Below are 144,179 nucleotides of genomic sequence, written 5' to 3'. Positions count from 1 at the left end.
GTTAAATCTGTATTTCGTGGATCTCTTTGCTAGACTTATATCTGTGGAATCTGAGAACAGATATTTCGGATCCCTTTGAAGACTATAGGGGCAAAGGAAATATCCTCTATAACAAAGAGAAAGAAGCTTTCTGAGAAACTTCTTTGTGTTCTGTGAAATCATCTCACAGAGTTACAGCTTTCCCCTCAAGAAGCCTTTCGCTAAGACAGTTCTTGTGGAATTGGCAAAGTGATATTTGGAATCCCATAGAGGGCTATGGTGAAAAAGGAAATATCCTCAGATGAAATCTGGAAAGAAGCTTTCTGAGAAACTGCTTAGTGTTCTGTTAATTCATCTCACAGAGTTACATTTGCATTTCTTGGATCTCTTTGCTAGGCTTATTTCTGTGGAATCTGAGAACAGATATTTCGGATCACTTTGAAGACTATAGGGCCAAAGGAAATATCCCCGATAACAAAGATAAAGAAGCTTTCTGAGAAACTTCTTTGTGTTCTGTGAAATCATCTCACAGAGTTACAGCTTTCCCCTCAAGAAGCCTTTCGCTAAGACAGTTCTTGTGGAATTGGCAAAGTGATATTTGGAAGCCCATAGAGGGCTATGGTGAAAAAGGAAATACCCTCAGATGAAATCTGGAAAGAAGCTTTCTGAGAAACTGCTTAGTGTTCTGTTAATTCATCTCACAGAGGTCCATCTGTATTTCGTGGATCTCTTTGCTAGACTTATTTCTGTGGAATCTGAGAACAGATATTTCGGATCCCTTTGAAGACTATAGGGCCAAAGGAAATATCCTAAGATAAAAAAGAGAAAGAAGCTTTCTGAGAAACTTCTTTGTGTTCTATGAAATCATCTCACACAGTTACAGCTTTCCCCTCAAGAAGCCTTTCGCTAAGACAGTTCTTGTGGAATTGGCAAAGTGATATTTGGAAGCCCATAGAGGGCTATGGTGAAAAAGGAAATATCCTCAGATGAAATCTGGAAAGAAGCTTTCTGAGAAACTGCTTAGTGTTCTGTTAATTCATCTCACAGATTTACATCTGTATTTCGTGGATCTCTTTGCTAGCCTTATTTCTGTGGAATCTGAGAACAGATATTTCGGATCCCTTTGAAGACTATAGGGCCAAAGGAAATATCCTCCGATAACAAAGAGAAAAAAGCTTTCTGAGAAACTTCTTTGTGTTCTGTGAAATCATCTCACAGAGTTACAGCTTTCCCCTCAAGAAGCCTTTCGCTAAGAAAGTTCTTCTGGAATTGGCAAAGTGATATTTGGAAGCCCATAGAGGGCTATGGTGAAAAAGGAAATATCCTCAGATGAAATCTGGAAAGAAGCTTTCTGAGAAACTGCTGAGTGTTCTGTTAATTCATCTCACAGTGTTACATCTGTATTTCGTGGATCTGTTTGCTAGCCTTATTTCTGTGGAATCTGAGAACAGATATTTCGGATCCCTTTGAAGACTATAGGGCCAAAGGAAATATCCTCCGATAACAAAGAGAAAAAAGCTTTCTGAGAAACTTCTTTGTGTTCTGTGAAATCATCTCACAGAGTTACAGCTTTCCCCTCAAGAAACCTTTCGCTGAGACAGTTCTTGTGGAATTGGCAAAGTGATATTTGGAAGCCCATAGAGGGCTATGGTGAAAAAGGAAGTATCCTCGGATGAAATCTGACAAGAAGCTTTCTGTGAAACTGCTCTGTGGTGTGTCACTTCCACTCACAGAGTTAAATCTGTATTTCGTGGATCTCTTTGCTAGACTTATATCTGTGGAATCTGAGAACAGATATTTCGGATCCCTTTGAAGACTATAGGGGCAAAGGAAATATCCTCCGATAACAAAGAGAAAGAAGCTTTCTGAGAAACTTCTTTGTGTTCTGTGAAATCATCTCACAGAGTTACAGCTTTCCCCTCAAGAAGACTTTCGCTAAGACAGTTCTTGTGGAATTGGCAAAGTGATATTTGGCAGCCCATAGAGGGCTATGGTGAAAAAGGAAATATCCTCAGATGAAATCTGGAAAGAAGCTTTCTGAGAAACTGCTTAGTGTTCTGTTAATTCATCTCACAGAGTTACATCTGTATTTCGTGGATCTCTTTGCTAGCCTTATTTCTGTGGAATCTGAGAACAGATATTTCGGATCCCTTTGAAGAAAATAGGGCCAAAGGAAATATCCTCCGATAACAAAGAGAAAGAAGCTTTCTGAGAAACTTCTTTGTGTTCTGTGAAATCATCTCACAGAGTTACAGCTTTCCCCTCAAGAAGCCTTATGGTAAGACAGTTCTTGTGGAATTGGCAAAGTGATATTTGGAAGCCCATAGAGGGCTATGGTGAAAAAGGAAATATCCTCAGATGAAATCTGGAAAGAAGCTTTCTGAGAAACTGCTGAGTGTTCTGTTAATTCATCTCACAGTGTTACATCTGTATTTCGTGGATCTGTTTGCTAGCCTTATTTCTGTGGAATCTGAGAACAGATATTTCGGATCCCTTTGAAGACTATAGGGCCAAAGGAAATATCCTCCGATAACAAAGAGAAAAAAGCTTTCTGAGAAACTTCTTTGTGTTCTGTGAAATCATCTCACAGAGTTACAGCTTTCCCCTCAAGAAACCTTTCGCTGAGACAGTTCTTGTGGAATTGGCAAAGTGATATTTGGAAGCCCATAGAGGGCTATGGTGAAAAAGGAAGTATCCTCGGATGAAATCTGACAAGAAGCTTTCTGTGAAACTGCTCTGTGGTGTGTCACTTCCACTCACAGAGTTAAATCTGTATTTCGTGGATCTCTTTGCTAGACTTATATCTGTGGAATCTGAGAACAGATATTTCGGATCCCTTTGAAGACTATAGGGGCAAAGGAAATATCCTCTATAACAAAGAGAAAGAAGCTTTCTGAGAAACTTCTTTGTGTTCTGTGAAATCATCTCACAGAGTTACAGCTTTCCCCTCAAGAAGCCTTTCGCTAAGACAGTTCTTGTGGAATTGGCAAAGTGATATTTGGAATCCCATAGAGGGCTATGGTGAAAAAGGAAATATCCTCAGATGAAATCTGGAAAGAAGCTTTCTGAGAAACTGCTTAGTGTTCTGTTAATTCATCTCACAGAGTTACATTTGCATTTCTTGGATCTCTTTGCTAGCCTTATTTCTGTGGAATCTGAGAACAGATATTTCGGATCACTTTGAAGACTATAGGGCCAAAGGAAATATCCCCGATAACAAAGATAAAGAAGCTTTCTGAGAAACTTCTTTGTGTTCTGTGAAATCATCTCACAGAGTTACAGCTTTCCCCTCAAGAAGCCTTTCGCTAAGACAGTTCTTGTGGAATTGGCAAAGTGATATTTGGAAGCCCATAGAGGGCTATGGTGAAAAAGGAAATACCCTCAGATGAAATCTGGAAAGAAGCTTTCTGAGAAACTGCTTAGTGTTCTGTTAATTCATCTCACAGAGGTCCATCTGTATTTCGTGGATCTCTTTGCTAGACTTATTTCTGTGGAATCTGAGAACAGATATTTCGGATCCCTTTGAAGACTATAGGGCCAAAGGAAATATCCTAAGATAAAAAAGAGAAAGAAGCTTTCTGAGAAACTTCTTTGTGTTCTATGAAATCATCTCACACAGTTACAGCTTTCCCCTCAAGAAGCCTTTCGCTAAGACAGTTCTTGTGGAATTGGCAAAGTGATATTTGGAAGCCCATAGAGGGCTATGGTGAAAAAGGAAATATCCTCAGATGAAATCTGGAAAGAAGCTTTCTGAGAAACTGCTTAGTGTTCTGTTAATTCATCTCACAGATTTACATCTGTATTTCGTGGATCTCTTTGCTAGCCTTATTTCTGTGGAATCTGAGAACAGATATTTCGGATCCCTTTGAAGACTATAGGGCCAAAGGAAATATCCTCCGATAACAAAGAGAAAAAAGCTTTCTGAGAAACTTCTTTGTGTTCTGTGAAATCATCTCACAGAGTTACAGCTTTCCCCTCAAGAAGCCTTTCGCTAAGAAAGTTCTTCTGGAATTGGCAAAGTGATATTTGGAAGCCCATAGAGGGCTATGGTGAAAAAGGAAATATCCTCAGATGAAATCTGGAAAGAAGCTTTCTGAGAAACTGCTGAGTGTTCTGTTAATTCATCTCACAGTGTTACATCTGTATTTCGTGGATCTGTTTGCTAGCCTTATTTCTGTGGAATCTGAGAACAGATATTTCGGATCCCTTTGAAGACTATAGGGCCAAAGGAAATATCCTCCGATAACAAAGAGAAAAAAGCTTTCTGAGAAACTTCTTTGTGTTCTGTGAAATCATCTCACAGAGTTACAGCTTTCCCCTCAAGAAACCTTTCGCTGAGACAGTTCTTGTGGAATTGGCAAAGTGATATTTGGAAGCCCATAGAGGGCTATGGTGAAAAAGGAAGTATCCTCGGATGAAATCTGACAAGAAGCTTTCTGTGAAACTGCTCTGTGGTGTGTCACTTCCACTCACAGAGTTAAATCTGTATTTCGTGGATCTCTTTGCTAGACTTATATCTGTGGAATCTGAGAACAGATATTTCGGATCCCTTTGAAGACTATAGGGGCAAAGGAAATATCCTCTATAACAAAGAGAAAGAAGCTTTCTGAGAAACTTCTTTGTGTTCTGTGAAATCATCTCACAGAGTTACAGCTTTCCCCTCAAGAAGCCTTTCGCTAAGACAGTTCTTGTGGAATTGGCAAAGTGATATTTGGAATCCCATAGAGGGCTATGGTGAAAAAGGAAATATCCTCAGATGAAATCTGGAAAGAAGCTTTCTGAGAAACTGCTTAGTGTTCTGTTAATTCATCTCACAGAGTTACATTTGCATTTCTTGGATCTCTTTGCTAGCCTTATTTCTGTGGAATCTGAGAACAGATATTTCGGATCACTTTGAAGACTATAGGGCCAAAGGAAATATCCCCGATAACAAAGATAAAGAAGCTTTCTGAGAAACTTCTTTGTGTTCTGTGAAATCATCTCACAGAGTTACAGCTTTCCCCTCAAGAAGCCTTTCGCTAAGACAGTTCTTGTGGAATTGGCAAAGTGATATTTGGAAGCCCATAGAGGGCTATGGTGAAAAAGGAAATACCCTCAGATGAAATCTGGAAAGAAGCTTTCTGAGAAACTGCTTAGTGTTCTGTTAATTCATCTCACAGAGGTCCATCTGTATTTCGTGGATCTCTTTGCTAGACTTATTTCTGTGGAATCTGAGAACAGATATTTCGGATCCCTTTGAAGACTATAGGGCCAAAGGAAATATCCTAAGATAAAAAAGAGAAAGAAGCTTTCTGAGAAACTTCTTTGTGTTCTATGAAATCATCTCACACAGTTACAGCTTTCCCCTCAAGAAGCCTTTCGCTAAGACAGTTCTTGTGGAATTGGCAAAGTGATATTTGGAAGCCCATAGAGGGCTATGGTGAAAAAGGAAATATCCTCAGATGAAATCTGGAAAGAAGCTTTCTGAGAAACTGCTTAGTGTTCTGTTAATTCATCTCACAGATTTACATCTGTATTTCGTGGATCTCTTTGCTAGCCTTATTTCTGTGGAATCTGAGAACAGATATTTCGGATCCCTTTGAAGACTATAGGGCCAAAGGAAATATCCTCCGATAACAAAGAGAAAAAAGCTTTCTGAGAAACTTCTTTGTGTTCTGTGAAATCATCTCACAGAGTTACAGCTTTCCCCTCAAGAAGCCTTTCGCTAAGAAAGTTCTTCTGGAATTGGCAAAGTGATATTTGGAAGCCCATAGAGGGCTATGGTGAAAAAGGAAATATCCTCAGATGAAATCTGGAAAGAAGCTTTCTGAGAAACTCCTGAGTGTTCTGTTAGTTCATCTCACACAGTTTCATCTGTATTTCGTGGATCTCTTTGCTAGCCTTATTTCTGTGGAATCTGAGAACAGATATTTCGGATCCCTTTGAAGACTATGGGGCCAAAGGAAATATCCTCCCATAACAAAGATTAAGAAGCTTTCTGAGAAACTTCTTTGTGTTCTGTGAAATCATCTCACAGAGTTACAGCTTTCCCCTCAAGAAGACTTTCGCTAAGACAGTTCTTGTGTAATTGGCAAAGTGATATTTGGAAGCCCATAGAGGGCTATGGTGAAAAAGGAAATATCCTCAGATGAAATCTGGAAAGAAGCTTTCTGAGAAACTGCTTAGTGTTCTGTTAATTCATCTCATAGAGTTACACTGTATTTCGTGGATCTCGTTGGTAGCCTTATTTCTGTGTATTCTGAGAGCAGATATTTCGGATCCCTTTGAAGACTATAGGGCCAAAGGAAATATCCTCCGATAACAAAGAGAAAGAAGCTTTCTGAGAAACTTCTTTGTGTTCTGTGAAATTATCTCACAGAGTTACAGCTTTCCTCTCAAGAAGCCTTTCGCTAAGACAATTCTTGTGGAATTGGCAAAGTGATATTTGGAAGCCCACAGAGGGCTATGGTGAAAAAGGTAATATCCTCAGATGAAATCTGGAAAGAAGCTTTCTGAGAAACTGCTTAGTGTTCTGTTAATTCATCTCACAGAATTACATCTATATTTTGTGGATCTCTTTGCTAGCCTTATTTCTGTGGAATCTGAGAACTGATATTTCGGATCCCTATGAAGACTATAGGGGCAAAGGAAATATCCTCCGATAACAAAGAGAAAGAAGCTTTCTGAGAAACTTCTTTGTGTTCTGTGAAATCATCTCACAGAGTTACAGCTTTCCCCTCAAGTAGCCTTTCGCTGAGACAGTTCTTGTGGAATTGGCAAAGTGATATTTGGAAGCCCATAGAGGGCTATGGTGAAAAAGGAAATATCCTCAGATGAAATCCGGAAAGAAGCTTTCTGAGAAACTGCTTAGTGTTCTGTTAATTCATTTCACAGAGATCCATCTGTATTTCGTGGATCTCTTCGCTAGACTTATTTCTGTGGAATCTGAGAACAGATATTTCGGATCCCTTTGAAGACTATAGGGCCAAAGGAAATATCCTCCGATAACAAAGAGAAAGAAGCTTTCTGAGCAACTTCTTTGTGTTTTATGAAATCATCTCACACAGTTACAGCTTTCCCCTCAAGAAGCCTTTCGCTAAGACAGTTCTTGTGGAATTGGCAAAGTGATATTTGGAAGCCCATAGAGGGCTATGGTGAAAAAGGAAATATCCTCAGATGAAATCTGGAAAGAAGCTTTCTGAGAAACTGCTTAGTGTTCTGTTAATTCATCTCACAGAGTTACATCTATATTTCGTGGATCTCTTTGCTAGCCTTATTTCTGTGGAATCTGAGAACACATATTTCGGATCACTTTGAAGACTATAGGGCCAAAGGAAATATCCTCCGATAACAAAGAGAAAGAAGCTTGCTGAGAAACTTCTTTGTGTTCCGTGAAATCATCTCACAGAGTTACAGCTTTCCCCTTAAGAAGCCTTTCGCTAAGACAGTTCTTGTGGAATTGGCAAAGTCATATTTGGAAGCCCATAGAGGGCTATGGTGAATAAGGAAATACCCTCAGATGAAATCTGGAAAGAACCTTTCTGAGAAACTGCTTAGTGTTCTGTTAATTCATCTCACAGAGATACATCTGTATTTCGTGGATCTCTTTGCTAGACTTATTTCTGTGGAATCTGAGAACAGATATTTCGGATCCCTTTGAAGACCATAGGGACAAAGGAAATTTCCTAAGATAAAAAAGAGAAAGAAGCTTTCTGAGAAACTTCTTTGTGTTCTATGAAATCATCTCACACAGTTACAGCTTTCCCCTCAAGAAGCCTTTCGCTAAGACAGTTCTTGTGGAATTGGCAAAGTGATATTTGGAAGCCCATAGAGGGCTATGTTGAAAAAGGAAATATCCTCAGATGAAATCTGGAAAGAAGCGTTCTGAGAATCTTCGTAGTGTTCTGTTTATTCATCTCACAGAATTACAACTATATTTTGTGGATCTCTTTGCTAGCCTTATTTCTGTGGAATCTGAGAAGAGATATTTCGGATCCCTATGAAGATTATAGGGGCAAAGGAAATATCCTCCGATAACAAAGAGAAAGAAGCTTTCTGAGAAACTTCTTTGTGTTCTGTGAAATCATCTCACAGAGTTACAGCTTTCCCCTCAAGTAGCCTTTCGCTAAGACAGTTCTTGTGCAATTGGCAAAGTGATACTTGGAAGCCCATAGAGGGCTATGGTGAAAAAGGAAATATCCTCAGATGAAATCTGGAAAGAAGCTTTCTGAGAAACTGGTTAGTGTTCTGTTAATTCATCTCACAGAGTTACATCTGTATTTCGTGGATCTCTTTGCTAGCCTTATTTCTGTGGAATCTGAGAACAGATATTTCGGATCCCTTTGAAGACTATAGGGCCAAAGGAAATATCCTCCGATAACAAAGATTAAGAAGCTTTCTGAGAAACTTCTTTGTGTTCTGTGAAATCATCTCACAGAGTTACAGCTTTTCCCTCAAGAAGACTTTCGCTAAGACAGTTTTTGTGGAAATGGCAAAGTGATATTTGGAAACCCTTAGAGGGCTATGTTGAAAAAGGAAATATCCTCAGATGAAATCTGGAATGAAGCTTTCTGAGAAACTGCTTAGTGTCCTGTTAATTCATCTCACAGAGTTACATCTGTATTTCGTGGATCTCTTTGCTAGCCTTATTTCTGTGGAATCTGAGAACAGATATTTCCGATCCCATTGAGGACTAAAGGGCCAAAGGAAATATCCTCCGATAACAAAGAGAAAGAAGCTTTCTGAGAAACTTCTTTGTGTTCTGTGAAATCTTCTCACAGAGTTACAGCTTTCCCCTCAAGAAGACTTTCGCTAAGACAGTTCTTGTGGAATTGGCAAAGTGATATTTGGAAGCCCATAGAGGGCTACGGTGAAAAAGGAAATATCCTCAGATGAAATGTGTAAAGAAGCTTTCTGAGAAACTGCTTAGTGTTCTGTTAATTCATCTCATAGAATTACATCTATATTTTGCGGATCTCTTTGCTAACCTTATTTCTGTGGAATCTGAGAACAGATATTTCGGATCCCTTTGAAGACTATAGGGCCAAAGGAAATATCCCCGATAACAAAGAGAAAGAAGCTTTCTGAGAAACTTCTTTGTATTCTGTGAAATCATCTCACAGAGTTACAGCTTTCCCCTCAAGAAGCCTTTCGCTAAGACAGTTCTTGCGGAATTGGCAAAGTGATATTTGGAAGCCCATAGAGGGCTATGGTGAAAAAGGAAATACCCTCAGATGAAATCTGGAAAGAAGCTTTCTGAGAAACTGCTTAGTGTTCTGTTAATTCATCTCACAGAGGTCCATCTGTATTTCGTGGATCTCTTTGCTAGACTTATTTCTGTGTAATCTGAGAACAGATATTTCGGATCCCTTTGAAGACTATAGGGCCAAAGGAAATATCCTAAGATAAAAAAGAGAAAGAGGCTTTCTGAGAAACTTCTTAGTGTTCTATGAAATCATCTCACACAGTTACAGCTTTCCCCTCAAGAAGCCTTTCGCTAAGACAGTTCTTGTGGAATTGGCAAAGTGATATTTGGAAGCCCATTGAGGGCTATGGTGAAAAAGGAAATATCCTCAGATGAAATCTGGGAAGAAGCTTTCTGAGAAACTGCTTAGTGTTCTGTTAATTCATCTCACAGAGTTACATCTGTATTTCGTGGATCTGTTTGCTAGCCTTATTTCTGTGGAATCTGAGAACAGATATTTCGGATCCCTTTGAAGAAAATAGGGCCAAAGGAAATATCCTCCGATAACAAAGAGAAAGAAGCTTTCTGAGAAACTTCTTTGTGTTCTGTGAAATCATCTCACAGAGTTACAGCTTTCCCCTCAAGAAGCCTTATGCTAAGACAGTTCTTGTGGAATTGGCAAAGTGATATTTGGAAGCCCATAGAGGGCTATGGTGAAAAAGGAAATATCCTCAGATGAAATCTGGAAAGAAGCTTTCTGAGAAACTGCTGAGTGTTCTGTTAATTCATCTCACAGTGTTACATCTGTATTTCGTGGATCTGTTTGCTAGCCTTATTTCTGTGGAATCTGAGAACAGATATTTCGGATCCCTTTGAAGACTATAGGGCCAAAGGAAATATCCTCCGATAACAAAGAGAAAGAAGCTTTCTGAGAAACTTCTTTGTGTTCTGTGAAATCATCTCACAGAGTTACAGCTTTCCCCTCAAGAAACCTTTCGCTGAGACAGTTCTTGTGGAATTGGCAAAGTGATATTTGGAAGCCCATCGAGGGCTATGGTGAAAAAGGAAATATCCTCAGATGAAATCTGAAAAGAAGCTTTCTGTGAAACTGCTCTGTGATGTGTCACTTCCACTCACAGAGTTACATCTGTATTTCGTGGATCTCTTTGCTAGACTTATATCTGTGGAATCTGAGAACAGATATTTCGGATCCCTTTGAAGACTATAGGGGCAAAGGAAATATCCTCCGATAACAAAGAGAAAGAAGCTTTCTGAGAAACTTCTTTGTGTTCTGTGAAATCATCTCACAGAGTTACAGCTTTCCCCTCAAGAAGCCTTTCGCTAAGACAGTTCTTGTGGAATTGGCAAAGTGATATTTGGCAGCCCATAGAGGGCTATGGTGAAAAAGGATATATCCTCAGATGAAATCTGGAAAGAAGCTTTCTGAGAAACTGCTTAGTGTTCTGTTAATTCATCTCACAGAGTTACATCTGCATTTCTTGGATCTCTTTGCTAGCCTTATTTCTGTGGAATCTGAGAACAGATATTTCGGATCCCTTTGAAGACTATAGGGCCAAAGGAAATATCCCCGATAACAAAGATAAAGAAGCTTTCTGAGAAACTTCTTTGTGTTCTGTGAAATCATCTCACAGAGTTACAGCTTTCCCCTCAAGAAGCCTTTCGCTAAGACAGTTCTTGTGGAATTGGCAAAGTGATATTTGGAAGCCCATAGAGGGCTATGGTGAAAAAGGAAATACCCTCAGATGAAATCTGGAAAGAAGCTTTCTGAGAAACTGCTTAGTGTTCTGTTAATTCATCTCACAGAGGTCCATCTGTATTTCGTGGATCTCTTTGCTAGACTTATTTCTGTGGAATCTGAGAACAGATATTTCGGATCCCTTTGAAGACTATAGGGCCAAAGGAAATATCCTAAGATAAAAAAGAGAAAGAAGCTTTCTGAGAAACTTCTTTGTGTTCTATGAAATCATCTCACACAGTTACAGCTTTCCCCTCAAGAAGCCTTTCGCTAAGACAGTTCTTGTGTAATTGGCAAAGTGATATTTGGAAGCCCATAGAGGGCTATGGTGAAAAAGGAAATATCCTCAGATGAAATCTGGAAAGAAGCTTTCTGAGAAACTGCTTAGTGTTCTGTTAATTCATCTCACAGAGTTACATCTGTATTTCGTGGATCTCTTTGCTAGCCTTATTTCTGTGGAATCTGAGAACAGATATTTCGGATCCCTTTGAAGACTATAGGGCCAAAGGAAATATCCTCCGATAACAAAGAGAAAAAAGCTTTCTGAGAAACTTCTTTGTGTTCTGTGAAATCATCTCACAGAGTTACAGCTTTCCCCTCAAGAAGCCTTTCGCTAAGACAGTTCTTCTGGAATTGGCAAAGTGATATTTGGAAGCCCATAGAGGGCTATGGTGAAAAAGGAAATATCCTCAGATGAAATCTGGAAAGAAGCTTTCTGAGAAACTCCTGAGTGTTCTGTTAGTTCATCTCACACAGTTTCATCTGTATTTCGTGGATCTCTTTGCTAGCCTTATTTCTGTGGAATCTGAGACCAGATATTTCGGATCCCTTTGAAGACTATGGGGCCAAAGGAAATATCCTCCGATAACAAAGATTAAGAAGCTTTCTGAGAAACTTCTTTGTGTTCTGTGAAATCATCTCACAGAGTTACAGCTTTCCCCTCAAGAAGACTTTCGCTAAGACAGTTTTTGTGGAATTGGCAAAGTGATATGTGGAAGCCCATAGAGGGCTACGGTGAAAAAGGAAATATCCTCAGATGAAATGTGTAAAGAAGCTTTCTGAGAAACTGCTTAGTGTTCTGTTAATTCATCTCACAGAGGTCCATCTGTATTTCGTGGATCTCTTTGCTAGACTTATTTCTGTGGAATCTGAGAACAGATATTTCGGATCCCTTTGAAGACTATAGGGCGAAAGGAAATATCCCCGATAACAAAGACAAAGAAGCTTTCTGAGAAACTTCTTTGTGTTCTGTGAAATCATCTCACAGAGTTACAGCTTTCCCCTCAAGAAGCCTTTCTCTAAGACAGTTGTTGCGGAATTGCAAAGTGATATTTGGAAGCCCATAGAGGGCTTTGGTGAAAAAGGAAATACCCTCAGATGAAATCTGGAAAGAAGCTTTCTGAGAAACTGCTTAGTGTTCTGTTAATTCATCTCACAGAGGTCCATCTGTATTTCGTGGATCTCTTTGCTAGACTTATTTCTGTGGAATCTGAGAACAGATATTTCGGATCCCTTTGAAGACTATAGGGCCAAAGGAAATATCCTAAGATAAAAAAGAGAAAGAAGCTTTCTGAGAAACTTCTTTGCGTTCTATGAAATCATCTCACACAGTTACAGCTTTCCCCTCAAGAAGCCTTTCGCTAAGACAGTTCTTGTGGAATTGGCAAAGTGATATTTGGAAGCCCATTGAGGGCTCTGGTGAAAAAGGAAATATCCTCAGATGAAATCTGGAAAGAAGCTTTCTGAGAAACTGCTTAGTGTTCTGTTAATTCATCTCACTGAGTTACATCTGTATTTCGTGGATCTCTTTGCTAGCCTTATTTCTGTGGAATCTGAGAACAGATATTTCGGATCCCTTTGAAGACTATAGGGCCAAAGGAAATATCCTCCGATAACAAAGAGAAAGAAGCTTTCTAAGAAACTTCTTTGTGTTCTGTCAAATCATCTCACAGAGTTACAGCTTTCCCCTCAAGAAGCCTTTCGCTAAGACAGTTCTTGTGGAATTGGCAAAGTGATATTTGGAAGCCCATAGAGGGCTATGGTGAAAAAGGAAATACCCTCAGATGAAATCTGGAAAGAAGCTTTCTGAGAAACTGCTTAGTGTTCTGTTAATTCATCTCACAGAGGTCCATCTGTATTTCGTGGATCTCTTTGCTAGACTTATTTCTGTGGAATCTGAGAACAGATATTTCGGATCCCTTTGAAGACTATAGGGCCAAAGGAAATATCCTAAGATAAAAAAGAGAAAGAAGCTTTCTGAGAAACTTCTTTGTGTTCTATGAAATCATCTCACACAGTTACAGCTTTCCCCTCAAGAAGCCTTTCGCTAAGACAGTTCTTGTGTAATTGGCAAAGTGATATTTGGAAGCCCATAGAGGGCTATGGTGAAAAAGGAAATATCCTCAGATGAAATCTGGAAAGAAGCTTTCTGAGAAACTGCTTAGTGTTCTGTTAATTCATCTCACAGAGTTACATCTGTATTTCGTGGATCTCTTTGCTAGCCTTATTTCTGTGGAATCTGAGAACAGATATTTCGGATCCCTTTGAAGACTATAGGGCCAAAGGAAATATCCTCCGATAACAAAGAGAAAAAAGCTTTCTGAGAAACTTCTTTGTGTTCTGTGAAATCATCTCACAGAGTTACAGCTTTCCCCTCAAGAAGCCTTTCGCTAAGACAGTTCTTCTGGAATTGGCAAAGTGATATTTGGAAGCCCATAGAGGGCTATGGTGAAAAAGGAAATATCCTCAGATGAAATCTGGAAAGAAGCTTTCTGAGAAACTCCTGAGTGTTCTGTTAGTTCATCTCACACAGTTTCATCTGTATTTCGTGGATCTCTTTGCTAGCCTTATTTCTGTGGAATCTGAGACCAGATATTTCGGATCCCTTTGAAGACTATGGGGCCAAAGGAAATATCCTCCGATAACAAAGATTAAGAAGCTTTCTGAGAAACTTCTTTGTGTTCTGTGAAATCATCTCACAGAGTTACAGCTTTCCCCTCAAGAAGACTTTCGCTAAGACAGTTTTTGTGGAATTGGCAAAGTGATATGTGGAAGCCCATAGAGGGCTACGGTGAAAAAGGAAATATCCTCAGATGAAATGTGTAAAGAAGCTTTCTGAGAAACTGCTTAGTGTTCTGTTAATTCATCTCACAGAGGTCCATCTGTATTTCGTGGATCTCTTTGCTAGACTTATTTCTGTGGAATCTGAGAACAGATATTTCGGATCCCTTTGAAGACTATAGGGCGAAAGGAAATATCCCCGATAACAAAGACAAAGAAGCTTTCTGAGAAACTTCTTTGTGTTCTGTGAAATCATCTCACAGAGTTACAGCTTTCCCCTCAAGAAGCCTTTCTCTAAGACAGTTGTTGCGGAATTGGCAAAGTGATATTTGGAAGCCCATAGAGGGCTTTGGTGAAAAAGGAAATACCCTCAGATGAAATCTGGAAAGAAGCTTTCTGAGAAACTGCTTAGTGTTCTGTTAATTCATCTCACAGAGGTCCATCTGTATTTCGTGGATCTCTTTGCTAGACTTATTTCTGTGGAATCTGAGAACAGATATTTCGGATCCCTTTGAAGACTATAGGGCCAAAGGAAATATCCTAAGATAAAAAAGAGAAAGAAGCTTTCTGAGAAACTTCTTTGCGTTCTATGAAATCATCTCACACAGTTACAGCTTTCCCCTCAAGAAGCCTTTCGCTAAGACAGTTCTTGTGGAATTGGCAAAGTGATATTTGGAAGCCCATTGAGGGCTATGGTGAAAAAGGAAATATCCTCAGATGAAATCTGGAAAGAAGCTTTCTGAGAAACTGCTTAGTGTTCTGTTAATTCATCTCACTGAGTTACATCTGTATTTCGTGGATCTCTTTGCTAGCCTTATTTCTGTGGAATCTGAGAACAGATATTTCGGATCCCTTTGAAGACTATAGGGCCAAAGGAAATATCCTCCGATAACAAAGAGAAAGAAGCTTTCTAAGAAACTTCTTTGTGTTCTGTCAAATCATCTCACAGAGTTACAGCTTTCCCCTCAAGAAGCCTTTCGCTAAGACAGTTCTTGTGGAATTGGCAAAGTGATATATTGGAAGCCCATAGAGGGCTATGGTGAAATAGGTAATATCCTCAGATGAAATCTGGAAAGAAGCTTTCTGTGAAACTGCTCTGTGATGTGTGACTTCCACTCACAGAGTTACATCTGTATTTCGTGGATCTCTTTGCTAGCCTTATATCTGTGGAATCTGAGAACAGATATTTCGGATCCCTTTGAAGACTATAGGGAAAAAGGAAATATCCTCCGATAACAAAGAGAAAGAAGCTTTCTAAGAAACTTCTTTGTGTTCTGTGAAATCATCTCACAGAGTTACAGCTTTCCCCTCAAGAAGCCTTTCGCTAAGACAATTGTTGTGTAATTGGCAAAGTGATATTTGGAAGCCCATAGAGGGCTACGGTGAAAAAGGAAATATCCTCAGATGAAATCTGGCAAGAAGCTTTCTGAGAAACTGCTTAGTGTTCTGTTAATTCATCTCATAGAGTTACACTGTATTTCGTGGATCTCGTTGGTAGCCTTATTTCTGTGTATTCTGAGAGCAGATATTTCGGATCCCTTTGAAGACTATAGGGCCAAAGGAAATATCCTCCGATAACAAAGAGAAAGAAGCTTTCTGAGAATCTTCTTTGTGTTCTGTGAAATTATCTCACAGAGTTACAGCTTTCCTCTCAAGAAGCCTTTCGCTAAGACAATTCTTGTGGAATTGGCAAAGTGATATTTGGAAACCCACAGAGGGCTGTGGCGAAAAAGGTAATATCCTCAGATGAAATCTGGAAAGAAGCTTTCTGAGAAACTGCTTAGTGTTCTGTTAATTCATCTCACAGAATTACATCTATATTTTGTGGATCTCTTTGCTAGCCTTATTTCTGTGGAATCTGAGAACTGATATTTCGGATCCCTATGAAGACTATAGGGGCAAAGGAAATATCCTCCGATAACAAAGAGAAAGAAGCTTTCTGAGAAACTTCTTTGTGTTCTGTGAAATCATCTCACAGAGTTACAGGTTTCCCCTCAAGAAGCCTTTCGCTAAGACAGTTCTTGTGGAATTGGCAAAGTGATATTTGGAAGCCCATAGAGGGCTATGGTGAAAAAGGAAATATCCTCAGATGAAATCCGGAAAGAAGCTTTCTGAGAAACTGCTTAGTGTTCTGTTAATTCATTTCACAGAGATCCATCTGTATTTCGTGGATCTCTTCGCTAGACTTATTTCTGTGGAATCTGAGAACAGATATTTCGGATCCCTTTGAAGACTATAGGGTCAAAGGAAATATCCTCCGATAACAAAGAGAAAGAAGCTTTCTGAGAAACTTCTTTGTGTTTTATGAAATCATCTCACACAGTTACAGCTTTCCCCTCAAGAAGCCTTTCGCTAAGACAGTTCTTGTGGAATTGGCAAAGTGATATTTGGAAGCCCATAGAGGGCTATGGTGAAAAAGGAAATATCCTCAGATGAAATCTGGAAAGAAGCTTTCTGAGAAACTGCTTAGTGTTCTGTTAATTCATCTCACAGAGTTACATCTCTATTTCGTGGATCTCTTTGCTAGGCTTATTTCTGTGGAATCTGAGAACAGATATTTCGGATCCCTTTGAAGACTATAGGGCCAAAGGAAATATCCCCGATAACAAAGAGAAAGAAGCTTTCTGAGAAACTTCTTTGCGTTCTATGAAATCATCTCACACAGTTACAGCTTTCCCCTCAAGAAGCCTTTCGCTAAGACAGTTCTTGTGGAATTGGCAAAGTGATATTTGGAAGCCCATTGAGGGCTATGGTGAAAAAGGAAATATCCTCAGATGAAATCTGGAAAGAAGCTTTCTGAGAAACTGCTTAGTGTTCTGTTAATTCATCTCACTGAGTTACATCTGTATTTCGTGGATCTCTTTGCTAGCCTTATTTCTGTGGAATCTGAGAACAGATATTTCGGATCCCTTTGAAGACTATAGGGCCAAAAGAAATATCCTCCGATAACAAAGAGAAAGAAGCTTTCTGAGAAACTTCTTTGTGTTCTGTCAAATCATCTCACAGAGTTACAGCTTTCCCCTCAAGAAGCCTTTCGCTAAGACAGTTCTTGTGGAATTGGCAAAGTGATATATTGGAAGCCCATAGAGGGCTATGGTGAAATAGGTAATATCCTCAGATGAAATCTGGAAAGAAGCTTTCTGTGAAACTGCTCTGTGATGTGTGACTTCCACTCACAGAGTTACATCTGTATTTCGTGGATCTCTTTGCTAGCCTTATATCTGTGGAATCTGAGAACAGATATTTCGGATCCCTTTGAAGACTATAGGGAAAAAGGAAATATCCTCCGATAACAAAGAGAAAGAAGCTTTCTGAGAAACTTCTTTGTGTTCTGTGAAATCATCTCACAGAGTTACAGCTTTCCCCTCAAGAAGCCTTTCGCTAAGTCAGTTCTTGTGTAATTGGCAAAGTGATATTTGGAAGCCCATAGAGGGCTATGGTGAAAAAGGAAATATCCTCAGATGAAATCTGGACAGAAGCTTTCTGAGAAACTGCTTAGTGTTCTGTTAATTCATCTCATAGAGTTACACTGTATTTCGTGGGTCTCGTTGGTAGCCTTATTTCTGTTTATTCTGAGAGTAGATATTTCGGATCCCTTTGAAGACTATAGGGCCAAAGGAAATATCCTCCGATAACAAAGAGAAAGAAGCTTTCTGAGAAACTTCTTTGTGTTCTGTGAAATTATCTCACAGAGTTACAGCTTTCCTCTCAAGAAGCCTTTCGCTAAGACAATTCTTGTGGAATTGGCAAAGTGATATTTGGAAACCCACAGAGGGCTATGGTGAAAAAGGTAATATCCTCAGATGAAATCTGGAAAGAAGCTTTCTGAGAAACTGCTTAGTGTTCTGTTAATTCATCTCACAGAATTACATCTATATTTTGTGGATCTCTTTGCTAGCCTTATTTCTGTGGAATCTGAGAACTGATATTTCGGATCCCTATGAAGACTATAGGGGCAAAGGAAATATCCTCCGATAACAAAGAGAAAGAAGCTTTCTGAGAAACTTCTTTGTGTTCTGTGAAATCATCTCACAGAGTTACAGGTTTCCCCTCAAGAAGCCTTTCGCTAAGACAGTTCTTGTGGAATTGGCAAAGTGATATTTGGAAGCCCATAGAGGGCTATGGTGAAAAAGGAAATATCCTCAGATGAAATCCGGAAAGAAGCTTTCTGAGAAACTGCTTAGTGTTCTGTTAATTCATTTCACAGAGATCCATCTGTATTTCGTGGATCTCTTCGCTAGACTTATTTCTGTGGAATCTGAGAACAGATATTTCGGATCCCTTTGAAGACTATAGGGCCAAAGGAAATATCCTCCGATAACAAAGAGAAAGAAGCTTTCTGAGAAACTTCTTTGTGTTTTATGAAATCATCTCACACAGTTACAGCTTTCCCCTCAAGAAGCCTTTCGCTAAGACAGTTCTTGTGGAATTGGCAAAGTCATATTTGGAAGCCCATAGAGGGCTATGGTGAATAAGGAAATACCCTCAGATGAAATCTGGAAAGAAGCTTTCTGAGAAACTGCTTAGTGTTCTGTTAATTCATCTCACAGAGATACATCTGTATTTCGTGGATCTCTTTGCTAGACTTATTTCTGTGGAATCTGAGAACAGATATTTCGGATCCCTTTGAAGACTATAGGGCCAAAGGAAATATCCTAAGATAAAAAAGAGAAAGAAGCTTTCTGAGAAACTTCTTTGTGTTCTATGAAATCATCTCACAGAGTTACAGCTTTCCCCTCAAGAATCCTTTCGCTAAGACAGTTCTTGTGGAATTGGCAAAGTGATATTTGGAAGCCCATTGAGGGCTATGGTGAAAAAGGAAATATCCTCAGATGAAATCTGGAAAGAAGCTTTCTGAGAAACTGCTTAGTGTTCTGTTAATTCATCTCACAGAGTTACATCTGTATTTCGTGGATCTCTTTGCTAGCCTTATTTCTGTGGAATCTGAGAACAGATATTTCGGATCCCTTTGAAGACTATAGGGCCAAAGGAAATATCCTCCGATAACAAAGAGAAAGAAGCTTTCTGAGAAACTTCTTTGTGTTCTCTCAAATCATCTCACAGAGTTACAGCTTTCACTTCAAGAAGCCTTTCGCTAAGACAGTTCTTGTGGAATTGGCAAAGTGATATTTGGAAGCCCATAGAGGGCTATGGTGAAATAGGAAATATCCTCAGATGAAATCTGGAAAGAAGCTTTCTGAGAAACTGCTGAGTGTTCTGTTAATTCATCTCACAGAGTTACATCTGTATTTCGTGGATCTCTTTGCTAGCCTTATTTCTGTGGAATCTGAGAACAGATATTTCGGATCCCTTTGAAGACTATAGGGCCAAAGGAAATATCCTCCGATAACAAAGAGAAAAAAGCTTTCTGAGAAACTTCTTTGTGTTCTGTGAAATCATCTCACAGAGTTACAGCTTTCCCCTCAAGAAGCCTTTCGCTAAGACAGTTCTTGTGGAATTGGCAAAGTGATATTTGGAAACCCACAGAGGGCTATGGTGAAAAAGGTAATATCCTCAGATGAAATCTGGAAAGAAGCTTTCTGAGAAACTGCTTAGTGTTCTGTTAATTCATCTCACAGAATTACATCTATATTTTGTGGATCTCTTTGCTAGCCTTATTTCTGTGGAATCTGAGAACTGATATTTCGGATCCCTATGAAGACTATAGGGGCAAAGGAAATATCCTCCGATAACAAAGAGAAAGAAGCTTTCTGAGAAACTTCTTTGTGTTCTGTGAAATCATCTCACAGAGTTACAGGTTTCCCCTCAAGAAGCCTTTCGCTAAGACAGTTCTTGTGGAATTGGCAAAGTGATATTTGGAAGCCCATAGAGGGCTATGGTGAAAAAGGAAATATCCTCAGATGAAATCCGGAAAGAAGCTTTCTGAGAAACTGCTTAGTGTTCTGTTAATTCATTTCACAGAGATCCATCTGTATTTCGTGGATCTCTTCGCTAGACTTATTTCTGTGGAATCTGAGAACAGATATTTCAGATCCCTTTGAAGACTATAGGGCCAAAGGAAATATCCTCCGATAACAAAGAGAAAGAAGCTTTCTGAGAAACTTCTTTGTGTTTTATGAAATCATCTCACACAGTTACAGCTTTCCCCTCAAGAAGCCTTTCGCTAAGACAGTTCTTGTGGAATTGGCAAAGTCATATTTGGAAGCCCATAGAGGGCTATGGTGAATAAGGAAATACCCTCAGATGAAATCTGGAAAGAAGCTTTCTGAGAAACTGCTTAGTGTTCTGTTAATTCATCTCACAGAGATACATCTGTATTTCGTGGATCTCTTTGCTAGACTTATTTCTGTGGAATCTGAGAACAGATATTTCGGATCCCTTTGAAGACTATAGGGCCAAAGGAAATATCCTAAGATAAAAAAGAGAAAGAAGCTTTCTGAGAAACTTCTTTGTGTTCTATGAAATCATCTCACAGAGTTACAGCTTTCCCCTCAAGAATCCTTTCGCTAAGACAGTTCTTGTGGAATTGGCAAAGTGATATTTGGAAGCCCATTGAGGGCTATGGTGAAAAAGGAAATATCCTCAGATGAAATCTGGAAAGAAGCTTTCTGAGAAACTGCTTAGTGTTCTGTTAATTCATCTCACAGAGTTACATCTGTATTTCGTGGATCTCTTTGCTAGCCTTATTTCTGTGGAATCTGAGAACAGATATTTCGGATCCCTTTGAAGACTCTAGGGCCAAAGGAAATATCCTCCGATAACAAAGAGAAAGAAGCTTTCTGAGAAACTTCTTTGTGTTCTCTCAAATCATCTCACAGAGTTACAGCTTTCACTTCAAGAAGCCTTTCGCTAAGACAGTTCTTGTGGAATTGGCAAAGTGATATTTGGAAGCCCATAGAGGGCTATGGTGAAATAGGAAATATCCTCAGATGAAATCTGGAAAGAAGCTTTCTGAGAAACTGCTGAGTGTTCTGTTAATTCATCTCACAGAGTTACATCTGTATTTCGTGGATCTCTTTGCTAGCCTTATTTCTGTGGAATCTGAGAACAGATATTTCGGATCCCTTTGAAGACTATAGGGCCAAAGGAAATATCCTCCGATAACAAAGAGAAAAAAGCTTTCTGAGAAACTTCTTTGTGTTCTGTGAAATCATCTCACAGAGTTACAGCTTTCCCCTCAAGAAGCCTTTCGCTAAGACAGTTCTTGTGGAATTGGCAAAGTGATATTTGGAAGCCCATCGAGGGCTATGGTGAAAAAGGAAATATCCTCAGATGAAATCTGGAAAGAAGCTTTCTGTGAAACTGCTCTGTGATGTGTCACTTCCACTCACAGAGTTACATCTGTATTTCGTGGATCTCTTTGCTAGCCTTATATCTGTGGAATCTGAGAACAGATATTTCGGATCCCTTTGAAGACTATAGGGGCAAAGGAAATATCCTCCGATAACAAAGAGAAAGAAGCTTTCTGAGAAACTTCTTTGTGTTCTGTGAAATCATCTCACAGAGTTACAGCTTTCCCCTCAAGAAGACTTTCGCTAAGACAGTTCTTGTGGAATTGGCAAAGTGATATTTGGCAGCCCATAGAGGGCTATGGTGAAAAAGGAAATATCCTCAGATGAAATCTGGAAAGAAGCTTTCTGAGAAACTGCTGAGTGTTCTGTTAATTCATCTCACAGAGTTACATCTGTATTTCGTGGATCTCTTTGCTAGCCTTATTTCTGTGGAATCTGAGAACAGATATTTCGGATCCCTTTGAAGACTATAGGGCCAAAGGAAATATCCTCCGATAACAAAGAGAAAAAAGCTTTCTGAGAAACTTCTTTGTGTTCTGTGAAATCATCTCACAGAGTTACAGCTTTCCCCTCAAGAAGCCTTTCGCTAAGACAGTTCTTGTGGAATTGGCAAAGTGATATTTGGAAGCCCATTGAGGGCTATGGTGAAAAAGGAAATATCCTCAGATGAAATCTGGAAAGAAGCTTTCTGAGAAACTGCTTAGTGTTCTGTTAATTCATCTCACTGAGTTACATCTGTATTTCGTGGATCTCTTTGCTAGCCTTATTTCTGTGGAATCTGAGAACAGATATTTCGGATCCCTTTGAAGACTATAGGGCCAAAAGAAATATCCTCCGATAACAAAGAGAAAGAAGCTTTCTGAGAAACTTCTTTGTGTTCTGTCAAATCATCTCACAGAGTTACAGCTTTCCCCTCAAGAAGCCTTTCGCTAAGACAGTTCTTGTGGAATTGGCAAAGTGATATATTGGAAGCCCATAGAGGGCTATGGTGAAATAGGTAATATCCTCAGATGAAATCTGGAAAGAAGCTTTCTGTGAAACTGCTCTGTGATGTGTGACTTCCACTCACAGAGTTACATCTGTATTTCGTGGATCTCTTTGCTAGCCTTATATCTGTGGAATCTGAGAACAGATATTTCGGATCCCTTTGAAGACTATAGGGAAAAAGGAAATATCCTCCGATAACAAAGAGAAAGAAGCTTTCTGAGAAACTTCTTTGTGTTCTGTGAAATCATCTCACAGAGTTACAGCTTTCCCCTCAAGAAGCCTTTCGCTAAGACAGTTCTTGTGTAATTGGCAAAGTGATATTTGGAAGCCCATAGAGGGCTATGGTGAAAAAGGAAATATCCTCAGATGAAATCTGGACAGAAGCTTTCTGAGAAACTGCTTAGTGTTCTGTTAATTCATCTCATAGAGTTACACTGTATTTCGTGGGTCTCGTTGGTAGCCTTATTTCTGTTTATTCTGAGAGTAGATATTTCGGATCCCTTTGAAGACTATAGGGCCAAAGGAAATATCCTCCGATAACAAAGAGAAAGAAGCTTTCTGAGAAACTTCTTTGTGTTCTGTGAAATTATCTCACAGAGTTACAGCTTTCCTCTCAAGAAGCCTTTCGCTAAGACAATTCTTGTGGAATTGGCAAAGTGATATTTGGAAACCCACAGAGGGCTATGGTGAAAAAGGTAATATCCTCAGATGAAATCTGGAAAGAAGCTTTCTGAGAAACTGCTTAGTGTTCTGTTAATTCATCTCACAGAATTACATCTATATTTTGTGGATCTCTTTGCTAGCCTTATTTCTGTGGAATCTGAGAACTGATATTTCGGATCCCTATGAAGACTATAGGGGCAAAGGAAATATCCTCCGATAACAAAGAGAAAGAAGCTTTCTGAGAAACTTCTTTGTGTTCTGTGAAATCATCTCACAGAGTTACAGGTTTCCCCTCAAGAAGCCTTTCGCTAAGACAGTTCTTGTGGAATTGGCAAAGTGATATTTGGAAGCCCATAGAGGGCTATGGTGAAAAAGGAAATATCCTCAGATGAAATCCGGAAAGAAGCTTTCTGAGAAACTGCTTAGTGTTCTGTTAATTCATTTCACAGAGATCCATCTGTATTTCGTGGATCTCTTTGCTAGCCTTATTTCTGTGGAATCTGAGAACAGATATTTCGGATCCCTTTGAAGACTATAGGGCCAAAGGAAATATCCTCCGATAACAAAGAGAAAGAAGCTTTCTGAGAAACTTCTTTGTGTTTTATGAAATCATCTCACACAGTTACAGCTTTCCCCTCAAGAAGCCTTTCGCTAAGACAGTTCTTGTGGAATTGGCAAAGTCATATTTGGAAGCTCATAGAGGGCTATGGTGAATAAGGAAATACCCTCAGATGAAATCTGGAAAGAAGCTTTCTGAGAAACTGCTTAGTGTTCTGTTAATTCATCTCACAGAGATACATCTGTATTTCGTGGATCTCTTTGCTAGACTTATTTCTGTGGAATCTGAGAACAGATATTTCGGATCCCTTTGAAGACTATAGGGCCAAAGGAAATATCCTAAGATAAAAAAGAGAAAGAAGCTTTCTGAGAAACTTCTTTGTGTTCTATGAAATCATCTCACACAGTTACAGCTTTCCCCTCAAGAATCCTTTCGCTAAGACAGTTCTTGTGGAATTGGCAAAGTGATATTTGGAAGCCCATTGAGGGCTATGGTGAAAAAGGAAATATCCTCAGATGAAATCTGGAAAGAAGCTTTCTGAGAAACTGCTTAGTGTTCTGTTAATTCATCTCACAGAGTTACATCTGTATTTCGTGGATCTCTTTGCTAGCCTTATTTCTGTGGAATCTGAGAACAGATATTTCGGATCCCTTTGAAGACTATAGGGCCAAAGGAAATATCCTCCGATAACAAAGAGAAAGAAGCTTTCTGAGAAACTTCTTTGTGTTCTCTCAAATCATCTCACAGAGTTACAGCTTTCACTTCAAGAAGCCTTTCGCTAAGACAGTTCTTGTGGAATTGGCAAAGTGATATTTGGAAGCCCATAGAGGGCTATGGTGAAATAGGAAATATCCTCAGATGAAATCTGGAAAGAAGCTTTCTGAGAAACTGCTGAGTGTTCTGTTAATTCATCTCACAGAGTTACATCTGTATTTCGTGGATCTGTTTGCTAGCCTTATTTCTGTGGAATCTGAGAACAGATATTTCGGATCCCTTTGAAGACTATAGGGCCAAAGGAAATATCCTCCGATAACAAAGAGAAAAAAGCTTTCTGAGAAACTTCTTTGTGTTCTGTGAAATCATCTCACAGAGTTACAGCTTTCCCCTCAAGAAGCCTTTCGCTAAGACAGTTCTTGTGGAATTGGCAAAGTGATATTTGGAAGCCCATCGAGGGCTATGGTGAAAAAGGAAATATCCTCAGATGAAATCTGGAAAGAAGCTTTCTGTGAAACTGCTCTGTGATGTGTCACTTCCACTCACAGAGTTACATCTGTATTTCGTGGATCTCTTTGCTAGCCTTATATCTGTGGAATCTGAGAACAGATATTTCGGATCCCTTTGAAGACTATAGGGGCAAAGGAAATATCCTCCGATAACAAAGAGAAAGAAGCTTTCTGAGAAACTTCTTTGTGTTCTGTGAAATCATCTCACAGAGTTACAGCTTTCCCCTCAAGAAGACTTTCGCTAAGACAGTTCTTGTGGAATTGGCAAAGTGATATTTGGCAGCCCATAGAGGGCTATGGTGAAAAAGGAAATATCCTCAGATGAAATCTGGAAAGAAGCTTTCTGAGAAACTGCTTAGTGTTCTGTTAATTCATCTCACAGAGTTACATCCATATTTTGTGGATCTCTTCGCTAGCCTTATTTCTGTGGAATCTGAGAACAGATATTTCGGATCCCTATGAAGACTATAGGGGCAAAGAAAATATTCTCCGATAACAAGGAGAAAGAAGCTTTCTGAGAAACTTCTTTGTGTTCTGTGAAATCATCTCACAGAGTTACAGGTTTCCCCTCAAGAAGCCTTTCGCTAAGACAGTTCTTGTGGAATTGGCAAAGTGATATTTGGAAGCCCATAGTGGGCTATGGTGAAAAAGGAAATATCCTCAGATGAAATCTGGAAGGAAGCTTTCTGAGAAACTGCTTAGTGTTCTGTTAATTCATCTCACAGAGTTACATCTGTATTTCGTGGATCTGTTTGCTAGCCTTATTTCTGTGGAATCTGAGAACAGATATTTCGGATCCCTTTGAAGAAAATAGGGCCAAAGGAAATATCCTCGGATAACAAAGAGAAAGAAGCTTTCTGAGAAAGTTCTTTGTGTTCTGTGAAATCATCTCACAGAGTTACAGCTTTCCCCTCAAGAAGCCTTATTCTAAGACAGTTCTTGTGGAATTGGCAAAGTGATATTTGGAAGCCCATAGAGGGCTATGGTGAAAAAGGAAATATCCTCAGATGAAATCTGGAAAGAAGCTTTCTGAGAAATTGCTGAGTGTCCTGTTAGTTCATCTCACAGAGTTACATCTGTATTTCGTGGATCTCTTTGCTAGACTTATTTCTGTGGAATCTGAGAACAGATATATCGGATCCCTTTGAAGACTATAGGGGCAAAGGAAATATCCTCCGATAACAAAGAGAAAGAAGCTTTCTGAGAAACTTCTTTGTGTTCTGTGAAATCATCTCACAGAGTTACAGCTTTCCCCTCAAGAAGACATTCGCTAAGACAGTTCTTGTGGAATTGGCAAAGTGATATTTGGAAGCCCATAGAGGGCTATGGTGAAAAAGGAAATATCCTCAGATGAAATCTGGAAAGAAGCTTTCTGAGAAACTGCTTAGTGTTCTGTTAATTCATCTCACAGAGTTACATCTGTATTTCGTGGATCTCTTTGCTAGACTTATTTCTGTGGAATCTGAGAACAGATATTTCGGATCCCTTTGAAGACTATAGGGCCAAAGGAAATATCCTCCGATAACAAAGAGAAAAAAGCTTTCTGAGAAACTTCTTTGTGTTCTGTGAAATCATCTCACAGAGTTACAGCTTTCCCCTCAAGAAGAGTTTCGCTAAGACAGTTCTTGTGGAATTGGGAAAGTGATATTTGGAAGCCCAAAGAGGTCTATGGTGAAAAAGGAAATATCCTCAGATGAAATATGGAAAGAAGCTTTCTGAGAAACTGCTGAGTGTTCTGTTAATTCATCTCACAGTGTTACATCTGTATTTCGTGGATCTGTTTGCTAGCCTTATTTCTGTGGAATCTGAGAACAGATATTTCGGATCCCTTTGAAGACTATAGGGCCAAAGGAAATATCCTCCGATAACAAAGAGAAAAAAGCTTTCTGAGAAACTTCTTTGTGTTCTGTGAAATCATCTCACAGAGTTAAAGCTTTCCCCTCAAGAAACCTTTCGCTGAGACAGTTCTTGTGGAATTGGCAAAGTGATATTTGGAAGCCCATCGAGGGCTAAGGTGAAAAAGGAAATATCCTCAGATGAAATCTGAAAAGAAGCTTTCTGGGAAACTGCTCTGTGATGTGTCACTTCCACTCACAGAGTTACATCTGTATTTCGTGGATCTCTTTGCTAGCCTTATTTCTGTGGAATCTGAGAACAGATATTTCGGATCCCTTTGAAGACTATAGGGCCAAAGGAAATATCCTCCGATAACAAAGAGAAAGAAGCTTTCTGAGAAACTTCTTTGTGTTCTGTGAAATCATCTCACAGAGTTACAGCTTTCCCCTCAAGAAGCCTTATGCTAAGACAGTTCTTGTGGAATTGGCAAAGTGATATTTGGAAGCCCATAGAGGGCTATGGTGAAAAAGGAAATATCCTCAGATGAAATCTGGAAAGAAGCTTTCTGAGAAATTGCTGAGTGTCCTGTTAGTTCATCTCACAGAGTTACATCTGTATTTCGTGGATCTCTTTGCTAGACTTATTTCTGTGGAATCTGAGAACAGATATATCGGATCCCTTTGAAGACTATAGGGGCAAAGGAAATATCCTCCGATAACAAAGAGAAAGAAGCTTTCTGAGAAACTTCTTTGTGTTCTGTGAAATCATCTCACAGAGTTACAGCTTTCCCCTCAAGAAGACTTTCGCTAAGACAGTTCTTGTGGAATTGGCAAAGTGATATTTGGAAGCCCATAGAGGGCTATGGTGAAAAAGGAAATATCCTCAGATGAAATCTGGAAAGAAGCTTTCTGAGAAACTGCTTAGTGTTCTGTTAATTCATCTCACAGAGTTACATCCATATTTTGTGGATCTCTTCGCTAGCCTTATTTCTGTGGAATCTGAGAACAGATATTTCGGATTCCTATGAAGACTATAGGGGCAAAGAAAATATTCTCCGATAACAAGGAGAAAGAAGCTTTCTGAGAAACTTCTTTGTGTTCTGTGAAATCATCTCACAGAGTTACAGGTTTCCCCTCAAGAAGCCTTTCGCTAAGACAGTTCTTGTGGAATTGGCAAAGTGATATTTGGAAGCCCATAGAGGGCTATGGTGAAAAAGGAAATATCCTCAGATGAAATCTGGAAAGAAGCTTTCTGAGAAATTGCTGAGTGTCCTGTTAGTTCATCTCACAGAGTTACATCTGTATTTCGTGGATCTCTTTGCTAGACTTATTTCTGTGGAATCTGAGAACAGATATATCGGATCCCTTTGAAGACTATAGGGGCAAAGGAAATATCCTCCGATAACAAAGAGAAAGAAGCTTTCTGAGAAACTTCTTTGTGTTCTGTGAAATCATCTCACAGAGTTACAGCTTTCCCCTCAAGAAGACTTTCGCTAAGACAGTTCTTGTGGAATTGGCAAAGTGATATTTGGCAGCCCATAGAGGGCTATGGTGAAAAAGGAAATATCCTCAGATGAAATCTGGAAAGAAGCTTTCTGAGAAACTGCTTAGTGTTCTGTTAATTCATCTCACAGAGTTACATCCATATTTTGTGGATCTCTTCGCTAGCCTTATTTCTGTGGAATCTGAGAACAGATATTTCGGATCCCTATGAAGACCATAGGGGCAAAGAAAATATTCTCCGATAACAAGGAGAAAGAAGCTTTCTGAGAAACTTCTTTGTGTTCTGTGAAATCATCTCACAGAGTTACAGGTTTCCCCTCAAGAAGCCTTTCGCTAAGACAGTTCTTGTGGAATTGGCAAAGTGATATTTGGAAGCCCATAGTGGGCTATGGTGAAAAAGGAAATATCCTCAGATGAAATCTGGAAAGAAGCTTTCTGAGAAACTGCTTAGTGTTCTGTTAATTCATCTCACAGAGTTACATCTGTATTTCGTGGATCTGTTTGCTAGCCTTATTTCTGTGGAATCTGAGAACAGATATTTCGGATCCTTTTGAAGAAAATAGGGCCAAAGGAAATATCCTCGGATAACAAAGAGAAAGAAGCTTTCTGAGAAAGTTCTTTGTGTTCTGTGAATCATCTCACAGAGTTACAGCTTTCCCCTCAAGAAGCCTTATGCTAAGACAGTTCTTGTGGAATTGGCAAAGTGATATTTGGAAGCCCATAGAGGGCTATGGTGAAAAAGGAAATATCCTCAGATGAAATCTGGAAAGAAGCTTTCTGAGAAATTGCTGAGTGTCCTGTTAGTTCATCTCACAGAGTTACATCTGTATTTCGTGGATCTCTTTGCTAGACTTATTTCTGTGGAATCTGAGAACAGATATATCGGATCCCTTTGAAGACTATAGGGGCAAAGGAAATATCCTCCGATAACAAAGAGAAAGAAGCTTTCTGAGAAACTTCTTTGTGTTCTGTGAAATCATCTCACAGAGTTACAGCTTTCCCCTCAAGAAGACTTTCGCTAAGACAGTTCTTGTGGAATTGTCAAAGTGATATTTGGAAGCCCATAGAGGGCTATGGTGAAAAAGGAAATATCCTCAGATGAAATCTGGAAAGAAGCTTTCTGAGAAACTGCTTAGTGTTCTGTTAATTCATCTCACAGAGTTACATCTGTATTTCGTGGATCTCTTTGCTAGAATTATTTCTGTGGAATCTGAGAACAGATATTTCCGATCCCTTTGAAGACTATAGGGCCAAAGGAAATATCCTCCGATAACAAAGAGAAAAAAGCTTTCTGAGAAACTTCTTTGTGTTCTGTGAAATCATCTCACAGAGTTACAGCTTTCCCCTCAAGAAGAGTTTCGCTAAGACAGTTCTTGTGGAATTGGGAAAGTGATATTTGGAAGCCCAAAGAGGTCTATGGTGAAAAAGGAAATATCCTCATATGAAATATGGAAAGAAGCTTTCTGAGAAACTGCTGAGTGTTCTGTTAATTCATCTCACAGTGTTACATCTGTATTTCGTGGATCTCTTTGCTAGCCTTATTTCTGTGGAATCTGAGAACAGATATTTCGGATCCCTTTGAAGACTATAGGGCCAAAGGAAATATCCTCCGATAACAAAGAGAAAAAAGCTTTCTGAGAAACTTCTTTGTGTTCTGTGAAATCATCTCACAGAGTTAAAGCTTTCCCCTCAAGAAACCTTTCGCTGAGACAGTTCTTGTGGAATTGGCAAAGTGATATTTGGAAGCCCATCGAGGGCTAAGGTGAAAAAGGAAATATCCTCAGATGAAATCTGAAAAGAAGCTTTCTGTGAAACTGCTCTGTGATGTGTCACTTCCACTCACAGAGTTACATCTGTATTTCGTGGATCTCTTTGCTAGCCTTATTTCTCTGGAATATGAGAACAGATATTTCGGATCCCTTTGAAGACTATAGGGCCAAAGGAAATATCCTCCGATAACAAAGAGAAAGAAGCTTTCTGAGAAACTTCTTTGTGTTCTGTGAAATCATCTCACAGAGTTACAGCTTTCCCCTCAAGTAGCCTTTCGCTAAGACAGTTCTTGTGGAATTGGAAAAGTGATACTTGGAAGCCCATAGAGGGCTATGGTGAAAAAGGAAATATCCTCAAATGAAATCTGGAAAGAAGCTTTCTGAGAAACTGCTTAGTGTTCTGTTAATTCATCTCACAGAGTTACATCTGTATTTCTTGGATCTCTTTGCTAGCCTTATTTCTGTGGAATCTGAGAACAGATATTTCGGATCCCTTTGAAGACTATAGGGCCAAAGGAAATATCCCCGATAACAAAGATAAAGAAGCTTTCTGAGAAACTTCTTTGTGTTCTGTGAAATCATCTCACAGAGTTACAGCTTTCCCCTCAAGAAGCCTTTCGCTAAGACAGTTCTTGTGGAATTGGCAAAGTGATATTTGGAAGCCCTTAGAGGGCTATGGTGAAAAAGGAAATACCCTCAGATGAAATCTGGAAAGAAGCTTTCTAAGAAACTGCTTAGTGTTCTGTTAATTCATCTCACAGAGGTCCATCTGTATTTCGTGGATCTCTTTGCTAGACTTATTTCTGTGGAATCTGAGAACAGATATTTCGGATCCCTTTGAAGACTATAGGGCCAAAGGAAATATCCTAAGATAAAAAAGAGAAAGAAGCTTTCTGAGAAACTTCTTTGTGTTCTATGAAATCATCTCACACAGTTACAGCTTTCCCCTCCAGAAGCCTTTCGCTAAGACACTTCTTGTGGAATTGGCAAAGTGATATTTGGAAGCCCATAGAGGGCTATGGTGAAAAAGGAAATATCCTCAGATGAAATCTGGAAAGAAGATTTCTGAGAAGCTGCTTAGTGTTCTGTTAATTCATCTCACAGAGTTACATCTGTATTTCGTGGATCTCTTTGCTAGCCTTATTTCTGTGGAATCTGAGACCAGATATTTCAGATCCCTTTGAAGACTATAGGGCCAAAGGAAATATCCTCCGATAACAAAGAGAAAAAAGCTTTCTGAGAAACTTCTTTGTGTTCTGTGAAATCATCTCACAGAGTTACAGCTTTCCCCTCAAGAAGCCTTTCGCTAAGACAGTTCTTCTGGAATTGGCAAAGTGATATTTGGAAGCCCTTAGAGGGCTATGTTGAAAAAGGAAATATCCTCAGATGAAATCTGGAATGAAGCTTTCTGAGAAACTGCTTAGTGTCCTGTTAATTCATCTCACAGAGTTACATCTGTATTTCGTGGATCTCTTTGCTAGCCTTATTTCTGTGGAATCTGAGAAGAGATATTTCCGATCCCATTGAAGACTAAAGGGCCAAAGGAAATATCCTCCGATAACAAAGAGAAAGAAGCTTTCTGAGAAACTTCTTTGTGTTCTGTGAAATCTTCTCACAGAGTTACAGCTTTCCCCTCAAGAAGACTTTCGCTAAGACAGTTCTTGTGGAATTGGCAAAGTGATATTTGGAAGCCCATAGAGGGCTATGGTGTAAAAGGAAATATCCTCAGATGAAATCTAGAAAGAAGCATTCTGAGAAACTGCTGAGTGTTCTGTTAATTCATCTCACAGAGTTACATCTGTATTTCGTGGATCTCTTTGCTAGCCTTATTTCTGTGGAATCTGAGAACAGATATTTCGGATCCCTTTGAAGACTATAGGGCCAAAGGAAATATCTTCCGATAACAAAGAGAAAGAAGCTTTCTGAGAAACTACTTTGTTTTCTGTGAAATCATCTCACAGAGTTACAGCTTTCCCCTCAAGAAGCCTTTCGCTAAGACAGTTCTTGTGGAATTTGCAAAGTGATATTTGGAAGCCCATAGAGGGCTACGGTGAAAAAGGAAATATCCTCAGATGAAATGTGTAAAGAAGCTTTCTGAGAAACTGCTTAGTGTTCTGTTAATTCATCTCATAGAATTACATCTATATTTTGCGGATCTCTTTGCTAACCTTATTTCTGTGGAATCTGAGAACAGATATTTCGGATCCCTTTGAAGACTATAGGGCCAAAGGAAATATCTCCGATAACAAAGAGAAAGAAGCTTTCTGAAAAACTTCTTTGTGTTCTGTGAAATCATCTCACAGAGTTACAGCTTTCCCCTCAAGAAGCCTTTCGCTAAAACAGTTCTTGCGGAATTGGCAAAGTGATATTTGGAAGCCCATAGAGGGCTATGGTGAAAAAGGAAATACCCTCAGATGAAATCTGGAAAGAAGCTTTCTGAGAAACTGCTTAGTGTTCTGTTAATTCATCTCACAGAGGTCCATCTGTATTTCGTGGATCTCTTTGCTAGACTTATTTCTGTGTAATCTGAGAACAGATATTTCGGATCCCTTTGAAGACTATAGGGCCAAAGGAAATATCCTAAGATAAAAAAGAGAAAGAGGCTTTCTGAGAAACTTCTTAGTGTTCTATGAAATCATCTCACACAGTTACAGCTTTCCCCTCAAGAAGCCTTTCGCTAAGACAGTTCTTGTGGAATTGGCAAAGTGATATTTGGAAGCCCATAGAGGGCTATGGTGAAAAAGGAAATATCCTCAGATGAAATCTGGAAAGAAGCTTTCTGAGAAACTGCTTAGTGTTCTGTTAATTCATTTCACAGAGTTACATCTGTATTTCTTGGATCTGTTTGCTATCCTTATTTCTGTGGAATCTGAGAACAGATATTTCGGATCCCTTTGAAGACTATAGGGCCAAAGGAAATATCCTCCGATAACAAAGAGAAAGAAGCTTTCTGAGAAACTTCTTTGTGTTCTGTGAAATCATCTCACAGAGTTACAGCTTTCCCCTCAAGAAGCCTTTCGCTAAGACAGTTCTTGTGGAATTGGCAAAGTGATATTTGGAAGCCCATAGAGGGCTATGATGAAAAAGAAAATATCCTCAGATGAAATCTGGAAAGAAGCTTTCTGAGAAACTGCTTAGTGTTCTGTTAATTCATCTCACAGAGTTACATCTGTATTTCGTGGATCTGTTTGCTAGCCTTATTTCTGTGGAATCTGAGAACAGATATTTCGGATCCCTTTGAAGAAAATAGGGCCAAAGGAAATAAACTCCGATAACAAAGAGAAAGAAGCTTTCTGAGAAACTTCTTTGCGTTCTGTGAAATCATCTCACAGAGTTACAGCTTTCCCCTGAAGAAGCCTTATGCTAAGACAGTTCTTGTGGAATTGGCAAGTGATATTTGGAAGCCCATAGAGGGCTATGGTGAAAAAGGAAATATCCTCAGATGAAATCTGGAAAGAAGCTTTCTTTGAAACTGCTCTGTGATGTGTCAGTTCCACTCACACAGTTACATCTGTATTTCGTGGATCTCTTTGCTAGCCTTATATCTGCGGAATCTGAGAACAGATATTTCGGATCCCTTTGAAGACTATAGGGCCAAAGGAAATATCCTCCGATAACAAAGAGAAAGAAGCTTTCTGAGAAACTTCTTTGTGTTCTGAGAAATCATCTCAAAGAGTTACAGCTTTCCCCTCAAGAAGCCTTTCGCTAAGACAGTTCTTGTGGAATTGGCAAAGTGATATTTGGAGGCCCATAGAGGGCTCAGGTGAAAAAGGAAATATCCTCAGATGAAATCTGGAAAGAAGCTTTCTGAGAAACTGCTTAGTGTTCTGTTCATTCATCTCATAGAGTTACATCTGTATTTCGTGGATCTCTTTGCTAGCCTTATTTCTGTGGAATCTGAGAACATATATTTCGGATCCCTTTGAAGACTATAGGGCCAAAGGAAATATCCTCCGACAACAAAGAGAAAGAAGCTTTCTGAGAAAATTCTTTGTGTTCTGTGAAATTATCTCACAGAGTTACAGCTTTCCTCTCAAGAAGCCTTTCGCTAAGACAATTCTTGTGGAATTGGCAAAGTGATATTTGGAAACCCACAGAGGGCTATGGTGAAAAAGGTAATATCCTCAGATGAAATCTGGAAAGAAGCTTTCTGAGAAACTGCTTAGTGTTCTGTTAATTCATCTCACAGAATTACAACTATATTTTGTGGATCTATTTGCCAGCCTTATTTCTGTGGAATCTGAGAACTGATATTTCGGATCCCTATGAAGACTATAGGGGCAAAGGAAATATCCTCCGATAACAAAGAGAAAGAAGCTTTCTGAGAAACTTCTTTGTGTTCTGTGAAATCATCTCACAGAGTTACAGGTTTCCCCTCAAGAAGCCTTTCGCTAAGACAGTTCTTGTGGAATTGGCAAAGTGATATTTGGAAGCCCATAGAGGGCTATGGTGAAAAAGGAAATATCCTCAGATGAAATCCGGAAAGAAGCTTTCTGAGAAACTGCTTAGTGTTCTGTTAATTCATTTCACAGAGATCCATCTGTATTTCGTGGATCTCTTCGCTAGACTTATTTCTGTGGAATCTGAGAACAGATATTTCGGATCCCTTTGAAGACTATAGGGCCAAAGGAAATATCCTCCGATAACAAAGAGAAAGAAGCTTTCTGAGAAACTTCTTTGTGTTTTATGAAATCATCTCACACAGTTACAGCTTTCCCCTCAAGAAGCCTTTCGCTAAGACAGTTCTTGTGGAATTGGCAAAGTCATATTTGGAAGCCCATAGAGGGCTATGGTGAATAAGGAAATACCCTCAGATGAAATCTGGAAAGAACCTTTCTGAGAAACTGCTTAGTGTTCTGTTAATTCATCTCACAGAGTTACATCTGTATTTCGTGGATCTCTTTGCTAGCCTTATTTCTGTGGAATCTGAGAACAGATATTTCGGATCCCTTTGAAGACTATAGGGCCAAAGGAAATATCCTCCGATATCAAAGAGAAAGAAGCTTTCTGAGAAACTTCTTTGTGTTCTGTCAAATCATCTCACAGAGTTACAGCTTTCACTTCAAGAAGCCTTTCGCTAAGACAGTTCTTGTGGAATTGGCAAAGTGATATTTGGAAGCCCATAGAGGGCTATGGTGAAATAGGAAATATCCTCAGATGAAATCTGGAAAGAAGCTTTCTGAGAAACTGCTGAGTGTTCTGTTAATTCATCTCACAGAGTTACATCTGTATTTCGTGGATCTCTTTGCTAGCCTTATTTCTGTGGAATCTGAGAACAGATATTTCGGATCCCTTTGAAGACTATAGGGCCAAAGGAAATATCCTCCGATAACAAAGAGAAAAAAGCTTTCTGAGAAACTTCTTTGTGTTCTGTGAAATCATCTCACAGAGTTACAGCTTTCCCCTCAAGAAGCCTTTCGCTAAGACAGTTCTTGTGGAATTGGCAAAGTGATATTTGGAAGCCCATCGAGGGCTATGGTGAAAAAGGAAATATCCTCAGATGAAATCTGGAAAGAAGCTTTCTGTGAAACTGCTCTGTGATGTGTCACTTCCACTCACAGAGTTACATCTGTATTTCGTGGATCTCTTTGCTAGCCTTATATCTGTGGAATCTGAGAACAGATATTTCGGATCCCTTTGAAGACTATAGGGGCAAAGGAAATATCCTCCGATAACAAAGAGAAAGAAGCTTTCTGAGAAACTTCTTTGTGTTCTGTGAAATCATCTCACAGAGTTACAGCTTTCCCCTCAAGAAGACTTTCGCTAAGACAGTTCTTGTGGAATTGGCAAAGTGATATTTGGCAGCCCATAGAGGGCTATGGTGAAAAAGGAAATATCCTCAGATGAAATCTGGAAAGAAGCTTTCTGAGAAACTGCTTAGTGTTCTGTTAATTCATCTCACAGAGTTACATCCATATTTTGTGGATCTCTTCGCTAGACTTATTTCTGTGGAATCTGAGAACAGATATTTCCGATCCCTTTGAAGACTATAGGGCCAAAGGAAATATCCTCCGATAACAAAGAGAAAAAAGCTTTCTGAGAAACTTCTTTGTGTTCTGTGAAATCATCTCAAGAGTTACAGCTTTCCCCTCAAGAAGAGTTTCGCTAAGACAGTTCTTGTGGAATTGGGAAAGTGATATTTGGAAGCCCAAAGAGGTCTATGGTGAAAAAGGAAATATCCTCATATGAAATATGGAAAGAAGCTTTCTGAGAAACTGCTGAGTGTTCTGTTAATTCATCTCACAGTGTTACATCTGTATTTCGTGGATCTCTTTGCTAGCCTTATTTCTGTGGAATCTGAGAACAGATATATCGGATCCCTTTGAAGACTATAGGGCCAAAGGAAATATCCTCCGATAACAAAGAGAAAAAAGCTTTCTGAGAAACTTCTTTGTGTTCTGTGAAATCATCTCACAGAGTTAAAGCTTTCCCCTCAAGAAACCTTTCGCTGAGACAGTTCTTGTGGAATTGGCAAAGTGATATTTGGAAGCCCATCGAGGGCTAAGGTGAAAAAGGAAATATCCTCAGATGAAATCTGAAAAGAAGCTTTCTGTGAAACTGCTCTGTGATGTGTCACTTCCACTCACAGAGTTACATCTGTATTTCGTGGATCTCTTTGCTAGCCTTATTTCTCTGGAATATGAGAACAGATATTTCGGATCCCTTTGAAGACTATAGGGCCAAAGGAAATATCCTCCGATAACAAAGAGAAAGAAGCTTTCTGAGAAACTTCTTTGTGTTCTGTGAAATCATCTCACAGAGTTACAGCTTTCCCCTCAAGTAGCCTTTCGCTAAGACAGTTCTTGTGGAATTGGAAAAGTGATACTTGGAAGCCCATAGAGGGCTATGGTGAAAAAGGAAATATCCTCAAATGAAATCTGGAAAGGAGCTTTCTGAGAAACTGCTTAGTGTTCTGTTAATTCATCTCACAGAGTTACATCTGTATTTCTTGGATCTCTTTGCTAGCCTTATTTCTGTGGAATCTGAGAACAGATATTTCGGATCCCTTTGAAGACTATAGGGCCAAAGGAAATATCCCCGATAACAAAGATAAAGAAGCTTTCTGAGAAACTTCTTTGTGTTCTGTGAAATCATCTCACAGAGTTACAGCTTTCCCCTCAAGAAGCCTTTCGCTAAGACAGTTCTTGTGGAATTGGCAAAGTGATATTTGGAAGCCCTTAGAGGGCTATGGTGAAAAAGGAAATACCCTCAGATGAAATTTGGAAAGAAGCTTTCTGAGAAACTGCTTAGTGTTCTGTTAATTCATCTCACAGAGGTCCATCTGTATTTCGTGGATCTCTTTGCTAGACTTATTTCTGTGGAATCTGAGAACAGATATTTCGGATCCCTTTGAAGACTATAGGGCCAAAGGAAATATCCTAAGATAAAAAAGAGAAAGAAGCTTTCTGAGAAACTTCTTTGTGTTCTATGAAATCATCTCACACAGTTACAGCTTTCCCCTCCAGAAGCCTTTCGCTAAGATACTTCTTGTGGAATTGGCAAAGTGATATTTGGAAGCCCATAGAGGGCTATGGTGAAAAAGGAAATATCCTCAGATGAAATCTGGAAAGAAGCTTTCTGAGAAGCTGCTTAGTGGTCTGTTAATTCATCTCACAGAGTTACATCTGTATTTCGTGGATCTCTTTGCTAGCCTTATTTCTGTGGAATCTGAGAACAGATATTTCAGATCCCTTTGAAGACTATAGGGCCAAAGGAAATATCCTCCGATAACAAAGAGAAAAAAGCTTTCTGAGAAACTTCTTTGTGTTCTGTGAAATCATCTCACAGAGTTACAGCTTTCCCCTCAAGAAGCCTTTCGCTAAGACAGTTCTTCTGGAATTGGCAAAGTGATATTTGGAAGCCCTTAGAGGGCTATGTTGAAAAAGGAAATATCCTCAGATGAAATCTGGAATGAAGCTTTCTGAGAAACTGCTTAGTGTCCTGTTAATTCATCTCACAGAGTTACATCTGTATTTCGTGGATCTCTTTGCTAGCCTTATTTCTGTGGAATCTGAGAAGAGATATTTCCGATCCCATTGAAGACTAAAGGGCCAAAGGAAATATCCTCCGATAACAAAGAGAAAGAAGCTTTCTGAGAAACTTCTTTGTGTTCTGTGAAATCTTCTCACAGAGTTACAGCTTTCCCCTCAAGAAGACTTTCGCTAAGACAGTTCTTGTGGAATTGGCAAAGTGATATTTGGAAGCCCATAGAGGGCTATGGTGTAAAAGGAAATATCCTCAGATGAAATCTAGAAAGAAGCATTCTGAGAAACTGCTGAGTGTTCTGTTAATTCATCTCACAGAGTTACATCTGTATTTCGTGGATCTCTTTGCTAGCCTTATTTCTGTGGAATCTGAGAACAGATATTTCGGATCCCTTTGAAGACTATAGGGCCAAAGGAAATATCTTCCGATAACAAAGAGAAAGAAGCTTTCTGAGAAACTACTTTGTTTTCTGTGAAATCATCTCACAGAGTTACAGCTTTCCCCTCAAGAAGCCTTTCGCTAAGACAGTTCTTGTGGAATTGGCAAAGTGATATTTGGAAGCCCATAGAGGGCTACGGTGAAAAAGGAAATATCCTCAGATGAAATGTGTAAAGAAGCTTTCTGAGAAACTGCTTAGTGTTCTGTTAATTCATCTCATAGAATTACATCTATATTTTGCGGATCTCTTTGCTAACCTTATTTCTGTGGAATCTGAGAACAGATATTTCGGATCCCTTTGAAGACTATAGGGCCAAAGGAAATATCTCCGATAACAAAGAGAAAGAAGCTTTCTGAAAAACTTCTTTGTGTTCTGTGAAATCATCTCACAGAGTTACAGCTTTCCCCTCAAGAAGTCTTTCGCTAAAACAGTTCTTGCGGAATTGGCAAAGTGATATTTGGAAGCCCATAGAGGGCTATGGTGAAAAAGGAAATACCCTCAGATGAAATCTGGAAAGAAGCTTTCTGAGAAACTGCTTAGTGTTCTGTTAATTCATCTCACAGAGGTCCATCTGTATTTCGTGGATCTCTTTGCTAGACTTATTTCTGTGTAATCTGAGAACAGATATTTCGGATCCCTTTGAAGACTATAGGGCCAAAGGAAATATCCTAAGATAAAAAAGAGAAAGAGGCTTTCTGAGAAACTTCTTAGTGTTCTATGAAATCATCTCACACAGTTACAGCTTTCCCCTCAAGAAGCCTTTCGCTAAGACAGTTCTTGTGGAATTGGCAAAGTGATATTTGGAAGCCCATAGAGGGCTATGGTGAAAAAGGAAATATCCTCAGATGAAATCTGGAAAGAAGCTTTCTGAGAAACTGCTTAGTGTTCTGTTAATGCATCTCACAGAGTTACATCTGTATTTCTTGCATCTGTTTGCTATCCTTATTTCTGTGGAATCTGAGAACAGATATTTCGGATCCCTTTGAAGACTATAGGGCCAAAGAAATATCCTCCGATAACAAAGAGAAAAAAGCTTTCTGAGAAACTTCTTTGTGTTCTGTGAAATCATCTCACAGAGTTACAACTTTCCCCTCAAGAAGCCTGTCGCTAAGACAGTTCTTGTGGAATTGGCAAAGTGATATTTGGAAGCCCATAGAGGGCTATGGTGAAAAAGGAAATATCCTCAGATGAAATCTGGAAAGAAGCTTTCTGAGAAATTGCTGAGTGTCCTGTTAATTCATCTCACAGAGTTACATCTGTATTTCGTGGATCTCTTTGCTAGCCTTATTTCTGTGGAATCTGAGAACAGATATATCGGATCCCTTTGAAGACTATAGGGCCAAAGGAAATATCCTCCGATAACAAAGAGAAAGAAGCTTTCTGAGAAACTTCTTTGTGTTCTGTGAAATCATCTCACAGAGTTACAGCTTTCCCCTCAAGAAGCCTTTCGCTAAGACAGTTCTTGTTGAATTGGCAAAGTGATATTTGGAAGCCCTTAGAGGGCTATGGTGAAAAAGGAAATATCCTCAGATGAAATCTGGAAAGAAGCTTTCTGAGAAACTGCTTAGTGTTCTGTTAATTCATCTCACAGAGTTACAACTGTATTTCGTGGATCTCTTTGCAAGACTTATTTCTGTGGAATCTGAGAAGAGATAATTCCGATCCCTTTGAAGACTATAGGGCCAAAGGAAATATCCTCCGATAACAAAGAGAAAAAAGCTTTCTGAGAAACTTCTTTGTGTTCTGTGAAATCATCTCACAGAGTTACAGCTTTCCCCTCAAGAAGCCTTTCGCTAAGACAGTTCTTGTGGAATTGGCAAAGTGATATTTGGAAGCCCATAGAGGGCTATGATGAAAAAGAAAATATCCTCAGATGAAATCTGGAAAGAAGCTTTCTGAGAAACTGCTTAGTGTTCTGTTAATTCATCTCACAGAGTTACATCTGTATTTCGTGGATCTGTTTGCTAGCCTTATTTCTGTGGAATCTGAGAACAGATATTTCGGATCCCTTTGAAGAAAATAGGGCCAAAGGAAATAAACTCCGATAACAAAGAGAAAGAAGCTTTCTGAGAAACTTCTTTGCGTTCTGTGAAATCATCTCACAGAGTTACAGCTTTCCCCTCAAGAAGCCTTATGCTAAGACAGTTCTTGTGGAATTGGCAAAGTGATATTTGGAAGCCCTTAGAGGGCTATGGTGAAAAAGGAAATATCCTCAGATGAAATCTGGAAAGAAGCTTTCTGAGAAATTGCTGAGTGTCCTGTTAATTCATCTCACAGAGTTACATCTGTATTTCGTGGATCTCTTTGCTAGCCTTATTTCTGTGGAATCTGAGAACAGATATATCGGGTCCCTTTGAAGACAATAGGGCCAAAGGAAATATCCTCCGATAACAAAGAGAAAGAAGCTTTCTGAGAAACTTCTTTGTGTTCTGTGAAAACATCTCACAGAGTTACAGCTTTCCCCTCAAGAAGCCTTTCGCTAAGACAGTTCTTGTGGAATTGGCAAGTGATATTTGGAAGCCCATAGAGGGCTATGGTGAAAAAGGAAATATCCTCAGATGAAATCTGGAAAGAATCTTTCTTTGAAACTGCTCTGTGATGTGTCAGTTCCACTCACAGAGTTACATCTGTATTTCGTGGATCTCTTTGCTAGCCTTATATCTGCGGAATCTGAGAACAGATATTTCGGATCCCTTTGAAGACTATAGGGCCAAAGGAAATATCCTCCGATAACAAAGAGAAAGAAGCTTTCTGAGAAACTTCTTTGTGTTCTGAGAAATCATCTCAAAGAGTTACAGCTTTCCCCTCAAGAAGCCTTTCGCTAAGACAGTTCTTGTGGAATTGGCAAAGTGATATTTGGAGGCCCATAGAGGGCTATGGTGAAAAAGGAAATACCCTCAGATGAAATCTGGAAAGAAGCTTTCTGAGAAACTGCTTAGTGTTCTGTTAATTCATCTCACAGAGGTCCATTTGTATTTCGTGGATCTCTTTGCTAGACTTATTTCTGTGGAATCTGAGAACAGATATTTCGGATCCCTTTGAAGACTATAGGGCCAAAGGAAATATCCTCCGATAACAAAGAGAAAGAAGCTTTCTGAGAAACTTCTTTGTGTTCTATGAAATCATCTCACAGAGTTACAGATTTCCCCTCAAGAAGCCTTTCGCTAAGACAGTTCTTGTGGAATTGGCAAAGTGATATTTGGAAGCCCATAGAGGGCTAGGGTGAAAAAGGAAATATCCTCAGATGAAATCGGGAAAGAAGCTTTCTGAGAAACTGCTTAGTGTTCTGTTAATTCATCTCACAGAATTACATCCATATTTTGTGGATCTCTTTGCTAGCCTTATTTCTGTGGAATCTGAGAACAGATATTTCGGATCCCTATGAAGACTATAGGGGCAAAGGAAATATCCTCCGATAACAAAGAGAAAGAAGCTTTCTGAGAAACTTCTTTGTGTTCTGTGAAATCATCTCACAGAGTTACAGGTTTCCCCTCAAGAAGCCTTTCGCTGAGACAGTTCTTGTGGAATTGGCAAAGTGATATTTGGAAGCCCATAGAGGGCTATGGTGAAAAAGGAAATATCCTCAGATGAAATCTGGAAAGAAGCTTTCTGAGAAACTGCTTAGTGTTCTGTTAATTCATCTCACAGAATTACATCCATATTTTGTGGATCTCTTTGCTAGCCTTATTTCTGTGGAATCTGAGAACAGATATTTCGGATCCCTATGAAGACTATAGGGGCAAAAGAAATATCCTCCGATAACAAAGAGAAAGAAGCTTTCTGAGAAACTTCTTTGTGTTCTGTGAAATCATCTCACAGAGGTACAGGTTTCCCCTCAAGAAGCCTTTCGCTAAGACAGTTCTTGTGGAATTGGCAAAGTGATATTTGGAAGCCCATAGAGGGCTATGGTGAAAAAGAAAATATCCTCAGATGAAATCTGGAAAGAAGCTTTCTGAGAAACTGCTTAGTGTTCTGTTAATTCATCTCACAGAGGTCCATTTGTATTTCGTGGATCTGTTTGCTAGCCTTATTTCTGTGGAATCTGAGAACAGATATTTCGGATCCCTTTGAAGAAAATAGGGCCAAAGGAAATAAACTCCGATAACAAAGAGAAAGAAGCTTTCTGAGAAACTTCTTTGCGTTCTGTGAAATCATCTCACAGAGTTACAGCTTTCCCCTCAAGAAGCCTTATGCTAAGACAGTTCTTGTGGAATTGGCAAAGTGATATTTGGAAGCCCTTAGAGGGCTATGGTGAAAAAGGAAATATCCTCAGATGAAATCTGGAAAGAAGCTTTCTGAGAAATTGCTGAGTGTCCTGTTAATTCATCTCACAGAGTTACATCTGTATTTCGTGGATCTCTTTGCTAGCCTTATTTCTGTGGAATCTGAGAACAGATATATCGGGTCTCTTTGAAGACAATAGGGCCAAAGGAAATATCCTCCGATAACAAAGAGAAAGAAGCTTTCTGAGAAACTTCTTTGTGTTCTGTGAAAACATCTCACAGAGTTACAGCTTTCCCCTCAAGAAGCCTTTCGCTAAGACAGTTCTTGTGGAATTGGCAGGTGATATTTGGAAGCCCATAGAGGGCTATGGTGAAAAAGGAAATATCCTCAGATGAAATCTGGAAAGAAGCTTTCTTTGAAACTGCTCTGTGATGTGTCAGTTCCACTCACAGAGTTACATCTGTATTTCGTGGACCTCTTTGCTAGCCTTATATCTGCGGAATCTGAGAACAGATATTTCGGATCCCTTTGAAGACTATAGGGCCAAAGGAAATATCCTCCGATAACAAAGAGAAAGAAGCTTTCTGAGAAACTTCTTTGTGTTCTGAGAAATCATCTCACAGAGTTAGAGCTTTCCCCTCAAGAAGCCTTTCGCTAAGACAGTTCTTGTGGAATTGGCAAAGTGATATTTGGAGGCCCATAGAGGGCTATGGTGAAAAAGGAAATACCCTCAGATGAAATCTGGAAAGAAGCTTTCTGAGAAACTGCTTAGTGTTCTGTTAATTCATCTCACAGAGGTCCATTTGTATTTCGTGGATCTCTTTGCTAGACTTATTTCTGTGGAATCTGAGAACAGATATTTCGGATCCCTTTGAAGACTATAGGGCCAAAGGAAATATCCTCCGATAACAAAGAGAAAGAAGCTTTCTGAGAAACTTCTTTGTGTTCTATGAAATCATCTCACAGAGTTACAGATTTCCCCTCAAGAAGCCTTTCGCTAAGACAGTTCTTGTGGAATTGGCAAAGTGATATTTGGAAGCCCATAGAGGGCTAGGGTGAAAAAGGAAATATCCTCAGATGAAATCGGGAAAGAAGCTTTCTGAGAAACTGCTTAGTGTTCTGTTAATTCATCTCACAGAATTACATCCATATTTTGTGGATCTCTTTGCTAGCCTTATTTCTGTGGAAACTGAGAACAGATATATCGGGTCCCTTTGAAGACTATAGGGCCAAAGGAAATATCCTCCGATAACAAAGAGAAAGAAGCTTTCTGAGAAACTTCTTTGTGTTCTGTGAAAACATCTCACAGAGTTACAGCTTTCCCCTCAAGAAGCCTTTCGCTAAGACAGTTCTTGTGGAATTGGCAAAGTGATATTTGGAAGCCCATAGAGGGCTATGGTGAAAAAGGAAATATCCTCAGATGAAATCTGGAAAGAAGCTTTCTGAGAAACTGCTTAGTGTTCTATTAATTCATATCACTGAGTTACATCTGTATTTCGTGGATCTCTTTGCTAGCCTTATTTCTGTGGAATCTGAGAACAGATATTTCGGATCCCTTTGAAGACTATAGGGCCAAAGGAAATATCCTCCGATAACAAAGAGAAAAAAGCTTTCTGAGAAACTTCTTTGTGTTCTGTGAAATCATCTCACAGAGTTACAGCTTTCCCCTCAAGAAGCCTTTCGCTAAGACAGTTCTTGTGGAATTGGCAAAGTGATATTTGGAAGCCCATTGAGGGCTATGGTGAAAAAGGAAATATGCTCAGATGAAATCTGGAAAGAAGTTTTCTGAGAAACTCCTGAGTGTTCTGTTAGTTCATCGCACACAGTTTCATCTGTATTTCGTGGATCTCTTTGCTAGCCTTATTTCTGTGGAATCTGAGAACAGATATTTCGGATCCCTTTGAAGACTAAAGGGCCAAAGGAAATATCCTCCGATAACAAAGAGAAAGAAGCTTTCTGAGAAACTTCTTTGTGTTCTTTGAAATCATCTCACAGAGTTACAGCTTTCCCCTCAAGAAGACTTTCGCTAAGACAGTTCTTTTGGAATTGGCAAAGTGATATTTGGAAGCCCATAGAGGGCTATGGTGAAAAAGGAAATACCCTCAGATGAAATCTTGAAAGAAGCTTTCTGAGAAACTGCTTAGTGTTCTGTTAATTCATCTCACAGAGATCCATCTGTATTTCGTGGATCTCTTTGCAAGACTTATTTCTGTGGAATCTGAGAACAGATATTTCGGATCCCTTTGAAGACTATAGGGCCAAAGGAAATATCCTCCGATAACAAAGAGAAAGAAGCTTTCTGAGAAACTTCTTTGTGTTCTCTGAAATCATCTCACAGAGTTACAGCTTTCTCCTCAAGAAGCCTTTCGCTAAGATAGTTCTTGTGGAATTGGAAAAAAGATATTGGGAAGCCCATAGAGGGCTATGATGAAAAAGGAAATATCCTCAGATGAAATCTGGAAAGAAGCTTTCTGAGAAACTGCTTAGTGTTCTGTTAATTCATCTCACAGAATTACATCTATATTTTGTGGATCTCTTTGCTAGCCTTATTTCTGTGGAATCTGAGAACAGATATTTCGGATCCCTATGAAGACTATGGGGCAAAGGCAATATCCTAAGATAAAAAAGAGAAAGAAGCTTTCTGAGAAACTTCTTTGTGTTCTGTGAAATCATCTCACAGAGTTACAGCTTTCCCCTATAGAAGCCTTACGCTAAGACAGTTCTTGTGGAATTGGCAAAGTGATATTTGGAAGCCCATAGAGGGCTATGGTGAAAAAGGAAATATCCTCAGATGAAATCTGGAAAGAAGCTTTCTGAGAAATTGCTGAGTGTTCTGATAATTCATCTCACAGAGTTACATCTGTATTTCGTGGATCTCTTTGCTAGCCTTATTTCTGTGGAATCTGAGAACAGATATATCGGATCCCTTTGAAGACTATAGGGCCAAAGGAAATATCCTCCGATAACAAAGAGAAAGAAGCTTTCTGAGAAACTCCTTTGTGTTTTGTTAAATCATCTCACAGAGTTACAGCTTTCCCCTCAAGAAGCCTTTCGCTGAGATAGTTCTTGTGGAATTGGCAAAGTGATATTTGGAAGCCCATCGAGGGCTATGGTGAAAAAGGAAATATCCTCAGATGAAATCTGGAAAGAAGCTTTCTTTGAAACTGCTCTGTGATGTGTCACTTCCACTCACAGAGTTACATCTGTATTTCGTGGATCTCTTTGCTAGCCTTATATCTGTGGAATCTGAGAACAGATATTTCGGATCCCTTTGAAGAAAATTGGGCCAAAGGAAATAAACTCCGATAACAAAGAGAAAGAAGCTTTCTGAGAAACTTCTTTGTGTTCTCTGAAATCATCTCACAGAGTTACAGCTTTCCCCTCAAGAAGCCTTTCGCTAAGACAGTTCTTGTGGAATTGGCAAAGTGATATTTGGAGGCCCATAGAGGGCTATGGTGAAAAAGGAAATACCCTCAGATGAAATATGGAAAGAAGCTTTCTGAGAAACTGCTTAGTGTTCTGTTAATTCATCTCACACAGGTCCATTGGTATTTCGTGGATCTCTTTGCTAGACTTATTTCTGTGGAATCTGAGAAGAGATGTTTCGGATCCCTTTGAAGACTATAGGGCCAAAGGAAATATCCTCCGATAACAAAGAGAAAGAAGCTTTCTGAGAAACTTCTTTGTGTTCTATGAAATCATCTCACAGAGTTACAGATTTCCCCTCAAGAAGCCTTTCGCTAAGACAGTTCTTGTGGAATTGTCAAAGTGATATTTGGAAGCCCATAGAGGTCTATGGTGAAAAAGGAAATATCCTCAGATGAAATCTGGAAAGAAGCTTTCTGAGAAACTGCTGAGTGTTCTGTTAATTCATCTTACAGAGTTATATCTGTATTTCGTGGATCTCTTTGCTAGCCTTATTTCTGTGGAATCTGAGAACAGATATTTCAGATCCCTTTGAAGACTATAGGGCCAAAGGAAATATCCTCCGATAACAAAGAGAAAGAAGCTTTCTGAGAAACTTCTTTGTGTTCTGTGAAATCATCTCACAGAGTTACAGCTTTCCCCTTAAGAAGCCTTTCGCTGAGACAGTTCTTGTGGAATTGGCAAAGTGATATTTGGAAGCCCATCGAGGGCTATGGTGAAAAAGGAAATATCCTCATATGAAATCTGAAAAGAAGTTTTTTTGAAACTGCTCTGTGATGTGTCCCTTCCACTCACAGAGTTACATCTGTATTTCGTGGATCTCTTTGCTAGCCTTATATCTGTGGAATCTGAGAGCAGATATTTCGGATACCTTTGAAGAAAATTGGGCCAAAGGAAATAAACTCCGATAACAAAGAGAAAGAAGCTTTCTGAGAAACTTCTTTGTGTTCTGTGAAATCATCTCACAGAGTTACAGCTTTCCCCTCAAGAAGCCTTATGCTAAGACAGTTCTTGTGGAATTGGCAAAGTGATATTTGGAAGCCCATAGAGGGCTATGGTGAAAAAGGAAATATCCTCAGATGAAATCTGGAAAGAAGCTTTCTGAGAAATTGCTGAGTGTCCTGTTAATTCATCTCACTGAGTTACATCTGTATTTCGTGGATCTCTTTGCTAGCCTTATTTCTGTGGAATCTGAGAACAGATATATCGGATCCCTTTGAAGACTATAGGGCCAAAGGAAATATCCTCCGATAACAAAGAGAAAGAAGCTTTCTGAGAAACTTCTTTGTGTTCTGTGAAAACATCTCACAGAGTTACAGCTTTCTCCTCAAAAAGCCTTTCGCTAAGACAATTCTTGTTGAATTGGCAAAGTGATATTTTGAAGCCCATAGAGGGCTATAGTGAAAAAGGAAACATCCTCAGATGAAATCTGGAAAGAAGCTTTCTTTGAAACTGCTCTGTGATGTGTCACTTCCACTCACAGAGTTACATCTGTATTTCGTGGATCTCTTTGCTAGCCTTATATCTGCGGAATCTGAGAAAAGATATTTCGGATCCCTTTGAAGACTATAGGGCCAAAGGAAATATCCTCCGATAACAAAGAGAAAGAAGCTTTCTGAGAAACTTCTTTGTGTTCTGTGAAATCATCTCAAAGAGTTACAGCTTTCCCCTCAAGAAGCCTTTCGCTAAGACAGTTCTTGTGGAATTGGCAAAGTGATATTTGGAGGCCCATAGAGGGCTATGGTGAAAAAGAAAATACCCTCAGATGAAATCTGGAAAGAAGCTTTCTGAGAAACTGCTTAGTGTTCTGTTAATTCATCTCACAGAGGTCCATTTGTATTTCGTGGATCTTTTTGCTAGCCTTATTTCTGTGGAATCTGAGAACAGATATTTCGGATCCCTTTTAAGACTATAGGGCCAAAGGAAATATCCTCCGATAACAAAGAGAAAGAAGCTTTTTGAGAAACTTCTTTGTGTTCTCTGAAATCATCTCACAGAGTTACAGCTTTCCCCTCAAGAAGCCTTTCGCTAAGACAGTTCTTGTGGAATTGGCAAAGTGATATTTGGAAGCCCATAGAGGGCTATGGTGAAAAAGAAAATATCCTCAGATGAAATCTGGAAAGAAGCTTTCTGAGAAACTGCTTAGTGTTCTGTTAATTCATCTCACAGAATTACATCCATATTTTGTGGATCTCTTTGCTAGCATTATTTCTGTGGAATCTGAGAACAGATATTTCGGATCCCTATGAAGACTATAGGGGCAAAGGAAATATCCTCCGATAACAAAGAGAAAGAAGCTTTCTGAGAAACTTCTTTGTGTTCTGTGAAATCATCTCACAGAGTTACAGGTTTCCCCTCAAGAAGCCTTTCGCTAAGACAGTTCTTGTGGAATTGGCAAAGTGATATTTGGAAGCCCATAGAGGGCTATGGTGAAAAAGGAAATATCCTCAGATGAAATCTGGAAAGAAGCTTTCTGAGAAACTGCTTAGTGTTCTGTTAATTCATCTCACAGAGTTACATCTGTATTTCGTGGATCTGTTTGCTAGCCTTATTTCTGTGGAATCTGAGAACAGATATTTCGGATCCCTTTGAAGAAAATAGGGCCAAAGGAAATAAACTCCGATAACAAAGAGAAAGAAGCTTTCTGAGAAACTTCTTTGTGTTCTGTGAAATCATCTCACAGAGTTACAGCTTTCCCCTCAAGAAGCCTTATGCTATGACAGTTCTTGTGGAATTGGCAAAGTGATATTTGGAAGCCCATAGAGGGCTATGGTGAAAAAGGAAATATCCTCAGATGAAATCTGGAAAGAAGCTTTCTGAGAAATTGCTGAGTGTCCTGTTAATTCATCTCACAGAGTTACATCTGTATTTCGTGGTTCTCATTGCTAGTCTTATTTCTGTGGAATCTGAGAAGAGATATATCGGATCCCTTTGAAGACTATAGGGCCAAAGGAAATATCCTCCGATAACAAAGAGAAAGATGCTTTCTGAGAAACTTCTTTGTGTTCTATGAAATCATCTCACAGAGTTACAGATTTCCCCTCAAGAAGCCTTTCGCTAAGACAGTTCTTGTGGAATTGTCAAAGTGATATTTGGAAGCACATAGAGGTCTATGGTGAAAAAGGAAATATCCTCAGATGAAATCTGGAAAGAAGCTTTCTGAGAAACTGCTGAGTGTTCTGTTAATCCATCTTACAGAGTTATATCTGTATTTCGTGGATCTCTTTGCTAGCCTTATTTCTGTGGAATCTGAGAACAGATATTTCAGATCCCTTTGAAGACTATAGGGCCAAAGGAAATATCCTCCGATAACAAAGAGAAAAAAGCTTTCTGAGAAACTTCTTTGTGTTCTGTGAAATCATCTCACAGAGTTACAGCTTTCCCCTTAAGAAGCCTTTCGCTGAGACAGTTCTTGTGGAATTGGCAAAGTGATATTTGGAAGCCCATCGAGGGCTATGGTGAAAAAGGAAATATCCTCATATGAAATCTGAAAAGAAGTTTTTTTGAAACTGCTCTGTGATGTGTCCCTTCCACTCACAGAGTTACATCTGTATTTCGTGGATCTCTTTGCTAGCCTTATATCTGTGGAATCTGAGAGCAGATATTTCGGATACCTTTGAAGAAAATTGGGCCAAAGGAAATAAACTCCGATAACAAAGAGAAAGAAGCTTTCCGAGAAACTTCTTTGTGTTCTGTGAAATCATCTCACAGAGTTACAGCTTTCCCCTCAAGAAGCCTTATGCTAAGACAGTTCTTGTGGAATTGGCAAAGTGATATTTGGAAGCCCATAGAGGGCTATGGTGAAAAAGGAAATATCCTCAGATGAAATCTGGAAAGAAGCTTTCTGAGAAATTGCTGAGTGTCCTGTTAATTCATCTCACAGAGTTACATCTGTATTTCGTGGATCTCTTTGCTAGCCTTATTTCTGTGGAATCTGAGAACAGATATATCGGATCCCTTTGAAGACTATAGGGCCAAAGGAAATATCCTCCGATAACAAAGAGAAAGAAGCTTTCTGAGAAACTTCTTTGTGTTCTGTGAAAACATCTCACAGAGTTACAGCTTTCTCCTCAAGAAGCCTTTCGCTAAGACAATTCTTGTTGAATTGGCAAAGTGATATTTGGAAGCCCATAGAGGGCTATAGTGAAAAAGGAAACATCCTCAGATGAAATCTGGAAAGAAGCTTTCTTTGAAACTGCTCTGTGATGTGTCACTTCCACTCACAGAGTTACATCTGTATTTCGTGGATCTCTTTGCTAGCCTTATATCTGCGGAATCTGAGAAAAGATATTTCGGATCCCTTTGAAGACTATAGGGCCAAAGGAAATATCCTCCGATAACAAAGAGAAAGAAGCTTTCTGAGAAACTTCTTTGTGTTCTGTGAAATCATCTCAAAGAGTTACAGCTTTCCCCTTAAGAAGCCTTTCGCTGAGACAGTTCTTGTGGAATTGGCAAAGTGATATTTGGAAGCCCATCGAGGGCTATGGTGAAAAAGGAAATATCCTCATATGAAATCTGAAAAGAAGTTTTTTTGAAACTGCTCTGTGATGTGTCCCTTCCACTCACAGAGTTACATCTGTATTTCGTGGATCTCTTTGCTAGCCTTATATCTGTGGAATCTGAGAGCAGATATTACGGATACCTTTGAAGAAAATTGGGCCAAAGGAAATAAACTCCGATAACAAAGAGAAAGAAGCTTTCTGAGAAACTTCTTTGTGTTCTGTGAAATCATCTCACAGAGTTACAGCTTTCCCCTCCAGAAGCCTTATGCTAAGACAGTTCTTGTGGAATAGGCAAAGTGATATTTGGAAGCCCATAGAGGGCTATGGTGAAAAAGGAAATATCCTCAGATGAAATCTGGAAAGAAGCTTTCTGAGAAATTGCTGAGTGTCCTGTTAATTCATCTCACAGAGTTACATCTGTATTTCGTGGATCTCTTTGCTAGCCTTATTTCTGTGGAATCTGAGAACAGATATATCGGATCCCTTTGAAGACTATAGGGCCAAAAGAAATATCCTCCGATAACAAAGAGAAAGAAGCTTTCTGAGAAACTTCTTTGTGTTCTGTGAAAACATCTCACAGAGTTACAGCTTTCCCCTCAAGAAGCCTTTCGCTAAGACAGGTCTTGTTGAATTGGCAAAGTGATATTTGGAAGCCCTTAGAGGGCTATGGTGAAAAAGGAAACATCCTCAGATGAAATCTGGAAACAAGCTTTCTTTGAAACTGCTCTGTGATGTGTCACTTCCACTCACAGAGTTACATCTGTATTTCGTGGATCTCTTTGCTAGCCTTATATCTGCGGAATCTGAGAAAAGATATTTCGGATCCCTTTGAAGACTATAGGGCCAAAGGAAATATCCTCCGATAACAAAGAGAAAGAAGCTTTCTGAGAAACTTCTTTGTGTTCTGTGAAATCATCTCAAAGAGTTACAGCTTTCCCCTCAAGAAGCCTTTCGCTAAGACAGTTCTTGTGGAATTGGCAAAGTGATATTTGGAGGCCCATAGAGGGCTATGGTGAAAAGGGAAATACCCTCAGATGAAATCTGGAAAGAAGCTTTCTGAAAAACTGCTTAGTGTTCTGTTAATTCATCTCACAGAGGTCCATTTGTATTTCGTGGATCTCTTTGCTAGCCTTATTTCTGTGGAATCTGAGAACAGATATTTCGGATCCCTTTGAAGACTATAGGGCCAAAGGAAATATCCTCCGATAACAAAGAGAAAGAAGCTTTCTGAGAAACTTCTTTGTGTTCTATGAAATCATCTCACAGAGTTACAGATTTCCCCTCAAGAAGCCTTTCGCTAAGACAGTTCTTGTGGAATTGGCAAAGTGATATTTGGACGCCCCTAGAGGTCTATGGTGAAAAAGGAAATATCCTCAGATGAAATCTGGAAAGAAGCTTTCTGAGAAACTGCTGAGTGTTCTGTTAATTCATCTCACACAGTTTCATCTGTATTTCGTGGATCTCTTTGCTAGCCTTATTTCTGTGGAATCTGAGAACAGATATTTCGGATCCCTTTGAAGACTATAGGGCCAAAGGAAATATCCTCCGATAACAAAGAGAAAAAAGCTTTCTGAGAAACTTCTTTGTGTTCTGTGAAATCATCTCACAGAGTTACAGCTTTCCCCTCAAGAAGCCTTTCGCTAAGACAGTTCTTGTGGAATTGGCAAAGTGATATTTGGAAGCCCATAGAGGGCTATGGTGAAAAAGGAAATATCCTCAGATGAAATCTGGAAAGAAGCTTTCTGAGAAACTGCTTAGTGTTCTGTTAATTCATTTCACAGAGGTCCATCTGTATTTCGTGGATCTCTTCGCTAGACTTATTTCTGTGGAATCTGAGAACAGATATTTCGGATCCCTTTGAAGACTATAGGGCCAAAGGAATAACCTAAGATAAAAAATAGAAAGAAGCTTTCTGAGAAACTTCTTTGTGTTCTATGAAATCATCTCAGACATTTAAAGCTTTCCCCTAAAGAAGCCTTTCGCTAAGACCGTTCTTGTGGAATTGGCAAAGTGATATTTGGAAGCCCATAGAGGGCTATGTTGAAAAAGGAAATATCCTTAGATGAAATCTGGAAAGAAGATTTCTAAGAAACTGCTTAGTGTTCTGTTAATTCATCTCACAGAGTTACATCTGTATTTCGTGGATCTCTTTGCTAGACTTATTTCTGTGGAATCTGAGAACAGATATTTCGGATCCCTTTGAAGACTATAGGGCCAAAGGAAATATCCTCCGATAACAAAGAGAAAGAAGCTTTCTGAGAAACTTCTTTGTGTTCTGTGAAATCATCTCACAGAGTTACAGCTTTCCCCTCAAGAAGCCTTTCGCTAAGACAGTTCTTGTGGAATTGGCAAAGTGATATTTGGAAGCCCATAGAGGGCTATGGTGAAAAAGGAAATATCCTCAGATGAAATCTGGAAAGAAGCTTTCTGAGAAACTCCTTAGTGTTCAGTTAATTCATGTCACAGAGTTACATCTGTATTTCGTGGATCTCTATGCTAGCCTTATATCTGTGGAATCTGAGAACAGATATTTCGGATCCCTTTGAAGACTATAGGGCCAAAGGAAATATCCTCCGATAACAAAGAGAAAGAAGGTTTCTGAGAAACTTCTTTGTGTTCTGTAAAATCATCTCACAGAGTTACAGCTTTCCCCTCAAGAAGCCTTTCGCCAAGACAGTTCTTGTGGAATTGGCAAAGTGATATTTGGAGGCCCTTAGAGGGCTATGGTGAAAAAAGGAATACCCTCAGATGAAATCTGGAAAGAAGCTTTCTGAGAAACTGCTTAAAGTTCTGTTAATTCATCTCACAGAATTACATCTATATTTTGTGGATCTCTTTGCTAACCTTATTTCTGTGGAATCTGAGAAGAGATATTTCGGATCCCTATGAAGACTATAGGGGCAAAGGAAATATCCTCCGATAACAAAGAGAAAGAAGATTTCAGAGAAACTTCTTTGTGTTCTGTGAAATCATCTCACAGAGTTACAGCTTTCCCCTCAAGAAGCCTTTCGCTAAGACAGTTCTTGTGGAATTGGCAAAGTGATATTTGAAGCCCATAGAGAGCTATGGTGAAAAAAGAAATATCCTCAGATGAAATCTGGAAAGAAGCTTTCTGAGAAACTGCTTAGTGTTCTGTTAATTCATCTCACAGAGTTACATCTCTATTTCGTGGATCTCTTTGCTAGGCTTATTTCTGTGGAATCTGAGAACAGATATTTCGGATCCCTTTGAAGAATATAGGGCCAAAGGAAATATCCTCCGATAACAAAGAGAAAGAAGCTTTCTGAGAAACTTCTTTGTGTTCTGTGAAATCATCTCACAGAGTTACAGCTTTCCCCTTAAGAAGCCTTTCGCTAAGACAGTTCTTGTGGAATTGGCAAAGAGATATTTGGAAGCCCATATAGGGCTATGGTGAAAAAGGAAATACCCTCAGATGAAATCTGGAAAGAACCTTTCTGAGAAACTGCTGAGTGTTCTGTTAATTCATCTCACACAGTTTCATCTGTATTTCGTGGATCTCTTTGCTAGACTTATTTCTGTGGAATCTGAGAACAGATATTTCGGATCCCTTTGAAGACTAAAGGGCCAAAGGAAATACCCTAAGATAATAAAGAGAAAGAAGCTTTCTGAGAAACTTCTTTGTGTTCTATGAAATCATCTCACAGAGTTACAGCTTTCCCCTCAAGAAGTCTTTCGCTAAGACAGTTCTTGTGGAATTGGCAAAGTGATATTTGGAAGCCCAGAGAGGACTATGGTGAAAAAGGAAATATCCTCAGATGAAATCTGGAAAGAATCTTTCTGAGAAACTTCGTAGTGTTCTGTTTATTCATCTCACAGAGTTACAACTATATTTTGTGGATCTCTTTGCTAGCCTTATTTCTGTGGAATCTGAGAAGAGATATTTCGGATCCCTATGAAGACTATAGGGGCAAAGGAAATATCCTCCGATAACAAAGAGAAAGAAGCTTTCTGAGAAACTTCTTTGTGTTCTGTGAAATCATCTCACAGAGTTACAGCTTTCCCCTCAAGTAGCCTTTCGCTAAGACAGTTCTTGTGGAATTGGCAAAGTGATATTTGAATCCCATAGAGGGCTATGGTGAAAAAAGAAATATCCTCAGATGAAATCTGGAAAGAAGCTTTCTGAGAAACTGCTTAGTGTTCTGTTAATTCATCTCACAGAGTTACATCTCTATTTCGTGGATCTCTTTGCTAGGCTTATTTCTGTGGAATCTGAGAACAGATATTTCGGATCCCTTTGAAGAATATAGGGCCAAAGGAAATATCCTCCGATAACAAAGAGAAAGAAGCTTTCTGAGAAACTTCTTTGTGTTCTGTAAAATCATCTCACAGAGTTACAGCTTTCCCCTTAAGAAGCCTTTCGCTAAGACAGTTCTTGTGGAATTGGCAAAGTGATATTTGGAAGCCCATATAGGGCTATGGTGAAAAAGGAAATAACCTCAGATGAAATCTGGAAAGAACCTTTCTGAGAAACTGCTTAGTGTTCTGTTAATTCATCTCACAGAGTTACATCTGTATTTCGTGGATCTCTTTGCTAGACTTATTTCTGTGGAATCTGAGAACAGATATTTCGGATCCCTTTGAAGACTAAAGGGCCAAAGGAAATACCCTAAGATAAAAAAGAGAAAGAAGCTTTCTGAGAAACTTCTTTGTGTTCTATGAAATCATCTCACAGAGTTACAGCTTTCCCCTCAAGAAGTCTTTCGCTAAGACAGTTCTTGTGGAATTGGCAAAGTGATATTTGGAAGCCCATAGAGGGCTATGGTGAAAAAGGAAATATCCTCAGATGAAATCTGGAAAGAAGCTTTCTGAGAAACTTCGTAGTGTTCTGTTTATTCATCTCACAGAGTTACAACTATATTTTGTGGATCTCTTTGCTAGCCTTATTTCTGTGGAATCTGAGAAGAGATATTTCGGATCCCTATGAAGACTATAGGGGCAAAGGAAATATCCTCCGATAACAAAGAGAAAGAAGCTTTTTGAGAAACTTCTTTGTGTTCTGTGAAATCATCTCACAGAGTTACAGCTTTCCCCTCAAGTAGCCTTTCGCTAAGACAGTTCTTGTGCAATTGGCAAAGTGATATTTGGAAGCCTATAGAGGGCTATGGTGAAAAAGGAAATATCCTCAGATGAAATCTGGAAAGAAGCTTTCTGAGAAACTGCTTAGTGTTCTGTTAATTCATCTCACAGAGTTACATCTGTATTTCTTGGATCTCTTTGCTAGCCTTATTTCTGTGGAATCTGAGAACAGATATTTCGGATCCCTTTGAAGACTATAGGACCAAAGGAAATATCCCCGATAACAAATATAAAGAAGCTTTCTGAGAAACTTCTTTGTGTTCTGTGAAATCATCTCACAGAGTTACAGCTTTCCCCTCAAGAAGACTTTCGCTAAGACAGTTCTTGTGGAATTGGCAAAGTGATATTTGGAAGCCCATAGAGGGCTATGGTGAAAAAGGAAATACCCTCAGATGAAATCTGGAAAGAAGCTTTCTGAGAAACTGCTTAGTGTACTGTTAATTCATCTCACAGAGGTCCATCTGTATTTCGTGGATCTCTTTGCTAGACTTATTTCTGTGGAATCTGAGAACAGATATTTCGGATCCCTTTGAAGACTATAGGGCCAAAGGAAATATCCTCCGATAACAAAGAGAAAGAAGCTTTCTGAGAAACTTCTTTGTGTTCTGTAAAATCATCTCACAGAGTTACAGCTTTCCCCTCAAGAAGCCTTTCGCCAAGACAGTTCTTGTGGAATTGGCAAAGTGATATTTGGAGGCCCTTAGAGGGCTATGGTGAAAAAAGGAATACCCTCAGATGAAATCTGGAAAGAAGCTTTCTGAGAAACTGCTTAAAGTTCTGTTAATTCATCTCACAGAATTACATCTATATTTTGTGGATCTCTTTGCTAACCTTATTTCTGTGGAATCTGAGAAGAGATATTTCGGATCCCTATGAAGACTATAGGGGCAAAGGAAATATCCTCCGATAACAAAGAGAAAGAAGCTTTCTGAGAAACTACTTGGTGTTCTGTGAAATCATCTCACAGAGTTACAGCTTTCCCCTCAAGAAGCCTTTCGCTAAGACAGTTCTTGTGGAATTGGCAAAGTGATATTTGAAGCCCATAGAGGGCTATGGTGAAAAAAGAAATATCCTCAGATGAAATCTGGAAAGAAGCTTTCTGAGAAACTGCTTAGTGTTCTGTTAATTCATCTCACAGAGTTACATCTCTACTTCTTGGATCTCTTTGCTAGGCTTATTTCTGTGGAATCTGAGAACAGATATTTCGGATCCCTTTGAAGACTAAAGGGCCAAAGGAAATACACTAAGATAAAAAAGAGAAAGAAGCTTTCTGAGAAACTTCTTTGTGTTCTATGAAATCATCTCACAGAGTTACAGCTTTCCCCTCAAGAAGTCTTTCGCTAAGACAGTTCTTGTGGAATTGGCAAAGTGATATTTGGAAGCCCATAGAGGGCTATGGTGAAAAAGGAAATATCCTCAGATGAAATCTGGAAAGAAGCTTTCTGAGAAACTTCGTAGTGTTCTGTTTATTCATCTCACAGAGTTACAACTATATTTTGTGGATCTCTTTGCTAGCCTTATTTCTGTGGAATCTAAGAAGAGATATTTCAGATCCCTATGAAGACTATAGGGGCAAAGGAAATATCCTCCGATAACAAAGAGAAAGAAGCTTTCTGAGAAACTTCTTTGTGTTCTGTGAAATCATCTCACAGAGTTACAGCTTTCCCCTCAAGTAGCCTTTCGCTAAGACAGTTCTTGTGGAATTGGCAAAGTGATATTTGAAGCCCATAGAGGGCTATGGTGAAAAAAGAAATATCCTCAGATGAAATCTGGAAAGAAGCTTTCTGAGAAATTGCTGAGTGTCCTGTTAATTCATCTCACAGAGTTACATCTGTATTTCGTGGATCTCTTTGCTAGTCTTATTTCTGTGGAATCTGAGAAGAGATATATCGGATCCCTTTGAAGACTATAGGGCCAAAGGAAATATCCTCCGATAACAAAGAGAAAGAAGATTTCTGAGAAACTTCTTTGTGTTCTATGAAATCATCTCACAGAGTTACAGATTTCCCCTCAAGAAGTCTTTCGCTAAGACAGTTCTTGTGGAATTGTCAAAGTGATATTTGGAAGCCCATAGAGGTCTATGGTGAAAAAGGAAATATCCTCAGATGAAATCTGGAAAGAAGCTTTCTGAGAAACTGCTGAGTGTTCTGTTAATTCATCTTACAGAGTTATATCTGTATTTCGTGGATCTCTTTGCTAGCCTTATTTCTGTGGAATCTGAGAACAGATATTTCAGATCCCTTTGAAGACTATAGGGCCAAAGGAAATATCCTCCGATAACAAAGAGAAAAAAGCTTTCTGAGAAACTTCTTTGTGTTCTGTGAAATCATCTCACAGAGTTACAGCTTTCCCCTTAAGAAGCCTTTCGCTGGGACAGTTCTTGTGGAATTGGCAAAGTGATATTTGGAAGCCCATCGAGGGCTATGGTGAAAAAGGAAATATCCTCATATGAAATCTGAAAAGAAGTTTTTTTGAAACTGCTCTGTGATGTGTCCCTTCCACTCACAGAGTTACATCTGTATTTCGTGGATCTCTTTGCTAGCCTTATATCTGTGGAATCTGAGAGCAGATATTTCGGATACCTTTGAAGAAAATTGGGCCAAAGGAAATAAACTCCGATAACAAAGAGAAAGAAGCTTTCTGAGAAACTTCTTTGTGTTCTGTGAAATCATCTCACAGAGTTACAGCTTTCCCCTCAAGAAGCCTTATGCTAAGACAGTTCTTGTGGAATTGGCAAAGTGATATTTGGAAGCCCATAGAGGGCTATGGTGAAAAAGGAAATATCCTCAGATGAAATCTGGAAAGAAGCTTTCTGAGAAATTGCTGAGTGTCCTGTTAATTCATCTCACAGAGTTACATCTGTATTTCGTGGATCTCTTTGCTAGCCTTATTTCTGTGGAATCTGAGAACAGATATATCGGATCCCTTTGAAGACTACAGGGCCAAAGGAAATATCCTCCGATAACAAAGAGAAAGAAGCTTTCTGAGAAACTTCTTTGTGTTCTGTGAAAACATCTCACAGAGTTACAGCTTTCCCCTCAAGAAGCCTTTCGCTAAGACAGTTCTTGTTGAATTGGCAAAGTGATATTTGGAAGTCCATAGAGGGCTATGGTGAAAAAGGAAACATCCTCAGATGAAATCTGGAATAAGCTTTCTGAGAAACTGCTGAGTGTTCTGTTAATTCATCTTACAGAGTTATATCTGTATTTCGTGGATCTCTTTGCTAGCCTTATTTCTGTGGAATCTGAGAACAGATATTTCAGATCCCTTTGAAGACTATAGGGCCAAAGGAAATATCCTCCGATAACAAAGAGAAAAAAGCTTTCTGAGAAACTTCTTTGTGTTCTGTGAAATCATCTCACAGAGTTACAGCTTTCCCCTTAAGAAGCCTTTCGCTGAGACAGTTCTTGTGGAATTGGCAAAGTGATATTTGGAAGCCCATCGAGGGCTATGGTGAAAAAGGAAATATCCTCATATGAAATCTGAAAAGAAGTTTTTTTGAAACTGCTCTGTGATGTGTCCCTTCCACTCACAGAGTTACATCTGTATTTCGTGGATCTCTTTGCTAGCCTTATATCTGTGGAATCTGCGAGCAGATATTTCGGATACCTTTGAAGAAAATTGGGCCAAAGGAAATAAACTCCGATAACAAAGAGAAAGAAGCTTTCTGAGAAACTTCTTTGTGTTCTGTGAAATCATCTCACAGAGTTACAGCTTTCCCCTCAAGAAGCCTTACGCTAAGACAGTTCTTGTGGAATTGGCAAAGTGATATTTGGAAGCCCATAGAGGGCTATGGTGAAAAAGGAAATATCCTCAGATGAAATCTGGAAAGAAGCTTTCTGAGAAATTGCTGAGTGTCCTGTTAATTCATCTCACAGAGTTACATCTGTATTTCGTGGATCTCTTTGCTAGCCTTATTTCTGTGGAATCTGAGAACAGATATATCGGATCCCTTTGAAGACTATAGGGCCAAAGGAAATATCCTCCGATAACAAAGAGAAAGAAGCTTTCTGAGAAACTTCTTTGTGTTCTGTGAAAACATCTCACAGAGTTACAGCTTTCCCCTCAAGAAGCCTTTCGCTAAGACAGTTCTTGTTGAATTGGCAAAGTGATATTTGGAAGCCCATAGAGGGCTATGGTGAAAAAGGAAACATCCTCAGATGAGATCTGGAAAGAAGCTTTCTTTGAAACTGCTCTGTGATGTGTCACTTCCACTCACAGAGTTACATCTGTATTTCGTGGATCTCTTTGCTAGCCTTATATCTGCGGAATCTGAGAAAAGATATTTCGGATACCTTTGAAGACTATAGGGCCAAAGGAAATATCCTCCGATAACAAAGAGAAAGAAGATTTCAGAGAAACTTCTTTGTGTTCTGTGAAATCATCTCAAAGAGTTACAGCTTTCCCCTCAAGAAGCCTTTCGCTAAGACAGTTCTTGTGGAATTGGCAAAGTGATATTTGGAGGCCCATAGAGGGCTATGGTGAAAAAGGAAATACCCTCAGATGAAATCTGGAAAGAAGCTTTCTGAGAAACTGCTTAGTGTTCTGTTAATTCATCTCACAGAGGTCCATTTGTATTTCGTGGATCTCTTTGATAGCCTTATTTCTGTGGAATCTGAGAACAGATATTTCGGATTCCTTTGAAGACTATAGGGCCAAAGGAAATATCCTCCGATAACAAAGAGAAAGAAGCTTTCTGAAAAACTTCTTTGTGTTCTATGAAATCATCTCACAGAGTTACAGATTTCCCCTCAAGAAGCCTTTCGCTAAGACAGTTCTTGTGGTATTGGCAAAGTGATATTTGGACGCCCATATAGGTCTATGGTGAAAAAGGAAATATCCTCAGATGAAATCTGGAAAGAAGCTTTCTGAGAAACTGCTGAGTGTTCTGTTAATTCATCTCACACAGTTTCATCTGTATTTCGTGGATCTCTTTGCTAGCCTTATTTCTGTGGAATCTGAGAACAGATATTTCGGATCCCTTTGAAGACTATAGGGCCAAAGGAAATATCCTCGGATAACAAAGAGAAAAAAGCTTTCTGAGAAACTTCTTTGTGTTCTGTGAAATCATCTCACAGAGTTACAGCTTTCCCCTCAAGAAGCCTTTCGCTAAGACAGTTCTTGTGGAATTGGCAAAGTGATATTTGGAAGCCCATAGAGGGCTATGGTTAAAAAGGAAATATCCTCAGATGAAATCTGGAAAGAAGCTTTCTGAGAAACTGCTTAGTGTTCTGTTAATTCATTTCACAGAGGTCCATCTGTATTTCGTGGATCTCTTCGCTAGACTTATTTCTGTGGAATCTGAGAACAGATATTTCGGATCCCTTTGAAGACTATAGGGCCAAAGGAATAACCTAAGATAAAAAATAGAAAGAAGCTTTCTGAGAAACTTCTTTGTGTTCTATGAAATCATCTCAGACATTTAAAGCTTTCCCCTAAAGAAGCCTTTCGCTAAGACCGTTCTTGTGGAATTGGCAAAGTGATATTTGGAAGCCCATAGAGGGCTATGTTGAAAAAGGAAATATCCTTAGATGAAATCTGGAAAGAAGATTTCTAAGAAACTGCTTAGTGTTCTGTTAATTCATCTCACAGAGTTACATCTGTATTTCGTGGATCTCTTTGCTAGCCTTATTTCTGTGGAATCTGAGAACAGATATTTCGGATCCCTTTGAAGACTATAGGGCCAAAGGAAATATCCTCCGATAACAAAGAGAAAGAAGCTTTCTGAGAAACTGCTTTGTGTTCTGTGAAATCATCTCACAGAGTTACAGGTTTCCCCTCAAGAAGCCTTTCGCTAAGACAGTTCTTGTGGAATTGGCAAAGTGATATTTGGAAGCCCATAAAGGGCTATGGTGAAAAAGGAAATATCCTCAGATGAAATCTGGAAAGAAGCTTTCTGAGAAACTCCTTAGTGTTCAGTTAATTCATGTCACAGAGTTACATCTGTATTTCGTGGATCTCTATGCTAGCCTTATATCTGTGGAATCTGAGAACAGATATTTCGGATCCCTTTGAAGACTATAGGGCCAAAGGAAATATCCTCCGATAACAAAGAGAAAGAAGGTTTCTGAGAAACTTCTTTGTGTTCTGTAAAATCATCTCACAGAGTTACAGCTTTCCCCTCAAGAAGCCTTTCACCAAGACAGTTCTTGTGGAATTGGCAAAGTGATATTTGGAGGCCCTTAGAGGACTATGGTGAAAAAAGGAATACCCTCAGATGAAATCTGGAAAGAAGCTTTCTGAGAAACTGCTTAAAGTTCTGGTAATTCATCTCACAGAATTACATCTATATTTTGTGGATCTCTTTGCTAACCTTATTTCTGTGGAATCTGAGAAGAGATATTTCGGATCCCTATGAAGACTATAGGGGCAAAGGAAATATCCTCCGATAACAAAGAGAAAGAAGCTTTCTGAGAAACTTCTTTGTGTTCTGTGAAATCATCTCACAGAGTTACAGCTTTCCCCTCAAGAAGCCTTTCGCTAAGACAGTTCTTGTGGAATTGGCAAAGTGATATTTGAAGCCCATAGAGGGCTATGGTGAAAAAAGAAATATCCTCAGATGAAATCTGGAAAGAAGCTTTCTGAGAAACTGCTTAGTGTTCTGTTAATTCATCTCACAGAGTTACATCTCTATTTCGTGGATCTCTTTGCTAGGCTTATTTCTGTGGAATCTGAGAACAGATATTTCGGATCCCTTTGAAGAATATAGGGCCAAAGGAAATATCCTCCGATAACAAAGAGAAAGAAGCTTTCTGAGAAACTTCTTTGTGTTCTGTGAAATCATCTCACAGAGTTACAGCTTTCCCCTTAAGAAGCCTTTCGCTAAGACAGTTCTTGTGGAATTGGCAAAGTGATATTTGGAAGCCCATATAGGGCTATGGTGGAAAAGGAAATACCCTCAGATGAAATCTGGAAAGAAGCTTTCTGAGAAACTGCTTAGTGTTCTGTTAATTCATCTCACAGAGTTACATCTGTATTTCGTGGATCTCTTTGCTAGACTTATTTCTGTGGAATCTGAGAACAGATATTTCGGATCCCTTTGAAGACTAAAGGGCCAAAGGAAATACCCTAAGATAAAAAAGAGAAAGAAGCTTTCTGAGAAACTTCTTTGTGTTCTATGAAATCATCTCACAGAGTTACAGCTTTCCCCTCAAGAAGTCTTTCGCTAAGACAGTTCTTGTGGAATTGGCAAAGTGATATTTGGAAGCCCATAGAGGACTATGGTGAAAAAGGAAATATCCTCAGATGAAATCTGGAAAGAAGCTTTCTGAGAAACTTCGTAGTGTTCTCTTTATTCATCTCACAGAGTTACAACTATATTTTGTGGATCTCTTTGCTAGCCTTATTTCTGTGGAATCTGAGAAGAGATATTTCGGATCCATATGAAGACTATAGGGGCAAAGGAAATATCCTCCGATAACAAAGAGAAAGAAGCTTTCTGAGAAACTTCTTTGTGTTCTGTGAAATCATCTCACAGAGTTACAGCTTTCCCCTCAAGTAGCCTTTCGCTAAGACAGTTCTTGTGGAATTGGCAAAGTGATATTTGAAGCCCATAGAGGGCTATGGTGAAAAAAGAAATATCCTCAGATGAAATCTGGAAAGAAGCTTTCTGAGAAACTGCTTAGTGTTCTGTTAATTCATTTCACAGAGTTACATCTCTATTTCGTGGATCTCTTTGCTAGGCTTATTTCGGTGGAATCTGAGAACAGATATTTTGGATCCCTTTGAAGAATATAGGGCCAAAGGAAATATCCTCCGATAACAAAGAGAAAGAAGCTTTCTGAGAAACTTCTTTGTGTTCTGTGAAATCTTCTCACAGAGTTACAGCTTTCCCCTTAAGAAGCCTTTCGCTAAGACAGTTCTTGTGGAATTGGCAAAGTGATATTTGGAAGCCCATATAGGGCTATGGTGAAAAAGGAAATAACCTCAGATGAAATCTGGAAAGAACCTTTCTGAGAAACTGCTTAGTGTTCTGTTAATTCATCTCACAGAGTTACATCTGTATTTCGTGGATCTCTTTGCTAGACTTATTTCTGTGGAATCTGAGAACAGATATTTCGGATCCCTTTGAAGACTAAAGGGCCAAAGGAAATACCCTAAGATAAAAAAGAGAAAGAAGCTTTCTGAGAAACTTCTTTGTGTTCTATGAAATCATCTCACAGAGTTACAGCTTTCCCCTCAAGAAGTCTTTCGCTAAGACAGTTCTTGTGGAATTGGCAAAGTGATATTTGGAAGCCCATAGAGGGCTATGGTGAAAAAGGAAATATCCTCAGATGAAATCTGGAAAGAAGCTTTCTGAGAAACTTCGTAGTGTTCTGTTTATTCATCTCACAGAGTTACAACTATATTTTGTGGATCTCTTTGCTAGCCTTATTTCTGTGGAATCTGAGAAGAGATATTTCGGATCCCTATGAAGACTATAGGGGCAAAGGAAATATCCTCCGATAACAAAGAGAAAGAAGCTTTCTGAGAAACTTCTTTGTGTTCTGTGAAATCATCTCACAGAGTTACAGCTTTCCCCTCAAGTAGCCTTTCGCTAAGACAGTTCTTGTGGAATTGGCAAAGTGATATTTGGAAGCCTATAGAGGGCTATGTTGAAAAAGGAAATATCCTCAGATGAAATCTGGAAAGAAGCTTTCTGAGAAACTGCTTAGTGTTCTGTTAATTCATCTCACAGAGTTACATCTGTATTTCTTGGATCTCTTTGCTAGCCTTATTTCTGTGGAATCTGAGAACAGATATTTCGGATCCCTTTGAAGACTATAGGACCAAAGGAAATATCCCCGATAACAAAGATAAAGAAGCTTTCTGGGAAACTTCTTTGTGTTCTGTGAAATCATCTCACAGAGTTACAGCTTTCCCTTCAAGAAGACTTTCGCTAAGACAGTTCTTGTGGAATTGGCAAAGTGATATTTGGAAGCCCATAGAGGGCTATGGTGAAAAAGGAAATACCCTCAGATGAAATCTGGAAAGAAGCTTTCTGAGAAACTGCTTAGTGTACTGTTAATTCATCTCACAGAGGTCCATCTGTATTTCGTGGATCTCTTTGCTAGACTTATTTCTGTGGAATCTGAGAACAGATATTTCGGATCCCTTTGAAGACTATAGGGCCAAAGGAAATATCCTCCGATAACAAAGAGAAAGAAGCTTTCTGAGAAACTTCTTTGTGTTCTGTAAAATCATCTCACAGAGTTACAGCTTTCCCCTCAAGAAGCCTTTCGCTAAGACAGTTCTTGTGGAATTGGCAAAGTGATATTTGGAGGCCCTTAGAGGGCTATGGTGAAAAAAGGAATACCCTCAGATGAAATCTGGAAAGAAGCTTTCTGAGAAACTGCTTAAAGTTCTGTTAATTCATCTCACAGAATTACATCTATATTTTGTGGATCTCTTTGCTAACCTTATTTCTGTGGAATCTGAGAAGAGATATTTCGGATCCCTATGAAGACTATAGGGGCAAAGGAAATATCCTCCGATAACAAAGAGAAAGAAGCTTTCTGAGAAACTTCTTTGTGTTCTGTGAAATCATCTCACAGAGTTACAGCTTTCCCCTCAAGAAGCCTTTCGCTAAGACAGTTCTTGTGGAATTGGCAAAGTGATATTTGAAGCCCATAGAGGGCTATGTTGAAAAAAGAAATATCCTCAGATGAAATCTGGAAAGAAGCTTTCTGAGAAACTGCTTAGTGTTCTGTTAATTCATCTCACAGAGTTACATCTCTATTTCGTGGATCTCTTTGCTAGGCTTATTTCTGTGGAATCTGAGAACAGATATTTCGGATCCCTTTGAAGAATATAGGGCCAAAGGAAATATCCTCCGATAACAAAGAGAAAGAAGCTTTCTGAGAAACTTCTTTGTGTTCTGTGAAATTATCTCACAGAGTTACAGCTTTCCCCTTAAGAAGCCTTTCGCTAAGACAGTTCTTGTGGAATTGGCAAAGTGATATTTGGAAGCCCATATAGGGCTATGGTGAAAAAGGAAATACCCTCAGATGAAATCTGGAAAGAACCTTTCTGAGAAACTGCTTAGTGTTCTGTTAATTCATCTCACAGAGTTACATCTGTATTTCGTGGATCTCTTTGCTAGACTTATTTCTGTGGAATCTGAGAACAGATATTTCGGATCCCTTTGAAGACTAAAGGGCCAAAGGAAATACCCTAAGATAAAAAAGAGAAAGAAGCTTTCTGAGAAACTTCTTTGTGTTCTATGAAATCATCTCACAGAGTTACAGCTTTCCCCTCAAGAAGTCTTTCGCTAAGACAGTTCTTGTGGAATTGGCAAAGTGATATTTGGAAGCCCATAGACGGCTATGGTGAAAAAGGAAATATCCTCAGATGAAATCTGGAAAGAAGCTTTCTGAGAAACTTCGTAGTGTTCTGTTTATTCATCTCACAGAGTTACAACTATATTTTGTGGATCTCTTTGCTAGCCTTATTTCTGTGGAATCTGAGAAGAGATATTTCGGATCCCTATGAAGACTATAGGGGCAAAGGAAATATCCTCCGATAACAAAGAGAAAGAAGCTTTCTGAGAAACTTCTTTGTGTTCTGTGAAATCATCTCACAGAGTTACAGCTTTCCCCTCAAGAAGCCTTTCGCTTAAACAGTTCTTGTGGAATTGGCAAAGTGATATTTGAAGCCCATAGAGGGCTATGGTGAAAAAAGAAATATCCTCAGATGAAATCTGGAAAGAAGCTTTGTGAGAAACTGCTTAGTGTTCTGTTAATTCATCTCACAGAGTTACATCTGTATTTCTTGGATCTCTTTGCTAGGCTTATTTCTGTGGAATCTGAGAACAGATATTTCGGATCCCTTTGAAGAATATAGGGCCAAAGGAAATATCCTCCGATAACAAAGAGAAAGAAGCTTTCTGAGAAACTTCTTTGTGTTCTGTGAAATCATCTCACAGAGTTACAGCTTTCCCCTTAAGAAGCCTTTCGCTAAGACAGTTCTTGTGGAATTGGCAAAGTGATATTTGGAAGCCCATATAGGGCTATGGTGAAAAAGGAAATAACCTCAGATGAAATCTGGAAAGAACCTTTCTGAGAAACTGCTTAGTGTTCTGTTAATTCATCTCACAGAGTTACATCTGTATTTCTTGGATCTCTTTGCTAGCCTTATTTCTGTGGAATCTGAGAACAGATATTTCGGATCCCTTTGAAGACTATAGGACCAAAGGAAATATCCCCGATAACAAAGATAAAGAAGCTTTCTGAGAAACTTCTTTGTGTTCTGTGAAATCATCTCACAGAGTTACAGCTTTCCCCTCAAGAAGCCTTTCGCCAAGACAGTTCTTGTGGAATTGGCAAAGTGATATTTGGCGGCCCTTAGAGGGCTATGGTGAAAAAAGGAATACCCTCAGATGAAATCTGGAAAGAAGCTTTCTGAGAAACTGCTTAAAGTTCTGTTAATTCATCTCACAGAATTACATCTATATTTTGTGGATCTCTTTGCTAACCTTATTTCTGTGGAATCTGAGAAGAGATATTTCGGATCCCTATGAAGACTATAGGGGCAAAGGAAATATCCTCCGATAACAAAGAGAAAGAAGCTTTCTGAGAAACTTCTTTGTGTTCTGTGAAATCATCTCACAGAGTTACAGCTTTCCCCTCAAGAAGCCTTTCGCTAAGACAGTTCTTGTGGAATTGGCAAAGTGATATTTGAAGCCCATAGAGAGCTATGGTGAAAAAAGAAATATCCTCAGATGAAATCTGGAAAGAAGCTTTCTGAGAAACTGCTTAGTGTTCTGTTAATTCATCTCACAGAGTTACATCTCTATGTCGTGGATCTCTTTGCTAGGCTTATTTCTGTGGAATCTGAGAACAGATATTTCGGATCCCTTTGAAGAATATAGGGCCAAAGGAAATATCCTCCGATAACAAAGAGAAAGAAGCTTTCTGAGAAACTTCTTTGTGTTCTGTGAAATCATCTCACAGAGTTACAGCTTTCCCCTTAAGAAGCCTTTCGCTATGACAGTTCTTGTGGAATTGGCAAAGTGATATTTGGAAGCCCATATAGGGCTATGGTGAAAAAGGAAATACCCTCAGATGAAATCTGGAAAGAACCTTTCTGAGAAACTGCTTAGTGTTCTGTTAATTCATCTCACAGAGTTACATCTGTATTTCGTGGATCTCTTTGCTAGACTTATTTCTGTGGAATCTGAGAACAGATATTTCGGATCCCTTTGAAGACTAAAGGGCCAAAGGAAATACCCTAAGATAAAAAAGAGAAAGAAGCTTTCTGAGAAACTTCTTTGTGTTCTATGAAATCATCTCACAGAGTTACAGCTTTCCCCTCAAGAAGTCTTTCGCTAAGACAGTTCTTGTGGAATTGGCAAAGTGATATTTGGAAGCCCATAGAGGGCTATGGTGAAAAAGGAAATATCCTCAGATGAAATCTGGAAAGAAGCTTTCTGAGAAACTTCGTAGTGTTCTGTTTATTCATCTCACAGAGTTACAACTATATTTTGTGGATCTCTTTGCTAGCCTTATTTCTGTGGAATCTGAGAAGAGATATTTCGGATCCCTATGAAGACTATAGGGGCAAAGGAAATATCCTCCGATAACAAATAGAAATAAGCTTTCTGAGAAACTTCTTTGTGTTCTGTGAAATCATCTCACAGAGTTACAGCTTTCCCCTCAAGTAGCCTTTCGCTAAGACAGTTCTTGTGGAATTGGCAAAGTGATATTTGGAAGCCTATAGAGGGCTATGGTGAAAAAGGATATATCCTCAGATGAAATCTGGAAAGAAGCTTTCTGAGAAACTGCTTAGTGTTCTGTTAATTCATCTCACAGAGTTACATCTGTATTTCTTGGATCTCTTTGCTAGCCTTATTTCTGTGGAATCTGAGAACAGATATTTCGGATCCCTTTGAAGACTATAGGATCAAAGGAAATATCCCCGATAACAAAGATAAAGAAGCTTTCTGAGAAACTTCTTTGTGTTCTGTGAAATCATCTCACAGAGTTACAGCTTTCCCCTCAAGAAGCCTTTCGCTAAGACAGTTCTTGTGGAATTGGCAAAGTGATATTTGGAAGCCCATAGAGGGCTATGGTGAAAAAGGAAATACCCTCAGATGAAATCTGGAAAGAAGCTTTCTGAGAAACTGCTTAGTGTACTGTTAATTCATCTCACAGAGGTCCATCTGTATTTCGTGGATCTCTTTGCTAGACTTATTTCTGTGGAATCTGAGAACAGATATTTCGGATCCCTTTGAAGACTATAGGGCCAAAGGAAATATCCTCCGATAACAAAGAGAAAGAAGCTTTCTGAGAAACTTCTTTGTGTTCTGTAAAATCATCTCACAGAGTTACAGCTTTCCCCTTAAGAAGCCTTTCGCTAAGACAGTTCTTGTGGAATTGGCAAAGTGATATTTGGAAGCCCATATAGGGCTATGGTGAAAAAGGAAATACCCTCAGATGAAATCTGGAAAGAACCTTTCTGAGAAACTGCTTAGTGTTCTGTTAATTCATCTCACAGAGTTACATCTGTATTTCCTGGATCTCTTTGCTAGATTATTTCTGTGGAATCTGAGAACAGATATTTCGGATCCCTTTGAAGACTAAAGGGCCAAAGGAAATACCCTAAGATAAAAAAGAGAAAGAAGCTTTCTGAGAAACTTCTTTGTGTTCTATGAAATCATCTCACAGAGTTACAGCTTTCCCCTCAAGAAGTCTTTCGCTAAGACAGTTCTTGTGGAATTGGCAAAGTGATATTTGGAAGCCCATAGAGGGCTATGGTGAAAAAGGAAATATCCTCAGATGAAATCTGGAAAGAAGCTTTCTGAGAAACTTCGTAGTGTTCTGTTTATTCATCTCACAGAGTTACAACTATATTTTGTGGATCTCTTTGCTAGCCTTATTTCTGTGGAATCTGAGAAGAGATATTTCGGATCCCTATGAAGACTATAGGGGCAAAGGAAATATCCTCCGATAACAAAGAGAAAGAAGCTTTCTGAGAAACTTCTTTGTGTTCTGTGAAATCATCTCACAGAGTTACAGCTTTCCCCTCAAGAAGCCTTTAGCTAAAACAGTTCTTGTGGAATTGGCAAAGTGATATTTGAAGCCCATAGAGGTCTATGGTGAAAAAAGAAATATCCTCAGATGAAATCTGGAAAGAAGCTTTCTGAGAAACTGCTTAGTGTTCTGTTAATTCATCTCACAGAGTTACATCTCTATTTCGTGGATCTCTTTGCTAGGCTTATTTCTGTGGAATCTGAGAACAGATATTTCGGATCCCTTTGAAGAATATAGGGCCAAAGGAAATATCCTCCGATAACAAAGAGAAAGAAGCTTTCTGAGAAACTTCTTTGTGTTCTGTGAAATCATCTCACAGAGTTACAGCTTTCCCCTTAAGAAGCCTTTCGCTAAGACAGTTCTTGTGGAATTGGCAAAGTGATATTTGGAAGCCCATATAGGGCTATGGTGAAAAAGGAAATAACCTCAGATAAAATCTGGAAAGAACCTTTCTGAGAAACTGCTTAGTGTTCTGTTAATTCATCTCACAGAGTTACATCTGTATTTCTTGGATCTCTTTGCTAGTCTTATTTCTGTGGAATCTGAGAACAGATATTTCGGATCCCTTTGAAGACTATAGGACCAAAGGAAATATCCCCGATAACAAAGAGAAAGAAGCTTTCTGAGAAACTTCTTTGTGTTCTATGAAATCATCTCACAGAGTTACAGCTTTCCCCTCAAGAAGCCTTTCGCCAAGACAGTTCTTGTGGAATTGGCAAAGTGATATTTGGAGGCCCTTACAGGGCTATGGTGAAAAAAGGAATACCCTCAGATGAAATCTGGAAAGAAGCTTTCTGAGAAACTGCTTAAAGTTCTGTTAATTCATCTCACAGAATTACATCTATATTTTGTGGATCTCTTTGCTTACCTTATTTCTGTGGAATCTGAGAAGAGATATTTCGGATCCCTATGAAGACTATAGGGGCAAAGAAATATCCTCCGATAACAAAGAGAAAGAAGCTTTCTGAGAAACTTCTTTGTGTTCTGTGAAATCATCTCACAGAGTTACAGCTTTCCCCTCAAGAAGCCTTTCGCTAAGACAGTTCTTGTGGAATTGGCAAAGTGATATTTGAAGCCCATAGAGGGCTATGATGAAAAAAGAAATATCCTCAGATGAAATCTGGAAAGAAGCTTTCTGAGAAACTGCTTAGTGTTCTGTTAATTCATCTCACAGAGTTACATCTCTATTTCGTGGATCTCTTTGCTAGGCTTATTTCTGTGGAATCTGAGAACAGATATTTCGGATCCCTTTGAAGAATATAGGGCCAAAGGAAATATCCTCCGATAACAAAGAGAAAGAAGCTTTCTGAGAAACTTCTTTGTGTTCTGTGAAATCATCTCACAGAGTTACAGCTTTCCCCTTAAGAAGCCTTTCGCTAAGACATTTCTTGTGGAATTGGCAAAGTGATATTTGGAAGCCCATATAGGGCTATGGTGAAAAAGGAAATACCCTCAGATGAAATCTGGAAAGAACCTTTCTGAGAAACTGCTTAGTGTTCTGTTAATTCATCTCACAGAGTTACATCTGTATTTCGTGGATCTCTTTGCTAGACTTATTTCTGTGGAATCTGAGAACAGATATTTCGGATCCCTTTGAAGACTAAAGGGCCAAAGGAAATACCCTAAGATAAAAAAGAGAAAGAAGCTTTCTGAGAAACTTCTTTGTGTTCTATGAAATCATCTCACAGAGTTACAGCTTTCCCCTCAAGAAGTCTTTCGCTAAGACAGTTCTTGTGGAATAGGCAAAGTGATATTTGGAAGCCCATAGAGGGCTATGGTGAAAAAGGAAATATCCTCAGATGAAATCTGGAAAGAAGCTTTCTGAGAAACTTCGTAGTGTTCTGTTTATTCATCTCACAGAGTTACAACTATATTTTGTGGATCTCTTTGCTAGCCTTATTTCTGTGGAATCTGAGAAGAGATATTTCGGATCCCTATGAAGACTATAGGGGCAAAGGAAATATCCTCCGATAACAAATAGAAATAAGCTTTCTGAGAAACTTCTTTGTGTTCTGTGAAATCATCTCACAGAGTTACAGCTTTCCCCTCAAGTAGCCTTTCGCTAAGACAGTTCTTGTGGAATTGGCAAAGTGATATTTGGAAGCCTATAGAGGGCTATGGTGAAAAAGGAAATATCCTCAGATGAAATCTGGAAAGAAGCTTTCTGAGAAACTGCTTAGTGTTCTGTTAATTCATCTCACAGAGTTACATCTGTATTTCTTGGATCTCTTTGCTAGCCTTATTTCTGTGGAATCTGAGAACAGATATTTCGGATCCCTTTGAAGACTATAGGACCAAAGGAAATATCCCCGATAACAAAGATAAAGAAGCTTTCTGAGAAACTTCTTTGTGTTCTGTGAAATCATCTCACAGAGTTACAGCTTTCCCCTCAAGAAGACTTTCGCTAAGACAGTTCTTGTGGAATTGGCAAAGTGATATTTGGAAGCCCATAGAGGGCTATGGTGAAAAAGGAAATACCCTCAGATGAAATCTGGAAAGAAGCTTTCTGAGAAACTGCTTAGTGTACTGTTAATTCATCTCACAGAGGTCCATCTGTATTTCGTGGATCTCTTTGCTAGACTTATTTCTGTGGAATCTGAGAACAGATATTTCGGATCCCTTTGAAGACTATAGGGCCAAAGGAAATATCCTCCGATAACAAAGAGAAAGAAGCTTTCTGAGAAACTTCTTTGTGTTCTGTAAAATCATCTCACAGAGTTACAGCTTTCCCCTCAAGAAGCCTTTCGCCAAGACAGTTCTTGTGGAATTGGCAAAGTGATATTTGGAGGCCCTTAGAGGGCTATGGTGAAAAAAGGAATACCCTCAGATGAAATCTGGAAAGAAGCTTTCTGAGAAACTGCTTAAAATTCTGTTAATTCATCTCACAGAATTACATCTATATTTTGTGGATCTCTTTGCTAACCTTATTTCTGTGGAATCTGAGAAGAGATATTTCGGATCCCTATGAAGACTATAGGGGCAAAGGAAATATCCTCCGATAACAAAGAGAAAGAAGCTTTCTGAGAAACTTCTTTGTGTTCTGTGAAATCATCTCACAGAGTTACAGCTTTCCCCTCAAGAAGCCTTTCGCTAAGACAGTTCTTGTGGAATTGGCAAAGTGATATTTGAAGCCCATAGAGGGCTATGGTGAAAAAAGAAATATCCTCAGATGAAATCTGGAAAGAAGCTTTCTGAGAAACTGCTTAGTGTTCTGTTAATTCATCTCACAGAGTTACATCTCTATTTCGTGGATCTCTTTGCTAGGCTTATTTCTGTGGAATCTGAGAACAGATATTTCGGATCCCTTTGAAGAATATAGGGCCAAAGGAAATATCCTCCGATAACAAAGAGAAAGAAGCTTTCTGAGAAACTTCTTTGTGTTCTGTGAAATCATCTCACAGAGTTACAGCTTTCCCCTTAAGAAGCCTTTCGCTAAGACAGTTCTTGTGGAATTGGCAAAGTGATATTTGGAAGCCCATATAGGGCTATGGTGAAAAAGGAAATACCCTCAGATGAAATCTGGAAAGAACCTTTCTGAGAAACTGCTTAGTGTTCTGTTAATTCATCTCACAGAGTTACATCTGTATTTCCTGGATCTCTTTGCTAGATTATTTCTGTGGAATCTGAGAACAGATATTTCGGATCCCTTTGAAGACTAAAGGGCCAAAGGAAATACCCTAAGATAAAAAAGAGAAAGAAGCTTTCTGAGAAACTTCTTTGTGTTCTATGAAATCATCTCACAGAGTTACAGCTTTCCCCTCAAGAAGTCTTTCGCTAAGACAGTTCTTGTGGAATTGGCAAAGTGATATTTGGAAGCCCATAGAGGGCTATGGTGAAAAAGGAAATATCCTCAGATGAAATCTGGAAAGAAGCTTTCTGAGAAACTTCGTAGTGTTCTGTTTATTCATCTCACAGAGTTACAACTATATTTTGTGGATCTCTTTGCTAGCCTTATTTCTGTGGAATCTGAGAAGAGATATTTCGGATCCCTATGAAGACTATAGGGGCAAAGGAAATATCCTCCGATAACAAAGAGAAAGAAGCTTTCTGAGAAACTTCTTTGTGTTCTGTGAAATCATCTCACAGAGTTACAGGTTTCCCCTCAAGAAGCCTTTAGCTAAAACAGTTCTTGTGGAATTGGCAAAGTGATATTTGAAGCCCATAGAGGTCTATGGTGAAAAAAGAAATATCCTCAGATGAAATCTGGAAAGAAGCTTTCTGAGAAACTGCTTAGTGTTCTGTTAATTCATCTCACAGAGTTACATCTCTATTTCGTGGATCTCTTTGCTAGGCTTATTTCTGTGGAATCTGAGAACAGATATTTCGGATCCCTTTGAAGAATATAGGGCCAAAGGAAATATCCTCCGATAACAAAGAGAAAGAAGCTTTCTGAGAAACTTCTTTGTGTTCTGTGAAATCATCTCACAGAGTTACAGCTTTCCCCTTAAGAAGCCTTTCGCTAAGACAGTTCTTGTGGAATTGGCAAAGTGATATTTGGAAGCCCATATAGGGCTATGGTGAAAAAGGAAATAACCTCAGATGAAATCTGGAAAGAACCTTTCTGAGAAACTGCTTAGTGTTCTGTTAATTCATCTCACAGAGTTACATCTGTATTTCTTGGATCTCTTTGCTAGTCTTATTTCTGTGGAATCTGAGAACAGATATTTCGGATCCCTTTGAAGACTATAGGACCAAAGGAAATATCCCCGATAACAAAGATAAAGAAGCTTTCTGAGAAACTTCTTTGTGTTCTGTGAAATCATCTCACAGTGTTACAGCTTTCCCCTCAAGAAGCCTTTCGCCAAGACAGTTCTTGTGGAATTGGCAAAGTGATATTTGGAGGCCCTTAGAGGGCTATGGTGAAAAAAGGAATACCCTCAGATGAAATCTGGAAAGAAGCTTTCTGAGAAACTGCTTAAAGTTCTGTTAATTCATCTCACAGAATTACATCTATATTTTGTGGATCTCTTTGCTAACCTTATTTCTGTGGAATCTGAGAAGAGATATTTCGGATCCCTATGAAGACTATAGGGGCAAAGGAAATATCCTCCGATAACAAAGAGAAAGAAGCTTTCTGAGAAACTTCTTTGTGTTCTGTGAAATCATCTCACAGAGTTACAGCTTTCCCCTCAAGAAGCCTTTCGCTAAGACAGTTCTTGTGGAATTGGCAAAGTGATATTTGAAGCCCATAGAGGGCTATGATGAAAAAAGAAATATCCTCAGATGAAATCTGGAAAGAAGCTTTCTGAGAAACTGCTTAGTGTTCTGTTAATTCATCTCACAGAGTTACATCTCTATTTCGTGGATCTCTTTGCTAGGCTTATTTCTGTGGAATCTGAGAACAGATATTTCGGATCCCTTTGAAGAATATAGGGCCAAAGGAAATATCCTCCGATAACAAAGAGAAAGAAGCTTTCTGAGAAACTTCTTTGTGTTCTGTGAAATCATCTCACAGAGTTACAGCTTTCCCCTTAAGAAGCCTTTCGCTAAGACATTTCTTGTGGAATTGGCAAAGTGATATTTGGAAGCCCATATAGGGCTATGGTGAAAAAGGAAATACCCTCAGATGAAATCTGGAAAGAACCTTTCTGAGAAACTGCTTAGTGTTCTGTTAATTCATCTCACAGAGTTACATCTGTATTTCGTGGATCTCTTTGCTAGACTTATTTCTGTGGAATCTGAGAACAGATATTTCGGATCCCTTTGAAGACTAAAGGGCCAAAGGAAATACCCTAAGATAAAAAAGAGAAAGAAGCTTTCTGAGAAACTTCTTTGTGTTCTATGAAATCATCTCACAGAGTTACAGCTTTCCCCTCAAGAAGTCTTTCGCTAAGACAGTTCTTGTGGAATAGGCAAAGTGATATTTGGAAGCCCATAGAGGGCTATGGTGAAAAAGGAAATATCCTCAGATGAAATCTGGAAAGAAGCTTTCTGAGAAACTTCGTAGTGTTCTGTTTATTCATCTCACAGAGTTACAACTATATTTTGTGGATCTCTTTGCTAGCCTTATTTCTGTGGAATCTGAGAAGAGATATTTCGGATCCCTATGAAGACTATAGGGGCAAAGGAAATATCCTCCGATAACAAAGAGAAAGAAGCTTTCTGAGAAACTTCTTTGTGTTCTGTGAAATCATCTCACAGAGTTACAGCTTTCCCCTCAAGTAGCCTTTCGCTAAGACAGTTCTTGTGGAATTGGCAAAGTGATATTTGAAGCCCATAGAGGGCTATGGTGAAAAAAGAAATATCCTCAGATGAAATCTGGAAAGAAGCTTTCTGAGAAACTGCTTAGTGTTCTGTTAATTCATCTCACAGGGTTACATCTGTATTTCGTTTATCTCTTTGCTAGCCTTATTTCTGTGGAATCTGAGAACAGATATTTCGGATCCCTTTGAAGAATATAGGGCCAAAGGAAATATCCTCCGATAACAAAGAGAAAGAAGCTTTCTGAGAAACTTCTTTGTGTTCTGTGAAATCTTCTCACAGAGTTACAGTTTTCCCCTTAAGAAGCCTTTCGCTAAGACAGTTCTTGTGGAATTGGCAAAGTGATATTTGGAAGCCCATATAGGGCTATGGTGAAAAAGGAAATAACCTCAGATGAAATCTGGAAAGAACCTTTCTGAGAAACTGCTTAGTGTTCTGTTAATTCATCTCACAGAGTTACATCTGTATTTCGTGGATCTCTTTGCTAGACTTATTTCTGTGGAATCTGAGAACAGATATTTCGGATCCCTTTGAAGACTAAAGGGCCAAAGGAAATACCCTAAGATAAAAAAGAGAAAGAAGCTTTCTGAGAAACTTCTTTCTGTTCTATGAAATAATCTCACAGAGTTACAGCTTTCCCCTCAAGAAGTCTTTCGCTAAGACAGTTCTTGTGGAATTGGCAAAGTGATATTTGGAAGCCCATAGAGGGCTATGGTGAAAAAGGAAATATCCTCAGATGAAATCTGGAAAGAAGCTTTCTGAGAAACTTCGTAGTGTTCTGTTTATTCATCTCACAGAGTTACAACTATATTTTGTGGATCTCTTTGCTAGCCTTATTTCTGTGGAATCTGAGAAGAGATATTTCGGATCCCTATGAAGACTATAGGGGCAAAGGAAATATCCTCCGATAACAAAGAGAAAGAAGCTTTCTGAGAAACTTCTTTGTGTTCTGTGAAATCATCTCACAGAGTTACAGCTTTCCCCTCAAGTAGCCTTTCGCTAAGACAGTTCTTGTGGAATTGGCAAAGTGATATTTGGAAGCCTATAGAGGGCTATGGTGAAAAAGGAAATATCCTCAGATGAAATCTGGAAACAAGCTTTCTGAGAAACTGCTTAGTGTTCTGTTAATTCATCTCACAGAGTTACATCTGTAATTCTTGGATCTCTTTGCTAGCCTTATTTCTGTGGAATCTGAGAACAGATATTTCGGATCCCTTTGAAGACTATAGGACCAAAGGAAATATCCCCGATAACAAAGATAAAGAAGCTTTCTGAGAAACTTCTTTGTGTTCTGTGAAATCATCTCACAGAGTTACAGCTTTCCCCTCAAGAAGACTTTCCCTAAGACAGTTCTTGTGGAATTGGCAAAGTGATATTTGGAAGCCCATAGAGGGCTATGGTGAAAAAGGAAATATCCTCAGATGAAATCTGGAAAGAAGCTTTCTGAGAAACTTCGTAGTGTTCTGTTTATTCATCTCACAGAGTTACAACTATATTTTGTGGATCTCTTTGCTAGCCTTATTTCTGTGGAATCTGAGAAGAGATATTTCGGATCCCTATGAAGACTATAGGGGCAAAGGAAATATCCTCCGATAACAAATAGAAATAAGCTTTCTGAGAAACTTCTTTGTGTTCTGTGAAATCATCTCACAGAGTTACAGCTTTCCCCTCAAGTAGCCTTTCGCTAAGACAGTTCTTGTGGAATTGGCAAAGTGATATTTGGAAGCCTATAGAGGGCTATGGTGAAAAAGGAAATATCCTCAGATGAAATCTGGAAAGAAGCTTTCTGAGAAACTGCTTAGTGTTCTGTTAATTCATCTCACAGAGTTACATCTGTATTTCTTGGATCTCTTTGCTAGCCTTATTTCTGTGGAATCTGAGAACAGATATTTCGGATCCCTTTGAAGACTATAGGACCAAAGGAAATATCCCCGATAACAAAGATAAAGAAGCTTTCTGAGAAACTTCTTTGTGTTCTGTGAAATCATCTCACAGAGTTACAGCTTTCCCCTCAAGAAGACTTTCGCTAAGACAGTTCTTGTGGAATTGGCAAAGTGATATTTGGAAGCCCATAGAGGGCTATGGTGAAAAAGGAAATACCCTCAGATGAAATCTGGAAAGAAGCTTTCTGAGAAACTGCTTAGTGTACTGTTAATTCATCTCACAGAGGTCCATCTGTATTTCGTGGATCTCTTTGCTAGACTTATTTCTGTGGAATCTGAGAACAGATATTTCGGATCCCTTTGAAGACTATAGGGCCAAAGGAAATATCCTCCGATAACAAAGAGAAAGAAGCTTTCTGAGAAACTTCTTTGTGTTCTGTAAAATCATCTCACAGAGTTACAGCTTTCCCCTCAAGAAGCCTTTCGCCAAGACAGTTCTTGTGGAATTGGCAAAGTGATATTTGGAGGCCCTTAGAGGGCTATGGTGAAAAAAGGAATACCCTCAGATGAAATCTGGAAAGAAGCTTTCTGAGAAACTGCTTAAAATTCTGTTAATTCATCTCACAGAATTACATCTATATTTTGTGGATCTCTTTGCTAACCTTATTTCTGTGGAATCTGAGAAGAGATATTTCGGATCCCTATGAAGACTATAGGGGCAAAGGAAATATCCTCCGATAACAAAGAGAAAGAAGCTTTCTGAGAAACTTCTTTGTGTTCTGTGAAATCATCTCACAGAGTTACAGCTTTCCCCTCAAGAAGCCTTTCGCTAAGACAGTTCTTGTGGAATTGGCAAAGTGATATTTGAAGCCCATAGAGGGCTATGGTGAAAAAAGAAATATCCTCAGATGAAATCTGGAAAGAAGCTTTCTGAGAAACTGCTTAGTGTTCTGTTAATTCATCTCACAGAGTTACATCTCTATTTCGTGGATCTCTTTGCTAGGCTTATTTCTGTGGAATCTGAGAACAGATATTTCGGATCCCTTTGAAGAATATAGGGCCAAAGGAAATATCCTCCGATAACAAAGAGAAAGAAGCTTTCTGAGAAACTTCTTTGTGTTCTGTGAAATCATCTCACAGAGTTACAGCTTTCCCCTTAAGAAGCCTTTCGCTAAGACAGTTCTTGTGGAATTGGCAAAGTGATATTTGGAAGCCCATATAGGGCTATGGTGAAAAAGGAAATACCCTCAGATGAAATCTGGAAAGAACCTTTCTGAGAAACTGCTTAGTGTTCTGTTAATTCATCTCACAGAGTTACATCTGTATTTCCTGGATCTCTTTGCTAGATTATTTCTGTGGAATCTGAGAACAGATATTTCGGATCCCTTTGAAGACTAAAGGGCCAAAGGAAATACCCTAAGATAAAAAAGAGAAAGAAGCTTTCTGAGAAACTTCTTTGTGTTCTATGAAATCATCTCACAGAGTTACAGCTTTCCCCTCAAGAAGTCTTTCGCTAAGACAGTTCTTGTGGAATTGGCAAAGTGATATTTGGAAGCCCATAGAGGGCTATGGTGAAAAAGGAAATATCCTCAGATGAAATCTGGAAAGAAGCTTTCTGAGAAACTTCGTAGTGTTCTGTTTATTCATCTCACAGAGTTACAACTATATTTTGTGGATCTCTTTGCTAGCCTTATTTCTGTGGAATCTGAGAAGAGATATTTCGGATCCCTATGAAGACTATAGGGGCAAAGGAAATATCCTCCGATAACAAAGAGAAAGAAGCTTTCTGAGAAACTTCTTTGTGTTCTGTGAAATCATCTCACAGAGTTACAGCTTTCCCCTCAAGAAGCCTTTCGCTAAGACAGTTCTTGTGGAATTGGCAAAGTGATATTTGAAGCCCATAGAGGGCTATGATGAAAAAAGAAATATCCTCAGATGAAATCTGGAAAGAAGCTTTCTGAGAAACTGCTTAGTGTTCTGTTAATTCATCTCACAGAGTTACATCTCTATTTCGTGGATCTCTTTGCTAGGCTTATTTCTGTGGAATCTGAGAACAGATATTTCGGATCCCTTTGAAGAATATAGGGCCAAAGGAAATATCCTCCGATAACAAAGAGAAAGAAGCTTTCTGAGAAACTTCTTTGTGTTCTGTGAAATCATCTCACAGAGTTACAGCTTTCCCCTTAAGAAGCCTTTCGCTAAGACAGTTCTTGTGGAATTGGCAAAGTGATATTTGGAAGCCCATATAGGGCTATGGTGAAAAAGGAAATACCCTCAGATGAAATCTGGAAAGAACCTTTCTGAGAAACTGCTTAGTGTTCTGTTAATTCATCTCACAGAGTTACATCTGTATTTCGTGGATCTCTTTGCTAGACTTATTTCTGTGGAATCTGAGAACAGATATTTCGGATCCCTTTGAAGACTAAAGGGCCAAAGGAAATACCCTAAGATAAAAAAGAGAAAGAAGCTTTCTGAGAAACTTCTTTGTGTTCTATGAAATCATCTCACAGAGTTACAGCTTTCCCCTCAAGAAGTCTTTCGCTAAGACAGTTCTTGTGGAATAGGCAAAGTGATATTTGGAAGCCCATAGAGGGCTATGGTGAAAAAGGAAATATCCTCAGATGAAATCTGGAAAGAAGCTTTCTGAGAAACTTCGTAGTGTTCTGTTTATTCATCTCACAGAGTTACAACTATATTTTGTGGATCTCTTTGCTAGCCTTATTTCTGTGGAATCTGAGAAGAGATATTTCGGATCCCTATGAAGACTATAGGGGCAAAGGAAATATCCTCCGATAACAAAGAGAAAGAAGCTTTCTGAGAAACTTCTTTGTGTTCTGTGAAATCATCTCACAGAGTTACAGCTTTCCCCTCAAGTAGCCTTTCGCTAAGACAGTTCTTGTGGAATTGGCAAAGTGATATTTGAAGCCCATAGAGGGCTATGGTGAAAAAGGAAATATCCTCAGATGAAATCTGGAAAGAAGCTTTCTGAGAAACTGCTTAGTGTTCTGTTAATTCATCTCACAGGGTTACATCTGTATTTCGTTTATCTCTTTGCTAGCCTTATTTCTGTGGAATCTGAGAACAGATATTTCGGATCCCTTTGAAGAATATAGGGCCAAAGGAAATATCCTCCGATAACAAAGAGAAAGAAGCTTTCTGAGAAACTTCTTTGTGTTCTGTGAAATCTTCTCACAGAGTTACAGTTTTCCCCTTAAGAAGCCTTTCGCTAAGACAGTTCTTGTGGAATTGGCAAAGTGATATTTGGAAGCCCATATAGGGCTATGGTGAAAAAGGAAATAACCTCAGATGAAATCTGGAAAGAACCTTTCTGAGAAACTGCTTAGTGTTCTGTTAATTCATCTCACAGAGTTACATCTGTATTTCGTGGATCTCTTTGCTAGACTTATTTCTGTGGAATCTGAGAACAGATATTTCGGATCCCTTTGAAGACTAAAGGGCCAAAGGAAATACCCTAAGATAAAAAAGAGAAAGAAGCTTTCTGAGAAACTTCTTTCTGTTCTATGAAATAATCTCACAGAGTTACAGCTTTCCCCTCAAGAAGTCTTTCGCTAAGACAGTTCTTGTGGAATTGGCAAAGTGATATTTGGAAGCCCATAGAGGGCTATGGTGAAAAAGGAAATATCCTCAGATGAAATCTGGAAAGAAGCTTTCTGAGAAACTTCGTAGTGTTCTGTTTATTCATCTCACAGAGTTACAACTATATTTTGTGGATCTCTTTGCTAGCCTTATTTCTGTGGAATCTGAGAAGAGATATTTCGGATCCCTATGAAGACTATAGGGGCAAAGGAAATATCCTCCGATAACAAAGAGAAAGAAGCTTTCTGAGAAACTTCTTTGTGTTCTGTGAAATCATCTCACAGAGTTACAGCTTTCCCCTCAAGTAGCCTTTCGCTAAGACAGTTCTTGTGGAATTGGCAAAGTGATATTTGGAAGCCTATAGAGGGCTATGGTGAAAAAGGAAATATCCTCAGATGAAATCTGGAAACAAGCTTTCTGAGAAACTGCTTAGTGTTCTGTTAATTCATCTCACAGAGTTACATCTGTAATTCTTGGATCTCTTTGCTAGCCTTATTTCTGTGGAATCTGAGAACAGATATTTCGGATCCCTTTGAAGACTATAGGACCAAAGGAAATATCCCCGATAACAAAGATAAAGAAGCTTTCTGAGAAACTTCTTTGTGTTCTGTGAAATCATCTCACAGAGTTACAGCTTTCCCCTCAAGAAGACTTTCGCTAAGACAGTTCTTGTGGAATTGGCAAAGTGATATTTGGAAGCCCATAGAGGGCTATGGTGAAAAAGGAAATACCCTCAGATGAAATCTGGAAAGAAGCTTTCTGAGAAACTGCTTAGTGTACTGTTAATTCATCTCACAGAGGTCCATCTGTATTTCGTGGATCTCTTTGCTAGACTTATTTCTGTGGAATCTGAGAACAGATATTTCGGATCCCTTTGAAGACTATTGGGCCAAAGGAAATATCCTCCGATAACAAAGAGAAAGAAGCTTTCTGAGAAACTTCTTTGTGTTCTGTAAAATCATCTCACAGAGTTACAGCTTTCCCCTCAAGAAGCCTTTCGCCAAGACAGTTCTTGTGGAATTGGCAAAGTGATATTTGGAGGCCCTTAGAGGGCTATGGTGAAAAAAGGAATACCCTCAGATGAAATCTGGAAAGAAGCTTTCTGAGAAACTGCTTAAAGTTCTGTTAATTCATCTCACAGAATTACGTCTATATATTTGTGGATCTCTTTGCTAACCTTATTTCTGTGGAATCTGAGAGAGATATATCGGATCCCTATGAAGACTATAGGGGGAAAGGAAATATCCTCTGATAACAAAGAGAAAGAAGCTTTCTGAGAAACTTCTTTGTGTTCTGTGAAATCATCTCACAGAGTTACAGCTTTCCCCTCAAGAAGCCTTCCGCTAAGACAGTTCTTGTGGAATTGGCAAAGTGATATTTGAAGCCCATAGAGGGCTATGATGAAAAAAGAAATATCCTCAGATGAAATCTGGAAAGAAGCTTTCTGAGAAACTGCTTAGTGTTCTGTTAATTCATCTCACAGAGTTACATCTCTATTTCGTGGATCTCTTTGCTAGGCTTATTTCTGTGGAATCTGAGAACAGATATTTCGGATCCCTTTGAAGACTATAGGGCCAAAGGAAATATCCTCCGATAACAAAGAGAAAGAAGCTTTCTAAGAAACTTCTTTGTGTTCTGTGAAATCATCTCACAGAGTTACAGCTTTCCCCTTAAGAAGCCTTTCGCTAAGACAGTTCTTGTGGAATTGGCAAAGTGATATTTGGAAGCCCATACAGGGCTATGGTGAAAAAGGAAATACCCTCAGATGAAATCTGGAAAGAACCTTTCTGAGAAACTGCTTAGTGTTCTGTTAATTCATCTCACAGAGTTACATCTGTATTTCGTGGATCTCTTTGCTAGACTTATTTCTGTGGAATCTGAGAACAGATATTTCGGATCCCTTTGAAGACTAAAGGGCCAAAGGAAATACCCTAAGATAAAAAAGAGAAAGAAGCTTTCTGAGAAACTTCTTTGTGTTCTATGAAATCATCTCACAGAGTTACAGCTTTCCCCTCAAGAAGTCTTTCGCTAATACAGTTCTTGTGGAATTGGCAAAGTGATATTTGGAAGCCCATAGAGGGCTATGGTGAAAAAGGAAATATCCTCAGATGAAATCTGGAAAGAAGCTTTCTGAGAAACTGCTTAGTGTTCTGTTAATTCATCTCACAGAGTTACATCTGTATTTCGTGGATCTCTTTGCTAGCCTTATTTCTGTGGAATCTGAGAACAGATATTTCGGATCCCTTTGAAGACTATAGGGCCAAAGGAAATATCCTCCGATAACAAAGAGAAAGAAGCTTTCTGAGAAACTTCTTTGTGTTCTGTGAAATCATCTCACAGAGTTACAGCTTTCCACTCAAGAAGCCTTTCGCTAAGACAGTTCTTCTGGAATTGGCAAAGTGATATTTGGAAGCCCATAGCGGGCTATGGTGAAAAAGGAAATATCCTCAGATGAAATCTGGAAAGAAGCTTTCTGAGAAACTCCTGAGTGTTCTGTTAGTTCATCTCACACAGTTTCATCTGTATTTCGTGGATCTCTTTGCTAGCCTTATTTCTGTGGAATCTGAGAACAGATATTTCCGATCCCTTTGAAGACTATAGGGCCAAAGGAAATATCCTCCGATAAAAAAGATTAAGAAGCTTTCTGAGAAACTACTTTGTGTTCTGTGAAATCATCTCACAGAGTTACAGCTTTCCCCTCAAGAAGCCTTTCGCTAAGGCAGTTCTTGTGGAATTGGCAAAGTGATATCTGGAAGCCCATTCAGGGCTATGGTGAGAAAGGAAATATCCTCAGATGAAATCTGGAAAGAAGCTTTCTGAGAAACTCCTGAGTGTTCTGTTAGTTCATCGCACACAGTTTCATCTGTATTTCGTGGATCTCTTTGCTAGCCTTATTTCTGTGGAATCTGAGAACAGATATTTCGGATCCCTTTGAAGAGTATAGGGCCAAAGGAAATATCCTCCGATAACAAAGAGAAAGAAGCTTTCTGAGAAACTTCTTTGTGTTCTCTGAAATCATCTCACAGAGTTACAGCTTTCCCCTCAAGAAGCCTTTCGCTAAGACAGTTCTTGTGGAATTGGCAAAGTGATATTTGGAAGCCCATAGAGGGCTATGATGAAAAAGGAAATATCCTCAGATGAAATCTGGAAAGAAGCTTTCTGAGAAACTGCTTAGTGTTCTGTTAATTCATCTCACAGAATTACATCTATACTTCGTGGATCTCTTTGCTAGCCTTATTTCTGTGGAATCTGAGAACAGATATTTCGGATCCCTATGAAGACTATAGGGGCAAAGGAAATATCCTAAGATAAAAAAGAGAAAGAAGCTTTCTGAGAAAATTCTTTGTGTTCTGTGAAATCATCTCACAGAGTTACAGGTTTCCCCTCAAGAAGCCTTTCTCTAAGACAGTTCTTGTGGAATTGGCAAAGTGATATTTGGAAGCCCATAGAGGGCTATGGTGAAAAAGGAAAAATCCTCAGATGAAATCTGGAAAGAAGCTTTCTGAGAAACTGCTTAGTGTTCTGTTAATTCATCTCACAGAGTTACATCTGTATTTCGTGGATCTGTTTGCTAGCCTTATTTCTGTGGAATCTGAGAACAGATGTTTCGGATCCCTTTGAAGAAAATAGGGCCAAAGGAAATATCCTCCGATAACAAAGAGAGAGAAGCTTTCTGAGAAACTTCTTTGTGTTCTGTGAAATTATCTCACAGAGTTACAGCTTTCCCCTCAAGAAGCCTTTCGCTAAGACAGTTCTTCTGGAATTGGCAAAGTGATATTTGGAAGCCCATAGAGGGCTATGGTGAAAAAGGAAATATCCTCAGATGAAATCTGGAAAGAAGCTTTCTGAGAAACTGCTTAGTGTTCTGTTATTTCATCTCACAGAGGTCCATCTGTATTTCGTGGATCTCTATGCTAGACTTATTTCTGTGCAATCTGAGAACAGATATTTCGGATCCCTTTGAGGACTATAGGGCCAAAGGAAATATCCTAAGATAAAAAAGAGAAAATAGCTTTCTGAGAAACTTCTTTGTGTTCTATGAAATCATCTCACACAGTTACAGCTTTCCCCTCAAGAAGCCTTTCGCTAAGACAGTTCTTGTGGAATTGGCAAAGTGATATTTGGAAGCCCTTAGAGGGCTATGGTGAAAAAGGAAATATCCTCAGATGAAATCTGGAAAGAAGCTTTCTGAGAAACTGCTTAGTGTTCTGGTAATTCATCTCACAGAGTTACATCTGTATTTCATGGATCTCTTTGCTAGCCTTATTTCTGTGGAATCTGAGAACAGATATTTCCGATCCCTTTGAAGACTATAGGGCCAAAGGAAATATCCTCCGATAACAAAGAGAAAAAAGCTTTCTGAGAAACTTCTTTGTGTTCTGTGAAGTCATCTCACAGAGTTACAGCTTTCCCCTCAAGAAGCCTTTCGCTAAGACAGTTCTTGTGGAATTGGCAAAGTGATATTTGGAAGCCCATTGAGGGCTATGGTGAAAAAGGAAATATCCTCAGATGAAATCTGGAAAGAAGCTTTCTGAGAAACTCCTGAGTGTTCTGTTAGTTCATCGCACACAGTTTCATCTGTATTTCGTGGATCTCTTTGCTAGCCTTATTTCTGTGGAATCTGAGAACAGATATTTCCGATCCCTTTGAAGACTATAGGGCCAAAGGAAATATCCTCCGATAACAAAGAGAAAAAAGCTTTCTGAGAAACTTCTTTGTGTTCTGTGAAATCATCTCACAGAGTTACAGATTTCCCCTCAAGAAGCCTTTCGCTAAGACAGTTCTTGTGGAATTGGCAAAGTGATATTTGGAAGCCCATAGAGGGCTATGGTGAAAAAGGAAATATCCTCAGATGAAATCTGGAATGAAGCTTTCTGAGAAACTGCTTAGTGTCCTGTTAATTCATCTCACAGAGATCCATCTGTTATTTCATGGATCTCTTTGCTAGACTTATTTCTGTGGAATCTGAGAACAGATATTTCGGATCCCTTTGAAGACTATAGGGCCAAAGGAAATATCCTCCGTTAACAACGAGAAAGAAGCTTTCTGAGAAACTTCTTTGTGTTCTGTGAAATCATCTCACAGAGTTACAGCTTTCCCCTCAAGAAGCCTTTCGCTAAGACAGTTCTTGTGGAATTGGCAAAGTGATATTTGGAAGCCCATAGAGGGCTGTGGTGAAAAAGGAAATACCCTCAGATGAAATCTGGAAAGAAGCTTTCTGAGAAACTGCTTAGTGTTCTGTTAATTCATCTCACAAAGTTACATCTGTATTTCGTGGATCTCTTTGCTAGCCTTATTTCAGTGGATTCTGAGAGCAGATATTTCGGATCCCTTTGAAGACTATAGGGCCAAAGGAAATATCCTCCGATAACAAAGAGAGAGAAGCTTTCTGAGAAACTTCTTTGTGTTCTGTGAAATTATCTCACAGAGTTACAGCTTTCCCCTCAAGAAGCCTTTCGCTAAGACAGTTCTTGTGGAATTGGCAAAGTGATATTTGGAAGCCCATAGAGGGCTATGGTGAAAAAGGAAATATCCTCAGATGAAATCTGGAAAGAAGCTTTCTGAGAAACTGCTTAGTGTTCTGTTATTTCATCTCACAGAGGTCCATCTGTATTTCGTGGATCTCTTTGCTAGACTTATTTCTGTGGAATCTGAGAACAGATATTTCGGATCCCTTTGAGGACTATAGGGCCAAAGGAAATATCCTAAGATAAAAAAGAGAAAATAGCTTTCTGAGAAACTTCTTTGTGTTCTATGAAATCATCTCACACAGTTACAGCTTTCCCCTCAAGAAGCCTTTCGCTAAGACAGTTCTTGTGGAATTGGCAAAGTGATATTTGGAAGCCCTTAGAGGGCTATGGTGAAAAAGGAAATATCCTCAGATGAAATCTGGAAGGAAGCTTTCTGAGAAACTGCTTAGTGTTCTGGTAATTCATCTCACAGAGTTACATCTGTATTTCATGGATCTCTTTGCTAGCCTTATTTCTGTGGAATCTGAGAACAGATATTTCCGATCCCTTTGAAGACTATAGGGCCAAAGGAAATATCCTCCGATAACAAAGAGAAAAAAGCTTTCTGAGAAACTTCTTTGTGTTCTGTGAAGTCATCTCACAGAGTTACAGCTTTCCCCTCAAGAAGCCTTTCGCTAAGACAGTTCTTGTGGAATTGGCAAAGTGATATTTGGAAGCCCATTGAGGGCTATGGTGAAAAAGGAAATATCCTCAGATGAAATCTGGAAAGAAGCTTTCTGAGAAACTCCTGAGTGTTCTGTTAGTTCATCGCACACAGTTTCATCTGTATTTCGTGGATCTCTTTGCTAGCCTTATTTCTGTGGAATCTGAGAACAGATATTTCCGATCCCTTTGAAGACTATAGGGCCAAAGGAAATATCCTCCGATAACAAAGAGAAAAAAGCTTTCTGAGAAACTTCTTTGTGTTCTGTGAAATCATCTCACAGAGTTACAGCTTTCCCCTCAAGAAGCCTTTCGCTAAGACAGTTCTTGTGGAATTGGCAAAGTGATATTTGGAAGCCCATAGAGGGCTATGGTGAAAAAGGAAATATCCTCAGATGAAATCTGGAATGAAGCTTTCTGAGAAACTGCTTAGTGTCCTGTTAATTCATCTCACAGAGATCCATCTGTTATTTCGTGGATCTCTTTGCTAGACTTATTTCTGTGGAATCTGAGAACAGATATTTCGGATCCCTTTGAAGACTATAGGGCCAAAGGAAATATCCTCCGTTAACAACGAGAAAGAAGCTTTCTGAGAAACTTCTTTGTGTTCTCTGAAATCATCTCACAGAGTTACAGCTTTCCCCTCAAGAAGCCTTTCGCTAAGACAGTTCTTGTGGAATTGTCAAAGAGATATTTGGAAGCCCATAGAGGGCTATGATGAAAAAGGAAATATCCTCAGATGAAATCTGGAAAGAAGCTTTCTGAGAAACTGCTTAGTGATCTGTTAATTCATCTCACAGAATTACATCTATATTTTGTGGATCTCTTTGCTAGCCTTATTTCTGTGGAATCTGAGAACAGATATTTCGGATCCCTATGAAGACTATAGGGGCAAAGGAAATATCCTAAGATAAAAAAGAGAAAGAAGCTTTCTGAGAAACTTCTTTGTGTTCTGTGAAATCATCACACAGAGTTACAGCTTTCCCCTCAAGAAGCCTTTCGCTAAGACAGTTCTTGTGGAATTGGCAAAGTGATATTTGGAAGCCCATAGAGGGCTATGGTGAAAAAGGAAATATCCTCAGATGAAATCTGGAAAGAAGCTTTCTGAGAAACTGCTTAGTGTTCTGTTAATTCATCTCACAGAGTTACATCTGTATTTCGTGGATCTGTTTGCTAGCCTTATTTCTGTGGAATCTGAGAACAGATATTTCGGATCCCTTTGAAGAAAATAGGGCCAAAGGAAATATCCTCCGATAACAAAGAGAAAGAAGCTTTCTGAGAAACTTCTTTGTGTTCTGTGAAATCATCTCACAGAGTTACAGCTTTCCCCTCAAGAAGCCTTTCGCTAAGACAGTTCTTGTGGAATTGGCAAAGTGATATTTGGAAGCCCATAGAGGGCTGTGGTGAAAAAGGAAATACCCTCAGATGAAATCTGGAAAGAAGCTTTCTGAGAAACTGCTTAGTGTTCTGTTAATTCATCTCACAAAGTTACATCTGTATTTCGTGGATCTCTTTGCTAGCCTTATTTCAGTGGATTCTGAGAGCAGATATTTCGGATCCCTTTGAAGACTATAGGGCCAAAGGAAATATCCTCCGATAACAAAGAGAGAGAAGCTTTCTGAGAAACTTCTTTGTGTTCTGTGAAATTATCTCACAGAGTTACAGCTTTCCCCTCAAGAAGCCTTTCGCTAAGACAGTTCTTGTGGAATTGGCAAAGTGATATTTGGAAGCCCATAGAGGGCTATGGTGAAAAAGGAAATATCCTCAGATGAAATCTGGAAAGAAGCTTTCTGAGAAACTGCTTAGTGTTCTGTTATTTCATCTCACAGAGGTCCATCTGTATTTCGTGGATCTCTTTGCTAGACTTATTTCTGTGGAATCTGAGAACAGATATTTCGGATCCCTTTGAGGACTATAGGGCCAAAGGAAATATCCTAAGATAAAAAAGAGAAAATAGCTTTCTGAGAAACTTCTTTGTGTTCTATGAAATCATCTCACACAGTTACAGCTTTCCCCTCAAGAAGCCTTTCGCTAAGACAGTTCTTGTGGAATTGGCAAAGTGATATTTGGAAGCCCTTAGAGGGCTATGGTGAAAAAGGAAATATCCTCAGATGAAATCTGGAAAGAAGCTTTCTGAGAAACTGCTTAGTGTTCTGGTAATTCATCTCACAGAGTTACATCTGTATTTCATGGATCTCTTTGCTAGCCTTATTTCTGTGGAATCTGAGAACAGATATTTCCGATCCCTTTGAAGACTATAGGGCCAAAGGAAATATCCTCCGATAACAAAGAGAAAAAAGCTTTCTGAGAAACTTCTTTGTGTTCTGTGAAGTCATCTCACAGAGTTACAGCTTTCCCCTCAAGAAGCCTTTCGCTAAGACAGTTCTTGTGGAATTAGCAAAGTGATATTTGGAAGCCCATTGAGGGCTATGGTGAAAAAGGAAATATCCTCAGATGAAATCTGGAAAGAAGCTTTCTGAGAAACTCCTGAGTGTTCTGTTAGTTCATCGCACACAGTTTCATCTGTATTTCGTGGATCTCTTTGCTAGCCTTATTTCTGTGGAATCTGAGAACAGATATTTCCGATCCCTTTGAAGACTATAGGGCCAAAGGAAATATCCTCCGATAACAAAGAGAAAAAAGCTTTCTGAGAAACTTCTTTGTGTTCTGTGAAATCATCTCACAGAGTTACAGCTTTCCCCTCAAGAAGTCTTTCGCTAAGACAGTTCTTGTGGAATTGGCAAAGTGATATTTGGAAGCCCTTAGAGGGCTATGGTGAAAAAGGAAATATCCTCAGATGAAATCTGGAATGAAGCTTTCTGAGAAACTGCTTAGTGTCCTGTTAATTCATCTCACAGAGATCCATCTGTTATTTCGTGGATCTCTTTGCTAGACTTATTTCTGTGGAATCTGAGAACAGATATTTCGGATCCCTTTGAAGACTATAGGGCCAAAGGAAATATCCTCCGTTAACAACGAGAAAGAAGCTTTCTGAGAAACTTCTTTGTGTTCTCTGAAATCATCTCACAGAGTTACAGCTTTCCCCTCAAGAAGCCTTTCACTAAGACAGTTCTTGTGGAATTGTCAAAGAGATATTTGGAAGCCCATAGAGGGCTATGATGAAAAAGGAAATATCCTCAGATGAAATCTGGAAAGAAGCTTTCTGAGAAACTGCTTAGTGATCTGTTAATTCATCTCACAGAATTACATCTATATTTTGTGGATCTCTTTGCTAGCCTTATTTCTGTGGAATCTGAGAACAGATATTTCGGATCCCTATGAAGACTATAGGGGCAAAGGAAATATCCTAAGATAAAAAAGAGAAAGAAGCTTTCTGAGAAACTTCTTTGTGTTCTGTGAAATCATCACACAGAGTTACAGCTTTCCCCTCAAGAAGCCTTACGCTAAGACATTTCTTGTGGAATTGGCAAAGTGATATTTGGAAGCCCATTGAGGGCTATGGTGAAAAAGGAAATATCCTCAGATGAAATCTGGAAAGAAGCTTTCTGAGAAATTGCTGAGTGTTCTGTTAATTCATCCCACAGAGTTACATCTGTATTTCGTGGATCTCTTTGCTAGCCTTATTTCTGTGGAATCTGAGAACAGTTATATCGGATCCCTTTGAAGACTATAGGGCCAAAGGAAATATCCTCCGATAACAAAGAGAAAGAAGCTTTCTGAGAAACTTCTTTGTGTTCTTTGAAATCTTCTCACAGAGTTACAGCTTTCCCCTCAAGAAGCCTTTCGCTGAGACAGTTCTTGTGGAATTGGCAAAGTGATATTTGGAAGCCCATAGAGGGCTATGGTGAAAAAGGAAATATCCTAAGATGAAATCTGGAAAGAAGCTTTCTTTGAAACTGCTCTGTGATGTGTCACTTCCACTCACAGAGTTACATCTGTATTTCGTGGATCTCTTTGCTAGCCTTACATCTGCGGAATCTGAGAACAGATATTTCGGATCCCTTTGAAGACTATAGGGCCAAAGGAAATATCCTCCGATAACAAAGAGAAAGAAGCTTTCTGAGAAACTTCTTTGTGTTCTGTGAAATCATCTCAAAGAGTTACAGCTTTCCCCTCAAGAAGCCTTTCGCTAAGACAGTTTTTGTGGAATTGGCAAAGTGATATTTGGAGGCCCTTAGAGGGCTATGGTGAAAAAGGAAATACCCTCAGATGAAATCTGGAAAGAAGCTTTCTGAGAAACTGCTTAGTGTTCTGTTAATTCATCTCACAGAGGTCCATTTGTATTTCGTGGATCTCTTTGCTGGCCTTATTTCCGTGGAATCTGAGAACAGATATTTCGGATCCCTATGAAGACTATAGGGCCAAAGGAAATATCCTCCGATAACAAAGAGAAAGAAGCTTTCTGAGAAACTTCTTTGTGTTCTGTGAAATCATCTCACAGAATTACAGCTTTCCCCTCAATAAGCCTTATGCTAAGACAGTTCTTGTGGAATTGGGAAAGTGATATTTGGAAGCCCATAGAGGGCTATGGTGAAAAAGGAAATACCCTCAGATGAAATCTGGAAAGAAGTTTTCTGAGAAACTGCTTAGTGTTCTGTTATTTCATCTCACAGAGGTCCATCTGTATTTCGTGGATCTCTTTGCTAGACTTATTTCTGTGGAATCTGAGAACAGATATTTCCGATCCCTTTGAAGACTATAGGGCAAAGGAAATATCATCCGATAACAAAGAGAAAAAAGCTTTCTGAGAAACTTCTTTGTGTTCTGTGAAATCATCTCACAGAGTTACAGCTTTCCCTTCAAGAAGCCTTTCGCTAAGACAGTTCTTGTGGAATTGGCAAAGTGATATTTGGAAGCCCATAGAGGGCTATGGTGAAAAAGGTAATATCCTCAGATGAAATCTGGAATGAAGTTTTCTGAGAAACTGCTTAGTGTCCTGTTAATTCATCTCACAGAGATCCATCTGTATTTCGTGGATCTCTTTGCTAGACTTATTTCTGTGGAATCTGAGAACAGATATTTCGGATCCCTTTGAAGACTATAGGGCCAAAGGAAATATCCTCCGATAACAAAGAGAAAGAAGCTTTCTGAGAAACTTCTTTGTGTTCTCTGAAATCATCTCACAGAGTTACAGCTTTCCCCTCAAGAAGCCTTTCGCTAAGACAGTTCTTGTGGAATTGGCAAAGAGATATTTGGAAGCCCATAGAGGGCTATGATGAAAAAGGAAATATCCTCAGATGAAATCTGGAAAGAAGCTTTCTGAGAAACTGCTTAGTGTTCTGTTAATTCATCTCACAGAATTACATCTATATTTTGTGGATCTCTTTGCTAGCCTTATTTCTGTGGAATCTGAGAACAGATATTTCGGATCCCTATGAAGACTATAGGGGCAAAGGAAATATCCTAAGATAAAAAAGAGAAAGAAGCTTTCTGAGAAACTTCTTTGTGTTCTGTGAAATCATCTCACAGTGTTACAGCTTTCCCCTCAAGAAGCCTTACGCTAAGACAGTTCTTGTGGAATTGGCAAAGTGATATTTGGAAGCCCTTAGCGGGCTATGGTGAAAAAGGAAATATCCTCAGATGAAATCTGGAAAGAAGCTTTCTGAGAAACTGCTTAGTGTTCTGTTAATTCATCTCACAGAGTTACATCTGTATTTCGTGGATCTCTTTGCTAGCCTTATTTCTGTGGAATCTGAGAACAGTTATATCGGATCCCTTTGAAGACTATAGGGCCAAAGGAAATATCCTCCGATAACAAAGAGAAAGAAGCTTTCTGAGAAACTTCTTTGTGTTCTTTGAAATCTTCTCACAGAGTTACAGCTTTCCCGTCAAGAAGCCTTTCGTTGAGACAGTTCTTGTGGAATTGGCAAAGTGATATTTGGAAGCCCATCGAGGGCTATGGTGAAAAAGGAAATATCCTCAGATGAAATGTGGAAAGAAGCTTTCTTTGAAACTGCTCTGTGATGTGTCACTTCCACTCACAGAGTTACATCTGTATTTCGTGGATCTCTTTGCTAGCCTTATATCTGCGGAATCTGAGAACAGATATTTCGGATCCCTTTGAAGACTATAGGGCCAAAGGAAATATCCTCCGATAACAAAGAGAAAGAAGCTTTCTGAGAAACTTCTTTGTGTTCTGTGAAATCATCTCAAAGAGTTACAGCTTTCCCCTCAAGAAGCCTTTCGCTAAGACAGTTCTTGTGGAATTGGCAAAGTGATATTTAGAGGCCCATAGAGGGCTATGGTGAAAAAGGAAATACCCTCAGATGAAATCTGGAAAGAAGCTTTCTGAGAAACTGCTTAGTGTTCTGTTAATTCATCTCACAGAGGTCCATTTGTATTTCGTGGATCTCTTTGCTAGCCGTATTTCTGTGGAATCTGAGAACAGATATTTCGGATCCCTTTGAAGACTATAGGGCCAAAGGAAATATCCTCCGATAACAAAGAGAAAGAAGCTTTCTGAGAAACTTCTTTGTGTTCTGTGAAATCATCTCACAGAGTTACAGCTTTCCCCTCAAGAAGCCTTATGCTAAGACAGTTCTTGTGGAATTGGCAAAGTGATATTTGGAAGCCCATAGAGGGCTATGGTGAAAAAGGAAATATCCTCAGATGAAATCTGGAATGAAGCTTTCTGAGAAACTGCTTAGTGTCCTGTTAATTCATCTCACAGAGATCCATCTGTATTTCGTGGATCTCTTTGCTAGACTTATTTCTGTGGAATCTGAGAACAGATATTTCGGATCCCTTTGAAGACTATAGGGCCAAAGGAAATATCCTCCGATAACAAAGAGAAAGAAGCTTTCTGAGAAACTTCTTTGTGTTCTGTGAAATCATCTCACAGAGTTACAGCTTTCCCCTCAAGAAGCCTTTCGCTAAGACAGTTCTTGTGGAATTGTCAAAGAGATATTTGGAAGCCCATAGAGGGCTATGATGAAAAAGGAAATATCCTCAGATGAAATCTGGAAAGAAGCTTTCTGAGAAACTGCTTAGTGTTCTGTTAATTCATCTCACAGAATTACATCTATATTTTGTGGATCTCTTTGCTAGCCTTATTTCTGTGGAATCTGAGAACAGATATTTCGGATCCCTATGAAGACTATAGGGGCAAAGGAAATATCCTAAGATAAAAAAGAGAAAGAAGCTTTCTGAGAAATTTCTTTGTGTTCTATGAAATCATCTCACACAGTTACAGCTTTCCCCTCAAGAAGCCTTTCGCTGAGACAGTTCTTGTGGAATTGCCAAAGTGATATTTGGAAGCCCATAGAGGGCTATGGTGAAAAAGGAAATATCCTCAGATGAAATCTGGAAAGAAGCTTTCTGAGAAACTGCTGAGTTTTTTCTCAATTCATCTCACAGAGTTACATCTGTATTTCGTGGATCTCTTTGCTAGCCTTATTTCTGTGGAATCTGAGAACAGATATTTCGGATCCCTTTGAAGACTATAGGGCCAAAGGAAATATCCTCCGATAACAAAGAGAAAGAAGCTTTCTGAGAAACTTCTTTGTGTTCTGTGAAATCATCTCACAGAGTTACAGCTTTCCCCTCAAGAAGCCTTTCGCTAAGACAGTTCTTCTGGAATTGGCAAAGTGATATTTGGAAGCCCATAGCGGGCTATGGTGAAAAAGGAAATATCCTCAGATGAAATCTGGAAAGAAGCTTTCTGAGAAACTCCTGAGTGTTCTGTTAGTTCATCTCACACAGTTTCATCAGTATTTCGTGGATCTCTTTGCTAGCCTTATTTCTGTGGAATCTGAGAACAGATATTTCCGATCCCTTTGAAGACTATAGGGCCAAAGGAAATATCCTCCGATAACAAAGAGAAAGAAGCTTTCTGAGAAACTACTTTGTGTTCTGTGAAATCATCTCACAGAGTTACAGATTTCCGCTCAGGAAGCCTTTCGCTAGGACAGTTCTTGTGGAATTGGCAAAGTGATATTTGGAAGCCCATAGAGGGCTATGGTGAAAAAGGAAATATCCTCAGATGAAATCTGGAAAGAAGCTTTCTGAGAAACTGCTTAGTGTTCTGTTAATTCATCTCACAAAGTTACATCTGTATTTCGTGGATCTCTTTGCTAACCTTATTTCATGGATTCTGAGAGCAGATATTTCGGATCCCTTTGAAGACTATAGGGCCAAAGGAAATATCCTCAGATAACAAAGAGAGAGAAGCTTTCTGAGAAACTTCTTTGTGTTCTGTGAAATTATCTCACAGAGTTACAGCTTTCCTCTCAAGAAGCCTTTCGCTAATACAGTTCTTGTGGAATTGGCAAAGTGATATTTGGAAGCCCATAGAGGGCTATGGTGAAAAAGGAAATATCCTCAGATGAAATCTGGAAAGAAGCTTTCTGAGAAACTGCTTAGTGTTCTGTTAATTCATCTCACAGAGTAACATCTGTGTTTCGTGGATCTCTTTGCTAGCCTTATTTCTGTGGAATCTGAGAACAGATATTTCGGATCCCTTTGAAGACTATAGGGCCAAAGGAAATATCCTCCGATAACAAAGAGAAAGAAGCTTTCTGAGAAACTTCTTTGTGTTCTGTGAAATCATCTCACAGAGTTACAGCTTTCCCCTCAAGAAGCCTTTCGCTAAGACAGTTCTTCTGGAATTGGCAAAGTGATATTTGGAAGCCCATAGCGGGCTATGGTGAAAAAGGAAATATCCTCAGATGAAATCTGGAAAGAAGCTTTCTGAGAAACTCCTGAGTGTTCTGTTAGTTCATCTCACACAGTTTCATCTGTATTTCGTGGATCTCTTTGCTAGCCTTATTTCTGTGGAATCTGAGAACAGATATTTCCGATCCCTTTGAAGACTATAGGGCCAAAGGAAATATCCTCCGATAAAAAAGATTAAGAAGCTTTCTGAGAAACTACTTTGTGTTCTGTGAAATCATCTCACAGAGTTACAGCTTTCCCCTCAAGAAGCCTTTCGCTAAGGCAGTTCTTGTGGAATTGGCAAAGTGATATCTGGAAGCCCATTCAGGGCTATGGTGAGAAAGGAAATATCCTCAGATAAAATCTGGAAAGAAGCTTTCTGAGAAACTCCTGAGTGTTCTGTTAGTTCATCGCACACAGTTTCATCTGTATTTCGTGGATCTCTTTGCTAGCCTTATTTCTGTGGAATCTGAGAACAGATATTTCGGATCCCTTTGAAGAGTATAGGGCCAAAGGAAATATCCTCCGATAACAAAGAGAAAGAAGCTTTCTGAGAAACTTCTTTGTGTTCTCTGAAATCATCTCACAGAGTTACAGCTTTCCCCTCAAGAAGCCTTTCGCTAAGACAGTTCTTGTGGAATTCGCAAAGTGATATTTGGAAGCCCATAGAGGGCTATGATGAAAAAGGAAATATCCTCAGATGAAATCTGGAAAGAAGCTTTCTGAGAAACTCCTGAGTGTTCTGTTAATTCATCTCACAGAATTACATCTATATTTCGTGGATCTCTTTGCTAGCCTTATTTCTGTGGAATCTGAGAACAGATATTTCGGATCCCTATGAAGACTATAGGGGCAAAGGAAATATCCTAAGATAAAAAAGAGAAAGAAGCTTTCTGAGAAAATTCTTTGTGTTCTGTGAAATCATCTCACAGAGTTACAGGTTTCCCCTCAAGAAGCCTTTCGCTAAGAGAGTTCTTGTGGAATTGGCAAAGTGATATTTGGAAGCCCATAGAGGGCTATGGTGAAAAAGGAAATATCCTCAGATGAAATCTGGAAAGAAGCTTTCTGAGAAACTGCTTAGTGTTCTGTTAATTCATCTCACAGAGTTACATCTGTATTTCGTGGATCTGTTTGCTAGCCTTATTTCTGTGGAATCTGAGAACAGATATTTCGGATCCCTTTGAAGAAAATAGGGCCAAAGGAAATATCCTCCGATAACAAAGAGAAAGAAGCTTTCTGAGAAACTTCTTTGTGTTCTGTGAAATCATCTCACATAGTTACAGCTTTCCCCTCAAGAAGCGTTTCGCTAAGACAGTTCTTGTGGAATTGGCAAAGTGATATTTGGAAGCCCATAGAGGGCTATGGTGAAAAAGGAAATACCCTCAGATGAAATCTGGAAAGAAGCTTTCTGAGAAACTGCTTAGTGTTCTGTTAATTCATCTCACAGAGTTACATCTGTATTTCATGGATCTCTTTGCTAGCCTTATTTCTGTGGAATCTGAGAACAGATATTTCCGATCCCTTTGAAGACTATAGGGCCAAAGGAAATATCCTCCGATAACAAAGAGAAAAAAGCTTTCTGAGAAACTTCTTTGTGTTCTGTGAAATCATCTCACAGAGTTACAGCTTTACCCTCAAGAAGTCTTTCGCTAAGACAGTTCTTGTGGAATTGGCAAAGTGATATTTGGAAGCCCATAGAGGGCTATGGTGAAAAAGGAAATATCCTCAGATGAAATCTGGAATGAAGCTTTCTGAGAAACTGCTTAGTGTCCTGTTAATTCATCTCACAGAGATCCATCTGTTATTTCGTGGATCTCTTTGCTAGACTTATTTCTGTGGAATCTGAGAACAGATATTTCGGATCCCTTTGAAGACTATAGGGCCAAAGGAAATATCCTCCGATAACAAAGAGAAAGAAGCTTTCTGAGAAACTTCTTTGTGTTCTGTGAAATCATCTCACAGAGTTACAGCTTTCCCCTCAAGAAGCCTTTCGCTAAGACAGTTCTTCTGGAATTGGCAAAGTGATATTTGGAAGCCCATAGCGGGCTATGGTGAAAAAGGAAATATCCTCAGATGAAATCTGGAAAGAAGCTTTCTGGGAAACTCCTGAGTGTTCTGTTAGTTCATCTCACACAGTTTCATCTGTATTTCGTGGATCTCTTTGCTAGCCTTATTTCTGTGGAATCTGAGAACAGATATTTCCGATCCCTTTGAAGACTATAGGGCCAAAGGAAATATCCTCCGATAACAAAGAGAAAGAAGCTTTCTGAGAAACTACTTTGTGTTCTGTGAAATCATCTCACAGAGTTACAGATTTCCGCTCAGGAAGCCTTTCGCTAGGACAGTTCTTGTGGAATTGGCAAAGTGATATTAGGAAGCCCATAGAGGGCTATGGTGAAAAAGGAAATATCCTCAGATGAAATCTGGAAAGAAGCTTTCTGAGAAACTGCTTAGTGTTCTGTTAATTCATCTCACAAAGTTACATCTGTATTTCGTGGATCTCTTTGTTAGCCTTATTTCATGGATTCTGAGAGCAGATATTTCGGATCCCTTTGAAGACTATAGGGCCAAAGGAAATATCCTCAGATAACAAAGAGAGAGAAGCTTTCTGAGAAACTTCTTTGTGTTCTGTGAAATTATCTCACAGAGTTACAGCTTTCCTCTCAAGAAGCCTTTCGCTAATACAGTTCTTGTGGAATTGGCAAAGTGATATTTGGAAGCCCATAGAGGGCTATGGTGAAAAAGGAAATATCCTCAGATGAAATCTGGAAAGAAGCTTTCTGAGAAACTGCTTAGTGTTCTGTTATTTCATCTCACAGAGTAACATCTGTGTTTCGTGGATCTCTTTGCTAGCCTTATTTCTGTGGAATCTGAGAACAGATATTTCGGATCCCTTTGAAGACTATAGGGCCAAAGGAAATCTCCTCCGATAACAAAGAGAAAGAAGCTTTCTGAGAAACTTCTTTGTGTTCTGTGAAATCATCTCACAGAGTTACAGCTTTCCCCTAAAGAAGCCTTTCGCTAAGACAGTTCTTCTGGAATTGGCAAAGTGATATTTGGAAGCCCATAGCGGGCTATGGTGAAAAAGGAAATATCCTCAGATGAAATCTGGAAAGAAGCTTTCTGAGAAACTCCTGAGTGTTCTGTTAGTTCATCTCACACAGTTTCATCTGTATTTCGTGGATCTCTTTGCTAGCCTTATTTCTGTGGAATCTGAGAACAGATATTTCCGATCCCTTTGAAGACTATAGGGCCAAAGGAAATATCCTCCGATAAAAAAGATTAAGAAGCTTTCTGAGAAACTACTTTGTGTTCTGTGAAATCATCTCACAGAGTTACAGCTTTCCCCTCAAGAAGCCTTTCGCTAAGGCAGTTCTTGTGGAATTGGCAAAGTGATATCTGGAAGCCCATTCAGGGCTATGGTGAGAAAGGAAATATCCTCAGATAAAATCTGGAAAGAAGCTTTCTGAGAAACTCCTGAGTGTTCTGTTAGTTCATCGCACACAGTTTCATCTGTATTTCGTGGATCTCTTTGCTAGCCTTATTTCTCTGGAATCTGAGAACAGATATTTCGGATCCCTTTGAAGAGTATAGGGCCAAAGGAAATATCCTCCGATAACAAAGAGAAAGAAGCTTTCTGAGAAACTTCTTTGTGTTCTCTGAAATCATCTCACAGAGTTACAGCTTTCCCCTCAAGAAGCCTTTCGCTAAGACAGTTCTTGTGGAATTGGCAAAGTGATATTTGGAAGCCCATAGAGGGCTATGATGAAAAAGGAAATATCCTCAGATGAAATCTGGAAAGAAGCTTTCTGAGAAACTGCTTAGTGTTCTGTTAATTCATCTCACAGAATTACATCTATATTTCGTGGATCTCTTTGCTAGCCTTATTTCTGTGGAATCTGAGAACAGATGTTTCGGATCCCTATGAAGACTATAGGGGCAAAGGAAATATCCTAAGATAAAAAAGAGAAAGAAGCTTTCTGAGAAAATTCTTTGTGTTCTGTGAAATCATCTCACAGAGTTATAGGTTTCCCCTCAAGAAGCCTTTCGCTAAGAGAGTTCTTGTGGAATTGGCAAAGTGATATTTGGAAGCCCATAGAGGGCTATGGTGAAAAAGGAAATATCCTCAGATGAAATCTGGAAAGAAGCTTTCTGAGAAACTGCTTAGTGTTCTGTTAATTCATCTCACAGAGTTACATCTGTATTTCGTGGATCTGTTTGCTAGCCTTATTTCTGTGGAATCTGAGAACAGATATTTCGGATCCCTTTGAAGAAAATAGGGCCAAAGGAAATATCCTCCGATAACAAAGAGAAAGAAGCTTTCTGAGAAACTTCTTTGTGTTCTGTGAAATCATCTCACAGAGTTACAGCTTTCCCCTCAAGAAGCCTTTCGCTAAGACAGTTCTTGTGGAATTGGCAAAGTGATATTTGGAAGCCCATAGAGGGCTATGGTGAAAAAGGAAATACCCTCAGATGAAATCTGGAAAGAAGCTTTCTGAGAAACTGCTTAGTGTTCTCTTAATTCATCTCACAAAGTTACATCTGTATTTCGTGGATCTCTTTGCTAGCCTTATTTCAGTGGATTCTGAGAGCAGATATTTCGGATCCCTTTGAGGACTATAGGGCCAAAGGAAATATCCTCCGATAACAAAGAGAGAGAAGCTTTCTGAGAAACTTCTTTGTGTTCTGTGAAATTATCTCACAGAGTTACAGCTTTCCCCTCAAGAAGCCTTTCGCTAAGACAGTTCTTGTGGAATTGGCAAAGTGATATTTGGAAGCCCATAGAGGGCTATGGTGAAAAAGGAAATATCCTCAGATGAAATCTGGAAAGAAGCTTTCTGAGAAACTGCTTAGTGTTCTGTTATTTCATCTCACAGAGGTCCATCTGTATTTCGTGGATCTCTTTGCTAGACTTATTTCTGTGGAATCTGAGAACAGATATTTCGGATCCCTTTGAGGACTATAGGGCCAAAGGAAATATCCTAAGATAAAAAAGAGAAAATAGCTTTCTGAGAAACTTCTTTGTGTTCTATGAAATCATCTCACACAGTTACAGCTTTCCCCTCAAGAAGCCTTTCGCTAAGACAGTTCTTGTGGAATTGGCAAAGTGATATTTGGAAGCCCTTAGAGGGCTATGGTGAAAAAGGAAATATCCTCAGATGAAATCTGGAAAGAAGCTTTCTGAGAAACTGCTTAGTGTTCTGGTAATTCATCTCACAGAGTTACATCTGTATTTCATGGATCTCTTTGCTAGCCTTATTTCTGTGGAATCTGAGAACAGATATTTCCGATCCCTTTGAAGACTATAGGGCCAAAGGAAATATCCTCCGATAACAAAGAGAAAAAAAGCTTTCTGAGAAACTTCTTTGTGTTCTGTGAAGTCATCTCACAGAGTTACAGCTTTCCCCTCAAGAAGCCTTTCGCTAAGACAGTTCTTGTGGAATTGGCAAAGTGATATTTGGAAGCCCATTGAGGGCTATGGTGAAAAAGGAAATATCCTCAGATGAAATCTGGAAAGAAGCTTTCTGAGAAACACCTGAGTGTTCTGATAGTTCATCGCACACAGTTTCATCTGTATTTCGTGGATCTCTTTGCTAGCCTTATTTCTGTGGAATCTGAGAACAGATATTTCCGATCCCTTTGAAGAGGATAGGGCCAAAGGAAATATCCTCCGATAACAAAGAGAAAGAAGCTTTCTGAGAAACTTCTTTGTGTTCTTTGAAATCTTCTCACAGAGTTACAGCTTTCCCGTCAAGAAGCCTTTCGCTGAGACAGTTCTTGTGGAATTGGCAAAGTGATATTTGGAAGCCCATCGAGGGCTATGGTGAAAAAGGAAATATCCTAAGATGAAATCTGGAAAGAAGCTTTCTTTGAAACTGCTCTGTGATGTGTCACTTCCACTCACAGAGTTACATCTGTATTTCGTGGATCTCTTTGCTAGCCTTATATCTGCGGAATCTGAGAACAGATATTTCGGATCCCTTTGAAGACTATAGGGCCAAAGGAAATATCCTCCGATAACAAAGAGAAAGAAGCTTTCTGAGAAACTTCTTTGTGTTCTGTGAAATCATCTCAAAGAGTTACAGCTTTCCCCTCAAGAAGCCTTTCGCTAAGACAGTTCTTGTGGAATTGGCAAAGTGATATTTGGAGGCCCATAGAGGGCTATGGTGAAAAAGGAAATACCCTCAGATGAAATCTGGAAAGAAGCTTTCTGAGAAACTGCTTAGTGTTCTGTTAATTCATCTCACAGAGGTCCATTTGTATTTCCTGGATCTCTTTGCTAGACGTATTTCTGTGGAATCTGAGAACAGATATTTCGGATCCCTTTGAAGACTATAGGGCCAAAGGAAATATCCTCCGATAACAAAGAGAAAGAAGCTTTCTGAGAAACTTCTTTGTGTTCTGTGAAATCATCTCACAGAGTTACAGCTTTCCCCTCAAGAAGCCTTATGCTAAGACAGTTCTTGTGGAATTGGCAAAGTGATATTTGGAAGCCCATAGAGGGCTATGGTGAAAAAGGAAATATCCTCAGATGAAATCTGGAATGAAGCTTTCTGAGAAACTGCTTAGTGTCCTGTTAATTCATCTCACAGAGATCCATCTGTATTTCGTGGATCTCTTTGCTAGACTTATTTCTGTGGAATCTGAGAACAGATATTTCGGATCCCTTTGAAGACTATAGGGCCAAAGGAAATATCCTCCGATAACAAAGAGAAAGAAGCTTTCTGAGAAACTTCTTTGTGTTCTCTGAAATCATCTCACAGAGTTACAGCTTTCCCCTCAAGAAGCCTTTCGCTAAGACAGTTCTTGTGGAATTGTCAAAGAGATATTTGGAAGCCCATAGAGGGCTATGATGAAAAAGGAAATATCCTCAGATGAAATCTGGAAAGAAGCTTTCTGAGAAACTGCTTAGTGATCTGTTAATTCATCTCACAGAATTACATCTATATTTTGTGGATCTCTTTGCTAGCCTTATTTCTGTGGAATCTGAGAACAGATATTTCGGATCCCTATGAAGACTATAGGGGCAAAGGAAATATCCTAAGATAAAAAAGAGAAAGAAGCTTTCTGAGAAACTTCTTTGTGTTCTGTGAAATCATCACACAGAGTTACAGCTTTCCCCTCAAGAAGCCTTACGCTAAGACAGTTCTTGTGGAATTGGCAAAGTGATATTTGGAAGCCCATTGAGGGCTATGGTGAAAAAGGAAATATCCTCAGATGAAATCTGGAAAGAAGCTTTCTGAGAAATTGCTGAGTGTTCTGTTAATTCATCCCACAGAGTTACATCTGTATTTCGTGGATCTCTTTGCTAGCCTTATTTCTGTGGAATCTGAGAACAGTTATATCGGATCCCTTTGAAGACTATAGGGCCAAAGGAAATATCCTCCGATAACAAAGAGAAAGAAGCTTTCTGAGAAACTTCTTTGTGTTCTTTGAAATCTTCTCACAGAGTTACAGCTTTCCCCTCAAGAAGCCTTTCGCTGAGACAGTTCTTGTGGAATTGGCAAAGTGATATTTGGAAGCCCATAGAGGGCTATGGTGAAAAAGGAAATATCCTAAGATGAAATCTGGAAAGAAGCTTTCTTTGAAACTGCTCTGTGATGTGTCACTGCCACTCACAGAGTTACATCTGTATTTCGTGGATCTCTTTGCTAGCCTTATATCTGCGGAATCTGAGAACAGATATTTCGGATCCCTTTGAAGACTATAGGGCCAAAGGAAATATCCTCCGATAACAAAGAGAAAGAAGCTTTCTGAGAAACTTCTTTGTGTTCTGTGAAATCATCTCAAAGAGTTACAGCTTTCCCCTCAAGAAGCCTTTCGCTAAGACAGTTTTTGTGGAATTGGCAAAGTGATATTTGGAGGCCCTTAGAGGGCTATGGTGAAAAAGGAAATACCCTCAGATGAAATCTGGAAAGAAGCTTTCTGAGAAACTGCTTAGTGTTCTGTTAATTCATCTCACAGAGGTCCATTTGTATTTCGTGGATCTCTTTGCTGGCCTTATTTCCGTGGAATCTGAGAACAGATATTTCGGATCCCTATGAAGACTATAGGGCCAAAGGAAATATCCTCCGATAACAAAGAGAAAGAAGCTTTCTGAGAAACTTCTTTGTGTTCTGTGAAATCATCTCACAGAATTACAGCTTTCCCCTCAATAAGCCTTATGCTAAGACAGTTCTTGTGGAATTGGGAAAGTGATATTTGGAAGCCCATAGAGGGCTATGGTGAAAAAGGAAATACCCTCAGATGAAATCTGGAAAGAAGCTTTCTGAGAAACTGCTTAGTGTTCTGTTATTTCATCTCACAGAGGTCCATCTGTATTTCGTGGATCTCTTTGCTAGACTTATTTCTGTGGAATCTGAGAACAGATATTTCCGATCCCTTTGAAGACTATAGGGCAAAGGAAATATCATCCGATAACAAAGAGAAAAAAGCTTTCTGAGAAACTTCTTTGTGTTCTGTGAAATCATCTCACAGAGTTACAGCTTTCCCTTCAAGAAGCCTTTCGCTAAGACAGTTCTTGTGGAATTGGCAAAGTGATATTTGGAAGCCCATAGAGGGCTATGGTGAAAAAGGTAATATCCTCAGATGAAATCTGGAATGAAGTTTTCTGAGAAACTGCTTAGTGTCCTGTTAATTCATCTCACAGAGATCCATCTGTATTTCGTGGATCTCTTTGCTAGACTTATTTCTGTGGAATCTGAGAACAGATATTTCGGATCCCTTTGAAGACTATAGGGCCAAAGGAAATATCCTCCGATAACAAAGAGAAAGAAGCTTTCTGAGAAACTTCTTTGTGTTCTCTGAAATCATCTCACAGAGTTACAGCTTTCCCCTCAAGAAGCCTTTCGCTAAGACAGTTCTTGTGGAATTGGCAAAGAGATATTTGGAAGCCCATAGAGGGCTATGATGAAAAAGGAAATATCCTCAGATGAAATCTGGAAAGAAGCTTTCTGAGAAACTGCTTAGTGTTCTGTTAATTCATCTCACAGAATTACATCTATATTTTGTGGATCTCTTTGCTAGCCTTATTTCTGTGGAATCTGAGAACAGATATTTCGGATCCCTATGAAGACTATAGGGGCAAAGGAAATATCCTAAGATAAAAAAGAGAAAGAAGCTTTCTGAGAAACTTCTTTGTGTTCTGTGAAATCATCTCACAGTGTTACAGCTTTCCCCTCAAGAAGCCTTACGCTAAGACAGTTCTTGTGGAATTGGCAAAGTGATATTTGGAAGCCCTTAGCGGGCTATGGTGAAAAAGGAAATATCCTCAGATGAAATCTGGAAAGAAGCTTTCTGAGAAACTGCTTAGTGTTCTGTTAATTCATCTCACAGAGTTACATCTGTATTTCGTGGATCTCTTTGCTAGCCTTATTTCTGTGGAATCTGAGAACAGTTATATCGGATCCCTTTGAAGACTATAGGGCCAAAGGAAATATCCTCCGATAACAAAGAGAAAGAAGCTTTCTGAGAAACTTCTTTGTGTTCTTTGAAATCTTCTCACAGAGTTACAGCTTTCCCGTCAAGAAGCCTTTCGTTGAGACAGTTCTTGTGGAATTGGCAAAGTGATATTTGGAAGCCCATCGAGGGCTATGGTGAAAAAGGAAATATCCTCAGATGAAATGTGGAAAGAAGCTTTCTTTGAAACTGCTCTGTGATGTGTCACTTCCACTCACAGAGTTACATCTGTATTTCGTGGATCTCTTTGCTAGCCTTATATCTGCGGAATCTGAGAACAGATATTTCGGATCCCTTTGAAGACTATAGGGCCAAAGGAAATATCCTCCGATAACAAAGAGAAAGAAGCTTTCTGAGAAACTTCTTTGTGTTCTGTGAAATCATCTCAAAGAGTTACAGCTTTCCCCTCAAGAAGCCTTTCGCTAAGACAGTTCTTGTGGAATTGGCAAAGTGATATTTAGAGGCCCATAGAGGGCTATGGTGAAAAAGGAAATACCCTCAGATGAAATCTGGAAAGAAGCTTTCTGAGAAACTGCTTAGTGTTCTGTTAATTCATCTCACAGAGGTCCATTTGTATTTCGTGGATCTCTTTGCTAGCCGTATTTCTGTGGAATCTGAGAACAGATATTTCGGATCCCTTTGAAGACTATAGGGCCAAAGGAAATATCCTCCGATAACAAAGAGAAAGAAGCTTTCTGAGAAACTTCTTTGTGTTCTGTGAAATCATCTCACAGAGTTACAGCTTTCCCCTCAAGAAGCCTTATGCTAAGACAGTTCTTGTGGAATTGGCAAAGTTATATTTGGAAGCCCATAGAGGGCTATGGTGAAAAAGGAAATATCCTCAGATGAAATCTGGAATGAAGCTTTCTGAGAAACTGCTTAGTGTCCTGTTAATTCATCTCACAGAGATCCATCTGTATTTCGTGGATCTCTTTGCTAGACTTATTTCTGTGGAATCTGAGAACAGATATTTCGGATCCCTTTGAAGACTATAGGGCCAAAGGAAATATCCTCCGATAACAAAGAGAAAGAAGCTTTCTGAGAAACTTCTTTGTGTTCTGTGAAATCATCTCACAGAGTTACAGCTTTCCCCTCAAGAAGCCTTTCGCTAAGACAGTTCTTGTGGAATTGTCAAAGAGATATTTGGAAGCCCATAGAGGGCTATGATGAAAAAGGAAATATCCTCAGATGAAATCTGGAAAGAAGCTTTCTGAGAAACTGCTTAGTGTTCTGTTAATTCATCTCACAGAATTACATCTATATTTTGTGGATCTCTTTGCTAGCCTTATTTCTGTGGAATCTGAGAACAGATATTTCGGATCCCTATGAAGACTATAGGGGCAAAGGAAATATCCTAAGATAAAAAAGAGAAAGAAGCTTTCTGAGAAATTTCTTTGTGTTCTATGAAATCATCTCACACAGTTACAGCTTTCCCCTCAAGAAGCCTTTCGCTGAGACAGTTCTTGTGGAATTGCCAAAGTGATATTTGGAAGCCCATAGAGGGCTATGGTGAAAAAGGAAATATCCTCAGATGAAATCTGGAAAGAAGCTTTCTGAGAAACTGCTGAGTTTTTTCTCAATTCATCTCACAGAGTTACATCTGTATTTCGTGGATCTCTTTGCTAGCCTTATTTCTGTGGAATCTGAGAACAGATATTTCGGATCCCTTTGAAGACTATAGGGCCAAAGGAAATATCCTCCGATAACAAAGAGAAAGAAGCTTTCTGAGAAACTTCTTTGTGTTCTGTGAAATCATCTCACAGAGTTACAGCTTTCCCCTCAAGAAGCCTTTCGCTAAGACAGTTCTTCTGGAATTGGCAAAGTGATATTTGGAAGCCCATAGCGGGCTATGGTGAAAAAGGAAATATCCTCAGATGAAATCTGGAAAGAAGCTTTCTGAGAAACTCCTGAGTGTTCTGTTAGTTCATCTCACACAGTTTCATCTGTATTTCGTGGATCTCTTTGCTAGCCTTATTTCTGTGGAATCTGAGAACAGATATTTCCGATCCCTTTGAAGACTATAGGGCCAAAGGAAATATCCTCCGATAACAAAGAGAAAGAAGCTTTCTGAGAAACTACTTTGTGTTCTGTGAAATCATCTCACAGAGTTACAGATTTCCGCTCAGGAAGCCTTTCGCTAGGACAGTTCTTGTGGAATTGGCAAAGTGATATTTGGAAGCCCATAGAGGGCTATGGTGAAAAAGGAAATATCCTCAGATGAAATCTGGAAAGAAGCTTTCTGAGAAACTGCTTAGTGTTCTGTTAATTCATCTCACAAAGTTACATCTGTATTTCGTGGATCTCTTTGCTAACCTTATTTCATGGATTCTGAGAGCAGATATTTCGGATCCCTTTGAAGACTATAGGGCCAAAGGAAATATCCTCAGATAACAAAGAGAGAGAAGCTTTCTGAGAAACTTCTTTGTGTTCTGTGAAATTATCTCACAGAGTTACAGCTTTCCTCTCAAGAAGCCTTTCGCTAATACAGTTCTTGTGGAATTGGCAAAGTGATATTTGGAAGCCCATAGAGGGCTATGGTGAAAAAGGAAATATCCTCAGATGAAATCTGGAAAGAAGCTTTCTGAGAAACTGCTTAGTGTTCTGTTAATTCATCTCACAGAGTAACATCTGTGTTTCGTGGATCTCTTTGCTAGCCTTATTTCTGTGGAATCTGAGAACAGATATTTCGGATCCCTTTGAAGACTATAGGGCCAAAGGAAATATCCTCCGATAACAAAGAGAAAGAAGCTTTCTGAGAAACTTCTTTGTGTTCTGTGAAATCATCTCACAGAGTTACAGCTTTCCCCTCAAGAAGCCTTTCGCTAAGACAGTTCTTCTGGAATTGGCAAAGTGATATTTGGAAGCCCATAGCGGGCTATGGTGAAAAAGGAAATATCCTCAGATGAAATCTGGAAAGAAGCTTTCTGAGAAACTCCTGAGTGTTCTGTTAGTTCATCTCACACAGTTTCATCTGTATTTCGTGGATCTCTTTGCTAGCCTTATTTCTGTGGAATCTGAGAACAGATATTTCCGATCCCTTTGAAGACTATAGGGCCAAAGGAAATATCCTCCGATAAAAAAGATTAAGAAGCTTTCTGAGAAACTACTTTGTGTTCTGTGAAATCATCTCACAGAGTTACAGCTTTCCCCTCAAGAAGCCTTTCGCTAAGGCAGTTCTTGTGGAATTGGCAAAGTGATATCTGGAAGCCCATTCAGGGCTATGGTGAGAAAGGAAATATCCTCAGATAAAATCTGGAAAGAAGCTTTCTGAGAAACTCCTGAGTGTTCTGTTAGTTCATCGCACACAGTTTCATCTGTATTTCGTGGATCTCTTTGCTAGCCTTATTTCTGTGGAATCTGAGAACAGATATTTCGGATCCCTTTGAAGAGTATAGGGCCAAAGGAAATATCCTCCGATAACAAAGAGAAAGAAGCTTTCTGAGAAACTTCTTTGTGTTCTCTGAAATCATCTCACAGAGTTACAGCTTTCCCCTCAAGAAGCCTTTCGCTAAGACAGTTCTTGTGGAATTGGCAAAGTGATATTTGGAAGCCCATAGAGGGCTATGATGAAAAAGGAAATATCCTCAGATGAAATCTGGAAAGAAGCTTTCTGAGAAACTCCTGAGTGTTCTGTTAATTCATCTCACAGAATTACATCTATATTTCGTGGATCTCTTTGCTAGCCTTATTTCTGTGGAATCTGAGAACAGATATTTCGGATCCCTATGAAGACTATAGGGGCAAAGGAAATATCCTAAGATAAAAAAGAGAAAGAAGCTTTCTGAGAAAATTCTTTGTGTTCTGTGAAATCATCTCACAGAGTTACAGGTTTCCCCTCAAGAAGCCTTTCGCTAAGAGAGTTCTTGTGGAATTGGCAAAGTGATATTTGGAAGCCCATAGAGGGCTATGGTGAAAAAGGAAATATCCTCAGATGAAATCTGGAAAGAAGCTTTCTGAGAAACTGCTTAGTGTTCTGTTAATTCATCTCACAGAGTTACATCTGTATTTCGTGGATCTGTTTGCTAGCCTTATTTCTGTGGAATCTGAGAACAGATATTTCGGATCCCTTTGAAGAAAATAGGGCCAAAGGAAATATCCTCCGATAACAAAGAGAAAGAAGCTTTCTGAGAAACTTCTTTGTGTTCTGTGAAATCATCTCACAGAGTTACAGCTTTCCCCTCAAGAAGCGTTTCGCTAAGACAGTTCTTGTGGAATTGGCAAAGTGATATTTGGAAGCCCATAGAGGGCTATGGTGAAAAAGGAAATACCCTCAGATGAAATCTGGAAAGAAGCTTTCTGAGAAACTGCTTAGTGTTCTGTTAATTCATCTCACAGAGTTACATCTGTATTTCATGGATCTCTTTGCTAGCCTTATTTCTGTGGAATCTGAGAACAGATATTTCCGATCCCTTTGAAGACTATAGGGCCAAAGGAAATATCCTCCGATAACAAAGAGAAAAAAGCTTTCCTAGAAACTTCTTTGTGTTCTGTGAAATCATCTCACAGAGTTACAGCTTTCCCCTCAAGAAGTCTTTCGCTAAGACAGTTCTTGTGGAATTGGCAAAGTGATATTTGGAAGCCCATAGAGGGCTATGGTGAAAAAGGAAATATCCTCAGATGAAATCTGGAATGAAGCTTTCTGAGAAACTGCTTAGTGTCCTGTTAATTCATCTCACAGAGATCCATCTGTTATTTCGTGGATCTCTTTGCTAGACTTATTTCTGTGGAATCTGAGAACAGATATTTCGGATCCCTTTGAAGACTATAGGGCCAAAGGAAATATCCTCCGATAACAAAGAGAAAGAAGCTTTCTGAGAAACTTCTTTGTGTTCTGTGAAATCATCTCACAGAGTTACAGCTTTCCCCTCAAGAAGCCTTTCGCTAAGACAGTTCTTCTGGAATTGGCAAAGTGATATTTGGAAGCCCATAGCGGGCTATGGTGAAAAAGGAAATATCCTCAGATGAAATCTGGAAAGAAGCTTTCTGGGAAACTCCTGAGTGTTCTGTTAGTTCATCTCACACAGTTTCATCTGTATTTCGTGGATCTCTTTGCTAGCCTTATTTCTGTGGAATCTGAGAACAGATATTTCCGATCCCTTTGAAGACTATAGGGCCAAAGGAAATATCCTCCGATAACAAAGAGAAAGAAGCTTTCTGAGAAACTACTTTGTGTTCTGTGAAATCATCTCACAGAGTTACAGATTTCCGCTCAGGAAGCCTTTCGCTAGGACAGTTCTTGTGGAATTGGCAAAGTGATATTAGGAAGCCCATAGAGGGCTATGGTGAAAAAGGAAATATCCTCAGATGAAATCTGGAAAGAAGCTTTCTGAGAAACTGCTTAGTGTTCTGTTAATTCATCTCACAAAGTTACATCTGTATTTCGTGGATCTCTTTGTTAGCCTTATTTCATGGATTCTGAGAGCAGATATTTCGGATCCCTTTGAAGACTATAGGGCCAAAGGAAATATCCTCAGATAACAAAGAGAGAGAAGCTTTCTGAGAAACTTCTTTGTGTTCTGTGAAATTATCTCACAGAGTTACAGCTTTCCTCTCAAGAAGCCTTTCGCTAGTACAGTTCTTGTGGAATTGGCAAAGTGATATTTGGAAGCCTATAGAGGGCTATGGTGAAAAAGGAAATATCCTCAGATGAAATCTGGAAAGAAGCTTTCTGAGAAACTGCTTAGTGTTCTGTTATTTCATCTCACAGAGTAACATCTGTGTTTCGTGGATCTCTTTGCTAGCCTTATTTCTGTGGAATCTGAGAACAGATATTTCGGATCCCTTTGAAGACTATAGGGCCAAAGGAAATCTCCTCCGATAACAAAGAGAAAGAAGCTTTCTGAGAAACTTCTTTGTGTTCTGTGAAATCATCTCACAGAGTTACAGCTTTCCCCTAAAGAAGCCTTTCGCTAAGACAGTTCTTCTGGAATTGGCAAAGTGATATTTGGAAGCCCATAGCGGGCTATGGTGAAAAAGGAAATATCCTCAGATGAAATCTGGAAAGAAGCTTTCTGAGAAACTCCTGAGTGTTCTGTTAGTTCATCTCACACAGTTTCATCTGTATTTCGTGGATCTCTTTGCTAGCCTTATTTCTGTGGAATCTGAGAACAGATATTTCCGATCCCTTTGAAGACTATAGGGCCAAAGGAAATATCCTCCGATAAAAAAGATTAAGAAGCTTTCTGAGAAACTACTTTGTGTTCTGTGAAATCATCTCACAGAGTTACAGCTTTCCCCTCAAGAAGCCTTTCGCTAAGGCAGTTCTTGTGGAATTGGCAAAGTGATATCTGGAAGCCCATTCAGGGCTATGGTGAGAAAGGAAATATCCTCAGATAAAATCTGGAAAGAAGCTTTCTGAGAAACTCCTGAGTGTTCTGTTAGTTCATCGCACACAGTTTCATCTGTATTTCGTGGATCTCTTTGCTAGCCTTATTTCTGTGGAATCTGAGAACAGATATTTCGGATCCCTTTGAAGAGTATAGGGCCAAAGGAAATATCCTCCGATAACAAAGAGAAAGAAGCTTTCTGAGAAACTTCTTTGTGTTCTCTGAAATCATCTCACAGAGTTACAGCTTTCCCCTCAAGAAGCCTTTCGCTAAGACAGTTCTTGTGGAATTGGCAAAGTGATATTTGGAAGCCCATAGAGGGCTATGATGAAAAAGGAAATATCCTCAGATGAAATCTGGAAAGAAGCTTTCTGAGAAACTGCTTAGTGTTCTGTTAATTCATCTCACAGAATTACATCTATATTTCGTGGATCTCTTTGCTAGCCTTATTTCTGTGGAATCTGAGAACAGATGTTTCGGATCCCTATGAAGACTATAGGGGCAAAGGAAATATCCTAAGATAAAAAAGAGAAAGAAGCTTTCTGAGAAAATTCTTTGTGTTCTGTGAAATCATCTCACAGAGTTATAGGTTTCCCCTCAAGAAGCCTTTCGCTAAGAGAGTTCTTGTGGAATTGGCAAAGTGATATTTGGAAGCCCATAGAGGGCTATGGTGAAAAAGGAAATATCCTCAGATGAAATCTGGAAAGAAGCTTTCTGAGAAACTGCTTAGTGTTCTGTTAATTCATCTCACAGAGTTACATCTGTATTTCGTGGATCTGTTTGCTAGCCTTATTTCTGTGGAATCTGAGAACAGATATTTCGGATCCCTTTGAAGAAAATAGGGCCAAAGGAAATATCCTCCGATAACAAAGAGAAAGAAGCTTTCTGAGAAACTTCTTTGTGTTCTGTGAAATCATCTCACAGAGTTACAGCTTTCCCCTCAAGAAGCCTTTCGCTAAGACAGTTCTTGTGGAATTGGCAAAGTGATATTTGGAAGCCCATAGAGGGCTATGGTGAAAAAGGAAATACCCTCAGATGAAATCTGGAAAGAAGCTTTCTGAGAAACTGCTTAGTGTTCTCTTAATTCATCTCACAAAGTTACATCTGTATTTCGTGGATCTCTTTGCTAGCCTTATTTCAGTGGATTCTGAGAGCAGATATTTCGGATCCCTTTGAGGACTATAGGGCCAAAGGAAATATCCTCCGATAACAAAGAGAGAGAAGCTTTCTGAGAAACTTCTTTGTGTTCTGTGAAATTATCTCACAGAGTTACAGCTTTCCCCTCAAGAAGCCTTTCGCTAAGACAGTTCTTGTGGAATTGGCAAAGTGATATTTGGAAGCCCATAGAGGGCTATGGTGAAAAAGGAAATATCCTCAGATGAAATCTGGAAAGAAGCTTTCTGAGAAACTGCTTAGTGTTCTGTTATTTCATCTCACAGAGGTCCATCTGTATTTCGTGGATCTCTTTGCTAGACTTATTTCTGTGGAATCTGAGAACAGATATTTCGGATCCCTTTGAGGACTATAGGGCCAAAGGAAATATCCTAAGATAAAAAAGAGAAAATAGCTTTCTGAGAAACTTCTTTGTGTTCTATGAAATCATCTCACACAGTTACAGCTTTCCCCTCAAGAAGCCTTTCGCTAAGACAGTTCTTGTGGAATTGGCAAAGTGATATTTGGAAGCCCTTAGAGGGCTATGGTGAAAAAGGAAATATCCTCAGATGAAATCTGGAAAGAAGCTTTCTGAGAAACTGCTTAGTGTTCTGGTAATTCATCTCACAGAGTTACATCTGTATTTCATGGATCTCTTTGCTAGCCTTATTTCTGTGGAATCTGAGAACAGATATTTCCGATCCCTTTGAAGACTATAGGGCCAAAGGAAATATCCTCCGATAACAAAGAGAAAGAAGCTTTCTGAGAAACTTCTTTGTGTTCTGTGAAATCATCTCACAGAGTTACAGCTTTCCCCTCAAGAAGCCTTATGCTAAGACAGTTCTTGTGGAATTGGCAAAGTGATATTTGGAAGCCCATAGAGGGCTATGGTGAAAAAGGAAATATCCTCAGATGAAATCTGGAATGAAGCTTTCTGAGAAACTGCTTAGTGTCCTGTTAATTCATCTCACAGAGATCCATCTGTATTTCGTGGATCTCTTTGCTAGACTTATTTCTGTGGAATCTGAGAACAGATATTTCGGATCCCTTTGAAGACTATAGGGCCAAAGGAAATATCCTCCGATAACAAAGAGAAAGAAGCTTTCTGAGAAACTTCTTTGTGTTCTCTGAAATCATCTCACAGAGTTACAGCTTTCCCCTCAAGAAGCCTTTCGCTAAGACAGTTCTTGTGGAATTGTCAAAGAGATATTTGGAAGCCCATAGAGGGCTATGATGAAAAAGGAAATATCCTCAGATGAAATCTGGAAAGAAGCTTTCTGAGAAACTGCTTAGTGTTCTGTTAATTTATCTCACAGAATTACATCTATATTTTGTGGATCTCTTTGCTAGCCTTATTTCTGTGGAATCTGAGAACAGATATTTCGGATCCCTATGAAGACTATAGGGGCAAAGGAAATATCCTAAGATAAAAAAGAGAAAGAAGCTTTCTGAGAAACTTCTTTGTGTTCTGTGAAATCATCTCACAGAGTTACAGCTTTCCCCTCAAGAAGCCTTACGCTAAGACAGTTCTTGTGGAATTGGCAAAGTGATATTTGGAAGCCCATCGAGGGCTATGGTGAAAAAGGAAATATCCTCAGATGAAATCTGGAAAGAAGCTTTCTGAGAAATTGCTGAGTGTTCTGTTAATTCATCCCACAGAGTTACATCTGTATTTCGTGAATCTCTTTGCTAGCCTTATTTCTGTGGAATCTGAGAACAGTTATATCGGATCCCTTTGAAGACTATAGGGCCAAAGGAAATATCCTCCGATAACAAAGAGAAAGAAGCCTTCTGAGAAACTTCTTTGTGTTCTTTGAAATCTTCTCACAGAGTTACAGCTTTCCCCTCAAGAAGCCTTTCGCTGAGACAGTTCTTGTGGAATTGGCAAAGTGATATTTGGAAGCCCATCGAGGGCTATGGTGAAAAAGGAAATATCCTAAGATGAAATCTGGAAAGAAGCTTTCTTTGAAACTGCTCTGTGATGTGTCACTTCCACTCACAGAGTTACATCTGTATTTCATGGATCTCTTTGCTAGCCTTATATCTGCGGAATCTGAGAACAGATATTTCGGATCCCTTTGAAGACTATAGGGCCAAAGGAAATATCCTCCGATAACAAAGAGAAAGAAGCTTTCTGAGAAACTTCTTTGTGTTCTGTGAAATCATCTCAAAGAGTTACAGCTTTCCCCTCAAGAAGCCTTTCGCTAAGACAGTTCTTGTGGAATTGGCAAAGTGATATTTGGAGGCCCATAGAGGGCTATGGTGAAAAAGGAAATACCCTCAGATGAAATCTGGAAAGAAGCTTTCTGAGAAACTGCTTAGTGTTCTGTTAATTCATCTCACAGAGGTCCATTTGTATTTCGTGGATCTCTTTGCTAGCCGTATTTCTGTGGAATCTGAGAACAGATATTTCGGATCCCTTTGAAGACTATAGGGCCAAAGGAAATATCCTCCGATAACAAAGAGAAAGAAGCTTTCTGAGAAACTTCTTTGTGTTCTGTGAAATCATCTCACAGAGTTACAGCTTTCCCCTCAAGAAGCCTTATGCTAAGACAGTTCTTGTGGAATTGGCAAAGTGATATTTGGAAGCCCATAGAGGGCTATGGTGAAAAAGGAAATATCCTCAGATGAAATCTGGAATGAAGCTTTCTGAGAAACTGCTTAGTGTCCTGTTAATTCATCTCACAGAGATCCATCTGCATTTCGTGGATCTCTTTGCTAGACTTATTTCTGTGGAATCTGAGAACAGATATTTCGGATCCCTTTGAAGACTATAGGGCCAAAGGAAATATCCTCCGATAACAAAGAGAAAGAAGCTTTCTGAGAAACTTCTTTGTGTTCTCTGAAATCATCTCACAGAGTTACAGCTTTCCCCTCAAGAAGCCTTTCGCTAAGACAGTTCTTGTGGAATTGTCAAAGAGATATTTGGAAGCCCATAGAGGGCTATGATGAAAAAGGAAATATCCTCAGATGAAATCTGGAAAGAAGCTTTCTGAGAAACTGCTTAGTGTTCTGTTAATTCATCTCACAGAATTACATCTATATTTTGTGGATCTCTTTGCTAGCCTTATTTCTGTGGAATCTGAGAACAGATATTTCGGATCCCTATGAAGACTATAGGGGCAAAGGAAATATCCTAAGATAAAAAAGAGAAAGAAGCTTTCTGAGAAACTTCTTTGTGTTCTGTGAAATCATCTCACAGAGTTACAGCTTTCCCCTCAAGAAGCCTTACGCTAAGACAGTTCTTGTGGAATTGGCAAAGTGATATTTGGAAGCCCATCGAGGGCTATGGTGAAAAAGGAAATATCCTCAGATGAAATCTGGAAAGAAGGTTTCTGAGAAATTGCTGAGTGTTCTGTTAATTCATCTCACAGAGTTACATCTGTATTTCGTGGATCTCTTTGCTAGCCTTATATCTGCGGAAACTGAGAACAGATATTTCGGATCCCTTTGAAGACTATAGGGCCAAAGGAAATATCCTCCGATAACAAAGAGAAAGAAGCTTTCTGAGAAACTTCTTTGTGTTCTGTGAAATCATCTCACAGAGTTACAGCTTTCTCCTCAAGAAGCCTTTCGCTAAGACAGTTCTTGTGGAATTGGCAAAGTGATATATGGAAGCCCATAGAGGGCTATGGTGAAAAAGGAAATACCCTCAGATGAAATCTGGAAAGAAGCTTTCTGTGAAACTGCTTAGTGTTCTGTTAATTCATCTCACAGAATTACATCTATATTTCGTGGATCTCTTTGCTAGCCTTATTTCTGTGGAATCTGAGAACAGATATTTCGGATCCCATTGAAGACTATAGGGGCAAAGGAAATATCCTAAGATAAAAAAGAGAAAGAAGCTTTCTGAGAAACTTCTTTGTGTTCTGTGAAATCATCTCACAGAGTTACAGCTTTCCCCTCAAGAAGCCTTACGCTAAGACAGTTTTTGTGGAATTGGCAAAGTGATATTTGGAAGCCCATAGAGGGCTATGGTGAAAAAGGAAATATCCTCAGATGAAATCTGGAAAGAAGCTTTCTGAGAAATTGCTGAGTGTTCTGTTAATTCATCTCACAGAGTTACATCTGTATTTCGTGGATCTCTTTGCTAGCCTTATTTCTGTGGAATCTGAGAACAGATATATCGGATCCCTTTGAAGACTATAGGGCCAAGGGAAATATCCTCCGATAACAAAGAGAAAGAAGCTTTCTGAGAAACTTCTTTGTGTTCTTTGAAATCATCTCACAGAGTTACAGCTTTCCCCTCAAGAAGCCTTTCGCTGAGACAGTTCTTGTGGAATTGGCAAAGTGATATTTGGAAGCCCATCGAGGGCTATGGTGAAAAAGGAAATATCCTCAGATGAAATCTGGAAAGAAGCTTTCTTTGAAACTGCTCTGTGATGTGTCACTTCCACTCACAGAGTTACATCTGTATTTCGTGGATCTCTTTGCTAGCCTTATATCTGCGGAATCTGAGAACAGATATTTCGGATCCCTTTGAAGACAATAGGGCCAAAGGAAATATCCTCCGATAACAAAGAGAAAGAAGCTTTCTGAGAAACTTCTTTGTGTTCTGTGAAATCATCTCAAAGAGTTACAGCTTTCCCCTCAAGAAGCCTTTCGCTAAGACAGTTCTTGTGGAATTGGCAAAGTGATATTTGGAGGCCCATAGAGGGCTATGGTGAAAAAGGAAATACCCTCAGATGAAATCTGGAAAGAAGCTTTCTGAGAAACTGCTTAGTGTTCTGTTAATTCATCTCACAGAGGTCCATTTGTATTTCGTGGATCTCTTTGCTAGCCTTATTTCTGTGGAATCTGAGAACAGATATTTCGGATCCCTTTGAAGACTATAGGGCCAAAGGAAATATCCTCCGATAATAAAGAGAAAGAAGCTTTCTGAGAAACTTCTTTGTGTTCTGTGAAATCATCTCACAGAGTTACAGCTTTCCCCTCAAGAAGCCTTTCGCTGAGACAGTTCTTGTGGAATTGGCAAAGTGATATTTGGAAGCCCATCGAGGGCTATGGTGAAAAAGGAAATATCCTCAGATGAAATCTGAAAAGAAGCTTTCCGTGAAACTGCTCTGTGATGTGTCACTTCCACTCACAGAGTTACATCTGTATTTCGTGGATCTCTTTGCTAGCCTTATATCTGTGGAATCTGAGAACAGATATTTCGGATCCCTTTGAAGACTATAGGGGCAAAGGAAATATCCTCCGATAACAAAGAGAAAGAAGCTTTCTGAGAAACTTATTTGTGTTCTGAGAAATTATCTCACAGAGTTACAGCTTTCCCCTCAAGAAGCCTTTCGCTAAGACAGTTCTTGTGGAATTGGCAAAGTGATATTTGGAAGCCCACAGAGGGCTATGGTGAAAAAGGAAATATCCTCAGATGAAATCTGGAAAGAAGCTTTCTGAGAAACTGCTTAGTGTTCTGTTAATTCATCTCACAGAATTACATCTATATTTTGTGGATCTCTTTGCTAGCCTTATTTCTGTGGAATCTGAGAACAGATATTTCGGATCCCTATGAAGACTATAGGGCCAAAGGAGATATCCTCCGATAACAAAGAGAAAGATGCTTTCTGAGAAACTTCTTTGTGTTCTATGAAATCATCTCACACAGTTACAGCTTTCCCCTCAAGAAGTCTTTCGCTAAGACCGTTCTTGTGGAATTGGCAAAGTGATATTTGGAAGCCCATAGAGGGCTATGGTGAAAAAGGAAATATCCTCAGATGAAATCTGGAAAGAAGATTTCTGAGAAACTGCTTAGTGTTCTGTTTATTCGTTTCACAGAGTTACATCTGTATTTCGTGGATCTCTTTGCTAGACCTATTTCTGTGGAATCTGAGAACAGATATTTCGGATCCCTTTGAAGACTATAGGGCCAAAGGAAATATCCTCCGATAACAAAGAGAAAGAAGCTTTCTGAGAAACTTCTTTGTGTTCTGTGAAATCATCTCACAGAGTTAGAGCTATCCACTCAAGCAGCCTTTCCCTAAGACAGTTATTGTGGAATTGGCAAAGTGATATTTGGAAGCCCATAGTGGGCTATCTTGAAAAAGGAAATATCCTCAGATGAAATCTGGAAAGAAGCTTTCTGAGAAACTCCTGAGTGTTCTGTTAGTTCATCTCACACAGTTTCATCTGTGTTTCGTGGCTCTCTTTGCTAGCCTTACTTCTGTGGAATCTGAGAACAGATATTTCCGATCCCTTTGAAGGCTATAGGGCCAAAGGAAATATCCTCCGATAAAAAAGATTAAGAAGCTTTCTGAGAAACTTCTTTGTGTTCTGTGAAATCATCTCACAGAGTTACAGATTTCCCCTCAGGAAGCCTTTCGCTAAGACAGTTCTTGTGGAATTGGCAAAGTGATATTTGGAAGCCCATAGAGGGCTATGGTGAAAAAGGAAATATCCTCAGATGAAATCTGGAAAGAAGCTTTCTGAGAAACTGCTTAGTGTTCTGTTAATTCATCTCACAGAGGTCAATCTGTATTTCGTGGATCTCTTTGCTAGACTTATTTCTGTGGAATCTGAGAACAGATATTTCGGATCCCTTTGAAGACTATAGGGCCAAAGGAAATATCCTAAGATAAAAAAGAGAAAGAAGCTTTCTGAGAAACTTCTTTGTGTTCTATGAAATCATCTCACACAGTTACAGCTTTCCCCTCAAGAAGCCTTTCGCTAAGACAGTTCTTGTGGAATTGGCAAAGTGATATTTGGAAGCCCATAGAGGGCTATGGTGAAAAAGGAAATATCCTCAGATGAAATCTGGAAAGAAGCTTTCTGAGAAACTGCTTAGAGTTCTGTTAATTCATCTCACAGAGTTACATCTGTATTTCGTGGATCTCTTTGCTAGCCTTATTTCTGTGGAATCTGAGAACAGATATTTCGGATCCCTTTGAAGACTATAGGGCCAAAGGAAATATCCTCCGATAACAAAGAGATAAAAGCTTTCTGAGAAACTTCTTTGTGTTCTGTGAAATCATCTCACAGAGTTACAGCTTTCCCCTCAAGAAGCCTTTCGCAAAGACAGTTCTTGTGGAATTGGCAAAGTGATATCTGGAAGCCCATTGAGGGCTATGGTGAAAAAGGAAATATCCTCAGATGAAATCTGGAAAGAAGCTTTCTGAGAAACTCCTGAGTGTTCTGTTAGTTCATCGCACACAGTTTCATCTGTATTTCGTGGATCTCTTTGGTAGCCTTATTTCTGTGGAATCTGAGAACAGATATTTCCGATCCCTTTGAAGACTATAGGGCCAAAGGAAATATCCTCCGATAAAAAAGATTAAGAAGCTTTCTGAGAAACTACTTTGTGTTCTGTGAAATCATCTCACAGAGTTACAGATTTCCCCTCAGGAAGCCTTTCGCTAAGACAGTTCTTGTGGAATTGGCAAAGTGATATTTGGAAGCCCTTAGAGAGCTATGGTGAAAAAGGAAATATCCTCAGATGAAATCTGGAAAGAAGCTTTCTGAGAAACTGCTTAGTGTCCTGTTAATTCATCTCACAGAGATCCATCTGTATTTCGTGGATCTCTTTGCTAGACTTATTTCTGTGGAATCTGAGAACAGATATTTCGGATCCCTTTGAAGACTATAGGGCCAAAGGAAATATCCTCCGATAACAAAGAGAAAGAAGCTTTCTGAGAAACTTCTTTGTGTTCTCTGAAATCATCTCACAGAGTTACAGCTTTCCCCTCAAGAAGCCTTTCGCTAAGACAGTTCTTGTGGAATTGTCAAAGAGATATTTGGAAGCCCATAGAGGGCTATGATGAAAAAGGAAATATCCTCAGATGAAATCTGGAAAGAAGCTTTCTGAGAAACTGCTTAGTGATCTGTTAATTCATCTCACAGAATTACATCTATATTTTGTGGATCTCTTTGCTAGCCTTATTTCTGTGGAATCTGAGAACAGATATTTCGGATCCCTATGAAGACTATAGGGGCAAAGGAAATATCCTAAGATAAAAAAGAGAAAGAAGCTTTCTGAGAAACTTCTTTGTGTTCTGTGAAATCATCACACAGAGTTACAGCTTTCCCCTCAAGAAGCCTTACGCTAAGACAGTTCTTGTGGAATTGGCAAAGTGATATTTGGAAGCCCATTGAGGGCTATGGTGAAAAAGGAAATATCCTCAGATGAAATCTGGAAAGAAGCTTTCTGAGAAATTGCTGAGTGTTCTGTTAATTCATCCCACAGAGTTACATCTGTATTTCGTGGATCTCTTTGCTAGCCTTATTTCTGTGGAATCTGAGAACAGTTATATCGGATCCCTTTGAAGACTATAGGGCCAAAGGAAATATCCTCCGATAACAAAGAGAAAGAAGCTTTCTGAGAAACTTCTTTGTGTTCTTTGAAATCTTCTCACAGAGTTACAGCTTTCCCCTCAAGAAGCCTTTCGCTGAGACAGTTCTTGTGGAATTGGCAAAGTGATATTTGGAAGCCCATAGAGGGCTATGGTGAAAAAGGAAATATCCTAAGATGAAATCTGGAAAGAAGCTTTCTTTGAAACTGCTCTGTGATGTGTCACTGCCACTCACAGAGTTACATCTGTATTTCGTGGATCTCTTTGCTAGCCTTATATCTGCGGAATCTGAGAACAGATATTTCGGATCCCTTTGAAGACTATAGGGCCAAAGGAAATATCCTCCGATAACAAAGAGAAAGAAGCTTTCTGAGAAACTTCTTTGTGTTCTGTGAAATCATCTCAAAGAGTTACAGCTTTCCCCTCAAGAAGCCTTTCGCTAAGACAGTTTTTGTGGAATTGGCAAAGTGATATTTGGAGGCCCTTAGAGGGCTATGGTGAAAAAGGAAATACCCTCAGATGAAATCTGGAAAGAAGCTTTCTGAGAAACTGCTTAGTGTTCTGTTAATTCATCTCACAGAGGTCCATTTGTATTTCGTGGATCTCTTTGCTGGCCTTATTTCCGTGGAATCTGAGAACAGATATTTCGGATCCCTATGAAGACTATAGGGCCAAAGGAAATATCCTCTGATAACAAAGAGAAAGAAGCTTTCTGAGAAACTTCTTTGTGTTCTGTGAAATCATCTCACAGAATTACAGCTTTCCCCTCAATAAGCCTTATGCTAAGACAGTTCTTGTGGAATTGGGAAAGTGATATTTGGAAGCCCATAGAGGGCTATGGTGAAAAAGGAAATACCCTCAGATGAAATCTGGAAAGAAGCTTTCTGAGAAACTGCTTAGTGTTCTGTTATTTCATCTCACAGAGGTCCATCTGTATTTCGTGGATCTCTTTGCTAGACTTATTTCTGTGGAATCTGAGAACAGATATTTCCGATCCCTTTGAAGACTATAGGGCAAAGGAAATATCATCCGATAACAAAGAGAAAAAAGCTTTCTGAGAAACTTCTTTGTGTTCTGTGAAATCATCTCACAGAGTTACAGCTTTCCCTTCAAGAAGCCTTTCGCTAAGACAGTTCTTGTGGAATTGGCAAAGTGATATTTGGAAGCCCATAGAGGGCTATGGTGAAAAAGGTAATATCCTCAGATGAAATCTGGAATGAAGTTTTCTGAGAAACTGCTTAGTGTCCTGTTAATTCATCTCACAGAGATCCATCTGTATTTCGTGGATCTCTTTGCTAGACTTATTTCTGTGGAATCTGAGAACAGATATTTCGGATCCCTTTGAAGACTATAGGGCCAAAGGAAATATCCTCCGATAACAAAGAGAAAGAAGCTTTCTGAGAAACTTCTTTGTGTTCTCTGAAATCATCTCACAGAGTTACAGCTTTCCCCTCAAGAAGCCTTTCGCTAAGACAGTTCTTGTGGAATTGGCAAAGAGATATTTGGAAGCCCATAGAGGGCTATGATGAAAAAGGAAATATCCTCAGATGAAATCTGGAAAGAAGCTTTCTGAGAAACTGCTTAGTGTTCTGTTAATTCATCTCACAGAATTACATCTATATTTTGTGGATCTCTTTGCTAGCCTTATTTCTGTGGAATCTGAGAACAGATATTTCGGATCCCTATGAAGACTATAGGGGCAAAGGAAATATCCTAAGATAAAAAAGAGAAAGAAGCTTTCTGAGAAACTTCTTTGTGTTCTGTGAAATCATCTCACAGTGTTACAGCTTTCCCCTCAAGAAGCCTTACGCTAAGACAGTTCTTGTGGAATTGGCAAAGTGATATTTGGAAGCCCTTAGCGGGCTATGGTGAAAAAGGAAATATCCTCAGATGAAATCTGGAAAGAAGCTTTCTGAGAAACTGCTTAGTGTTCTGTTAATTCATCTCACAGAGTTACATCTGTATTTCGTGGATCTCTTTGCTAGCCTTATTTCTGTGGAATCTGAGAACAGTTATATCGGATCCCTTTGAAGACTATAGGGCCAAAGGAAATATCCTCCGATAACAAAGAGAAAGAAGCTTTCTGAGAAACTTCTTTGTGTTCTTTGAAATCTTCTCACAGAGTTACAGCTTTCCCGTCAAGAAGCCTTTCGTTGAGACAGTTCTTGTGGAATTGGCAAAGTGATATTTGGAAGCCCATCGAGGGCTATGGTGAAAAAGGAAATATCCTCAGATGAAATGTGGAAAGAAGCTTTCTTTGAAACTGCTCTGTGATGTGTCACTTCCACTCACAGAGTTACATCTGTATTTCGTGGATCTCTTTGCTAGCCTTATATCTGCGGAATCTGAGAACAGATATTTCGGATCCCTTTGAAGACTATAGGGCCAAAGGAAATATCCTCCGATAACAAAGAGAAAGAAGCTTTCTGAGAAACTTCTTTGTGATCTGTGAAATCATCTCAAAGAGTTACAGCTTTCCCCTCAAGAAGCCTTTCGCTAAGACAGTTCTTGTGGAATTGGCAAAGTGATATTTAGAGGCCCATAGAGGGCTATGGTGAAAAAGGAAATACCCTCAGATGAAATCTGGAAAGAAGCTTTCTGAGAAACTGCTTAGTGTTCTGTTAATTCATCTCACAGAGGTCCATTTGTATTTCGTGGATCTCTTTGCTAGCCGTATTTCTGTGGAATCTGAGAACAGATATTTCGGATCCCTTTGAAGACTATAGGGCCAAAGGAAATATCCTCCGATAACAAAGAGAAAGAAGCTTTCTGAGAAACTTCTTTGTGTTCTGTGAAATCATCTCAAAGAGTTACAGCTTTCCCCTCAAGAAGCCTTATGCTAAGACAGTTCTTGTGGAATTGGCAAAGTTATATTTGGAAGCCCATAGAGGGCTATGGTGAAAAAGGAAATATCCTCAGATGAAATCTGGAATGAAGCTTTCTGAGAAACTGCTTAGTGTCCTGTTAATTCATCTCACAGAGATCCATCTGTATTTCGTGGATCTCTTTGCTAGACTTATTTCTGTGGAATCTGAGAACAGATATTTCGGATCCCTTTGAAGACTATAGGGCCAAAGGAAATATCCTCCGATAACAAAGAGAAAGAAGCTTTCTGAGAAACTTCTTTGTGTTCTGTGAAATCATCTCACAGAGTTACAGCTTTCCCCTCAAGAAGCCTTTCGCTAAGACAGTTCTTGTGGAATTGTCAAAGAGATATTTGGAAGCCCATAGAGGGCTATGATGAAAAAGGAAATATCCTCAGATGAAATCTGGAAAGAAGCTTTCTGAGAAACTGCTTAGTGTTCTGTTAATTCATCTCACAGAATTACATCTATATTTTGTGGATCTCTTTGCTAGCCTTATTTCTGTGGAATCTGAGAACAGATATTTCGGATCCCTATGAAGACTATAGGGGCAAAGGAAATATCCTAAGATAAAAAAGAGAAAGAAGCTTTCTGAGAAATTTCTTTGTGTTCTATGAAATCATCTCACACAGTTACAGCTTTCCCCTCAAGAAGCCTTTCGCTGAGACAGTTCTTGTGGAATTGCCAAAGTGATATTTGGAAGCCCATAGAGGGCTATGGTGAAAAAGGAAATATCCTCAGATGAAATCTGGAAAGAAGCTTTCTGAGAAACTGCTGAGTTTTTTCTCAATTCATCTCACAGAGTTACATCTGTATTTCGTGGATCTCTTTGCTAGCCTTATTTCTGTGGAATCTGAGAACAGATATTTCGGATCCCTTTGAAGACTATAGGGCCAAAGGAAATATCCTCCGATAACAAAGAGAAAGAAGCTTTCTGAGAAACTTCTTTGTGTTCTGTGAAATCATCTCACAGAGTTACAGCTTTCCCCTCAAGAAGCCTTTCGCTAAGACAGTTCTTCTGGAATTGGCAAAGTGATATTTGGAAGCCCATAGCGGGCTATGGTGAAAAAGGAAATATCCTCAGATGAAATCTGGAAAGAAGCTTTCTGAGAAACTCCTGAGTGTTCTGTTAGTTCATCTCACACAGTTTCATCTGTATTTCGTGGATCTCTTTGCTAGCCTTATTTCTGTGGAATCTGAGAACAGATATTTCCGATCCCTTTGAAGACTATAGGGCCAAAGGAAATATCCTCCGATAACAAAGAGAAAGAAGCTTTCTGAGAAACTACTTTGTGTTCTGTGAAATCATCTCACAGAGTTACAGATTTCCGCTCAGGAAGCCTTTCGCTAGGACAGTTCTTGTGGAATTGGCAAAGTGATATTTGGAAGCCCATAGAGGGCTATGGTGAAAAAGGAAATATCCTCAGATGAAATCTGGAAAGAAGCTTTCTGAGAAACTGCTTAGTGTTCTGTTAATTCATCTCACAAAGTTACATCTGTATTTCGTGGATCTCTTTGCTAACCTTATTTCATGGATTCTGAGAGCAGATATTTCGGATCCCTTTGAAGACTATAGGGCCAAAGGAAATATCCTCAGATAACAAAGAGAGAGAAGCTTTCTGAGAAACTTCTTTGTGTTCTGTGAAATTATCTCACAGAGTTACAGCTTTCCTCTCAAGAAGCCTTTCGCTAATACAGTTCTTGTGGAATTGGCAAAGTGATATTTGGAAGCCCATAGAGGGCTATGGTGAAAAAGGAAATATCCTCAGATGAAATCTGGAAAGAAGCTTTCTGAGAAACTGCTTAGTGTTCTGTTAATTCATCTCACAGAGTAACATCTGTGTTTCGTGGATCTCTTTGCTAGCCTTATTTCTGTGGAATCTGAGAACAGATATTTCGGATCCCTTTGAAGACTATAGGGCCAAAGGAAATATCCTCCGATAACAAAGAGAAAGAAGCTTTCTGAGAAACTTCTTTGTGTTCTGTGAAATCATCTCACAGAGTTACAGCTTTCCCCTCAAGAAGCCTTTCGCTAAGACAGTTCTTCTGGAATTGGCAAAGTGATATTTGGAAGCCCATAGCGGGCTATGGTGAAAAAGGAAATATCCTCAGATGAAATCTGGAAAGAAGCTTTCTGAGAAACTCCTGAGTGTTCTGTTAGTTCATCTCACACAGTTTCATCTGTATTTCGTGGATCTCTTTGCTAGCCTTATTTCTGTGGAATCTGAGAACAGATATTTCCGATCCCTTTGAAGACTATAGGGCCAAAGGAAATATCCTCCGATAAAAAAGATTAAGAAGCTTTCTGAGAAACTACTTTGTGTTCTGTGAAATCATCTCACAGAGTTACAGCTTTCCCCTCAAGAAGCCTTTCGCTAAGGCAGTTCTTGTGGAATTGGCAAAGTGATATCTGGAAGCCCATTCAGGGCTATGGTGAGAAAGGAAATATCCTCAGATAAAATCTGGAAAGAAGCTTTCTGAGAAACTCCTGAGTGTTCTGTTAGTTCATCGCACACAGTTTCATCTGTATTTCGTGGATCTCTTTGCTAGCCTTATTTCTGTGGAATCTGAGAACAGATATTTCGGATCCCTTTGAAGAGTATAGGGCCAAAGGAAATATCCTCCGATAACAAAGAGAAAGAAGCTTTCTGAGAAACTTCTTTGTGTTCTCTGAAATCATCTCACAGAGTTACAGCTTTCCCCTCAAGAAGCCTTTCGCTAAGACAGTTCTTGTGGAATTGGCAAAGTGATATTTGGAAGCCCATAGAGGGCTATGATGAAAAAGGAAATATCCTCAGATGAAATCTGGAAAGAAGCTTTCTGAGAAACTCCTGAGTGTTCTGTTAATTCATCTCACAGAATTACATCTATATTTCGTGGATCTCTTTGCTAGCCTTATTTCTGTGGAATCTGAGAACAGATATTTCGGATCCCTATGAAGACTATAGGGGCAAAGGAAATATCCTAAGATAAAAAAGAGAAAGAAGCTTTCTGAGAAAATTCTTTGTGTTCTGTGAAATCATCTCACAGAGTTACAGGTTTCCCCTCAAGAAGCCTTTCGCTAAGAGAGTTCTTGTGGAATTGGCAAAGTGATATTTGGAAGCCCATAGAGGGCTATGGTGAAAAAGGAAATATCCTCAGATGAAATCTGGAAAGAAGCTTTCTGAGAAACTGCTTAGTGTTCTGTTAATTCATCTCACAGAGTTACATCTGTATTTCGTGGATCTGTTTGCTAGCCTTATTTCTGTGGAATCTGAGAACAGATATTTCGGATCCCTTTGAAGAAAATAGGGCCAAAGGAAATATCCTCCGATAACAAAGAGAAAGAAGCTTTCTGAGAAACTTCTTTGTGTTCTGTGAAATCATCTCACAGAGTTACAGCTTTCCCCTCAAGAAGCGTTTCGCTAAGACAGTTCTTGTGGAATTGGCAAAGTGATATTTGGAAGCCCATAGAGGGCTATGGTGAAAAAGGAAATACCCTCAGATGAAATCTGGAAAGAAGCTTTCTGAGAAACTGCTTAGTGTTCTGTTAATTCATCTCACAGAGTTACATCTGTATTTCATGGATCTCTTTGCTAGCCTTATTTCTGTGGAATCTGAGAACAGATATTTCCGATCCCTTTGAAGACTATAGGGCCAAAGGAAATATCCTCCGATAACAAAGAGAAAAAAGCTTTCCTAGAAACTTCTTTGTGTTCTGTGAAATCATCTCACAGAGTTACAGCTTTCCCCTCAAGAAGTCTTTCGCTAAGACAGTTCTTGTGGAATTGGCAAAGTGATATTTGGAAGCCCATAGAGGGCTATGGTGAAAAAGGAAATATCCTCAGATGAAATCTGGAATGAAGCTTTCTGAGAAACTGCTTAGTGTCCTGTTAATTCATCTCACAGAGATCCATCTGTTATTTCGTGGATCTCTTTGCTAGACTTATTTCTGTGGAATCTGAGAACAGATATTTCGGATCCCATTGAAGACTATAGGGCCAAAGGAAATATCCTCCGATAACAAAGAGAAAGAAGCTTTCTGAGAAACTTCTTTGTGTTCTGTGAAATCATCTCACAGAGTTACAGCTTTCCCCTCAAGAAGCCTTTCGCTAAGACAGTTCTTCTGGAATTGGCAAAGTGATATTTGGAAGCCCATAGCGGGCTATGGTGAAAAAGGAAATATCCTCAGATGAAATCTGGAAAGAAGCTTTCTGGGAAACTCCTGAGTGTTCTGTTAGTTCATCTCACACAGTTTCATCTGTATTTCGTGGATCTCTTTGCTAGCCTTATTTCTGTGGAATCTGAGAACAGATATTTCCGATCCCTTTGAAGACTATAGGGCCAAAGGAAATATCCTCCGATAACAAAGAGAAAGAAGCTTTCTGAGAAACTACTTTGTGTTCTGTGAAATCATCTCACAGAGTTACAGATTTCCGCTCAGGAAGCCTTTCGCTAGGACAGTTCTTGTGGAATTGGCAAAGTGATATTAGGAAGCCCATAGAGGGCTATGGTGAAAAAGGAAATATCCTCAGATGAAATCTGGAAAGAAGCTTTCTGAGAAACTGCTTAGTGTTCTGTTAATTCATCTCACAAAGTTACATCTGTATTTCGTGGATCTCTTTGTTAGCCTTATTTCATGGATTCTGAGAGCAGATATTTCGGATCCCTTTGAAGACTATAGGGCCAAAGGAAATATCCTCAGATAACAAAGAGAGAGAAGCTTTCTGAGAAACTTCTTTGTGTTCTGTGAAATTATCTCACAGAGTTACAGCTTTCCTCTCAAGAAGCCTTTCGCTAGTACAGTTCTTGTGGAATTGGCAAAGTGATATTTGGAAGCCCATAGAGGGCTATGGTGAAAAAGGAAATATCCTCAGATGAAATCTGGAAAGAAGCTTTCTGAGAAACTGCTTAGTGTTCTGTTATTTCATCTCACAGAGTAACATCTGTGTTTCGTGGATCTCTTTGCTAGCCTTATTTCTGTGGAATCTGAGAACAGATATTTCGGATCCCTTTGAAGACTATAGGGCCAAAGGAAATCTCCTCCGATAACAAAGAGAAAGAAGCTTTCTGAGAAACTTCTTTGTGTTCTGTGAAATCATCTCACAGAGTTACAGCTTTCCCCTAAAGAAGCCTTTCGCTAAGACAGTTCTTCTGGAATTGGCAAAGTGATATTTGGAAGCCCATAGCGGGCTATGGTGAAAAAGGAAATATCCTCAGATGAAATCTGGAAAGAAGCTTTCTGAGAAACTCCTGAGTGTTCTGTTAGTTCATCTCACACAGTTTCATCTGTATTTCGTGGATCTCTTTGCTAGCCTTATTTCTGTGGAATCTGAGAACAGATATTTCCGATCCCTTTGAAGACTATAGGGCCAAAGGAAATATCCTCCGATAAAAAAGATTAAGAAGCTTTCTGAGAAACTACTTTGTGTTCTGTGAAATCATCTCACAGAGTTACAGCTTTCCCCTCAAGAAGCCTTTCGCTAAGGCAGTTCTTGTGGAATTGGCAAAGTGATATCTGGAAGCCCATTCAGGGCTATGGTGAGAAAGGAAATATCCTCAGATAAAATCTGGAAAGAAGCTTTCTGAGAAACTCCTGAGTGTTCTGTTAGTTCATCGCACACAGTTTCATCTGTATTTCGTGGATCTCTTTGCTAGCCTTATTTCTGTGGAATCTGAGAACAGATATTTCGGATCCCTTTGAAGAGTATAGGGCCAAAGGAAATATCCTCCGATAACAAAGAGAAAGAAGCTTTCTGAGAAACTTCTTTGTGTTCTCTGAAATCATCTCACAGAGTTACAGCTTTCCCCTCAAGAAGCCTTTCGCTAAGACAGTTCTTGTGGAATTGGCAAAGTGATATTTGGAAGCCCATAGAGGGCTATGATGAAAATGGAAATATCCTCAGATGAAATCTGGAAAGAAGCTTTCTGAGAAACTGCTTAGTGTTCTGTTAATTCATCTCACAGAATTACATCTATATTTCGTGGATCTCTTTGCTAGCCTTATTTCTGTGGAATCTGAGAACAGATGTTTCGGATCCCTATGAAGACTATAGGGGCAAAGGAAATATCCTAAGATAAAAAAGAGAAAGAAGCTTTCTGAGAAAATTCTTTGTGTTCTGTGAAATCATCTCACAGAGTTATAGGTTTCCCCTCAAGAAGCCTTTCGCTAAGAGAGTTCTTGTGGAATTGGCAAAGTGATATTTGGAAGCCCATAGAGGGCTATGGTGAAAAAGGAAATATCCTCAGATGAAATCTGGAAAGAAGCTTTCTGAGAAACTGCTTAGTGTTCTGTTAATTCATCTCACAGAGTTACATCTGTATTTCGTGGATCTGTTTGCTAGCCTTATTTCTGTGGAATCTGAGAACAGATATTTCGGATCCCTTTGAAGAAAATAGGGCCAAAGGAAATATCCTCCGATAACAAAGAGAAAGAAGCTTTCTGAGAAACTTCTTTGTGTTCTGTGAAATCATCTCACAGAGTTACAGCTTTCCCCTCAAGAAGCCTTTCGCTAAGACAGTTCTTGTGGAATTGGCAAAGTGATATTTGGAAGCCCATAGAGGGCTATGGTGAAAAAGGAAATACCCTCAGATGAAATCTGGAAAGAAGCTTTCTGAGAAACTGCTTAGTGTTCTCTTAATTCATCTCACAAAGTTACATCTGTATTTCGTGGATCTCTTTGCTAGCCTTATTTCAGTGGATTCTGAGAGCAGATATTTCGGATCCCTTTGAGGACTATAGGGCCAAAGGAAATATCCTCCGATAACAAAGAGAGAGAAGCTTTCTGAGAAACTTCTTTGTGTTCTGTGAAATTATCTCACAGAGTTACAGCTTTCCCCTCAAGAAGCCTTTCGCTAAGACAGTTCTTGTGGAATTGGCAAAGTGATATTTGGAAGCCCATAGAGGGCTATGGTGAAAAAGGAAATATCCTCAGATGAAATCTGGAAAGAAGCTTTCTGAGAAACTGCTTAGTGTTCTGTTATTTCATCTCACAGAGGTCCATCTGTATTTCGTGGATCTCTTTGCTAGACTTATTTCTGTGGAATCTGAGAACAGATATTTCGGATCCCTTTGAGGACTATAGGGCCAAAGGAAATATCCTAAGATAAAAAAGAGAAAATAGCTTTCTGAGAAACTTCTTTGTGTTCTATGAAATCATCTCACACAGTTACAGCTTTCCCCTCAAGAAGCCTTTCGCTAAGACAGTTCTTGTGGAATTGGCAAAGTGATATTTGGAAGCCCTTAGAGGGCTATGGTGAAAAAGGAAATATCCTCAGATGAAATCTGGAAAGAAGCTTTCTGAGAAACTGCTTAGTGTTCTGGTAATTCATCTCACAGAGTTACATCTGTATTTCATGGATCTCTTTGCTAGCCTTATTTCTGTGGAATCTGAGAACAGATATTTCCGATCCCTTTGAAGACTATAGGGCCAAAGGAAATATCCTCCGATAACAAAGAGAAAGAAGCTTTCTGAGAAACTTCTTTGTGTTCTGTGAAATCATCTCACAGAGTTACAGCTTTCCCCTCAAGAAGCCTTATGCTAAGACAGTTCTTGTGGAATTGGCAAAGTGATATTTGGAAGCCCATAGAGGGCTATGGTGAAAAAGGAAATATCCTCAGATGAAATCTGGAATGAAGCTTTCTGAGAAACTGCTTAGTGTCCTGTTAATTCATCTCACAGAGATCCATCTGTATTTCGTGGATCTCTTTGCTAGACTTATTTCTGTGGAATCTGAGAACAGATATTTCGGATCCCTTTGAAGACTATAGGGCCAAAGGTAATATCCTCCGATAACAAAGAGAAAGAAGCTTTCTGAGAAACTTCTTTGTGTTCTCTGAAATCATCTCACAGAGTTACAGCTTTCCCCTCAAGAAGCCTTTCGCTAAGACAGTTCTTGTGGAATTGTCAAAGAGATATTTGGAAGCCCATAGAGGGCTATGATGAAAAAGGAAATATCCTCAGATGAAATCTGGAAAGAAGCTTTCTGAGAAACTGCTTAGTGTTCTGTTAATTTATCTCACAGAATTACATCTATATTTTGTGGATCTCTTTGCTAGCCTTATTTCTGTGGAATCTGAGAACAGATATTTCGGATCCCTATGAAGACTATAGGGGCAAAGGAAATATCCTAAGATAAAAAAGAGAAAGAAGCTTTCTGAGAAACTTCTTTGTGTTCTGTGAAATCATCTCACAGAGTTACAGCTTTCCCCTCAAGAAGCCTTACGCTAAGACAGTTCTTGTGGAATTGGCAAAGTGATATTTGGAAGCCCATCGAGGGCTATGGTGAAAAAGGAAATATCCTCAGATGAAATCTGGAAAGAAGCTTTCTGAGAAATTGCTGAGTGTTCTGTTAATTCATCCCACAGAGTTACATCTGTATTTCGTGGATCTCTTTGCTAGCCTTATTTCTGTGGAATCTGAGAACAGTTATATCGGATCCCTTTGAAGACTATAGGGCCAAAGGAAATATCCTCCGATAACAAAGAGAAAGAAGCCTTCTGAGAAACTTCTTTGTGTTCTTTGAAATCTTCTCACAGAGTTACAGCTTTCCCCTCAAGAAGCCTTTCGCTGAGACAGTTCTTGTGGAATTGGCAAAGTGATATTTGGAAGCCCATCGAGGGCTATGGTGAAAAAGGAAATATCCTAAGATGAAATCTGGAAAGAAGCTTTCTTTGAAACTGCTCTGTGATGTGTCACTTCCACTCACAGAGTTACATCTGTATTTCATGGATCTCTTTGCTAGCCTTATATCTGCGGAATCTGAGAACAGATATTTCGGATCCCTTTGAAGACTATAGGGCCAAAGGAAATATCCTCCGATAACAAAGAGAAAGAAGCTTTCTGAGAAACTTCTTTGTGTTCTGTGAAATCATCTCAAAGAGTTACAGCTTTCCCCTCAAGAAGCCTTTCGCTAAGACAGTTCTTGTGGAATTGGCAAAGTGATATTTGGAGGCCCATAGAGGGCTATGGTGAAAAAGGAAATACCCTCAGATGAAATCTGGAAAGAAGCTTTCTGAGAAACTGCTTAGTGTTCTGTTAATTCATCTCACAGAGGTCCATTTGTATTTCGTGGATCTCTTTGCTAGCCGTATTTCTGTGGAATCTGAGAACAGATATTTCGGATCCCTTTGAAGACTATAGGGCCAAAGGAAATATCCTCCGATAACAAAGAGAAAGAAGCTTTCTGAGAAACTTCTTTGTGTTCTGTGAAATCATCTCACAGAGTTACAGCTTTCCCCTCAAGAAGCCTTATGCTAAGACAGTTCTTGTGGAATTGGCAAAGTGATATTTGGAAGCCCATAGAGGGCTATGGTGAAAAAGGAAATATCCTCAGATGAAATCTGGAATGAAGCTTTCTGAGAAACTGCTTAGTGTCCTGTTAATTCATCTCACAGAGATCCATCTGCATTTCGTGGATCTCTTTGCTAGACTTATTTCTGTGGAATCTGAGAACAGATATTTCGGATCCCTTTGAAGACTATAGGGCCAAAGGAAATATCCTCCGATAACAAAGAGAAAGAAGCTTTCTGAGAAACTTCTTTGTGTTCTCTGAAATCATCTCACAGAGTTACAGCTTTCCCCTCAAGAAGCCTTTCGCTAAGACAGTTCTTGTGGAATTGTCAAAGAGATATTTGGAAGCCCATAGAGGGCTATGATGAAAAAGGAAATATCCTCAGATGAAATCTGGAAAGAAGCTTTCTGAGAAACTGCTTAGTGTTCTGTTAATTCATCTCACAGAATTACATCTATATTTTGTGGATCTCTTTGCTAGCCTTATTTCTGTGGAATCTGAGAACAGATATTTCGGATCCCTATGAAGACTATAGGGGCAAAGGAAATATCCTAAGATAAAAAAGAGAAAGAAGCTTTCTGAGAAACTTCTTTGTGTTCTGTGAAATCATCTCACAGAGTTACAGCTTTCCCCTCAAGAAGCCTTACGCTAAGACAGTTCTTGTGGAATTGGCAAAGTGATATTTGGAAGCCCATCGAGGGCTATGGTGAAAAAGGAAATATCCTCAGATGAAATCTGGAAAGAAGCTTTCTGAGAAATTGCTGAGTGTTCTGTTAATTCATCTCACAGAGTTACATCTGTATTTCGTGGATCTCTTTGCTAGCCTTATATCTGCGGAAACTGAGAACAGATATTTCGGATCCCTTTGAAGACTATAGGGCCAAAGGAAATATCCTCCGATAACAAAGAGAAAGAAGCTTTCTGAGAAACTTCTTTGTGTTCTGTGAAATCATCTCACAGAGTTACAGCTTTCTCCTCAAGAAGCCTTTCGCTAAGACAGTTCTTGTGGAATTGGCAAAGTGATATATGGAAGCCCATAGAGGGCTATGGTGAAAAAGGAAATACCCTCAGATGAAATCTGGAAAGAAGCTTTCTGTGAAACTGCTTAGTGTTCTGTTAATTCATCTCACAGAATTACATCTATATTTCGTGGATCTCTTTGCTAGCCTTATTTCTGTGGAATCTGAGAACAGATATTTCGGATCCCATTGAAGACTATAGGGGCAAAGGAAATATCCTAAGATAAAAAAGAGAAAGAAGCTTTCTGAGAAACTTCTTTGTGTTCTGTGAAATCATCTCACAGAGTTACAGCTTTCCCCTCAAGAAGCCTTACGCTAAGACAGTTTTTGTGGAATTGGCAAAGTGATATTTGGAAGCCCATAGAGGGCTATGGTGAAAAAGGAAATATCCTCAGATGAAATCTGGAAAGAAGCTTTCTGAGAAATTGCTGAGTGTTCTGTTAATTCATCTCACAGAGTTACATCTGTATTTCGTGGATCTCTTTGCTAGCCTTATTTCTGTGGAATCTGAGAACAGATATATCGGATCCCTTTGAAGACTATAGGGCCAAGGGAAATATCCTCCGATAACAAAGAGAAAGAAGCTTTCTGAGAAACTTCTTTGTGTTCTTTGAAATCATCTCACAGAGTTACAGCTTTCCCCTCAAGAAGCCTTTCGCTGAGACAGTTCTTGTGGAATTGGCAAAGTGATATTTGGAAGCCCATCGAGGGCTATGGTGAAAAAGGAAATATCCTCAGATGAAATCTGGAAAGAAGCTTTCTTTGAAACTGCTCTGTGATGTGTCACTTCCACTCACAGAGTTACATCTGTATTTCGTGGATCTCTTTGCTAGCCTTATATCTGCGGAATCTGAGAACAGATATTTCGGATCCCTTTGAAGACTATAGGGCCAAAGGAAATATCCTCCGATAACAAAGAGAAAGAAGCTTTCTGAGAAACTTCTTTGTGTTCTGTGAAATCATCTCAAAGAGTTACAGCTTTCCCCTCAAGAAGCCTTTCGCTAAGACAGTTCTTGTGGAATTGGCAAAGTGATATTTGGAGGCCCATAGAGGGCTATGGTGAAAAAGGAAATACCCTCAGATGAAATCTGGAAAGAAGCTTTCTGAGAAACTGCTTAGTGTTCTGTTAATTCATCTCACAGAGGTCCATTTGTATTTCGTGGATCTCTTTGCTAGCCTTATTTCTGTGGAATCTGAGAACAGATATTTCGGATCCCTTTGAAGACTATAGGGCCAAAGGAAATATCCTCCGATAATAAAGAGAAAGAAGCTTTCTGAGAAACTTCTTTTTGTTCTGTGAAATCATCTCACAGAGTTACAGCTTTCCCCTCAAGAAGCCTTTCGCTGAGACAGTTCTTGTGGAATTGGCAAAGTGATATTTGGAAGCCCATCGAGGGCTATGGTGAAAAAGGAAATATCCTCAGATGAAATCTGAAAAGAAGCTTTCCGTGAAACTGCTCTGTGATGTGTCACTTCCACTCACAGAGTTACATCTGTATTTCGTGGATCTCTTTGCTAGCCTTATATCTGTGGAATCTGAGAACAGATATTTCGGATCCCTTTGAAGACTATAGGGGCAAAGGAAATATCCTCCGATAACAAAGAGAAAGAAGCTTTCTGAGAAACTTATTTGTGTTCTGTGAAATTATCTCACAGAGTTACAGCTTTCCCCTCAAGAAGCCTTTCGCTAAGACAGTTCTTGTGGAATTGGCAAAGTGATATTTGGAAGCCCACAGAGGGCTATGGTGAAAAAGGAAATATCCTCAGATGAAATCTGGAAAGAAGATTTCTGAGAAACTGCTTAGTGTTCTGTTAATTCATCTCACAGAATTACATCTATATTTTGTGGATCTCTTTGCTAGCCTTATTTCTGTGGAATCTGAGAACAGATATTTCGGATCCCTATGAAGACTATAGGGGCAAAGGAAATATCCTCCGATAACAAAGAGAAAGAAGCTTTCTGAGAAACTTCTTTGTGTTCTGTGAAATCATCTCACAGAGTTACAGGTTTCCCCTCAAGAAGCCTTTCGCCAAGAGAGTTCTTGTGAAATTGGCAAAGTGATATTTGGAAGCACATAGAGGGCTATGGTGAAAAAGGAAATATCCTCAGATGAAATCTGGAAAGAAGCTTTCTGAGAAACTGCTTAGTGTTCTGTTAATTCATTTCACAGAGGTCCATCTGAATTCGTGGATCTCTTCGCTAGACTTATTTCTGTGGAATCTGAGAACAGATATTGCGGATCCCTTTGAAGACTATAGGGCCAAAGGAGATATCCTAAGATAAAAAATAGAAAGATGCTTTCTGAGAAACTTCTTTGTGTTCTATGAAATCATCTCACACAGTTACAGCTTTCCCCTCAAGAAGTCTTTCGCTAAGACCGTTCTTGTGGAATTGGCAAAGTGATATTTGGAAGCCCATAGAGGGCTATGGTGAAAAAGGAAATATCCTCAGATGAAATCTGGAAAGAAGATTTCTGAGAAACTGCTTAGTGTTCTGTTTATTCGTTTCACAGAGTTACATCTGTATTTCGTGGATCTCTTTGCTAGACCTATTTCTGTGGAATCTGAGAACAGATATTTCGGATCCCTTTGAAGACTATAGGGCCAAAGGAAATATCCTCCGATAACAAAGAGAAAGAAGCTTTCTGAGAAACTTCTTTGTGTTCTGTGAAATCATCTCACAGAGTTAGAGCTATCCACTCAAGCAGCCTTTCCCTAAGACAGTTATTGTGGAATTGGCAAAGTGATATTTGGAAGCCCATAGTGGGCTATCTTGAAAAAGGAAATATCCTCAGATGAAATCTGGAAAGAAGCTTTCTGAGAAACTCCTGAGTGTTCTGTTAGTTCATCTCACACAGTTTCATCTGTGTTTCGTGGCTCTCTTTGCTAGCCTTACTTCTGTGGAATCTGAGAACAGATATTTCCGATCCCTTTGAAGGCTATAGGGCCAAAGGAAATATCCTCCGATAAAAAAGATTAAGAAGCTTTCTGAGAAACTTCTTTGTGTTCTGTGAAATCATCTCACAGAGTTACAGATTTCCCCTCAGGAAGCCTTTCGCTAAGACAGTTCTTGTGGAATTGGCAAAGTGATATTTGGAAGCCCATAGAGGGCTATGGTGAAAAAGGAAATATCCTCAGATGAAATCTGGAAAGAAGCTTTCTGAGAAACTGCTTAGTGTTCTGTTAATTCATCTCACAGAGGTCAATCTGTATTTCGTGGATCTCTTTGCTAGACTTATTTCTGTGGAATCTGAGAACAGATATTTCGGATCCCTTTGAAGACTATAGGGCCAAAGGAAATATCCTAAGATAAAAAAGAGAAAGAAGCTTTCTGAGAAACTTCTTTGTGTTCTATGAAATCATCTCACACAGTTACAGCTTTCCCCTCAAGAAGCCTTTCGCTAAGACAGTTCTTGTGGAATTGGCAAAGTGATATTTGGAAGCCCATAGAGGGCTATGGTGAAAAAGGAAATATCCTCAGATGAAATCTGGAAAGAAGCTTTCTGAGAAACTGCTTAGAGTTCTGTTAATTCATCTCACAGAGTTACATCTGTATTTCGTGGATCTCTTTGCTAGCCTTATTTCTGTGGAATCTGAGAACAGATATTTCGGATCCCTTTGAAGACTATAGGGCCAAAGGAAATATCCTCCGATAACAAAGAGATAAAAGCTTTCTGAGAAACTTCTTTGTGTTCTGTGAAATCATCTCACAGAGTTACAGCTTTCCCCTCAAGAAGCCTTTCGCTAAGACAGTTCTTGTGGAATTGGCAAAGTGATATCTGGAAGCCCATTGAGGGCTATGGTGAAAAAGGAAATATCCTCAGATGAAATCTGGAAAGAAGCTTTCTGAGAAACTCCTGAGTGTTCTGTTAGTTCATCGCACACAGTTTCATCTGTATTTCGTGGATCTCTTTGGTAGCCTTATTTCTGTGGAATCTGAGAACAGATATTTCCGATCCCTTTGAAGACTATAGGGCCAAAGGAAATATCCTCCGATAAAAAAGATTAAGAAGCTTTCTGAGAAACTACTTTGTGTTCTGTGAAATCATCTCACAGAGTTACAGATTTCCCCTCAGGAAGCCTTTCGCTAAGACAGTTCTTGTGGAATTGGCAAAGTGATATTTGGAAGCCCTTAGAGAGCTATGGTGAAAAAGGAAATATCCTCAGATGAAATCTGGAAAGAAGCTTTCTGAGAAACTGCTTAGTGTTCTGTTAATTCATCTCACAAAGTTACATCTGTGTTTCGTGGATCTCTTTGCTAGCCTTATTTCAGTGGATTCTGAGAGTAGATATTTCGGATCCCTTTGAAGACTATAGGGCCAAAGGAAATATCCTCCGATAACAAAGAGAGAGAAGCTTTCTGAGAAACTTCTTAGTGTTCTGTGAAATTATCTCACAGACTTACAGCTTTCCCCTCAAGAAGCCTTTCGCTAAGACAGTTCTTGTGGAATTGGCAAAGTGATATCTGGAAGCCCATTGAGGGCTATGGTGAAAAAGGAAATATCCTCAGATGAAATCTGGAAAGAAGCTTTCTGAGAAACTCCTGAGTGTTCTGTTAGTTCATCGCACACAGTTTCATCTGTATTTCGTGGATCTCTTTGCTAGCCTTATTTCTGTGGAATCTGAGAACAGATATTTCGGATCCCTATGAAGACTATAGGGGCAAAGGAAATATCCTCTGATAACAAAGAGAAAGAAGCTTTCTGAGAAACTTCTTTGTGTTCTCTGAAATCATCTCACAGAGTTACAGCTTTCCCCTCAAGAAGCCTTTCGCTAAGACAGTTCTTGTGGAATTGGCAAAGAGATATTTGGAAGCCCTTAGAGGGCTATGGTGAAAAAGGAAATATCCTCAGATGAAATCTGGAAAGAAGCTTTCTGAGAAACTCCTGAGTGTTTTGTTAGTTCATCTCACACAGTTTCATCTGTATTTCGTGGATCTCTTTGGTAGCCTTATTTCTGTGGAATCTGAGAACAGATATTTCCGATCCCTTTGAAGACTATAGGGCCAAAGGAAATATCCTCCGATAAAAAAGATTACGAAGCTTTCTGAGAAACTACTTTGTGTTCTGTGAAATCATCTCACAGAGTTACAGATTTCCCCTCAGGAAGCCTTTCGCTAAGACAGTTCTTGTGGAATTGGCAAAGTGATATTTGGAAGCCCTTAGAGAGCTATGGTGAAAAAGGAAATATCCTCAGATGAAATCTGGAAAGAAGCTTTCTGAGAAACTGCTTAGTGTTCTGTTAATTCATCTCACAAAGTTACATCTGTATTTCGTGGATCTCTTTGCTAGCCTTATTTCAGTGGATTCTGAGAGTAGATATTTCGGATCCCTTTGAAGACTATAGGGCCAAAGGAAATATCCTCCGATAACAAAGAGAGAGAAGCTTTCTGAGAAACTTCTTAGTGTTCTGTGAAATTATCTCACAGACTTACAGCTTTCCCCTCAAGAAGCCTTTCGCTAAGACAGTTCTTGTGGAATTGGGAAAGTGATATTTGGAAGCCCATAGAGGGCTATGGTGAAAAAGGAAATATCCTCAGATGAAATCTGGAAAGAAGCTTTCTGAGAAACTGCTTAGTGTTCTGTTAATTCATCTCACAGAGGTCCATCTGTATTTCGTGGATCTCTTTGCTAGACTTATTTCTGTGGAATCTGAGAACAGATATTTCGGATCCCTTTTAAGACTATAGGGCCAAAGGAAATATCCTAAGATAAAAAAGAGAAAGAAGCTTTCTGAGAAACTTCATTGTGTTCTATGAAATCATCTCACACAGTTACAGCTTTCCCCTCAAGAAGCCTTTCGCTAAGACAGTTCTTGTGGAATTGGCAAAGTGATATTTGGAAGCCCATAGAGGGCTATGGTGAAAAAGGAAATATCCTCAGATGAAATCTGGAAAGAAGCTTTCTGAGAAACTGCTTAGTGTTCTGTTAATTCATCTCACAGAGTTACATCTGTATTTCGTGGATCTCTTTGCTAGCCTTATTTCTGTGGAATCTGAGAACAGATATTTCGGATCCCTTTGAAGACTATAGGGCCAAAGGAAATATCCTCCGATAACAAAGAGAGAGAAGCTTTCTGAGAAACTTCTTTGTGTTCTGTGATATTATCTCACAGAGTTACAGCTTTCCCCTCAAGAAGCCTTTCGCCAAGACAGTTCTTGTGGAATTGGGAAAGTGACATTTGGAAGCCCATAGAGGGCTATGGTGAAAAAGGAAATATCCTCAGATGAAATCTGGAAAGAAGCTTTCTGAGAAACTGCTTAGCGTTCTGTTAATTCATCTCACAGAGGTCCATCTGTATTTCGTGGATCTCTTTGCTAGACTTATTTCTGTGGAATCTGAGAACAGATATTTCGGATCCCTTTGAAGACTATAGGGCCAAAGGAAATATCCTAAGATAAAAAAGAGAAAGAAGCTTTCTGAGAAACTTCTTTGTGTTCTATGAAATCATCTCACACAGTTACAGTTTTCCCCTCAAGAAGCCTTTCGCTAAGACAGTTCTTGTGGAATTCGCAAAGTGATATTTGGAAGCCCATAGAGGGCTATGGTGAAGAAGGAAATATCCTCAGATGAAATCTGGAAAGAAGCTTTCTGAGAAACTGCTTAGTGTTCTGTTAATTCATCTCACAGAGTTACATCTGTATTTCGTGGATCTCTTTGCTAGGCTTATTTCTGTGGAATCTGAGAACAGATATTTCGGATCCCTTTGAAGACTATAGGGCCAAAGGAAATATCCTCCGATAACAAAGAGAAAGAAGCTTTCTGAGAAACTTTTTTGTGTTCTGTGAAATCATCTCACAGAGTTACAGCTTTCCTCTTAAGAAGCCTTTCGCTAAGACCGTTCTTGTGGAATTGGCAAAGTGATAATTGGAAGCCCATTGAGGGCTATGGTGAAAAAGGAAATACCCTCAGATGAAATCTGGAAAGAACCTTTCTGAGAAACTGCTTAGTGTTCTGTTAATTCATCTCACAGAGTTACATCTGTATTTCGTGGATCTCTTTGCTAGACTTATTTCTGTGGAATCTGAGAACAGATATTTCGGATCCCTTTGAAGACTAGAGGGCCAAAGGAAATACCCTAAGATAAAAAAGAGAAAGAAGCTTTCTGAGAAACTTCTTTGTGTTCTATGAAATCATCTCACACAGTTACAGCTTTCCCCTCAAGAAGCCTTTCGCTAAGACAGTTCTTGTGGAATTGGCAAAGTGATATTTGGAAGCCCTTAGAGGGCTATGGTGAAAAAGGAAATATCCTCAGATGAAATCTGGAAAGAAGCTTTCTGAGAAACTCCTGAGTGTTCTGTTAGTTCATCTCACACAGTTTCATCTGTATTTCGTGGATCTCTTCGCTAGCCTTATTTCTGTGGAATCTGAGAACAGATATTTCCGATCCCTTTGAAGACTATAGGGCCAAAGGAAATATCCTCCGATAAAAAAGATTAAGAAGCTTTCTGAGAAACTACTTTGTGTTCTGTGAAATCATCTCACAGAGTTACAGATTTCCCCTCAGGAAGCCTTTCGCTAAGACAGTTCTTGTGGAATTGGCAAAGTGATATTTGGAAGCCCATAGAGGGCTATGGTGAAAAAGGAAATATCCTCAGATGAAATCTGGAAAGAAGCTTTCTGAGAAACTGCTTAGTGTTCTGTTAATTCATCTCACAAAGTTACATCTGTATTTCGTGGATCTCTTTGCTAGCCTTATTTCAGTGGATTCTGAGAGCAGATATTTCGGATCCCTTTGAAGACTATAGGGCCAAAGGAAATATCCTGAGATAACAAAGAGAGAGAAGCTTTCTGAGAAACTTCTTTGTGTTCTGTGAAATTATCTCACAGAGTTACAGCTTTCCCCTCAAGAAGCCTTTCGCTAAGACAGTTCTTGTGGAATTGGGAAAGTGATATTTGGAAGCCCATAGAGGGCTATGGTGAAAAAGGAAATATCCTCAGATGAAATCTGGAAAGAAGCTTTCTGAGAAACTGCTTAGGGTTCTGTTAATTCATCTCACAGAGGTCCATCTGTATTTCGTGGATCTCTTTGCTAGACTTATTTCTGTGGAATCTGAGAACAGATATTTCGGATCCCTTTGAAGAATATAGGGCCAAAGGAAATATCCTAAGATAAAAAAGAGAAAGAAGCTTTCTGAGAAACTTCTTTGTGTTCTTTGAAATCATCTCACACAGTTACAGCTTTCCCCTCAAGAAGCCTTTCGCTAAGACAGTTCTTGTGGAATTGGCAAAGTGATATTTGGAAGCCCTTAGAGGGCTATGGTGAAAAAGGAAATATCCTCAGATGAAATCTGGAAAGAAGCTTTCTGAGAAACTGCTTAGTGTTCTGTTAATTCATCTCACAGAGTTACATCTGTATTTCGTGGATCTCTTTGCTAGCCTTATTTCTGTGGAATCTGAGAACAGATATTTCGGATCCCTTTGAAGACTATAGGGCCAAAGGAAATATCCTCCGATAACAAAGAGATAAAAGCTTTCTGAGAAACTTCTTTGTGTTCTGTGAAATCATCTCACAGAGTTACAGCTTTCCCCTCAAGAAGCCTTTCGCTAAGACAGTTCTTGTGGAATTGGCAAAGTGATATCTGGAAGCCCATAGAGGGCTATGGTGAAAAAGGAAATATCCTCAGATGAAATCTGGAAAGAAGCTTTCTTTGAAACTGCTCTGTGATGTGTCACTTCCACTCACAGAGTTACATCTGTATTTCGTGGATCTCTTTGCTAGCCTTATATCTGCGGAATCTGAGAACAGATATTTCGGATCCCTTTGAAGACCATAGGGCCAAAGGAAATATGCTCCGATAACAAAGAGAAAGAAGCTTTCTGAGAAACTTCTTTGTGTTCTGTGAAATCATCTCAAAGAGTTACAGCTTTCCCCTCAAGAAGCCTTTCCCTAAGACAGTTCTTGTGGAATTGGCAAAGTGATATTTGGAGGCCCATAGAGGGGTATGGTGAAAAAGGAAATACCCTCAGATGAAATCTGGAAAGAAGCTTTCTGAGAAACTGCTTAGTGCTCTTTTAATTCATCTCACAGAGGTCCATTTGTATTTCATGGATCTCTTTGCTAGACTTATTTCTGTGGAATCTGAGAACAGATATTTCGGATCCCTATGAAGACTATAGGGGCAAAGGAAATATCCTCCGATAACAAAGAGAAAGAAGCTTTCTGAGAAACTTCTTTGTGTTCTGTGAAATCATCTCACAGAGTTACAGCTTTCCCCTCAAGAAGCCTTTCGCTAAGACAGTTCTTGTGGAATTGGCAAAGTGATATTTGGAAGCCCTTAGAGGGCTATGGTGAAAAAGGAAATACCCTCAGATGAAATCTGGAAAGAAGCTTTCTGAGAAACTCCTTAGTGTTCTGTTAATTCATCTCACAGAGTTACATCTGTATTTCGTGGATCTCTTTGCTAGCCTTATTTCTGTGGAATCTGAGAACAGATATTTCGGATCCCTTTGAAGACTATAGGGCCAAAGGAAATATCCTCCGATAACAAAGAGAAAGAAGCTTTCTGAGAAACTTCTTTGTGTTCTGTGAAATTATCTCACAGAGTTACAGCTTTCCCCTCAAGAAGCCTTTCGCTAAGACAGTTCTTGTGGAATTGGCAAAGTGATATTTGGAAGCCCATAGAGGGCTATGGTGAAAAAGGAAATATCCTCAGATGAAATCTGGAAAGAAGCTTTCTGAGAAACTGCTTAGTGTTCTGTTAATTCATCTCACAGAATTACGTCTATATTTCGTGGATCTCTTTGCTAGCCTTATTTCTGTGGAATCTGAGAACAGATATTTCGGATCCCTATGAAGACTATAGGGGCAAAGGAAATATCCTCCGATAACAAAGAGAAAGAAGCTTTCTGAGAAACTTCTTTGTGTTCTGTGAAATCATCTCACAGAGTTACAGGTTTCCCCT

The sequence above is a fragment of the Macaca nemestrina genome, chromosome 20, assembly GCF_043159975.1.
Source record: "Macaca nemestrina isolate mMacNem1 chromosome 20, mMacNem.hap1, whole genome shotgun sequence".
Lineage (NCBI taxonomy): Eukaryota > Metazoa > Chordata > Mammalia > Primates > Cercopithecidae > Macaca > Macaca nemestrina.
Note: the sequence above shows the minus strand (reverse complement) of the source record.